Source organism: Arachis stenosperma, chromosome 9 (assembly GCF_014773155.1).
Source record: "Arachis stenosperma cultivar V10309 chromosome 9, arast.V10309.gnm1.PFL2, whole genome shotgun sequence".
In the NCBI taxonomy this organism is placed as follows: Eukaryota; Viridiplantae; Streptophyta; class Magnoliopsida; order Fabales; family Fabaceae; genus Arachis; species Arachis stenosperma.
This window is the reverse complement of record NC_080385.1, coordinates 8,645,645-8,771,610: the sequence shown is the minus strand read 5'-3', so window position 1 is coordinate 8,771,610 and position 125,966 is coordinate 8,645,645. Positions and strand designations below refer to the sequence as shown.

At 31.2% G+C, this 125,966-nt stretch overlaps 9 protein-coding genes and 1 pseudogene across 12 annotated transcripts; 6 read left to right on the top strand and 4 right to left on the bottom strand.

Annotated features, from left to right (window-relative positions):
• The first annotated feature begins 10,235 nt into the window (after positions 1-10,235).
• LOC130948463 (telomere repeat-binding factor 4-like) lies at positions 10,236-12,966 on the top strand. Of its 2 annotated transcripts, none has more exons than XM_057877207.1 (7): positions 10,236-10,442; positions 10,865-11,121; positions 11,209-11,453; positions 11,569-11,653; positions 12,005-12,088; positions 12,344-12,632; positions 12,742-12,966. In XM_057877207.1, exons 2-7 carry the CDS (start codon positions 10,972-10,974, stop codon positions 12,774-12,776), a joined length of 888 nt encoding a protein of 295 aa, XP_057733190.1. In that variant the 5' UTR covers positions 10,236-10,442; positions 10,865-10,971; the 3' UTR covers positions 12,777-12,966. The 2 variants fall into 2 exon arrangements, with proteins under 2 accessions (XP_057733190.1, XP_057733189.1); XM_057877206.1 differs by having other exon boundaries at positions 10,289-10,442; positions 10,897-11,121.
• Positions 12,967-32,986: 20,020 nt separating this feature from the next.
• Positions 32,987-35,724, top strand: LOC130948461 (glycylpeptide N-tetradecanoyltransferase 1-like). 2 transcript variants are annotated; one of them, XM_057877204.1, is made up of 2 exons: positions 32,987-33,175; positions 34,048-35,721. In XM_057877204.1, the coding sequence occupies exon 2, from the start codon at positions 34,071-34,073 to the stop codon at positions 35,373-35,375; it is 1,305 nt and encodes a 434-aa protein (XP_057733187.1). In that variant the 5' UTR covers positions 32,987-33,175; positions 34,048-34,070; the 3' UTR covers positions 35,376-35,721. The 2 variants fall into 2 exon arrangements, with proteins under 2 accessions (XP_057733187.1, XP_057733188.1); XM_057877205.1 differs by lacking the exon at positions 32,987-33,175 and adding an exon at positions 33,214-33,362 and having other exon boundaries at positions 34,048-35,724.
• A 1,718-nt stretch (positions 35,725-37,442) lies between these two features.
• LOC130949005 (telomere repeat-binding factor 4-like) lies at positions 37,443-38,321 on the top strand. The gene is made up of 3 exons (XM_057877847.1): positions 37,443-37,493; positions 37,614-37,697; positions 37,953-38,321. The coding sequence occupies exons 1-3, from the start codon at positions 37,443-37,445 to the stop codon at positions 38,319-38,321; spliced, it is 504 nt and encodes a 167-aa protein (XP_057733830.1).
• A 2,926-nt stretch (positions 38,322-41,247) lies between these two features.
• LOC130950675 (glycylpeptide N-tetradecanoyltransferase 1-like) lies at positions 41,248-43,926 on the top strand. The gene is made up of 2 exons (XM_057879232.1): positions 41,248-41,463; positions 42,336-43,926. The coding sequence occupies exon 2, from the start codon at positions 42,359-42,361 to the stop codon at positions 43,661-43,663; it is 1,305 nt and encodes a 434-aa protein (XP_057735215.1). The 5' UTR covers positions 41,248-41,463; positions 42,336-42,358; the 3' UTR covers positions 43,664-43,926.
• A 1,023-nt stretch (positions 43,927-44,949) lies between these two features.
• LOC130948274 (chaperone protein dnaJ 72) lies at positions 44,950-48,141 on the bottom strand. Its single transcript, XM_057876987.1, has 3 exons — positions 47,619-48,141; positions 46,030-46,099; positions 44,950-45,551 (listed from the first exon to the last, which is right to left on the bottom strand). Exons 1-3 carry the CDS (start codon positions 48,038-48,040, stop codon positions 45,474-45,476), a joined length of 570 nt encoding a protein of 189 aa, XP_057732970.1. The 5' UTR covers positions 48,041-48,141; the 3' UTR covers positions 44,950-45,473.
• Positions 48,142-49,901: 1,760 nt separating this feature from the next.
• On the top strand, positions 49,902-53,561 carry LOC130948745 (eukaryotic initiation factor 4A-10). Its single transcript, XM_057877601.1, has 5 exons — positions 49,902-50,058; positions 51,089-51,158; positions 51,270-51,376; positions 51,905-52,335; positions 52,741-53,561. Exons 2-5 carry the CDS (start codon positions 51,091-51,093, stop codon positions 53,374-53,376), a joined length of 1,242 nt encoding a protein of 413 aa, XP_057733584.1. The 5' UTR covers positions 49,902-50,058; positions 51,089-51,090; the 3' UTR covers positions 53,377-53,561.
• A 3,970-nt stretch (positions 53,562-57,531) lies between these two features.
• On the top strand, positions 57,532-57,849 carry LOC130949004 (uncharacterized). The gene has a single exon (XM_057877846.1). The coding sequence runs from the start codon at positions 57,532-57,534 to the stop codon at positions 57,847-57,849; it is 318 nt and encodes a 105-aa protein (XP_057733829.1).
• A 3,269-nt stretch (positions 57,850-61,118) lies between these two features.
• On the bottom strand, positions 61,119-65,308 carry LOC130948803 (casein kinase 1-like protein 2). Of its 2 annotated transcripts, none has more exons than XM_057877674.1 (14): positions 64,940-65,308; positions 64,793-64,833; positions 64,392-64,461; positions 64,137-64,285; positions 63,955-64,050; positions 63,793-63,863; positions 63,435-63,496; positions 63,277-63,340; positions 63,111-63,195; positions 62,888-63,014; positions 62,709-62,791; positions 62,564-62,627; positions 62,240-62,382; positions 61,119-61,682 (listed from the first exon to the last, which is right to left on the bottom strand). In XM_057877674.1, exons 1-14 carry the CDS (start codon positions 65,013-65,015, stop codon positions 61,656-61,658), a joined length of 1,158 nt encoding a protein of 385 aa, XP_057733657.1. In that variant the 5' UTR covers positions 65,016-65,308; the 3' UTR covers positions 61,119-61,655. The 2 variants fall into 2 exon arrangements, with proteins under 2 accessions (XP_057733657.1, XP_057733656.1); XM_057877673.1 differs by having other exon boundaries at positions 61,119-61,723; positions 64,940-65,305.
• Positions 65,309-73,060: 7,752 nt separating this feature from the next.
• On the bottom strand, positions 73,061-80,617 carry LOC130949003 (probable phospholipid-transporting ATPase 4). The gene is made up of 9 exons (XM_057877845.1): positions 78,861-80,617; positions 77,555-77,665; positions 77,192-77,468; positions 76,298-76,480; positions 75,964-76,173; positions 75,743-75,868; positions 74,867-74,965; positions 74,599-74,790; positions 73,061-73,756 (listed from the first exon to the last, which is right to left on the bottom strand). Exons 1-9 carry the CDS (start codon positions 80,615-80,617, stop codon positions 73,061-73,063), a joined length of 3,651 nt encoding a protein of 1,216 aa, XP_057733828.1.
• Positions 80,618-84,361: 3,744 nt separating this feature from the next.
• LOC130949002 (uroporphyrinogen decarboxylase 1, chloroplastic-like) lies at positions 84,362-89,384 on the bottom strand (annotated as a pseudogene).
• Between the last annotated feature and the right edge of the window lie 36,582 nt (positions 89,385-125,966).

Here is a 125,966-nt window from a genome sequence, read left to right as displayed (position 1 = left end):
GCCTTGCGGATAGTGCAAGTTCGCACACTATTCTCAAAAGTGATATATATTTTACCCATCTTGTGCCAAAAGAGGAATATGTTAATACTATTATTGGCTCAGGCAATGTGATAGAAGGCTCCGGAAGAGCTATAATTTTGTTTCCTGGAGGAACAAAATTTATAATAAATAATGCACTATTATCTACCAAGTCTCTGAGGAACTTGTTGAGTTTCAAAGATATTCGCCGAAATGGATATCATGTTGAGACGATGAATGAGGGAAATCATGAGTATTTATGTATCACAACTCATGATTCAAATAAGAAAGTTATATTAGAAAAATTACCCTCTCTTTCATCTGGGTTGTATTATACCAAGATTAGTGCAATTGAATCACATGCCATTGTAAACCAGAAGTTTACTAACTCAAATGAGTTCATAACTTGGCACGACCGATTGGGTCATCCGGGAACAACCATGATGAGGAGAATTATTGAAAACTCTCATGGACATTCACTAAAGAACCAGAAGATTCTTAAAACTAGTGAATTTTGTTGTGCTGCATGTTCTCAGGGAAAGTTAATTTTAAGGCCATCACCAGTAAAGATTGGATTTGAGTCCCCTGAATTCCTAGAAAGGATTCAAGGTGATATATGTGGACCTATTCATCCACCATGTGGATCTTTTAGATATTTTATGGTCCTGATAGACGCATCTTCGAGATGGTCACATGTGTGCTTATTATCTTCTCGCAACCTGGCGTTTGCGAGATTACTGGCTCAAATTATTCGATTAAAAGCACAATTTCCAGAAAATCCAATTAAAGCAATTCGTCTTGATAATGCTGGTGAATTTACTTCCCAAGCTTTTGATGCTTATTGTATGGCTAATGGAATAAGTGTTGAACATCCAGTAGCTTATGTTCACACACAAAATGGGTTAGCAGAATCACTTATTAAGCGCCTCCAATTAATCGCTAGACCCTTGCTTATGAGAACAAATCTCCCAACCTCGGTTTGGGGGCATGCTATTTTACATGCCGCAGCACTTATTCGTTTGAGGCTAACGAGTTATCATCAATTCTCTCCTATGCAATTAGCTTTTGGCCAGCAGCCAAATGTTTCCCATTTAAGAATATTTGGATGTGCAATATATGTTCCCATTGCACCACCTAATCGCACCAAAATGGGACCCCAAAGAAAATTGGGGATATATGTTGGATATGATTCTCCCTCTATAGTGAGGTATCTTGAGATACAAACTGGTGATGTGTTTAAAGCCCGGTTTGCGGATTGTCATTTTGATGAATCAAAATTTCCAACATTAGGGGGAGAGAATAAGCTTCCTGAAAAGGAACTTAATTGGAATGCATCATCGTTGATGCATTTAGATCCTCGATCAGGGCAATGTGAACTAGAAGTTCAAAAGATTATACATTTGCAAAGAATAGCAAATGAATTGCCTGATGCATTTTCCGATACAAAGAGGATAACCAAATCTTATATACCAGCGGAAAATGCCTCAATTCGAATTGACGTCCCAGTAGGACAAGTAGCCACTGAAGCAAATTCACGCCAGAAGCGTGGCAGGGCGGAAAATGCCCCAATTCGAATTGATGTTCCAGTAGGACAAATAGCCACGGAAGCAAATACACGCCAGAAGCGTGGCAGGCCTGTCGGTTCCAAAGATAAAAATCCTCGAAAGAGAAAAGAGGTAAATACGATTCCTGTTGAAAAAGACATAGTAAAGACACCGGCAGTTGTCCAAAATTTTGATATAACGCCAGAAGACGTTCAGGTACCTGAAAATTGTGAAAATGACGAGATCTCGATAAATTATGTCTTTACAGGAGAGAAATGGGACCGAAATAAGACAATTGTCAATGAAATATTTGCATATAATGTGGCAGTAGATATCATGCATGAAAGTAAGGATCTTGAGCCAAGATCAGTTGAAGAATGTCGACAAAGAAATGATTGGCCAAGATGGGAAGCAGCCATGAAGGCTGAATTAGACTCACTTGCAAAACGTGAAGTCTTTGGACCTGTAGTCCGTACACCTGAAGATGTAAAACCTGTTGGATATAAGTGGGTATTTGTGAGAAAACGAAATGAGAAAAATGAAGTTGTGCGCTACAAAGCCCGACTTGTGGCACAAGGTTTTTCACAAAGGCCCGGTATAGATTATGAAGAAACGTATTCCCCTGTAGTGGATGCGATAACATTGCGTTATTTGGTCAGTTTATCTGCATATCATAAACTGCATATGCATTTAATGGATGTGGTAACAGCCTATTTGTACGGCTCATTAGATCGGGATATCTATATGAAAGTCCCTGAAGGACTAAAGATATCTAAACCATCCAGTGAATATTCGCAAGGGTTATACTCAGTCAAATTGCAAAGATCTTTATATGGTCTAAAGCAATCTGGACGAATGTGGTATAATCGTCTTACTGAGTATCTGGCCAAAAACGGATTCAAGAATGATGATATCTGCCCATGTGTTTTCATAAAGAAATCTGCATCTGGATTCGTTATAATTGCTGTGTACGGTGATGATTTAAATATCATTGGGACTCCTGAAGAGATTCCAACAATTATAAAAACTCTAAAAGAAGAGTTTGAGATGAAAGATCTTGGAAGAACTAAATTTTGTCTCGGCCTGCAGATCGAGCATATAAAAGGTGGGATCTTTATTCATCAAACAACATACACAGAAAAGATCTTGAAAAGATTTTATATGGATAAGTCACATCCATTAAGTACCCCAATGATTGTAAGATCTTTAGATGTGAAAAAGGATCAATTCCGTCCTAAAGAAGAAAATGAAGATATCCTTGGTCCTGAAGTACCATATCTTAGTGCCATTGGAGCGCTAATGTATCTTGCTAATAATACGCGACCTGACATATCATTCGCGGTGAATTTACTAGCAAGGTATAGTTCCTCTCCAACCAGAAGACATTGGAGTGGAATCAAACAAATTTTTCGATATCTTCATGGAACGGTTGATATGGGATTGTTTTATCCCTATGGATCCAAGTCACAACTAGTTGGCTATGCAGATGCCGGATACTTGTCTGATTCTCATAAAGGGAGATCTCAAACAGGATACCTATTCACATATGGTGGTACAGCTATATCTTGGAGGTCCACGAAACAGACAATTGCTGCAACATCCTCTAATCATGCTGAAATACTGGCGATTCATGAAGCTAGTCGCGAGTGTTTTTGGCTGAGGAGTTTGATTCAATATATTATGTCATCATGTGGATTGATTGATCATAAGATAGCTCCAACTGTCCTGTTTGAAGATAATACAGCATGCATTGCTCAACTTAAAGGCGGATACATTAAAGGCGATAGAACAAAGCATATTTCTCCCAAATTCTTCTTCACTCATGATCTTCAAAATCAAGGGACAATTGATGTCCAACAGATCCGCTCAAGTGACAATCTGGCAGATTTGTTCACAAAGTCACTCCCAAAATCTTCCTTTGAAAGATTGGTACATGAGATTGGGATGCGCCGATTTTGTGACATCAACTGATGTCGACAAGAGGGGGAGACTGTACTCTTTTTTCCTTGGTCAGGTTTTTTCCCATTGGGTTTTTCTTGACAAGGTTTTTAATGAGGCAGCCCCATTATTAAAGGATATTGTACTCTTTTTCCTTCACTAAGGTTTTTTCCCAATGGGTTTTTCTTTAGTAAGGTTTTAACGAGGCAATAATCCTAAATGAGCATTCAAGGGGGAGTGTTACAGCATGGATAGATAAGGATGAATGCTCATTTAAGGGTGGATCTGATTTCCTATGTAAGGAGCAAATTCACATGAAAAGTATAATTAATAAAGTTTGAATAGTTGAATTTATTTGCCTATAAAAGCATGAACGAGGCAAATGAATTGGACACAGTTACAGTTACAAATACTTCCCTTTCTCTATCTCTTTACATATAATATTAATAGCAATATTAACCATCTTTATTGTATTGAGATAATATCAAATGCAAATATCTCTCTCTTTATTTTTAATACTTTTTCTTATCTTTGTATATATATACACAATACAACATATAATATTATTATATATATATAATAATTATTGAGCTAATTATATTAATAATAGAGTCTTCTATTTATACATCTTTATTTGATATATCCTTTATTTTACAACAAGCTCCAGTCTTTTGTATATTTATTGAAAAAGGGGGCTGCTATGGTGTTGAAGGATAGATTCTTCAGCAGGTGCTTATATTGCGTGTCCTAATGTGGTGGAAACACGCGTCCACCTAAAATATTTATTGCTTCAATATCTGTTGCGGTTGCAGGTAGCCATTGCAGATGTGGATCCCACGACTCAGAATAGCTAGTCAAAATCGAAGTGATTAACAGGTAAGTTAAGAAAGATTAATGACTTAAGCAAGTGGAAAATAAATATAATATAATATAATAATTTTTTTATTTTTATATTCAGGCTTTAGTTTGCTGAAAAAATTGAGTGGGCCTGGGGCGTGCAGGTACAAAGGAGCAAAAGGTTCCATTTTTTTAAAATCCAAAAACACAAAAAGGAGAACGTACGCACGCTAAGTACGCAACCTTTACTTCTTATAACTTACTTAACCATTTAGCACCCTAGTAATATAATTAAAGATATTGAGAAATTAACTCTACAAATAAATACATATTATTCTCCATAAAATAAAATAATATATCACACATGTAAAATAGGTTCTTTATAATTACTCGGTATTGATACAAAAAAGATGACCGTAAAACTAAAAAATATAGTGTTTAATTTTTTATTGAGATATAAAAAATAATAATGTTGACTACAGGTATTTCACGTATTATACGTTACTTGAATTTTTTAGCGGTTGTTTTATTCTTATGTATTACCAATATAAATTTAAACATAATTTACTGTTACAAAATATTAACGTTAAAAATATCATATATTAAAATAATACATAATATATAATTTAAGATTATAATTTGTAAAGTTACTTAACATAAAAAAATTACTTAATATAAAAAAATAGTAAAAATCTTTTGTAAAGAGTATGAAAGAATTTTTTTATGTAAATAAATTTAATTAATTATAATTTAAATTAACAATAAAATAATATTTAATGTCGAATTAATATAATTATTTATATTTATTATTATTTACATAATGAATATAAGTAAGTAACATAAATTATTAAATACAGATATAACTACTTAATATCATTAATTATATTATAATTATTAATAAATTCCACATGAATAAGTTATTTATTTTTTTTTCAACAGATAATTAAATTATTTAATTAATTATTGTTTCAATAATTAATGTAAATTATTAATTCAATATAAATATTATTAATGTAAATTATTAATTACAAGTCGGACGGAGGCCCTCCAGGTGCCGATCCACACGAAGGTGCGCGTGAAAGAATGGGGGGTGGTACCTGCAAAGACACTCCAATGCCTAAGTCAGCAAGGGTCTAAGCAAGTTTAGAGAGTATTGGGACTTAGAGATACTTGAGGAATGTCAGTGTATTTATAGTGGTGAACCAATAACCACCGTTGAAGTAGTGCCACTTTTTTAGGGTGTTAACCGTCCCTTTATCTTGGGGAGGTTAAGATATGGATACTGGAAGTGGTTAGAGAGATTTTAGGGGCAGTTACTCATCTGAATAAGTGCTTATCTGCCAGCTAACCCCCGTTCCCGACTTCTTTAGAACAAGTCGTGGCGAGCACCGACTTCGTAAGACGAAGGTCGGTGCCGAGTGAGGCTCAATCCGTGGGATTAGGCTTTTTGTTTGGACCTGAGCCTTTACTGTTGGGCCAGGGTATGAACAATAATTATATTTATTAGATATTTATAATAGTTAAAAGTAAAAAATATGAGAGATTTTTTTATTCATTTATATATATTATTTAATAGTTAAAAATAAAAAAGAGGTTATTTGACGGACTTATCCCGCCGGCCCGCCAGCCCGCCATTAGGCAGGGCGGGCTAGGATTCTAAGACTGCCTTAGTAGACAGGGCGGGGCGGGCTTTTGGCGGGGTGGGGCGGACTTCCCCACTTGCCACCCCTAAAATAATGTAGCTGCACAAATAGCATCTTTGCAAAAAAACGTATTAGCACGATGATTCCACTTACATCAGTTTCTACTGATAAAGTTCAACTGGCATCCGTTTACAAAAATATTTAACTTAACTTTATTACGTAAATAAATTTTATTAATTATAATTTAACTTAACACAAACAAAAATATTTAATTTTGATATAGTATAATTATGTATATTAATTATTATTTAAATAATGAATATAAGTCATTAATATAAATTTTTTATTAAATAAAGATATACCTATTTATATTAATTAATTGTTATAATTATTAATAAGGTAAACATGAATAAATTATTCACTTTCTTTAATAGATAATTAAATTATTTAATCATGTCTATCGTTTAAAATAATAATATAAATTATTAATTATGTATACACATAATTAGTGTTTATAATTATTAATAAATTACTTGAAACTTAATTATTTCACATAAGAATTTCAATCCCATTATTTTTTCCTACTAAGGCCCGTTAGTTTTGTTAGGGTAATGTAACCTCCATATATTTTGCGGAGCCCATGATTATATCTATGGGGTTTTTATCACTTCCCACAACCCACCAAAAATCCAACTTCCATGGACCAGCGGACCAATAACACTACTCCACCAAAAACCAAATATTACATTCCAAAAAAAATTACTTTTGTAAACTTAATTAATTAGCCTTTCTTAATGATTATCTAGACATCTATCAAGTTGAGACAATTTCTGAAAAGCAACACCCCCAGTGCTGCAGTTGCCAGCACCAAATGCAACGGCTCAGGCCAAGCAATCATTCTTGAGGGACACGCGTTTTCCTTCATTTTTTGACAACTAAGCTTCAGCATGTGTTGAGGAATCTTTCTTCAGCATCACAGAATTTTCCATTGAAAAATCATTTACTTGATGCTTCTTTTTAATTTTCGAGAATACAGTATGAATAGAGATACTAATACCTTTTTTCTCCCTGGAAATTTCATTAAAATAATATAAAAATATTATTTATATATTAAAATTAATTATTAAAATTAATCACTCTTTATTTGTATATAAATATATATATAATTTAATTTATTTTTAATATGTATTTTATATTTTAATATATATTTTATACTAATAATTAATTTTAATAACTAATTAATATAATTAAAAATAATATATTTCAAATTTTAATTCTGAAAACTGGACCGGATTAGTCGGTCTGACCGGTTCAATCGCAAACCGGAAATGTAAACGGTTTGGTCTGATGTTTAAAACTGAAAATTATAAAACCGGATGTGAACCGTTGAATCGGACAGAAATCGGCCGGTCGAATCGGAACCCGGCGGTTTGGATAAAACGACGCAGTTTCGCGCTCAAGTGGGAGAAACAAAACGCGCTTCTCCATCGCCTTCCTTATTCCTTCGAGCAGAACACGCCCTGCCTCAACCCGGGAAAAACTCTAGCCGCCACCACCGCCGCAGGGAGGAGCCGTGTTTGCCGCCGTCCGTCGCAGTCAGGCATCCTGAGTTTCGTTATAAAACAGAGTTTCAGAGTCATGAGCCTGAGGTAACATTTGTTGCCAATTAGTTCTTTCCCCCGGATGGTGCTTCAGAAAGGTTAATATCGATAACATGTTATCAATATTTCAGTTTGACTATCTTAAGAGCTTGGAAATAGAAGAGAAAATCAACAAAATCAAATGGTGCCAAACAGCTAATGGTGCTCTGTTCCTTCTATCTACAAATGATAAAACCATCAAATTTTGGAAGGTATGAAATGAATGCTCACTCGTGGTATGTTGAGTACCGTTTTTTTTTAAATCAGTTTATTTATGTATTACACACATGGTTATGTTTCTATAAAACTAGGTGTTTTTGGTGCAATATAGAAAACTAGGTTTGGTCCCTTTTGTCTTGCGTGCTTTGAGAATATCTCCAGTTATGGATATGTTTAATAGCTGAAGAGGATTGTGTGCTTCAGTTTGAAAGTTTAAATGGAATCTGTTGCCTGGCCATAATCTTTGGAAATTATGAATTGTATTTTGTATTCTGCTAATCAGATATCAAGGGCTGACTTTTATAGATGCATGTATGTGTTATGAGTTTTTGCTTAATACTGCAATCTTTGAAGTAGGAAAATGGTTCAAGAGGGTTTTTCCATCTTATCTTTAAAATCCTAAGCATGTTATATAGGGTACCAACCCATAGTTAAAATGGCAAAGTGATGCGAAAAGTGGGTGTGGAGGTTGTGGGGTTGGGAGCCCTAAAGTTCACTGTATTCCTTATTGAACAATGCATTAGAATAACATGAGTTTTGAATCAATGTACATTGTTCAAATGCTGAAACAGGTACTAAACTACTAAAACCATTCTTTTTTGTTTTTGCTTGAATTTTAGAAGAAAGAGCAATGTAATGTATTCCTATTTATGATTCCATAAGACCAAGGTTAAATTAACAATTCAGGTGGAGTTGAGTTTTGTTTATGAGTAATTAAATGCACGTAACAGGAATAGGATTGCTAATTTATTTTGTGACTTTCATTGTTCTTTTCCCCTTGTTTTGCTGCTGCTATTGTTATGCTGTTGTTTTGTTATGGCACTGTGATTCTGCGATCACTGATCAGTGTTTTGAATTTGAAATTTGTGATTAATGACTTGTTAAGTTGCTGTTGTTGTTATGCTGCTGTTTTGTAATGGTTGTTGCTGAATGCTAAAAATGGAAATCAAATCAAATGCTAGTTGTTGCTGAATGAGTAGGTAGCTACCTGCCAATGCCATATATAAATAAGCTGATGAATGATGATGATGGTAGTGGAAGGAGAGTCAAGGTGTATAGGTAGTTGGTGATATGTTATGCCTTCTTATTCAATGACTACTTGTTATGTTGATACTTCAACTTGGAAACAACACTAGATTCTGTTTATGGCTTGCTCAGCAAGAAGAATCTGTTGCTAAAAGAACTTTTTTACAATAGATGAACGCAACTCTGCCTAAAATTAAACCGAAAAGGTCATCTTGCAAGGTTCAGGTTCATGTTCAGTTAGCATAACACCATATAATGATTAACATTTTCTAACCAAACTAGCTCAACATTCTTTTGAAATTGATAATCCTTTGTTTCCTGATATTTTTAATTAGAATCTGAGGTGTTAAGTAATTCTGGTAATCCTCAAAGTCAAAATTTAATATCTAGATATTTTTTTTTACTATTTAACTTTTGAGTTTTTATTTTGATAAAATCATATGAATTTGGTTGATTTTTTTTATGTAGTGTTTTAAATTTGGAAGATATTTTAGGATGTTTATTTATATTTATTTATTATTTTATTTTAAAACAGTTTTTTCGATATCGATTAGACTGGTTAGACCAATAAACTAACAAACCAATTATTATAACAGTTTAATGACCGGTTTGATTTTCAGAACATTACTTTTTTATTACCGTTTGAATCTTTCTTTTTCTTTGTGTACTTTCGATAATAATTTAATTAAATATATTAAATTATTTAATAATTTTATATAAAAATAATTATACATAAATTTTCACAATTCTTTATATATATTTTTTGTTTATCTTGTAGATGGTGTTATTAGACCATTTTACGTTTTTATTTTTAAATTGTAAAAGTAAACACTTACCTTGGTTTTGTTGCATAAGGTGTAATTAAAAATAAAAAATTATTTTATTTTTAAAAATTATGTTTATTTAAATTTTTTTATTCCATTAGAAAATATGTAACCACGTCAATAAAATTAAAAATATTCTTTTCATAAATTATATCTTTTGTTCTTAAAATCTTCATTGATTTTGTAAAAATATTATTTCATTTTAATTTATTGTCTCAAGATAAAAATAAAAATATTATTTAATTTCTAATAATTAACATAATTTATTTTTAATAAGTTTATTAAAATATAATAAAATTAAATTTTTGTCATTTTTTTCTTATAACCATTGACCAAACTCTCAAATTGAATGTTTTTTTCAAAAAAAATTATTTTTATAAATTAATAAATTTCTTCAATTTTCTGGTAACAAAATTAGTGGCAACTCCATGATACATGACAAACACACGGCCCGGTCCAACTCGAACCTAGACCCGAGTGACCCGAAATTGAGTAGGAAAAAAGAAATAAAATCTGAAAAGAGAGTTAAAACTGGGACCGGGCCATATCTCGGGTCACCCGGACCCGGCCTAGTCATCATACACATTACACAATTAGGGCTAGGGGTGTACAGGCAACAACGCTGACCCCTGACCTTGTCTTCTCTCCCAGCTCCTCGTTCGACTGACGACGGTGGCGACCGACGATTGACGTCCGACGACTGACGACCTACGGTGCTGCCCTGCTTCTTGGTGACGACTGACGCTTCTCAAGGTTCTTCTCTCTTTCCCCCTTTCTGGGTTCTTAAATCTCATCTCAAAGTTCACAACTTTCCCATCAATTCCTCTGTTTTTTTTGTTTTCTCTGTTTATAACTGTTTTTGACCAGGTGTTCTGTTTCTACTTTGGATCTAAATACAGGAACTTTTATGAGATCTTCGTTTAGATTCCTATTTTAAGTTTCTTGTTATTAAAATTGGTATTCGGAATCAATGACTATTGAGAAAGCATAAGGAACTTGTGTTAGTTCGGGATTCAGTGATATGCAATGCATACAGTGGGAGCAATTATAGTTATTCTTTTATGGTTCCTTTCACTTGATCTAAGCTAAAAGGATGCTTATTTAATTATTTCTGTTTCTTTGTGTTTATTTGATTATTTGATTATTTACATCACTGCTTATTGTTATTAACACAGACCTCATATCGAAGTCTTGGTTACCTCCACAGCTTTGGAGGAAGCTCTTCACTTTCTCTTAAACTGAAATCACTGAGCCGAAGAATTCAAGAAAGAAGACCAAGAAGATGGGTAATCAGAAGCAAAAGTGGACGCAAGACGAAGAAGACGCGCTCATAGCCGGCGTGGAAAAACACGGTCCAGGGAAGTGGAAGAACATTCTCAAAGACCCCCAGTTTGCACCATTTCTCACTTCACGTTCCAATATCGACCTCAAGGTGCAAAATTTCCCTAATTAGCCTTTTCAATTTCGTGTCTTATCCCAATTTAAGGTTTTAAATTTCACCGCAATGTGCCTAATTCAGGATAAATGGCGAAATTTGAGTGTTAGCAATGGCACTCAAGGATCTAAGGAAAAATCTAGGGTTCCTAGAATCAAGGCTGGGGCCCCTATTGCTGCTTCCCCAGTTGCTGCTGCTGCTGCTAGTAATGCCATTGTTGTTGCCGGGGAAGATGCTACTATTGTCACCACTATGATTCATCAACCTGATCCTTCTGTTGCTGTGGGTGATTCCTCTCAAAATGACGAAGATGCCAAGAATCGTCCGAGGTATATGAATTAAGACTTGGTTAAAACTGTTGTATCCCTCAACATAATAAGAAAGGTATTTTGTTACTTTTGAATTGTTCTGAGATTTGGTTGCTTTTGTTTATCTTCTCTCCAGGTACAATGCAATGGTTTTAGAAGCTTTGTCAGCTTTGAAAGATGCTAATGGATCTGACCTGAATGCCATTGTTAACTTCATTGAGGTCAGATTGTTTTTCATCGTAATGTTTTCAATACATCCATGGTTGATTGAAATGCTGTGAATCTGAGATTATATGTTATATAGATGTTGCATATAAAAGCTGGGAATGGAAATATGTTAAATATAGTTATGCATTCTTTATTGTGAAAGATATGGGGTGGGAATTTTTATCATATGATTAGGTATCTTAAGTTCCCTCTTAGTCTAAGAAGAGAGTAGTAAACATTCTTTAATTTTTTGGGGGAGGATGAATGTTAATACGGACTGTCCATTGTCCATATTGTTCTGTTTTCAATATTCTCGCGTGTTCATTTAATTTAGTTTTAAAGAAACGATTTCATGTCAAATGCAGCAAAAACACAAGGTTCCTCAGAATTTCAGAAGGGCATTGAGTACCAGGTTGAGGAGGCTTGTTAGTCAAGGGAAACTTGAAAAGGTTTGTCCTATGTGATCCTTTTACTTTTATAGTTATTCATCTTGATTATTTCAACTCATGCTTTTACTGTTAGATGTATAGTTCCCTCAATATATTTTTGTTCCGCACTTTGTTTAAGCCATTGACCTAAATTTTTTTTTAGTGTTGAGACTGCTCTCATGCCTCCTAAGAAGAAATTTCACATATCTAGGCTGAATGATTTCAGAACTTGTTTTTGCTCTATGTGGATTTGTCAACTCTTTACACCGAATGCAGGTACAAAACTGTTACAAGATTAAAAAGGACTATTCACCTGTGCCAAAATCACCAGTTGCTGTGAAAAAGAATGTGTGGCTACAACGGCAACAACCACCACCACCCCCCGAGTTTGTGGCATCTAATGAGACAATAAAGGAAGCTGCTGAAACTGCAGCCTACAGAATTGCCGAGGCCGAAAGCAAGTCATATTTAGCCGCTGAAGCAGTCAAGGAGGCAGAACGAATTGCACGCTTAGCTGAAGATGCTGACGCGATGTTACAGCTAGTACAACAGATTTATGATGCTTGTACTTCAACTCAACTATCCTACCTACCAAATAGTGAATTCTCTAAGTTGATTTAGTTATCACTGCTTTTGGGTTCATAAGCACTGATCTTGTGGGTTTACCATTGCAGGTTCGCGCGGTGAAGCTGTCATCTTGGCATCTTAAGTTGGTCAGTGTCGGGTCTATCAATGGACTTCTGGATTTTGCTCTCTGTAAAAATAGTTGTTCATATATCGAATTTCATTTCATGAAGCTGCACTTAGGTGATGTTTATATTTAGTAACACAGTTCACCGATTTTGCATCCGAACTCGAAGCAATATACAAACTAATATGAAGTTAGTTTCATATGTTAACCACTGTTCATGTATTTTGCAAGTAGACTTCTTTGGATTTAATTTTGGCCTTCTTTAGTTTAGAGTAAAAAAAAAAAAAATTCAAATTTATATGTTTGGCCAATAAAGAAAACACCATGGAATGTTGAGTGACAAGTTAGCTTTTCATACTACATTTAACTTTTTCTTACCAATTTTACCAGTCCAGACAAGTTAGTTTCATATATTTGTCAAACTATCAAAAGGTTATACTAAGCCATACGAAGGAAACATTTAATTACATGAAAACAAATAAAATTGCATCATTAGAGATTTTGGTGATGAAGGTGGTGGTCTTGGGTGTATATTTTTCATTGTTTTTTTTTTTTCTCTTTCAAGTTTTATTTTATTTCTGGGTGGTGGCAGTTGAGATTGATGGGTTGGGTTGGAACCTTGGAGGTGATGCTATGGTTGTATTTGTGGCTGTGGGCAGATTGGAGAACTGTTGTGAGTTTTTAAAACCTTGATATAAATTAGAAGGGGTTATGTTAAATTTAGATAATATATCTACATTTTAGAAATAAAGGAAAAAAGGTTTGAAAAAAAATAAGTATTCCCATTATTAAACGTTTTTCTATTTTTTTTTTCTTTAGTGCTCTTGTTGGCATGTTTTCTAATTTTTACCACCAAATTCACTCTGGAAGAGATGGAACAATCTCGTTTTCCTCTTCTTCTATTGCTTTGTTTTCTTTCTTTTTTACCCCTTGTGTTTCAATTTCTGTTCCGAGTCAAGTATTAAAGTGTAAATTTGTGTGTGTGAAATTTATAGATTAAAATATAGCCATAATTTTGGACATGTTTAAAACCCACAAAAGTATAAACAAGACACCCCAAAAATGACCGGAAACAATAGAGTATGGACGGTAAAATGAATAAAGACTAATGTGATTGAACTTGGAAAGTCTAAAAAACTAATTTGATCAACGAATAAAATTTGGGAAGGGAACTTTTCAATTGTTGAAAAAAATTGAGGAAGTAAAGTGATAAATTTCTTAAAATTATGGTCCACTTAGTTTTGATAGTATAGATTATGCATGTTACAAAAGATTTATAAAATCAAATTACTTTTATAAAAAAAAGTGGTAGGTTGACAAAAGTTTTTGACTAAGAAGACTAAGGTATTTGTAGATAAAAAATTAAATAATAAGATTTTTAGTTATTATTTTTATATAAAAAAGTATAATTTTTTATTAATAATTAATTTTAACATTTGTTATCTAAAATTTAAAATAATTTAACGTATATACTTTTATATTTAATTAGATGTTAAGTCTGTTACACAAATAGAAATAATTAATTTTTATATTTTCTATTTAAAAATTATATTTTTTCTCTCTGTGTATATAAAAATATAATTAGATATTAGTATAAAAAAATTATACTAATAGTTATAAAATTAACCCAAAATTAATTTTTTTAAAAAAATAATTGAATCTTGATTCTAACTTTTAATTATAACATTAGTATTCTCTCCAAATTATATGTAATAATATTTGAAAGAAGATAAATAAAAATATAGATTAGAAAGATAAGCAGTGAAAATTTAAAACTAAATAAAAAACTAAAAAATATGTATATAATAATAATAATATTTTTTATTTGAATTATATTTTTTGTTAATTTTGCTTTCTGTAGAATACAAAGATAAAAAAATAGAGAATGAGAGAAAAGAGGGAGAAAGATAAAGATGAAGAATTAGAGTGAGAGTGAGAGTTTGTTAATTTTAGAAAAAAAAATTATTTTAATTATAAAAAAATACCAGATGACATATTTTGATTTGTGAAGTTATTAATATAAAATATAAATTATATATAGAGTAAAAATGATAGAGAGAAATAGAAAAATGGAAAGAGGTAGATGAGAGAATTTAGGAAGGGAGTTTATTAATTTTGAAAAAAAATATTTTCTTTCAATTTTAATAAGAGAATATCATAAGACACATTTGATTATTAAATTAGATAGTAATATATGATACATAATATAGGTATTGTTACGTTGGGTAACCGGAGATTAATGGGTTGGACAAGTTTAGCTGGCCCAATCGTCTGAACGATGAGACGTCCAAGTGAGTTCGCGATCCAAAGCCCCCGTCCGACTTGTGTAAGGATGAATGGGGGGTGGTACCTGCAAGGACACTCCGATGCTTAAATCAGCAAGGGTGCAAACAGGCTTAGAGAGTATTGGGACTTAGAGATACCTGAGGGGTGTCAGGGTATTTATAGTGGTGAACCAATAACCACCGCTGAAGAAGTTCCATCTTTTAAGGTGGATAACCGTCCCTTTATCTTAGGGAGGTTGAGATATGGCTCCTGGAAGTGGGTAGAGAGATTTTATGGGCAGTTACTCATTTGAATGAGTGGTTATCTGCTAGCTAATCTTCGTCCCCGACTTCTTTAGGGTTAGTCGTGATAGGAACCGACTTCATAGGGAGGAGGTCGGTACAAGGCGAAGCTCAACCTTTTTGGGTTGGGCCTTTTGTTGGGACCTGGGCCTTATCGTTGAGCCATGGTATGAACAGTGCCCCTACTCGAGCCCAATATCCTTTAAGATTTGGGTTCGAGTATTCTAATTGGGGTCGTAACCGATTTGTGAGGGAACCGACGTGATTTGTTTGCATCCGACGTGAATTTTCGTGACTTTTGATTTTCACAGTTACATCTAATCAAACGTCGCGTCCGTTAGGGGTGTGCGTAGGTATTAATTACCTTGGTAACGGTGCATTCATTAATGACCGCTTCCATTTTTACCATTATGCCCCTAACGTGCTTATAAATGCTTCCCTCCTCCTTCGTTGTTTCGTTTCTTCGATTTTTCAAAGATTTTTTCCCCTTCATCTGTTTGTGGAACACTTTCGTATCTGTTCGTGGGATACTTTCGTTGAAGGTTTTCATCTTCCTCTACTTCTTTTCAGGCAAATGTTGGTTCTTTCTTCCCTTTTATTAAGTGCTTCTGCATGCCTTTTATTTTCTTTGGAGAGGGAGAAGGTGACGTTGTAGGTTGTTAGATTTCATGCCCCTTAGGAACTCTCGTTTTTTATTCTTTTTTTCTTTTACCTTTGTAGGTTTTCATTGTACCTTAGGGAAAAAATGTCTTCTGTAGAAGTTCTTGCTCAGTGAGTTGATGTTACGGTCTTGGGGGAGGAACCCTTGGTCGATGCCGAGTTCATCACCAACCTTCGCACTCATCACCATATTTGTACTTCTGAGGAGGATGAGCCGAAGTATGAATTGGTGGTCTCGGGTCTGGAAGGCCGGGTTTGTTTTGGAAGGGATACTGAGGAGGCCCCTCATTTTTTCTACATGTATGAAAGCATGATTACCCATTTGGGTGTTTTTCTTCCATTTTCTGATTTTGAAATAGCTGTTTTGCGTCACTGCCGAGTTGCTCCTACCCAACTTCACCCTAATTCTTGGGGTTTTCTGAAAATTTACCAGTTTATCAGCCACGCCTTAGATTTTCCGACCTCTTTGAGGATTTTCTTCTATCTTTTTCAAATGACCAAGCCCTTTAGTGGGCTAAATAACAAGCAGCAATGTGTGTCTTTCCGAGCCATACAAGGTCGGAGAGTTTTCACCCTTTTTGATGAATCCTTCCATGACTTTAAAAATTATTTTTTCAAAGTTCGAGGTGTAGAGGGTCACCACCCCTTTTTCCTGGATGAAAATTCTGTTCCTCGCTTTCCTCTGTATTGGTTGGAGGCCTCCCCCTGCGAGAAATATGGTTTGGATGACTTGGATGAGGTGGAGACAGCCATTGTGGGGTTCCTCCAAGAAGTGTGGGGGAGGGGCCCATATCTGGATACCAAAAAATTTCTCCAGGGGTCACCGGCCTTTGTCCAGGCACAATTAGGTAGCCTTTATCTTTTATACTTTGTTTCCGACTTGTATCTTGTTTTTCCGACTTGTCTGAATTTTTTGGCTAATAATTGCTTTTACAAAGATGGCGAAGAGGAATTCCAGCGAATCTTACTAGAGAGTCCAAGAGGCCAGGGCAAGATCTCCCGCCAGGGCCGGCGGTGCCAGGGTAACTAGCTCCTTTCTTCCTCCTCTTCCTCCTCAAACTTTGGGGACCCCTTCTCGGCCTATTGTTATTTCCTCTCCGGCTTCTTCTCAACCGCCCCCTCCCCCCCCGACCTTCTCCTGAGCCAGAGAAGAAGAAGCGTAAGACTTTAGAGTCTTCCTCTTATTTTGAAGGTGAGGCTAAGGTGGATGCTCTTGCATTTGTCCGGAAACACATCTATCCCCATACCCGTATAGGTATGGATGATGTTTCTGTCCGGAACCACCTCACTATTCTGGCTCAAGAGAGTGTCAGGGCGACGGCGGTGTGTACCAAGTTTCTTTATGTTTTTGAGAAGACTCCTCTTAGCTCTCTGGGTTCAACTTCGAGGGTTGAAGAGTTGGAGGAAAGGCTTCTCATATATCAGAAACATGAGAAGGAGTTGAAGGAGGAGGTCGCTAAATTGAGGAAGCAGAGGGATGACCTTCGGGAGGAGGGGAGCAAGTTACCAGCACAATGCAATATGGAGGAGGGCTTGAGGAAGAAGGCGCAGGAGAGTTATTCAGGCTTGTTCAAGGATCTCGTGGAGGTGAGGAAGGACTTGTTGAATTCTCATACTGCTTATGCCGTGTTGGAGGACTCTATTGCTGAGGGAGCCGAGGAGGCTTGGAGGATTTTCAAGGAGCAAGTCGGCGTCCTTGCTCCCGATTTGGATCTCTCTCCTTTGGACCCTGACAAAATTGTTATTAATGGGGCCATTGTGTCTCCTCCCCGACCTGTATCTGAGTCCGAGTTGAAGACTCGGGGTCAGAGAATCATAGAGTCTCCTCCCCGTCCAAACAATGCTCCGAGTTCTTCCGAGACTCCCGAGATTTCTCTTCCAACTCCTGTAGGTGCCTCTCTCCCTGGTCCTGATGGCGCTCCGACTCCTCTTCCTGATTCTGGTGGTGATCCTACTACTCCCGGTGGTGATAGTTAAAAAATTTGTTGGCTATATGGGGGCCCGGCCTGTGGGTGCCCCCTTTTTTTTAAACTCTTTATTATTGTTTGTGGTGGTGCTAACTTGACTTTTTCTCTGGCCTTTTAAGCCTGTAAACAAAATATTTATAAATACCCTTTTTTAGATAAGGGTTTTATGTTTAACAAAGAAATACCCTTTTTTGGATAAGGGTTTAAGTTACCTTTTGTGAGCATACTTTTCTATTTTTGTTTGATACTTTAGAAAGTTTCTCCGACCTTTTGAAAAACCTTTTCTTTGGCTTGTCTGTCTTTATGAGCTTGACAGTCTTTTGGTCTTAGGTTTTTTTCGATCTCTCTTATTCCTTTATACTCAACTTTTGTGGTTTATTGAGCTTTTATGTCTTAGGTTATTTTTGCGATGCGTTTTTCTTCTACTCGGTTTTGCATTTCAAAGTGTTTCCGAGCTTTTCTACTCGGGTTTTCATTTCGACTTATGAGTCGGAGTGTTTCCGAGTTCCTTACGATCAACTTATATAACCTCTTTACACCGACTTGTACCTCGTCGTTTTATCCTGACGACCATCTAGGTCGGTTCATGGGATTTTCACGTTTTGTCGAGCTTAAGTCGGCGCGTTTCGTAGAAAAGAAAATAAACGAGAAGGAATTTTTATGAGAGATATTTAAAAACGATCTTTATTTATTTGGAAAGGTACTTTTTACTGCTACTAAGGGCTTTTAACAACTTATTCCCCTTAGGCCCTACTATGATGCCTCGTTAAAAACCATTTCTTCAGAAAAAACCCTTTGTTTTTTTTGGAAAAAAATCATGAAGTAAGGAAAAGAGTGCATCAGGGAGTAGAGTTCGCTTTTAACTATAGTACCTTTTTATGTTGCAAGCATGCCACGACCTCGGTAACTCGGTGCCGTTTAGGTCGGTCACCTTGTAATAACCTTTTCTTAAGACCTCACTAATTTTGTATGGTCCCTTCCAATTAGCAGCGAGTTTTCCTTCCCCTGATTTGTTGACTCCAATGTCGTTTCTGATCAATACCAAGTCGTTTGGGGCGAAGCATCTTCGAATGACTTTTTTGTTGTACCTGGTAGTCATCCTTTGTTTCAATGCTGCTTCTCTTATCTGGGCTTGCTCTCTGACTTCGGGGAGCAGTTCGAGCTCCTCTTTGTGCCCCTGTATGTTTCCGATCTCATCATGGAGAATCACCCTTGGACTTTGTTCGCTGATTTCTACTGGTATCATGGCTTCTACGCCGTAGATGAGTCGGAAGGGCGTTTCTCTAGTGGCAGATTGTGGCGTCGTCCGGTAGGCCCATAACACTTGTGGGAGCTCCTCAACCCAGGCTCCCTTTGCATCTTGTAGTCTTTTCTTTAGTCCTGCCAGTATAACTTTGTTGGCTGCTTCGGCTTGTCCGTTTGCTTGCGGATGTTCCACCGAGGTGAACTGGTGTTTGATCTTCATACTGGCCACCAGACTTTTGAAGGTAGAGTCAGTAAACTGGGTTTCGTTATCTGTAGTAATGGAATAGGGTATTCCAAACCTTGTGATGATATTTTTGTAGAGGAACCTCTGACTTCTCTGGGCTGTGATGGTGGCTAATGGTTCTGCTTCTATCCACTTTGTGAAGTAGTCTATTCCCACAATCAAGTATTTGACTTGCCCTGGGGCATGGGGAAAAGGACCTAACAGATCCATCCCCCATTTTGCAAAGGGCCATTGAGAAGTTATGCTGATTAGCTTCTCGGGGGGAGCCACGTGGAAATTTGCGTGCATTTGGCATGGCCGGCACTTTTTCACAAATTCTATGGCATCTTTCTGCAAGGTCGACCAGTAGAATCCAGCTCGGATTACTTTCTTAGCTAATGACCTGGCTCCGAGATGGTTTCTGCAGATTCCATTGTGGACCTCCTCTAATACCTCAGTTGTCTTTGAGGTCGGTACGCATTTCAACAATGGTGTTGATATTCCTCTTTTATAAAGGATATTTTTCACCAGAGTGTAATGTTTTGCTTCCCTCCGGATTTTCTTAATCTCTTTTTCCTCTTTAGGGAGGATGTCGAACTTTAGGTATTCGACCAAGGGATTCATCCATCCGAGGTTTAGCCCGGTTACCTCTAGGACATCTCGTTTGCTCTCTTCTTTTACTACCGAGGGTTCTTGGAGAGTTTCCTGGATCAGGCTTCTGTTATTCCCTCCTGATTTGGTGCTTGCTAACTTGGAGAGGGCGTCTGCTCTGCTATTGAGATCTCGAGTTATATGCTTAACTTCGGTTTTCGTGAAGTGCCCTAGGTGTTCCAGAGTTTTTTCCAAGTATTTCTTCATGTTTGGGTCTTTGGCCTGATACTGTCCATTTATTTGGGAGGTCACCACTTGAGAGTCGCTGTATATCATCACTTTCGTTGCACCGACCTCTTCTGCCAGTTTCAACCCTGCAATCAGGGCTTCATACTCTGCTTGATTATTTGAAGCTAGGAATTCAAATTTGAGGGACACCTCTATTTGGGTTCCCCTTTCGTCGACTAGTATTATGCCTGCGCCGCTTCCTGTCTTGTTTGAGGATCCGTCTACATAAAGTTCCCATGTAGTTGGTTTTTCCTCTTGATCTCCTGCGTATTCTGCTATGAAGTCGGTGAGGCATTGGGCTTTGATCGCTGTCCGAGTTTCATACTTTAAGTCAAACTTGGAGAGCTCTATTGCCCATTGAACCATTATTCCTGCAACATCTGTTTTCTGGAGGATTTGCTTCATGGGCTGGTTCGTCCGGACTCTTATAGTATGGGCTTGGAAATAAGGCCGTAGCCTTCGCGAGGCTATTACTAAGGAGTAGGCAAACTTCTCTAGTTTGTGGTACCTTAGTTCAGGGCCCTGTAAAACTTTGCTGATGAAGTAGATTGGATGTTGTCCGACCTCGTCCTCCCTTATCAGGGCTGATGCGACAGCTTTATCTGCTACTGACAGATATAGGACGAGATCTTCCCCGCTTAGAGGTCGGGTCAAGGTTGGTGGTTGACTCAAGAACCTTTTGAACTCCTGGAACGCCCTTTCGCATTCTGGAGTCCATTCGAATTGGCATCCCTTTTTTAATAAAGAAAACAGTGGAATGGATCTGAGTGCTGATCCTACCAAGAACCTGGAGAGGGCTGCTAGTCGGCCATTCAATTGTTGGACCTCTCTTAAGCAAGTCGGGCTTTTCATTTCAAGGATGGCTTTACACTTGTCGGGATTTGCTTCGATCCCTCTTTGTGTTAGCATGAACCCTAGAAATTTTCCAGCCTCTACCGCGAAGGTACACTTTGTGGGATTTAGCCTCATTCCATGCAACCTTATGGTGTCGAAGACTTGCAAGAGGTCTGTCAAGAGATCAGCTTCTTCCTTAATTTTCACTAGCATGTCGTCTACGTAAACTTCCATTAAGCTCTCGAGGTGGGGGGCGAACACCTTGTTCATCAGCCTTTGGTATGTGGCCCCTGCATTTTTTAGTCCAAATGGCATGACCACGTAGCAGAAATTTGCTCGGGGCGTGATGAAAGATGTCTTCTCTCTGTCTGGCTCATGCATAGGGATTTGGTTATATCCCGAGTAAGCATCCATGAACGACAAGTATTGATACCCCGAGCTAGAGTCTACTAGAGCATCAATACTTGAAAGTGGATAAGGGTCCTTGGGACACGCCTTATTTAAGTCGGTGTAATTGACACACATTCTCCATTTGCCATTTTGCTTCTTGACTAGCACTACATTTGCTAGCCATGTTGGATATTTGACTTCTCTGATGAAGCCGGCTTCTAGGAGTGCCTGTATTTGCTCTTCCACCGCTAGAGCTCGTTCAGGGCCAAGCTTGCGTCTTTTCTGTTGGACAGGTCGGGATCCTGGATATACCGAGAGCTTGTGGGACATTAGCTCGGGGTCTATCCCGGGAATGTCGGAGGTTTTCCAGGCGAAGAGGTCAGAATTGTCTCTTAGAAGTTTAGTCAACCCTTGCTTCAAGGTTACCCCTAGGTTGGCTCCTATGTTGGTATTTTTTCCTTCCTCTTTGCCGACCTGTATTTCCTCGGTTTTTCCCCCTGGCTGTGGTCGCAACTCTTCTTTGGCCCTTGCTCCACCGAGTTCTATGGTGTTGACTTCCTTGCCTTTTCCCCTTAGGTTCAGGCTTTCATTGTAGGACTTTCTTGCCAATTTCTGGTCCCCATGCACCGTTGCTATCCCCGCTGATGTCGGGAACTTCATGCAGAGATGCGGGGTAGATACCACTGCTCCTAATCGGTTTAGGGTAGCTCTCCCGATTAGGGCATTATATGCTGACCCTACGTCGATGACTATGAAGTCTATGTTCAGAGTTTTGGATTTTTCTCCTTTTCCAAAAGTAGTGTGGAGGGGCAGAAAACCCAGTGGTTTTATTGGCGTATCGCCTAGCCCATACAAAGTGTCGGGGTAGGCTCTCAGCTCCCTTTCGTCAAGCCCTAGTTTATCAAATGCAGGCTTGAAAAGGATGTCTGCTGAACTCTCTTGGTCCACTAGAGTTCTGTGGAGATGGGCGTTGGCTAGGATCATGGTTATTACCACCGGATCATCGTGTCCGGGGATTATTCCTTGCCCATCTTCCTTTGTGAATGAGATGGTGGGAAGGTCGGGCGATTCACTTCCGACCTGGTAAATTCGCTTGAGGTGTCTTTTGCGAGAGGACTTGGTGAGCCCCCCTCCCGCAAATCCGCCTGAGATCATATGTATATGTCTCTCCGGAGTCTGTGGTGGTGGGTCTCTTCTGTCCGCATCATCTCGCTTTCTCTTTCCATGATTGTCCGACCTCTCCATGAGATATCTGTCAAGTCGGCCTTCTCTGGCCAGCTTTTCTATCACATTCTTGAGGTCGTAACAGTCGTTTGTTGAGTGACCATATATCTTATGGTACTCGCAGTAGTCACCGCGGCTCCCCCTTTTTTATTCTTGATGGGTCTGGGAGGCGGCAGTTTTTCAGTATTACAAATTTCTCTGTATATGTCCACTATGGAAACTTTTAGAGGAGTATAAGAGTGATACTTCCTGGGTCTGTCGAGACCGAGGTCTTCTTTCTTCTTTGGCTCCCTCTCCATGTCTTTTATCGAGGGGAGGTGTCCAAGTCGCCAGCTTGACTCTCTCAGTCTGACGTTTTCCTCCATGTTGATGTACTTCTCAACTCTTTCTTGTACATCACTCAAGGAGGTGGGGTGCCTTTTTGATATGGACTGTGAGAAGGGTCCTTCTCTGAGCCCATTTACCAGCCCCATAATGACTGCCTCGGTGGGCAGATCTTGAATCTCTAAGCATGCTTTGTTGAATCTTTCCATATAATCTCGTAGAGGTTCTCCGGCCTCATGTTTTATCCCCAGGAGGCTCGGTGCATGCTTTACTTTGTCTTTCTGAATGGAGAACCGCATTAGGAATTTTATCGAGAGGTCTTCAAAGTTGGTGACCGACCTTGGAGGGAGGCTATCGAACCACTTCATTGCTGCTTTCGATAAGGTGGTCGGGAAAGCTTTGCAGCGTGTTGCATCAGAAGCATCAGCCAGATACATCCGACTTTTAAAGTTGCTTAAATGATGCTTTGGATCTGTGGTTCCATCATAGAGGTCTATGTCGGGGCTTTTAAAGTTTCTTGGAACTTTTGTCCTTATTATGTCCTCACTAAAGGGGTCCTCCCCTCCTGGGGGTGACTTTTCTCGGTCGCCGTGAGAGTTCCGACTTTTGAGGGAGGATTCTAACTTTAAGAGTTTTTCTTCCAACTCTTTTCGTCGTTCTATCTCCTCTCTTAAGTGCTTTTCTATTTCCCTTTGTCGCTCCCGCTCCTGTTCTAGTTGTTCCAAGCGACCTTGGTGGCCATGGAATAGCCCCATTAGTTCGGTTGCATGGGGTGGCCCATCCTTTTCCGATTCACGCCCCTCTGAGGAGTTCATCTTCGGATTTTTAAATCCGGAGGTGCCTTTCCTATGTTGGTCGTTGGTTCCCTGGTGAAGGGTTAGGTCTGCGTCATTGTTTCCGGTATCTAGATTCTCTTGTTCAGAATCTGATGCCACATGACCATCTTCCTGTGACAAGTCCGCCATTACTGGTTGATCTCTCGGCTCCCCGGCAACGGCGCCAATGTTACGTTGGGTAACTGGAGATTAATGGGTTGGACAAGTTTAGCTGGCCCAATCGTCTGAACGATGAGACGTCCAAGTGAGTTCGCGATCCAAAGCCCCCGTCCGACTTGTGTAAGGAATGAGGGGTGGTACCTGCAAGGACACTCCGATACTTAAGTCAGCAAGGGTGCAAACAGGCTTAGAGAGTATTGGGACTTAGAGATACCTGAGGGGTGTCAGGTATTTATAGTGGTGAACCAATAACCACCGCTGAAGTAGTTCCATCTTTTAAGGTGGATAACCGTCCCTTTATCTTAGGGAGGTTGAGATATGGCTCCTGGAAGTGGGTAGAGAGATTTTAGGGGCAGTTACTCATTTGAATGAGTGGTTATCTGCCAGCTAATCTTCGTCCCCGACTTCTTTAGGGTTAGTCGTGATAGGAACCGACTTCATAGGGAGGAGGTCGGTACAAGGCGAAGCTCGACCTTTTTGGGTTTGGCCTTTTGTTGGGACCTGGGCCTTATCGTTGGGCCATGGTATGAACAGGTATATTTTAATTTCAATTTTAATATTAATGCAATTAAAGAATGCCATGTTGCACATTTTGATTGTCAAATTAGTAATTAATCATTGATATTGATAATAATAAAATAAATAGAGTGGTTGAAGGAATGAGAGAAATAGAGAAAGGAAGAAGGAGTAGGGGATAACTCTTTAATTTTTGAGGGAAAGATTTGATTTCAATTGCAATGAAGAAGTGACATGTGGCACATTTTAGTTGTAAAATTTGTAAAGAGGGAGAAAGAATTCTTTAATTTTAGAGAGAAAGATTTAATTGCAATTACAATGAGAGAGTAAATTTTGGTTGTAAAATTAATAAGAAGAAGACGAAAATTCCTCAATTTTAGAAAAAAAATTTTTGATTCTAATTACAATAAAAGAATGATATATGACACATTTTAATTATAAAATTAATAAAAAAATTACTTAATTTAAAAAAAATTTTAATTATAATAAAAAATAATATATAACACATTTTAATTATAAAATTAAATAAAATTAGATATATATAATATAATAATAAATTAAAGGTAAAATATCACGTTATATTTTTTCCTATGTAAAAAAAATTGAGAGGAACATTTCCAAATTTTTGAGTAGCTCATGGTATCATTTATGCTCTCCCCTTCTCTTATATGATTAATTTAATGGGCACCACTTACATAAAGTTGCCAAAAATAACTTTTCCTAAAGATGCCTACGTGGCAAAATCTAAGCCATATATTCTAAAACCACACTTCTAACTACATAACACTTAAAAACCGTAGCTCTTTACAAGAAAAGCGTCACCTAATGGAAAAAAACAAATTAGAAGATTTAAGAGAAGAAATAATTAAGCTATCAAAATTAATAGATCAAAAATTAATGATTTTAACTAATGTCAATTGTAATGACACGGAATTCTTAAAATCAATACAAAATGATTTTTCTCAAAACCTTTATTTTACTATAAGTTTTATTGAAGGACTTCAAAAACCTGAAAAAACTTATATTTCACATGGAGTTTCTAAAAAATGTTATCATGGAGACGATTATCCCCATCTTCATCATACTTTTAATCCACAATTAAATTCTATAATAGACATGCTTGAAGAAATATTAGTTTCTCTAAAATTTCAGAAAAATAAAGAAAAAGAAGAGCCTAATATAATAAATAAATTTGAACAGATTCTTGATAAACATTTCCAAAAAGAGATTCCTAAGAAAGAAGATGTCCAAAATAAAATCGATACAACAAATCTAAAGATTAGACCACCTCTAAAACTATGAATATTGATGAAAAATTAGAAGAAGTTACAATGCTTTTTAAACAATTAAAAATGGCTCAAGAAGACAATTTTATGGAAAAAGGTTTTCAGATTAAAGAAGAACCAGATATTTCTGAAAGAGAAGAATATGTTTTAGACTATTCAAGTGATGAAGAACCAGTACAAGTAAAAGATGAAGCTGGAACATCTGGGATTAATAATCAAACTCAATTTAAATGGGAAACAGGTTTTGAAAATTATGCCTTCAAAAAAGGATTTATAAGCAAAAATTCAAAATATACTAAAATACCATCTAAATACGTTCCTAAAATTCAAGAACTAGAAGGAGAAAAAATGCTTGATCTAGATTGCAAAAAGAACGAAAAAGATATTTTCGAAGATTGGATGAACTCTTTTCTATTAGAAGCTTATACAAACCCAAAATTAAATAAATTATCTGAAATGGATATCTGGAATTTCATAGGATTCCACACAAAAGGAACTATAAGAAATTATATGTTATCAATAGATAATAAAATAATAGAAGAATTAGCTGAAAAAACAACAGCTTATGACAAAATAGCACACATAATGAGGATTCTATACAAAGAATTTTTTGGAAAAAATGTCATAAATCATAGAAAAGAAATTTCTGAAAAAGAGTATTTAGAGGCAAAAAATCATTTGGCCAATATTCAGATATTCGATCTTTGCTATATAGAATCCTATATTTGTGAATATAGAATATATTATTATAAATTAAAAGAAGAAGATAAAAATCATTATCTTAGCATGTATATCACAAAACTCCCATATCCTGCTAATGAAATTATTATGGGAAGATTTATAAGAGAAATAAATAATAAAACAATTGAAAATAATTTCGGTGGAGCAACTTTTGCTATAAGAGAGGAAATAAAAGAACGCTGTATGCAAGAAGCTACTCAGAAAAGATTTAATAATATAATTAGAATTTGTTGTCAAGATAATGAGGAAATTCCTCAAAAATATGGTTCTAATAAAAAAATTCGGAAATACCATCCTTATAAAAATATCCAAAGAAAAAGAAAATATCACTTTAGAAAAAGAAAATATTATCCAAATTGGAGAAAAAAGAGATATTTTAGGGAAAGAAGTATCAATAAAAAACAAAAGAACTATTGCCCAAATAAAAAAAAAAACTGTAAATGTTGGTATTGTCAAGAAGAAGGACATTATGCAAATGAATGTCCAAAAAAGAAGGATAAAAAAGCCCTAACTAAACAACTGGAAGTTGCAAAAACTTGTTTTATGGAACCTCTAGAAGAATCTGATGATGAACTAAAATATATTTTTGAATATGTCTCAGAAACAGACTCAGAAACAAACTCAGAAACTGAGTAATAGCGCTACGTTTATTACTGTAAAAATTACAGAAAAATTTATTAATGCCTTCATAGACACAGGGGCAACAAAATGTTTTGCAAGTTCAAATATAAAACTTAACTGGAAAAAGCTAGAAAATCCACTAAGAATTAGAATAGCCGATAAATCTATACACAAAATTAATTTAAAAGCAGAAATGGTTGAAGTCTTCATTCAAAATTACAGATTCATTGTTCCATCTATATATAAATTAGAATCTGGAATAGATTTAATTATAGGGAATAATTTCCTAAAGCTATATCACCCTTTTATCCAAGAATTAACATATATAGTTTTAAAAGCCCCATATGATTCCTCTCTAAATCAAAAGGCAAAATTAATAAAAATCCCAACTACTACTATAAACGAAATTCTAAAATTTAAAATATTTTCAATTTTAGAAGAATGTTATTTGAACCTATATTTCCAGATAAAAATTCCAAAACATGACCTTGAAATCAAAATAGAAGAACTTTTAAATGAAGTTTGTGCTGAAAATCCTTTAGATATTAAAAATACAAACAGAGAATTAATAAGCATTAAGCTAAAAGTTCCTACAAGGGAAATAAATGTTCCAAATAGAATTTCCTATTCAGCTAGAGATAAGGAAGAATTTTCATCTGAATGTAAGGATCTTTTGGATAAAGGAATTATAAGACTAAGTAAAAGCCCTCATGCGGCCCCAGCTTTCTATGTTGAAAACAATAACGAAATTAAAAGAGGAAAACGAAGAATGGTTATTAATTATAAAAAAATGAATGAAGCAACCATAGGTGATGCTCATAAGCTCCCAAGAAAGGATTCCATTCTAGAAAAGATCAAAGGAGCAACTTGGTTTTCATCGCTCGATGCAAAATCAGGATATTGGCAACTTCGTTTAGACGAGGAAACAAAGAAATTAACTGCTTTTACTTGTCCAACAAAAGAATCAACAGGAGTATTACTCTACGAATGGAATGTCCTACCATTTGGACTAAAACAAGCTCCAGGTATTTATCAGAGATTTATGGAAGAAAACTTAAAAGATTTAAATGAATTTGTTCTAGTTTACATTGATGATATACTAATCTTTACAAAACAAGATAAAGAAGATCATCTTCAAAAATTACTAATTGTTTTAGAAAGATGTAAGGAAAAAGGTTTAGTCCTTAGTAAAAAGAAAGCTAAAATAGCAAAACAAGAAATAGAATTTCTCGGATTAATTCTATCTACTGAAGGGAAGTTAAAACTTCAACCAAATGTTTTAGAAAAAGTAGATTTATTTCCTGATAAAATGGAAGATAGAAAATAATTACAAAGATTTTTAGGATGCATAAATTATATTTCTGATCAAGGTTTTTTGAAAAATATAACAGACTATACTAAAAACTTATTTTCAAAAATAAGTATAAAAAAGAATTGGAAATGGGAAGAGAAGGATAGCCTGCAGATTCAAAAAATTAAAGAACTTTGTAAAAATCTTTCAGAACTTTATATTCTAGAAGAAGATGACTATTTAATAGTAGAAACAGATGCTTCAGACAAGACCTGGTCAGGCTGTCTAAAAGCTAAAAAAGCTAAAAGAAGCTTAAACAAAGAAAAAGAATCACTAGATTCTAAACATTCCTCAAAGGAATTACTATGCAGATATATTTCTGGAACATTTACACCAACAGAACAGAGGTATACTACCCATGAAAAAGAAACTCTAGCAGCAATAAAAACTATTAAGAAATGGAGGATTGATCTACTTCCCAAGGAATTTACATTACGAACAGACTCAAGTTATTTAACAGGTTTTATTAGATATAATTTACAAGCTGATTATAATCAAGGTCGTCTAGTAAGATGGCAAATGTTTTTATTACAATACCCGATAAAAATCGAATACATTAAAGGAAATAAAAATATTATTGCAGATACATTAACAAGAGAATGGAGTTCATTGTCAACACAATGAATCAAGAAATCCAGAAGCTTGAACAAGAGCTTGAAAGGTGCAATCACTGTCAGCAGCTAAGAGCTCAAATTCAATCCATCAAAAAGGCCATGGAAGCCATGAAAGTAACCCAACAAGCACCATTACCCACTCCAATACCAATGCTGACAACACCATCAGAGTTCAACCAGCTAAGCGTGGTGGACCAGCCACAAAACTCAAAATCAAAACTAATTTTTTCTGAAAAAATTCCTGAAAATAATACTCTGGCAGAAATAGTTAAAAAATCAACACAGGACAAAAAATATTATGTCATTTATAATGGTCCAATGAAAGGAGTCTATGACGATTGGGCTAAAGCAGCCCCATTCACCCACCAGCCCAAAACTATTCACAAAGGAGGATTCTTAACAATAGAAGAAGCAAAAGAATCCCTCAGAGAATATGAAGTACTCCACCCAGAGCAAATTCTAAGAAGAGCTGACAAAGCTCCAGCCCAAGTCCAAAAGACTCCAGTCCAAGTTCGAACAGGAATGCTGAAAAATATTCCCACAAGGGCCGAAATAAATGACAAGAAAATGGTCTGCAGATCAAACTGTAGAGAAACCCTTAATCTGGTTCTAAACTGGACTATAGACAAAAGAGCAATATTGGGATATTATCCCATTAACAAAGAACAGCTAACGAAGCTGGTAATCTTCCCAGAAGCTTCACCCTCTGATACATATCAGTTTTTCCAATACGGATTAATTGATACAATCCTAATTTTTGACAATCTAAATATTATTAAAGAATTTCCTGCAGGTTTTATAGATGCGGTGAAAAAATTTAAAAATATGATTGATGCAAGAGAACCAAGGGATATATCCCTAAAATTTACAAGTAGTCAGCCAATCTTCAATGAAGAAGGAGAATGTTTGATCCCAGCATTTCAAGTAGTTTTCATGTCAGTCTTCCCAGGAGATTTTCAACCAATAGAACAAGTTCAAGATCTATCAATTTATAGCGACGAAGGAAGATTGGCCAGCACATTGGCAAGAGTCTTCGAGAGAGCCCAAAAAATAAACAAAGAATCTAGAACAAGAATAAACTACAAAAGCAGAAACACTCTAATTGTTTCTAGTAAGAAAAACCAAATTGAATAAAGAGAAATGAGACTCCTAGTGGATTTTGAATCAGCATTTTACAACTTTTCTGGATTACTGGAAAAACTTCCTGACGGGATAAGAAGGAATCTATGCCATTTACTAAAAGACAAAGAAGACCATAGGTGCCAGCTATGCGCCTCAGAAATGTCTGAAGAAAGCAACAATGCTGAAGACCCCACCCACGTGGGAAAAGATGAGGATGAGACATCTGAGTCGTCCATCAACATTATTGTGGAATGACGTAAGAGCTTACGTCACAAAAGCACCAATAATGTAGTTGGTGCAAACTAAGTGCTCAGTGACGCATGCAATGACGTCACAAGAAGGGTAAGGATGGGAATTGTCCATCAGACCCAACCATTATAAATAGAGTGCTAAGTCATTTGTTAGAGCATCAGAAATCGGAAAGCAGGAAGCTTAGAGTACTCACAGGCCAGAAGGGCGAAGAGGAAGTAGCTGAGGCGATTCTGGAGTCTGATCCATTAGAAAAATAATTCTAAGAAACTCCCCTCTGGAGTTAATTTGTAGAATCTCCCCTCTGGAGAGAAAACACCTATTGTAAAATAACATTAAATAAAAGTTCATCTCCAGAAAGGTACATCTTCATCTCAATCTTTTTATATTATGAATTACTTAGAAGATTTGGAAATAACTGAAGAATCTGATTATTATAAAATAACTGCTTTACTTGATAATGAAAAACAAGCTATTTTAAAATCAGAACTAGATCTCAAGGCAAATGAGAATTTTAAACAAAGCTTTTTAAAAGAAATTTTTAATAGAAAGAACATAATATATTATGGAAAAATGCAGTTTGAAGCACCTGTAAAAATAGAATCTGCTAATGGAGAACTTGAAATAGCTCTAATAGATGAAGAACAAATAAACGAACAAATAAAGAAAATTAAAGATCAACAAAAAAGATCTAAGATCGGATGGATTCATATTAGTACTATCCAAGTTTTAGTAAAATCAACATATATGAAAGGAATTAATTCACCAATAAGTTTAGCAATTTGTGATAAAAGAATTATTGATCCCACAGATCAAATAATCGGAATTATTCATGGAAATTTGGCAAATGTAAATGTTAAATTTAATACCCATATTGGATATGCTATCCCCTTATCAACAAAGAATTTTGATAGATCTATAAGCTTAGCTTATAAGTTTCATAGACAAAGTTTAATGGAACAAAATGACGAACCTTTTTCAATTACATATGCAATAAACTATGCTTTAACCAATAGTCATCATAGTATAGAATTTAAAAACAAAGAAGGAATTTATATTGATGATTTATTCCAGAAGGTTGTTAAAACTGAAACACCAAGGCGCAAACCTATTGAAAAACCAGTTTTATTATTAAGGGAACCATCAAGAAAATCGTGTTCCTCTAGTTTTCGAATAAGAGAATCTAAAATTAATAGTCCTTTAAGCTTATCCCATTTAAAAGACAATGAAAAAGATTCTGAAATAAGAGATTTGACAAAAAAGATTGAAACACTAAATGAAACCTTAAAAAACAAGCTATGACAATAAATAAAGAAGAAATATATGTATCTTATCAAAATAAGAAACAAGAACTCTTTGAAAGAAAAAATCATTTGAAATATTTAAAGTTTTCTGAAATAAATCAAAGAGCTTTTGAAGCCTTAGTATTATCTTATAATAATCTGAAAAAAGAAGTCGAAGAATTAGAAAAAATAATAGAATCTTTAGAAAATAACAATGAGGCTATGGCAGAAGATGCAGAAATTTTAATATGAAAGATTTTCAAAAAAGTCTTTTTTCTTTAAAAGCAATCAAAAGAAATATGAAAATAAGGATAATGGCTATTGCTATAAAAATAAAAAATCTGGCAACTGAATCCTCAGATTTAGAAGCAGAAATAAAAAAGGTAAATAGGAAGATAATTAGAACAAGAAAATTAATACAACGTTTTAAAACTAAAAAATCAGTCAAAAGTCTAAAAGAAAATATTAAGAATAAACAAATTTATCGTGCTCGTAAACTGCACTATCTCCACATACAAAATATGATTGCATTACAAGCTTTTGAATCAAGAATACATGTTCAAACTATTCAAGTAATACAACCTCTACAGGTTGAACCCCTAGAACAAGCACAAATTGAATCTGAACAAGAATTACAAGTTCCTTTATCACCTTTACAAAATTTTATAATCTAAGAAGCATATAAAATGCCTGGTTTAGCAAATCAAACATTACAAGAATTAAAAAATGATTTAGATCTTCAGAAAAGCCAAAAAAGATATTATAAAGTAAGATTACAGAATAGTAATATTTATACAAGAAATAGAGAAGAAGTAGAAAAATTCTGTAAAAATTGTATAGAATGCATATCAAGAGAAATAGAAAAGTTGTTAAAAGAAATAAAAGATTTTAATAATGCAAACCCAACCCAAGAAAAATATTTCAAAAACCTGCATTAAGAAAAAATTGGTATCAGAGCCAAGTTAACGATTAAGGATAACATTTTCTCTTTAAAGCAACACTTTTAGTGACACGCTTTTAAATCAATAACAACCACAAGATGGAAAACATCTTTACAAAAAGTTGATTTTGACAACTTTACGGAAGCATCCCCCTAATTTAATTCCGTATCTTTCTTTACTCATTTCTGTGTGTAAGTGTAACCCTATGTTCTCTCTCTCTCTCTCTCTCTCTCTCTCTCTCTCGATTAGATCTTGCGGAATGGGGAAAGAGGGATTCTTCTCCGTACGATACTTTCCTCTCCCATCACTCTGCCTTCTCTCTTTCTTGGTGCCTCCGTCGCGCTTAATCCCTTCTTCTCTCTCTCTCTCTCTCAGATCTAATAAGGTACCCTGTCTTTCTCTCTCTTCATTTCTTTTTTCTTTCCTTTTTCTTTTCACTGTGCTTCGAATACAGCTCCATTCAATACCTTCTCGTTCTTCTATTTGTTAAGTTATGGCTAAAGACTGTTAGAAACCATGATTTTAAACTGGGGATGCGTGTTCTGTTTTGCGATTCCGACAATTTCTTTCGGGTAATGTAATATCAGGTTCAAGGGAATTTCTTTGTTTCTTGTATTGTATTATTGTCTTTATAAATTAAGAAGATATCACGTTAACCCTGCTTGTGAACTGCATTTCACTTAATATGGCTGCTACTATGCCTGGTATTTTATTGAGTCAACGCGATAATTTAAGGTTCATAGATTACATACTTTAGTCCAATTAGGGGGATATCACCATTCAGGGTTCATGTGTAAGTGAGTTAGCTGGTGAAAATATTTAGTTACAGGTTATTTACTTATGGATCTTATAGCACTAGGCAATAGCAGATTAATATTGTCAATTGATGAAGACTTTCTTTTGTTTAGTGGTTATCTAATAAAATTCAACATTGTACAAAGCAATTTAACCAGGATGTGTTAATTGCATGCATTGGTGGATGATGAAACCTGATTGGAGAGTGTGTTTTCTTAAAATGCTATTTTGTCATGTCACCTTTGAAGTAAATAAAAAGGTTTGATTGTTCAATATTAAAAAAGGAATGAACTAGTTTTTGTTAATTCCAACACACATGATATGAGTATATCATATGAATTTGGGCTATTTTTGTTCTGTTTGCTTTGTGCCTGCTAAAACTTTTACAGCTGCAGTGTTAGGGTGAAGTTTTGCTCTCTTCTATCAAATCTGTTTTTCAAACGTACTTATTTTGTGTCTCAGCTTACTTCGGTGAAATATTTGCGATGGCTGATAGCAATCCTTCCTCTGGATCACCTGGAGAAACTCAGAATCCCATACCAGATGGGAATGCACCTTCTGAAAGCGATCTTGCACTGGACAATCTAGCACAAAAAGTTCAAGAATCCCTCTCCCTTGAAAGAAGGCATAAATTTTGGGAAACCCAACCTGTTGGGCAGTTCAAGGATGTAGGGGACACCAGTTTGCCTGAAGGCCCTATTGAAGCTCCAACTCCCTTGTCAGAGGTCAAACAAGAACCCTACAACCTCCCTAGCCTCTATGAATGGGTAACTTGTGACATCAACTCCGATGAGATGTGCAATGAAGTATACACCCTTCTTGCAAACAATTACGTGGAGGACGATGAGAACATGTTTAGATTTAACTACTCAAAAGAATTTCTGCGCTGGGCTCTTCAACCTCCTGGTTACTTCAAGAGTTGGCATATCGGTGTCCGTGTTAAGACATCCAAGAAGATGGTTGCCTTTATAAGTGGTGTTCCTGCTAAAATCCGTGCTCGTGATGATGTTGTTAATATGGCAGAGATCAATTTTCTTTGTGTTCATAAGAAGCTTAGAACTAAGAGGCTTGCTCCTGTAATGATTAAAGAGGTGACCCGGAGAGTGCACTTGGAGGACATATGGCAGGCTGCTTATACTGCTGGAGTGGTTCTTCCGACTCCGATAGCAACCTGCCAATACTGGCACAGATCCTTAAATCTGAAGAAGCTAATCGATGTTGGGTTTTCACGGCTTGGTGCACAAATGACAATGAGTCGAACAATCAAGCTTTATAAGTTGCCAGAATCAACAGTCACCCCAGGTTTCAGAAAGATGGAAATCCATGATGTTCCTGCAGTTACTAGACTAATTAGGAATTATTTGAGCCAGTTTGTCGTCGCACCTGATCTTGATGAAAACGATGTGGAGCATTGGCTTCTTCCGAAGGAGGATGTTGTTGATAGTTATCTTGTTGAAAGTCCTGAAACTCATGAGGTCACTGACTTCTGCAGTTTTTATACGCTTCCTTCTACAATCCTTGGAAATCCAAACTATTCAATTTTGAAAGCTGCGTATTCCTTCTACAATGTGTCGACAATGACCCCCTTGCTTCAACTGATGAATGATGCTCTCATTGTAGCAAAACAGAAGGACTACGACGTTTTTAATGCATTGGATGTCATGCAGAATGAAACCTTCTTGAAAGAACTGAAATTTGGACCAGGTGATGGGAAGCTTCGTTATTATCTTTACAACTACCGGATAAGGAATGGGTTGAAGCCATCAGAACTTGGCCTTGTTCTTCTGTAGCTTAAAGTTTACAGAAAATTTATTGCAATTTATGGATTTTGAATTACAATCATTTTGCTGATAGACTTTGTATCGTTGGTTGCACATGATGTTAGACTTCAAATTTTGCCTGACTATCTGAACAAAACAAACACATTAGACACCGAATTTTCATGGTTACGAATTTTATACCGAGTTATGTCTTTGTTGCATAAACCTGAAAGAAAGCAGCAGTGACCTATCTGCTTCAGTTCATGCCTCTCATCTCCATCTATATTTGTTTCCCTGCCTTTGCTCACAGCTGATTTATTTTCTTTAACTTTCCAATTGTCATGACAGGTTTATTGTCTTAGTTGGCTATGAATATTTCCAGAACAGATTAAATATGCTTTTAGGTGGATGCAAATATTTCTTAAATGATGATGTACCTTCAGAGTGTTTACATAACATTACTCATCGGAAGAAGGAAAGAGGGGAAGGGGGAAGAGAGAAGAAGGGGGGGGAAGAGGGGGGGCGTTGGAAGGGCACAAGAACCATCATGGTTGATATTACAAAAATAAACATATTAGAGATAGAACAAACTTCCAGACAATGAAATATCTGGGTAAACTGTGACCTATTTACATAAATATATATGTTATTTACAGGCATAAGCATGATCCGAATTCCCTACTTTTATCACTATCACTTAGAGATGACAGCTAAGACAAGACAAGACAAAAATACAGAGATGGAGAGAGAAAGAAAATTCGTATCCCTTGCTCTCTACCTTTCAACAAAAAAATTGACAGATTGTTGTATATTCATATCTCCAGCTCCACACACAATTTCTTATTTTTCTCTCCATCTCTGTATTTGTGTCCTACGATAGCTATCAAACACTACATAATTGTAGAATAATCATGCTAATAGAGAAGCAAGAGAACCTCCAAAATTGACACATCAGGATACAACAAAATAAATAGAAAGGGAGGCGATCATACTTAGTACCCTCTTAAAACAAACCCTTAAAGTATCCATCAATCATTCAATTATTATTGATCAAAATGAAGAAGCCTCCTGCGACAAGTGAAGCAAAAATGCACAAATTCACTCACGTACGTTCCTTCGCGCTATCATCTCTGTATGCTTTGGCCTTATCAATAGACTTCATGGCTTCTTCAAATGATTTCTGAGTGCAACATTAACAAGTAACAAAGGAGTATTTCAATGTTCCAGCACAATACAGTTCTCAAAGGGAATTTCCAAGAAATCAATAATCCATACTAAATACTTGTTTTATCCTTGTAAGCAAAATAGTGTTGTGTCAACACAAATAATAAAATTTGATAAATAAAAGGCAGAAGGTGTTTCATTGCCATTATCACACATATTTCAAGTTTTTCTCCACACACTTTCTCAGTTAAAGAACGTCAATTTGTGTTGCTTATTATCATCATCAGATTAACTTCAATATAAAAATCAAGATTTAATATTTTGGCTCAGTAACATATAGTTTATACTTGTCAAAAGATTATAATAGAAATTTCAAAAGGAAACAGGATAATAAAATAATTGAAAGGCTATATCATTGTGCTGGGATATCTGGTCACCAAAATTGGAAGATGCTACTATTGTCACCACTATGATTCATCAACCTGATCCTTCTGTTGCTGTGGGTGATTCCTCTCAAAATGACGAAGATGCCAAGAATCGTCCGAGGTATATGAATTAAGACTTGGTTAAAACTGTTATATGCCTCAACAAAATAAGAAAGGTATTTTGTTACTTTTGAATTGTTCTGAGATTTGGTTGCTTTTGTTTATCTTCTCTCCAGGTACAATGCAATGGTTTTAGAAGCTCTGTCAGCTTTGAAAGATGCTAATGGATCTGACCTGAATGCCATTGTTAACTTTATTGAGGTCAGATTGTTTTTTATCGTACTGTTTTCAATACATCCATAGTTGATTGAAATGAATATGAGATTATATGTTATATAGATGTTGTGAAAGATATGGGGTGGGAATTTTTGGCATATGATTAGGTATCTTAAGTCCCCTCTTAGTCTAAGAAGAGAGTAGTAAACATTCCTTAATTTTTTGGGGGAGGATGAATGAGATTGGAAACACCAGAGACGCTCTTAACATCGAATTTCTCATTGTATTCGTGTTTTTTGTGGGTGGGGGGGGGGGGGGGGGGGGGGGGATGAAATTTAATATGGACTGTCCATTGTCCATATTGTTCTGTTTTCAATATTCTCGCGTGTTATGTCAAATGCAGCAAAAACACAAGGTTCCTCAGAATTTCAGAAGGGCATTGAGCACCAGGTTGAGGAGGCTTGTTAGTCAAGGGAAACTTGAAAAGGTTTGTCCTATGTGATCCTTTTACTTTTATAGTTATTCATCTTGATTATTTCAACTCATGCTTTTACTGTTAGATGTATAGTTCCCTCAATATATTTTTGTTCCGCACTTTGTATAACCCATTGACCTAAATTACTCTTTAGTGTTGAGACTGCTCTCATGCCTCCTAAGAAGAAATTTCACATATCTGGGCTGAATGATTTCAGAACTTGTTTTTGCTCTATGTGGATTTGTCAACTCTCTACACCGAATGCAGGTACAAAACTGTTACAAGATTAAAAAGGACTATTCACCTGTGCCAAAATCACCAGTTGCTGTGAAAAAGAATGTGTGGCCACAACGGCAACAACCACCACCACCCCCCGAGTTTGTGGCATCTAATGAGACAATAAAGGAAGCTGCTGAAACTGCAGCCTACAGAATTGCCGAGGCCGAAAGCAAGTCATATTTAGCCGCTGAAGCAGTCAAGGAGGCAGAACGAATTGCACGCTTAGCTGAAGATGCTGAGGCGATGTTACAGCTAGTACAACAGATTTATGATGCTTGTACTTCAACTCAACTATCCTACCTACTAAATAGTGAATTCTCTAAGTTGATTTACTTATCACTGCTTTTGGGTTCATAAGCACTGATCTTGTGGGTTTTACCATTGCAGGTTCGCGTGGTGAAGCTGTCATCTTGGCATCTTAAGTTGGGTCTATCAATGGACTCCTGGATTTTGCTCTCTGTAAAAATAGTTGTTCATATATCGAATTTCATTTCTTGAAGCTGCACTTAGGTGATGTTTATATTTAGTAACACAGTTCACCGATTTTGCATCCGAACTCGAAGCAATATACAAACTAATATGAAGTTAGTTTCATAAGTTAACCACTGTTCATGTATTTTGCAAGTAGACTTCTTTGGACTTAATTTTGGCCTTCATTAGTTTAGAGTAAAAAAAAAATTTCAAATTTATATGTTTGGCCAATGAAGAAAACACCATCGAATGTGGAGTGACAAGTTAGCTTTTCATACTACATTTAACTTTCGCTTACCAATTTTACCAGTCCAGACAAGTTAGTTTCATATATTTGTCAAATTATCAAAAGGTTATACTAAGCCATATGAAGGAAACATTTAATTACATGAAAACAAATGAAATTGCATCATTAGAGATTTTGGTGATGAAGGTGGTGGTCTTGGGTGTATTTTTTTCTCTGTTTTTTTTTTTTTTCTCTTTCAAGTTTTATTTTATTTCTGGGTGGTGGCTGTTGAGATTGATGGGTTGGGTTGGAACCTTGGAGGTGATGCCATGGTTGTGGTTGTGGTTGTGGCTGTGGGCAGATTGGAGAACTGTTGTGAGTTTTTAAGACCTTGATATAAATTAGAAGGGGTTTTGTTAAATTTAGATAATATATCTACATTTTAGAAATAAAGGAAAAAAGGTTTGAAAAAAAAATAAGTATTCCCATTCTTAAACATTTTTCTATTGTTTTTTTTTTGGTTTCTTTAGTGCTCTTGTTGGCATGTTTTCTAATTTTTACCACCAAATTCACTATGGAAGAGATGGAACAATCTCTTTTTCCTCTTCTTCTATTGCATTGTTTTCTTTCTTTTTTACCCCTTGTGTTTCAATTTCTGTTCGAGCCAAGTAATAAAGTGTAAATTTGTGTGTGTGAAATTTATAGATTAAAATATAGCCATAATTTTGTACATGTTTAAAACCCACAAAAGTATAAACAAGACACCCCAAAAATGACCGGAAACAATAGAGTATGGACGGTAAAATGAATAAAGACTAATGTGATTGAAGTTGGAAAGTCTAAAAAACTAATTTGATCAACGAATACAATTTGGGAAGGGAACTTTTCAGTTGTTGAAAAAAATTGAGGAAGTAAAGTGATAAGTTTTTTAAAATTATGGTCCACTTTGTTTCGATAGTATAAATTATGCATGTTACAAAAGATTTATAAAATCAAACTATCTTTATAAAAAAAAGTGGTAGGTTGACAAAAATTTTTGGCTAGAAAGACCAAGGTATTTGTAGATAAAAAATCAAATAATAAGATTTTTAATTATTATTTTTATATAAAAAAGTATAATTTTTATTAATAATTAATTTTAACATTTGTTATCTAAAATTTAAAATAATTTAACGTGTATACTTTTATATTTAATTAGATGTTAAGTCTGTTACATAGAAATAATTAATTTTTATATTTGCTATTTAAAAAATTATATTTTTTCTCTCTGTGTATATAAAAATATAATTAGATATTAGTATAAAAAAAAGTATACTAATAGTTATAAAATTAACCAAAATTAATTTTTTTTTAAAATAATTGAATCTTGATTCTAACTTTTAATTATAACATTAGTATTTTTTTCAAATTATATGTAATAATATTTGAAAGAAGAGAAATGAAAATATAGATTAGAAAGATAAGCAATGAAAATTTAAAACTAAATAAAAAATTAAAAAATATGTATATAATAATAATATTTTTTATTTGAAATATATTTTTTGTTAATTTTGCTTTCGGTAGAATACAAAGATAAAAAAATAGAGAATGAGAGAAAAAAGGGAGAAAGATAAAGATGAGGAATTAGAGTGAGAGTGAGAGTTTGTTAATTTTAGAAGAAAAAAATTTATTTTAATCGTAAAAAAATACCAGATGACATATTTTGATTTATGAAGTTATTAATATAAAATATAAATTACATATAGATTAAAAATAGTAGAAAGAAATAGAAAAATGGAGTGAGATAGATGAGAGATTTTAGGAAGGGAGTTTATTAATTTAAAAAAAAAAATATTTTCTCTTAATTTTAATAAGAGAGTATCATATGACACATTTGATTATTAAATTAGATAGTAATATATGATACATAATATAGGTATATTTTAATTTTAATTTTAACATTTCAATTTTAATTTTAATGCAATAAAAGAATGCCATGTTGCACATTTTGATTGTCAAATTAGTAATTAATTATTGATTTTGATAATGATAAAATAAATAGAGTGGTTGAAGGAATGAGAGAAATAGAGAAAGGAAGAAAGAAGAGGGGATAACTCTTTAATTTTAGAGGGAGATATTTGATTTCAATTACAATGAAGAAGTGACATGTAGCACATTTTGGTTATAAAAATAGTAAGGAGGGAGAAAGAATTTTTTAATTTTGGAGAGAAAGATTTAATTACAATAGAGTGACATATGATATATTTTGGTTGTAAAATTAATAAGAAAAAGACAAAAATTCTTTAATTTTAGAGAAAAAAATTTAATTTTAATTACAATAAGAGAATAACATATGACATATTTTGATTGTAAAATTAAAAAAAAATTTTTAATTTAAAAAAAAATTAATTTTAATTACAATAAAAAATAATATATAATATATTTTAATTATAAAATTAGATATATAATATAATAATAAATTAAAGGTAAAATATCATGCTTTATTTTTTCCTATGTAAAAAAAATTGAGAGGAACATTTCCAAATTTTTGAGTAGCTCATGGTATCATTTATGCTCTCCCCTTCTCTTATTATATGATTAATTTAATTCCGTATCTTTCTTTACTCATTTCTGTGTGTAAGTGTAACCCTATGTTCTCTCTCCCTGTTTCTCGATTAGATCTTACGGAATGGATTTAGAGTGAAGGAAAGAGGGATTCTTCTCCGTACGATACTTTCCTCTCCCATCACTCTGCCTTCTCTCTTTCTTGGTGCCTCCGTCGCGCTTAATCCCTTCTTCTCTCTCTCTCTCAGATCTAATAAGGTACCCTGTCTTTCTCTCTCTTCATTTCTTTTTTCTTTCCTTTTTCTTTTCACTGTGCTTCGAATACAGCTTCATTCAATACCTTCTCGTTCTTCTATTTGTTCATTTATGGCTAAAGACTGTTAAAAACAATGATTTTAAACTGGGGATGCGTGTTCTGTTTTGCGATTCCGACAATTTCTTTCGGGTAATGTAATATCAGGTTCAAGAGAATTTCTTTGTTTCTTGTATTGTATTATTGTCTTTATAAATCAAGAAGATATCACATTAACCCTGCTTGTGAACTGCATTTCACTTAATATGGTTGCTACTATGCCTGGTATTTTATTGAGTCAACGCGATAATTTAAGGTTCATAGATTACATACTTTAGTCCAATTAGGGGGATATCACCATTCAGGGTTCATGTGTAAGTGAGTTAGCTGGTGAAAATATTTAGTTACAGGTTATTTACTTATGGATCTTATAGCACTAGGCAATAGCAGATTAATATTGTCAATTGATGAAGACTTTCTTTTGTTTAGTGGTTATCTAATAAAATTCAACATTGTACAAAGCAATTTAACCAGGATGTGTTAATTGCATGCATTGATGGATGATGAAACCTGATTGGAGAGTGTGTTTTCTTAAAACGCTATTTTGTCATGTCACCTTTGAAGTAAATAAAAAGGTTTGATTGTTCAATATTAAAAAAGGAATGAACTAGTTTTTGTTAATTCCAACACACATGATATGAGTATATCATATGAATTTGGGCTATTTTTGTTCTGTTTGCTTTGTGCCTGCTAAAACTTTTACAGCTGCAGTGTTAGGGTGAAGTTTTGCTCTCTTCTATCAAATCTGTTTTTCAAACGTACTTATTTTGTGTCTCAGCTTACTTCGGTGAAATATTTGCGATGGCTGATAGCAATCCTTCCTCTGGATCACCTGGAGAAACTCAGAATCCCATACCAGATGGGAATGCACCTTCTGAAAGCGATCTTGCACTGGACAATCTAGCACAAAAAGTTCAAGAATCACTCTCCCTTGAAAGAAGGCATAAATTTTGGGAAACCCAACCTGTTGGGCAGTTCAAGGATGTAGGGGACACCAGTTTGCCTGAAGGCCCTATTGAAGCTCCAACTCCCTTGTCAGAGGTCAAACAAGAACCCTACAACCTCCCTAGCCTCTATGAATGGGTAACTTGTGACATCAACTCCGATGAGATGTGCAATGAAGTATACACCCTTCTTGCAAACAATTATGTGGAGGACGATGAGAACATGTTTAGATTTAACTACTCAAAAGGATTTCTGCGCTGGGCTCTTCAACCTCCTGGTTACTTCAAGAGTTGGCATATCGGTGTCCGTGTTAAGACATCCAAGAAGATGGTTGCCTTTATAAGTGGTGTTCCTGCTAAAATCCGCGCTCGTGATGATGTTGTTAATATGGCAGAGATCAATTTTCTTTGTGTTCATAAGAAGCTTAGAACTAAGAGGCTTGCTCCTGTAATGATTAAAGAGGTGACCCGGAGAGTGCACTTGGAGGACATATGGCAGGCTGCTTATACCGCTGGAGTGGTTCTTCCGACTCCGATAGTAACCTGCCAATACTGGCACAGATCCTTAAACCCGAAGAAGCTAATCGATGTTGGGTTTTCACGGCTCGGTGCACGAATGACAATGAGTCGAACAATCAAGCTTTATAAGTTGCCAGAATCAACAGTCACCCCAGGTTTCAGAAAGATGGAAATCCATGATGTTCCTGCAGTTACTAGACTAATTAGGAATCATTTGAGCCAGTTTGTCGTCGCACCTGATTTTGATGAAAACGATGTGGAGCATTGGCTTCTTCCGAAGGAGGATGTTGTTGATAGTTATCTTGTTGAAAGTCCTGAAACTCATGAGGTCACTGACTTCTGCAGTTTTTATACGCTTCCTTCTACAATCCTTGGAAACCCAAACTATTCAATTTTGAAAGCAGCGTATTCCTTCTACAATGTGTCGACAATGACCCCCTTGCGTCAACTGATGAATGATGCTCTCATTGTAGCAAAACAGAAGGACTGCGACGTTTTTAATGCATTGGATGTCATGCAGAATGAAACCTTCTTGAAAGAACTGAAATTTGGACCAGGTGATGGGAAGCTTCATTATTATCTTTACAACTACCGGATAAGGAATGGGTTGAAGCCATCAGAACTTGGCCTTGTCCTTCTGTAGCTTAAAGTTTACAGAAAATTTATTGCAATTTATGGATTTTGAATTACAATCGTTTTGCTGATAGACTTTGTATCGTTGGTTGCACATGATGTTAGACTTCAAATTTTGCCTGACTATCTGAACAAAACAAACACATTAGACACTGAATTTTCATGGTTACGAATTTTATACCGAGTTATGTCTTTGTTGCATAAACCTGAAAGAAAGCAGCAGTGACCTATCTGCTTCAGTTCATACCTCTCATCTCCATCTATATTTGTTTCCCTGCCTTTGCTCACAGCTGATTTATTTTCTTTAACTTTCCAATTGTCATGACAGGTTTATTGTCTTGGTTGGCTATGAATATTTCCAGAACAGATTAAATATGCTTTTAGGTGGACGCAAATATTTCTTGTGTTGTTAGATCAAGTCCCATTAGTTTTGATAACAAAAATTGAATATCCTCAATCTAAATCCATATCATGGCTTTTAATTAAAAGCCAGAGAGATACGTAATGAATAATTCGAGCTGGATATAGTGATTAGTACTTGCTGGATGAAAAAGCATTATGTGGTTTGTTTATATCGCTGGGGTGACTCTATCAATGCTTATACTAATTTATTAGGATTTCATAGTTAAAATTGTTTTGTCAAGGGTCAAAGGAAGTTCATATTGGAAAAGTAAATTGATAACGAAGTGCCCTTAAATAGATCTAAAGCAGTGCTTTGTTAGCAACAATACAGAGCTGGAGAAGAATTTCTTAGTTTCCATTAACCATCACCATCCTTTCTATGATTTTCTTATCTTTTTTTTTAAAAAAAAAAAACTTTTATTGAGCTATGCCACTAGTGTTTTATTTTAGCAATGATGCTAGCAATGGCAACTACTACTATCCTTCGGTGACCAAATAACATGAAAAAAAGGGGTCAAGAAACTATGGTTTTTATGTAGATATAATAAGAATGGAGAACTTTTACAATTTTACATAAAAAACACAGGTAGAATTTATAATTAATTTTACAAAGGACTACCAATAATTCTCCCCAAAGAGAGGGCTACCGAATCCAAATCCAAAGCCCGGTTTCTAATGTTGGCTTTTCACTCCAGCTCCCACTATACATTTGTATCTTCTACCCATTTTAGCTTCTTCAATCAGATACTTAAAATGATGATGTAGCTTGAGAGTGTCTACATAACATTACTCATCAGAAGCAGGAAAGAGGGGAAGAGAAAGAGAGAAGGAGGGGGGGGGGGGGGGTTGGAAGGGCACAAGAACCATCATGGTTGATATACAAAAATAGACATATTAGAGATAGAACAAACTTCCAGACATTCAAATATCTGGGTAAACTGTGACCTATTTACATAAATATATATGTTATTTACAGGCATAAGCATGATCCGAATTCCCTTACTTTTATCACTATCACTTAGAGATGACAGCTAAGACATGACAAAAATACAGAGATGGAGAGAGAAAGAAAATTCGTATCCCTTGCTCTCTACCTTTCAACAAAAAAATTGACAGATTGTTGTATATTCATATCTCCAGCTCCACACACAATTTCTTATTTTTCTCTCCATCTCTGTATTTGTGTCCTACGATAGCTATCAAACACTACATAATTGTAGAATAATCATGCTAATAGAGAAGCAAGAGAACCTCCAAAATTGACACATCAGGATACAACAAAATAAATAGAAAGGGAGGCGATCATACTTAGTACCCTCTTAAAACAAACCCTTAAAGTATCCATCAATCATTCAATTATTATTGATCAAAATGAAGAAGCCTCCTGCGACAAGTGAAGCAAAAATGCACAAATTCACTCACGTACGTTCCTTCGCGCTATCATCTCTGTATGCTTTGGCCTTATCAATAGACTTCATGGCTTCTTCAAATGATTTCTGAGTGCAACATTAACAAGTAACAAAGGAGTATTTCAATGTTCCAGCACAATACAGTTCTCAAAGGGAATTTCCAAGAAATCAATAATCCATACTAAATACTTGTTTTATCCTTGTAAGCAAAATAGTGTTGTGTCAACACAAATAATAAAATTTGATAAATAAAAGGCAGAAGGTGTTTCATTGCCATTATCACACATATTTCAAGTTTTTCTCCACACACTTTCTCAGTTAAAGAACGTCAATTTGTGTTGCTTATTATCATCATCAGATTAACTTCAATATAAAAATCAAGATTTAATATTTTGGCTCAGTAACATATAGTTTATACTTGTCAAAAGATTATAATAGAAATTTCAAAAGGAAACAGGATAATAAAATAATAGAAAGGCTATATCATTGAGCTGGGATATCTGGTCACCAAAATTGGAAGCTTAAGAAAAGAAGCACCAGGAAAGGGGGAAATCAAAACTCTTACCCCAGAATTTTGCCTTTCCCACAAAGATTCTCCACTTTTATCGATGATAACTATTCCACCCAATATAGCTCTGCAAGAAAATATTCCATCAGGTTTATCAGCAACACACTTTTGAACAAAAAGCAGCTAAACAATTGTCAATTATTCAGGTCAATTATTCAGATGTATAGGTTAATGTTGTGTGCACCCATGAACAACAACAAATTAGTCCCAGGTCCCTACAAATGCAAACTTCTGATACCTCAACTCTGCGTTATTTGCTACCAGAAATTAACGAGATGATACACCGGAGTAATGTTTGAGTAGTCTCCATGTGACTTTAAGGTCACAGGTTTAAGCCGTGGAAACAGCCAGAGACATAATTATTAGGTTAGGCTGTGTACGTTACACACCCTTTGGATGCAGCCCATCCCCAGACCCCGTGTAGCGGGATGCTTGTGCCGGGGATGCCCTTTTTTTAATGCACCCACATGGGCATGGCACCTTACTCTGCCTCGTCCTCCTCCCACCTCATCCTTTGTCCTCATCCCATCTACACTGCTTATTTAAGTTGGTTAACCTTCAATTGGCTATCCCTTGTCCTCATTCCATCTATATCGCTTATTTAAGTTGGTTAACCTTCAATTTGATTAGGAAGCCGTTGGAACCTCATCCTCTTGTCATCTATAGACTTATTCTCCAAGCTACTTCAAACTATAAACTTTTGCATTATATTCACATACTTTGAATTGGAAAACCATCGTAAGGAAAACACAAAATCACTCTAAGAAATATTATGGTAAAATGTCCAGTGCATTTGATTTTGGTGAGACATCATGCTGACACACAGAGTGGATATATCCCACCCCATCTATGTCTCATCCATGGTATGAAATGATACGATATCCAAAAGAGCGTGAGCACACTTAAATCAAATCTTTTAGGCATGTCACTCCAATGCAAATAATATTTGATGGATTCACAATGAGAGTTCTCTATTCCATGCCCTTTTTTGTGAGTGTTTGTGATATGCATACACTAGATGAACAGGGCAGGATGCATATTGTGCTTGCCTTCTAATGCATGGTAGCTCCATGTCAAATGAAAACAGGCACAGTTGTGACCAGCATCAGTGGCTGGGTAAATACAGTATTCCTATATATCATATACTTCCAATTCTTAAAAGCTTTCTTCCCCTAGCAACTGCTATACAAACTATACATAAGCTGTTAGTGCTACTGTTTATTAAATCCTTAGTAGATTATTAACTTTCTTTTACTATTTAATTGACCTTTTGTACTTATGGAAACATTAAATTCATAACTTGGATGAACTAAATACAAGGTACGTTTACCACTTGATAATTATTAAGTATAATTCACGGTACATCAATATACATTTTCACCTCTCACTAGACAATATCTAAAGATTTTGCATTGTTCAAGAACTGGTAATGGAAACTGAAAGGAATTTTTCCGTGTAATGCTCACATCTATATGCACATATCCATATACGAAATTGAATAAAAATCATAGCAATAAAAAGGCAGAAATAGAAATTGCATTAACCACTAAAAACTGCATAATTAAAACAAAAAGAAGCCACATTACGCTGCAAAGCCGAGATTGAGGAGAGAAGATCTCGCCGTCAAAATTCGAATAGCAAGCTCAAACTTCGAAGCAATGCCGCCTCCGCCGCCACCACCACCACCACCATATTGATGCCTGGACCTTTGTTGGTAACTACTACTCCCACGACCGTATCCGTAAGAATACTGCGAATAGTAACTGCTGCTACCACCGGCAGCGGTGGAGCGGGAGCGGAAATTGTAATCGGCGCGCTTGCGATCGTCCATGAGGACCTCATAAGCCTCAGAAACCTGCTTGAATCGAAGCGTGGCGTTGTCCCTGACGACCTTGGGCGAGTGGGAGTGCTTGTCTGGATGGAATTGAAACGCCAATTTCTTGAACGCTGCTTTGATCTCTTCCGTTGATGCGGTTCTGTGCAACCCTAGAACCTTGTAATGATCCATTCTTGCGATTAATTCTTATTTTCTCGGGAAAGTGATGGGAGGAGAGGTAAGCGGGATGGTTATTCATGGCGCGAAGAAAAGGAAGTCGTCGTGGAACCTCTTCGGCCGCTTCTTTTCTCCTGCTTTTCAATTTTTCTTCACGGTATATGGATTATGGAGTCAAAACTGGGCCACAGTATTCAACGGCCAAGCCCAAACAATTTTGGTTTCGATTTCTACTACACTACGCTTTGTTGGTCAAAAAGTATTATTTCTCAATAATACTATAAGAAAAACCTTATTTTTACAGCCATTTCACTTTACACATAGGGTTGATAATATAGGCTTATTTTTTTTAAAACAGAAATTAAAAGGTTCGGTTTGTACTCTTAAAATTTGATTTTTATACATTTTTGTACCCTAAATAAAACGGTGCTACATTTAATAGGTTTTTTTTTAAAGATAAGAGGTTATATTTCATTAATTGTTGAAAAATGAAATATAAAAATGTCTAAAAGTAAAACATCATAATAAAAGGTAAAAATTTTTTAAAACAATACACTGAAAGTATTCATCCAACGGTGTATGGTCGAAAAACGAAGAAAAATCTTAAAGAAGAAAGAATGATAAATGAAATTGAATGAAAACTATCATGGAGATGACGATCTAAACTGGGAGTTCTTTGGATTTCACGGAGCAACTTGACAGAGCTTGCTAGAATGGCAGACGACATTGAAGTAGAACCTTCAAAAATTAACTGGCTGCGAGCTTTCCGGCAGTTTCAACAAATGATAGCAAGTAATTGAGGATTACGGTCAACATTCTTAAACGGGTTAAGCATCTCTGTTGATGCAGTCCATCATGTTCAAAAGTTCCTTAGGACTCTGAGGTAAAAGTTCCTTAGGACTCTGAGGCGGAAGACAGTCACGAAGATAACTCTGAGACCATACTTCTTTAATTCTAGAGCAATCGATCAAATAACGAGTAACTGTTTCTATTGTTTCATGATACCAGGGCATATTGGCGATATAGATGGAATGCGGTGATGAATCTGAGCAAGTACCGGAAGTCGGCTATAGAGAGCTTTCCAAATAAATAGTTTAATTTTGTGAGTCAAATTCAACTTTCATAGATTAATCCACGATTTTTTTCTGCTGCATATAATTAGGACGAATGGTAAAATAAATAATCAATTCTATAACCTAAAAATGTATCATATTACTTGAATTTGTTCAAATTCCATTACAATTAATATTAATAGTTTATAATCTTAAAAAATATAATTTTTAATCCAATATCAAAAATAAAAAAATGTGATAATACACACATTAATTTTAAAATATATAAAATATCTAATCGATAGAGTTTTTGTAAATATAATTAAAAAATAAAATATTTTTATGTTTAAAATTGGATGGTTTTTACGCTAAATGAATACTTTTTTTAATTATTTTTGTTAATAGTAAAAAAATATTTTTAAAAACATATACAGAGATCGAATTTTAGTTTAATTTTTTATATATATTCTTTTAAATAGTTATTCAAATATTTTTATTAATATTTGGATCAAATATATAAGTAATTTATCAAATACAAAAATTATTTATCATTTATAAAAATAATTATTTTTTATTTTGATCTGTAAATATTTATTTAAAAAATAAATATAATTAGATAGAAATATAAAATCTTTTATACTATTAATATATTAAAATTAAATTAAAAAATTAAGATTTTTTTATTATTTTTTATCTAATTTTATAATATTTTAAAAAGATTTTATAAGCATATTTTGATTAGTGATTTAACAATTCGAGGACGTTTTTGTTGATTTATTTTGTATATCTTTTACTATTTGTCGTAGATCACATCCGAAGGGCAAAAATGGAAAAATAATATTTTGTCCTTTTCATTTACCCTTTCGAATATAACATTCCCTCTCAGCTTTTTGTAGCCTCCTTTCAACTCCACGGCGCAGATCCGAGGAGTTTCACTATAACTCTCTATTCCCTTTCGCTTCTACAGATTCAACGTTTCAGGTACTTCTTCCATTTTCTTCATCTCTCTTTATTTATCCATTAATAATCTCCCTCGTTAATCAAATTTTCTGTTTCGAAATTAGTCACTACCTGGTTATGAATCTGGGGCTTATGTTTTTCTTCAATGCCGTTTTTGAAACCTAGAAACTTTTTTATTTGATTTTCGGCGCCCGTGTTAGGTTTTATGCTAAAAGATCCAATTTTTTAGATTTGTTAGCTTGGTGTGGTGCACTGTATCTGTTGTTGTGAGTAACTGTTACGAGTACAAAGCTACGAACCAACATGTATAAATATTAAATAAGTCATAAACAATAAGATCGTTAAATCTTTTTGGGAAAAAATATTTTTTTAATAATGTTTTAACTCTAATTTATTTCTGTCAAAGCATTGAAATACTAATATGCTTCATTTAGTTTCAATACTTAAGCTTTGCTTGTAAATTTGAGATTTTGTAAGGATTGATATTCTGATAAGGACTAACTGTTTCATCAGGTGTGATCAATATGTACCGAACGTATTTGATAAGTAAAAATGATGAACATGTAATGCATGGCTTGATAGATGTTGTGGGAATTGCTGGATTGATTTGTTTTTAGATGCTTTTGTTAGTGTTCATGAATGTATAATCAATGTGACCTTAAATTTTGAATCATCAACTTTTAGAGCCCTTAAGATATTGGCATGCTCCACCAAGTTGTGGAGAAGTGGGCAAAGGGGTATGTGAACCGTTATTGCATATATCCATTGCCCTTTAGAATGTCTTCTCCAGATAATAAAGGAAAACAGAAGTTTAATGCTTGCACTTCATCTTGTTTGGATTGCAGGTTTGGCTCTTCTGTTACATCACGAATGTTTCCATTTGAAATTTCTTTTCTTATAAATTTATTTATTGCTCCCAAGCTACTGATTTCCCTGGAGACCTGGGATCTTTATGTCCCTTCTCGATTATCTGTTTCAGTTTTTTTAGGGTACTTTGCATGTTCGGATTTGTTTGCTATTTTGTTAACAGAAGTTCCGCTGCTTTCTCCAGTGATGGCAGGTTTGGCTCCAGAAGGAACACAATTTGATGCACGTCAGTATGACGCCAAGATGAGTGAATTGTAGGTTTTGTTCTTACTATTCTTCACTGCATTTAATTCTTTAATTCTTTATTTGTGTATCTTGTCTGTTATTTGGTTCATTGTCTTGAAAAATGAAAATTCAATTGACAGGCTTTCCACTGATGGACAAGAATTCTTCACCTCTTATGATGAAGTCTATGACAGCTTTGATGCTATGGGATTGCAAGAAAATCTTCTGAGAGGCATATATGCTTATGGTATGTATTGGCTGCCCCTCTCTCTTTCTCTCTTATCTTGTGTGCTTATTTGTCAGTTGTCAAAAGTATGGATTGGTTCAAGAATCATTAAACACTCTGGAGTCATGATTCGATCTAATACATTCTGACTTTTAGCATTGTTGTGTTTGATGCATTTACGATGTTGAAATTTTATAAACCCAACCCATTTAGTAGTGCAGTAATCCACTAAGTTTAATATTAGTTCTGGTAAAATTTATAAATAAATTGATATGCCGCATCAGTTTCATGTGAAACTTTCATTTAAAAATAATATTATCAATTTTGATTTGTTGTCAATTATTTAGCCACTGGGTATGGTTTAAAATGGGATTGATAATGTAACTATGAAGTAAAAGTTTTCTTCATTAAATGAGAGTCTGCAACAATTAAACAAAGTGAATCAGTAGGATAAAATGTTGTTAGTAATATGCTTTTACACAACCAAATGTTTCTCTAGCTTAATATTTTCATAAGATAATTGTATTATTTTTTATTCTTGTTCTGCAGGTTTTGAGAGGCCTTCTGCAATCCAGCAAAGAGGAATTGTTCCTTTTTGCAAAGGTCTGGATGTGATTCAACAGGCTCAGTCTGGAACTGGGAAGACCGCTACATTTTGTTCTGGAATTTTGCAGCAGCTTGATTACGGATTGGTTCAGTGTCAGGCTCTTGTGTTGGCACCGACAAGGGAGCTAGCGCAGCAGATTGAGAAGGTTATGCGAGCACTTGGCGATTACCTTGGTGTTAAGGTTCATGCTTGTGTTGGAGGGACAAGTGTTCGTGAGGATCAGCGCATCCTCCAAGCTGGAGTACATACTGTTGTTGGTACTCCTGGACGTGTTTTTGACATGCTACGGAGGCAATCTCTTCGCCCAGATCACATAAAGATGTTTGTTTTGGATGAGGCTGATGAGATGCTCTCACGTGGTTTCAAGGATCAGGTTTGTTGGTTGCTATCTTGTTAGTTGACTATTCTATTCTTCTCCGTCCTATAATTGTTGGCAATACTAATTCTGTTCACCTCCTGACAGTTTTAAGCTTGGGTCTTGCTTTGTTTATGAAGCAAATTTTCTCTGCCAAAAATCTTTATGGATGCCTACTTAGTGTTATTCTGAACCAAACTTCTTTGCGACTCTAAGAATGGTGTCATGCATTGCTTAAAATAAATAGTGTGCTTTCTTGTATGGCATTGATAGAAGAGGGGAGTTTTAGGATATATATACAGTGTTTTTATGTCTCTCTTCTTAACACGGGCAAATATGCAGAATAAAGTCGTTTTCTGTTACATATTTAGTAGTTGTGTTCTTTCATGCATAGCATTATAACAATTTCGCTGGTGTTTGCAGATCTATGACATCTTCCAGCTACTGCCAGGCAAAATTCAGGTTGGAGTGTTTTCTGCTACAATGCCACCAGAAGCTCTTGAGATTACAAGAAAGTTCATGAATAAGCCAGTGAGGATCCTGGTTAAGCGTGATGAGCTGACCCTCGAGGGTATCAAGCAGTTCTATGTCGATGTTCAGAAGGAAGAGTGGAAGCTGGAGACATTGTGCGACCTTTACGAGACTCTGGCTATTACTCAGAGTGTCATTTTCGTGAATACCAGACGCAAGGTGGACTGGTTGACTGACAAGATGCGAGCCAATGACCACACTGTCTCAGCCACCCATGGTGACATGGACCAAAACACTAGGGATATTATCATGAGGGAATTCCGGTCTGGTTCTTCTCGAGTTCTCATCACCACCGACCTCCTGGCTCGTGGTATCGATGTGCAGCAAGTTTCACTGGTCATAAACTATGATCTGCCTACTCAACCGGAAAACTACCTCCACCGTATTGGCCGTAGCGGGCGTTTTGGAAGAAAAGGTGTTGCTATAAACTTTGTGACACAGGATGATGCCAGAATGCTGTCTGATATTCAGAAGTTCTACAATGTGAATGTGGAGGAGCTGCCATCCAATGTTGCTGATTTGCTCTGATGAGTTAATTTTTGTTTCTGTTAAGTCATCAGGGCCTACTTTTTTGACAATTACCATTATATCCCTCTTTTGTGGTTAAAAAAAAAATTGTTATCTGATGCTATTCATGATGGAATTGGATGGATTCTACAAAACATGTTTAATTTATTAGCAGTGCTGTTGTAGCCTGCCATTCCTTTTTTTTATCTTTTTGTCTCTTCAGAGGTGTATTCACCTTAATTTCCAACCATGCGATATTTGCCCAAGTTCTAAAATTGAATCTAATATGGAACTAATTTAAATTAATTGAACCACTTACTCACTTCGGATAAATTTTGATGACAGAAGGGCAATCTGTTCAATAAGCTTCAAAGAACCTAAATTTCATTTATAAAGTGTTTGATATAAATGTAATTTTATTAATTATCAGCAACAAGTCTATCAAATTTTTTTTCCCATATAACATAAAAGTGAAGAATCCTGCAATTATGTAATATATATGTTTATATATTCTTGATGTCAAATATTAATTGAATTTGATCAAATAATTTTTATCATCAATAATTATGACGATTCAATAGTTAAATTCATAAAAGAAGAAAGAGGGAACCCCCCGCGGGAACGAATTTAACAAGAGGACAAATTGAATAATAATAATTGAAAAATAATAAATTATAATTTATATAAAAATTTAATTTTTATACTTGGTAGTATAAAAATTTTATACAGACAACTAATTATATATTGTCACATCAACAAAAGTAACATTTTTAAATTCATTACTTAAAAAGTTATCTAAACACATGAATTCGATTAGATAATTATATAAAATGTTTTATAATATCATAGCATCAAAATATTTTTCAAGTGAATAATAACATTATCATATATAAAGTTCAAGACTCAAGAAAATACTTTAAGATTTGATATTTTTAAATTTGTTCGATAATATTTTATAGAGTTAAAAGTATCAATTATCATATTTTGAGTAAATTTTGGAATAATCTCCTGAAATTTTTTTTTTCTTTTTTGGCATTTCTTAGTATCAACCTAATAAAAAGTTATTTATATACATGTTCTTTTTTTTATATAAATTAAGCTAATTAACCTTAATGGGTAAAAAAATGATTATAATAACACATAATAAGAAAAAATAATTAAAAAATAAAAAGAAAATAAGTTATTTTTTTTTTTTGGATAATAAGTTATTGTTTTACCTTAACAAGTTAGAACTTGTGTTTATTTGGATTTGCTTACATTCTAAAGGTTTTATTTTTTTTTATTTTTTGGACATAGCCTTGGGCCAGATGACTGACCCGGCCTAACAACCAGAACTCACAAACGTTCCAAGACCCGGCCTTTTTTAAATGGGCTGCCTTTTTTAATCAAAAAGCACATACACTGCACACACTTTTTACCAAAAAGATAAAAATACACACTACACACACACATGTATATATACATAATATTACATACTTACTACTAAAAATAAAAATAAAAAGGTTTGGAGAGACCATTGCCAGTTTGCCACCCTATGTCCCCCATGATTCTGCCACCCTGAAAAGGAATTTATTTTGACAAAAAAATACAAGTGAGATTTATAAATTGTAATACTTTATATTACAACATTTGGTTTTGGTGCCAAATCATTGCAGTGTGGCTGAGAGAGACCCATGCCGAATTCCTTATCGGTTAGGTCTTCCAGTGGGGCTAAGGCTTTTAGTTTGTAGATAATGATTGGTTCAATGATATGAAACAAAAAAATCTGAAAGCAATAGTACTATAGTGACATTTAGTTTGTAGATGATGATTATTGGTTCGATGATATTGACACCCAAAAAGTAGCTTCAACTTATGTTGCCAGTTGCCACATGCACTTACCAAGAAAATAGTTTATAACTTGAAGCATCCAAATCACTCTGTCTATCTACTTTGTGCTCTCAAATCTCAATGATCAAATCCTCGGCTTAATATTCCATACTTAACCTCTTTTTTTTTTTTCTTATATGATTTTATGTAACTGATTTCTCACACTGAAATTAAATTCCAAGTTTTGGCCTTTTATTTGGCTATTTGACTATTTCCGACTTCTTTTCCTTCTTCTCATATATAGAAAATTAGAAATACAATAAAATCGATGAGGGATAAGATGTAAGAATTTCAGTGTACACACAGAGAGTAAATATCATGCTGAGTTCTTTTTTTATTTTATTTTTTTATACTTACTCTATATGTTGTGTACTTCTTGAATTTATACGTGAGTGTAAGTCTAATACCACGTGTTGAACATGTGTAGAAAACTTGCACAAAATGTTCCCAGCAAATTGTGGAAGGCGTTTTTTGATATTTTGCTTTTTGGGTATTGTAGTAACTCCCATACCAGCGTAATCCACCAAATTTTCTAACTTTTTTAATAGACCATTCTTATAACAATATATAAATTAATATGCGCCTATTTATCACTTCCACGTGTGAATGCTAGTCAAAGTTAAATTAAACCATTCAATTTTTCCTCTTTACTTAGGCTTTGTTTGGTTGGAAGGAAAGAAATAAAAAGGAAGGAAATAGAAAGGAAAGAAGAGAAAGAAAAGAAATTGAGTGGAATTTTATTTTCCTTGGATATGTTTGGATGAAAGAAAAATGAGAAGGAAGGAAATAGTATATAATGTTATGAAAAGACAATTTTATCCTTAAATATTTTAAAATATATTAAAAATTAAAGGGTAATATTGGAATATTGATACAAAATATATTTTCCTTCCATTTTCCATCCATTATTGGAGGGAAAAAATTTTCAATGAGTCCCACCCATTTTTTTACACTATTCATTTTTTCCCTTTAATTTTTCCATTCAACCAAACAAAGGAAAATAACTATTTTCCTTCCAATTTCTTTCCTTCCTATTTTCTTCCTCCCATTTTCTTCTCAAATAAACACACCCTTAAAGATTTTATTATGTATCCATATATCTTAAGAACACGTATTAACTAAATTTAAAGAGAATAAATACTTTTTTAATCATACTTTAAAGTTTAAACTTTAAACTGATAGTAGTTTATTACTTAGCTTATTTATCACTGAAACAAAGTATGAAGGTTTTATTAGATTTTTTGTTAACATGTTTAAAGAGTATATTCTAAATGTAATATAAAAAAATTGAAAAAAAATAATTATATTTTTAATATATTAAATACATAAAAATAATGAGAAATAAAACCAAAAACAATAACATATTAAGTATAAAAAAAATTATAAATACAAAATTTCAGTTCGTTTAATTTATAAATATTGATAAAACAATGAAAGAATGAGATAGTTATCAACACAAATCCGAACACATCACAACACTTAAACATTATACGAATTTGGAGTTCAAGACATGGAAACGGCAAACCCTAAAGTAACGATCGGCATTGATTTCCACCACTCCCTATTGTTCTTGTAATCGTCGGAGGGTAAGACTACATTGAGTTTTTTTTGTGGTTTGGTAACAACTCTGTTGTGGTCAACGCTACTATCACGACAATCCTTCGTGATGCGGCTATTGGAAGGCGGAGACTTCGATAGCTTCTTCTTATTAGTAGTTGGACGTGAACAGTAGCACAATTTTAATTTGGTGAAGAACTTTTTTATCTTCGAATGTGGAATTGAATTGTTTGTGTATAGTAGCTCTGATGCCATGATAAAATTGTGAAATAATAGAAAAAGAAAAGAAATGATGAAAAAATTTGATTGATTGTTGATTAATTGAATTGAATTGTAAATTATGAAAGTAAAACTAAATATATATAGAGCATTTACCTATGAAAGATAAAAACAAAAAAAGATAAGATAAATATAAGATAAAGATAAAATAAAATAATAAACTAAAATTGTAACTGAATTTATGTATTTTGTTTGACTGAATTTGTAGGGTACAAGACTTCTTTATTGTTATTATAGGAAAAAGTAGAAGAGTAGTTTAATATCATTAAACCTAATCATATTTGAATAACCTTTTAAATAAATAATAAACGAAAACATTGACATAAAAGACTTTCAAACAGTTGTTTGTTTTAAAAAGATTTGAAGCAACACAAAATGCCAAGAAAATACAACTAAGAGAAAACTCAAAGCCACCACCGCCATTTTTCTCTCTTAACAATTCATTCTCTCATTCCACTGTTGATTTCCAACATGGAATTCAGATCCAAGTCATGCAGAGATGAGAGCCTTCAGATTGGAAGCTACAAGAATGGAGGACGATCAGGAAGAAGAGCAGTGCAAGATCTGAGGTGTTACAGTGCAAATCATGCGGTGAAGACTGGTAATAGTAAGAATAAAGAATCAAAACCTAATTGGAATTTGAATGATCCAGAGTTGCAGAGGAAGAAGAGAGTAGCTAGCTACAAGATTTATTCTGTTGAAGGCAAAATGAAAGGATCTCTTAGGAAGAGCTTCAGGTGGATCAAGAACACATGCTCCCAAGCTATCCATGGATGGCGTGGTGATTAATTAATACGTGGTTTCACGAGTTAAGTAAGTACCTTAATTAATAGCACTCATGAAGAACAAACGTTTATTTCATAGGTAATATATTTTTCTTAAAAACTTTTAATTTTTGTTGTTTTGTCCACCGTATATCATAGATTCAAAGGTAAGTAATTTAGACATTTCACTCTAGATGTAGGATTCGTTTGGGCGCTATTTTCGAAAAATATTTTTTTTAAATGATATTTTTTTAAAAGATTTTTTTTATAAAAATAAAAGTGATTTTATGTTTAAATATCTCATGTAAAAAGATCTTTTATCTATTAATTATGTTTGGGTAAAATAAGATAAAAATATTTTTTTATTCATTTATTATGTAAAAAATATATTTTTTTTAAAAAAAAAAATCTTTTAAAAAAAGATGTAAATTATAGCTTTTAAAAAATATATTTTTTTTAATTTTTCGAATACTTTTACTTTTATTATTAAAAATTTGTCAAACACACTAAAAATTTTAAAAAAAATTTTTGTCATTGAAAATTTTTTTTATAGATTGAATAATATTAGAAAAAAGATTGATAAAATAGTAAAATAATATTTTAATTATTTTTAAATTTTTATCAACTTGCTCGCTAAAAAAATTGATCCATAATATTATGCTTATTCAATTTTAACTGAATTTAACATACTACTTGTCGTTTGTCACTATCCATCTAAAAAGTAAATACATATTCAAAGATAGCAAATTCTTTGATGCCTATAAATGTGATGTCGAATTTGTCGAAATTACCTTTTAAAGTAAATTTTAAATATTTAAAAATTATTTATTTTTATATTTTTTAAATTAAATATTAATATTTATTCTTTTTTAGTAAATTAGGCAATTTTCTATAGGCAGCCAAGCAAACACCTTCAAAGATATATAAAAAAGTGACTAAAAATAAGAGGCTATTGACAGTGATACTATACTGTAGTTTTATTTTGGATTCTAAATCTACTTAAATTAAATTTTCTCATCCTTAGGAAAGGCTACAATTTAAGGTGTCACATATTATAAAAATGAATGCAAGTTGAATTTCCTAATCTTCAGTGCGAATTTAGATGTAATATACTATACTATAATCTATTTGAATTTGAAAGAAGTTAACAAATTCTGACTACTTTTATCATCGTAAGAAAGCAAGGAGAGAAAGAGAATAAATGTGAAATGAAGTTTTCTCCTCCACTCTGGATGGTTCCTGCTGAATTACTAGACATTATTATTGAATGTTAAGTAAAGCGGCAAAAGTGTTTTAAAATGCATTCAGTAAGTATCAACTTACTAAATAAGTAAATAAATCGAATATGTTTCTATCTTATATGCTGAATTCGCACATCATGTAAAACAAACTAAGCTCTCAATGCTCAATATAGTAAGATGGAATTAGCTTTTATATTTTATTTTTATTTTTATTTTTTGAGTAAAGTGATAATTAGATCTTTGAAAATGTTGACTTTAGACTTATTAGTCCTTGAAGAAAAAAAAAACCAATTAGATCCTCTAAGATAACAAACGGTAGACATGTATGTTTTTCTGTCAATGAACAGTGTGAAACGAAACGGAATTTTTTATGTATTTCGTTATTTACAGTATTACATGTCTCGTTACTGTCGATATAGTTTTGGACAGTGAAATATTTATTATCTTTTGAGTTTTCATATACCATTTATTATCTTCTCTCTGTTTATCATAAATCCTATCAAAACAAGTGAATTTTGCTCCAAAAGTTGTTATTTACAGGACTATCTTTCATAGATATACACGTTAGAGTAATTAATAGTACATATAAGTATTACTGTTAAGCTTTAGTTGATGAATTGATAGAAGAACATCTTGTGTCCACCGTTTACTATCCTAGATGATTAATTGGTAAATTTTTTTCTTTAGGAACTAATTAGTTCAAAGTCAAAATATTTAAGGACCTAATTGTCACTTTACTTAAATTTTTTTTGAAGTATTGGAATAATTATTTGAACGGATCTGGATTTTTTAAATTTTGAATTTCACTTTAGAAAGTAAATTGTGATCTTTCACCATTTATTTTAAAAGTGAGACCAAAAATAAATATGAGAAAAAAATTATTAAATAATATTAGATTACACTTTATTCTCTAAAATAAAAATTTAAAATTTAGAGGATGTAAATTCTAGGCTAATTTTTTTTATATTGTTTAAATATATGTGTAATACATTATTATTGGAAGATTGGGTGTTTTTTTTTGATATGGTGTTTTATTCAAATCGGACGGTCCGATTTGTTTGAAGAGAAAAATAAATTACAAATCGGAGGGTCCGATTTGTTTGGAGAAAAAAATAAACTACAAATCGGAGGGTCCGTTTTGTATTTTTTATTTTTTTTATTTTTTAAAATAAAAATCGGACGGTCCGATTTCAACATTAAAAATTTTTTTTTTCGAATTCACAAATCGGACCGTCCGATTTGTGATTGTTTGTTTGAAAAAAAAAATAAAACAAACAAATCGGTGCATCCGATTTATACATCACATACCAATGTGAAACACACTTCTGTTCACAGCTTCTTGTTATACACTTCTCTCTCTCCCACATAAAAAATAACAAGCGTAAATTCTATTCGAACGGATCTAGATTCTCCCTAAAACTAAAATAGTAAAATGCACGGCCGTTTCCCACTGTGCCAGCAGCAGCTATTATTTAATAGACTACTCTAAATGTTTCATCAGGCATCCATCCTTTATCATCTTAGTTGTGATACTCATGTTCAATGTATTTCTTACTAGTCGATAAATTTGAACGTTATTGTTAATACATAAAAAAATAATTAATGTAAAATTCGTTAAGATAGAAAATATATAATCTCATCATCAATAGTCTTGGATGGATTCAAATCTTAGTATTCCTTTTATGAAATATAAGAGACCATAACATGAATGGAGAGATGAGTTCAGATAAGATGAATCAAAGTCTTACCCTTACGTCCTATTTAATGATGGAGAAATCTATATAAATTCCACATTCGAGACATAATAACTATACAAAGTATTTGCTTGTGTTTTCTTTAGTTAAAATTTAGGGTGCATGGAAAGTAGCTATGAAATTACAGGCTTACCAGCCAGGGTAAAAGGTATCAATGTATCAAAAGGGGGCAGAAAACAAGAGTCGTTACTACATAATCTACACCTAAAATTTTTATCCACAAATAATGGGAAAAAAAAAACACAACTTATTACCGGGAAAAAGAGATGAAAACAAGAAAGAAAAGAAAGCAAGAGTAATAATCAATGTCACATGAAACGTGACAAAATCACAAAATATTATGAAAGATTTAGATAGAGATATCGATATTAAGAGTAAAGTAGACATTTTTTTGGTACACCACAAATTGTATGAACAGAAGCCCTTTTACGAGGCTAGTTTTTGTCAAGGAAACTACCTAAAGATATATTTATTTTATACTTACCGGATTATTTCCAATTTGTTTGCTGCTTTTCTTCAACAAATGCAAAGATAACACTCACTTCCGTAGTTTGTGCGAAAGAGTATAGAAGTTTTTCAGAATTTACAAAGGGTAATCGAAGAGTGGCAACTCCTAATACTGTGCCCTCTCATCATTGAAATGCAGGCTTTCTATGCCTTTAACAGTGGACTCCAAATTCTTTCCGTTTGCTGGGTTTCTGCCAGAGGTTGGTCGGTTGAGCTCAGATGATGTGATGGGTGAACTTCTTTGAGGGCCGGACATTTTTCGAAGTGCACCTTGAGTAGATTCCATGGTGAGGGGACGAGAGGGCTCTGTCTCACCACCAACGAGCGCATCACGGCTGCTGGATACAGCACCTCGCCTGTTAGATCCACTTGAGAGGAAGAAATTAGAACTTGGCAACTGCAAAAAACATGAATAAAATTTCATGAACAACATGGAAACTAGCCACAATATAGACATACCCTGTTGACCTAAATCAGTAGGAACTTTCATTTTGTAATAATAAGGAAAGATATACCAAATAAGGAAATCACAAAGTAAATCAGGAACAGCTACTGCACATAGACCACTTTCATTCTATTTGCGAAGAGATCATACCTCACATGAATATTCAAACTACAAACTCTTCATGCTGGTCTGAATACGTGAGTCAAGGAATCGATTTTGTTACTTTCTGCCAATGATTTTTACTATATTTCCTCATTTAGATTTAATGTTACTTCAATAGTGAGTATCTCTATCAATTTTAGAATATTATCTATTTATTTAGCATGGAATAAATATTTAGGGATGCATAATAATGGGGAAGAGAAAAATATGAAACTTATGCATAAACAGACCATCATCTTGGAACTTTCCAAGTGAAACATGTAAAATATAATGAACATAAATTGACCCAAAATTATATAGTCGCACCATAGCATCTTTAGATCCAGTCGAGTCATTTATAAGTTGGGCTTTTTGTCTAGATAAGATTCCATCATTAGCAATGGGTCCAGAGTGTCTTCTACGGGTAGGATCTGATGAAGACCAACCAATTCGCCTACCATCTTCTCCACCTACACAAAATGAGAGAAGGTGAGTTGAACATCAAAATTAACAGGAAAATAATATATAACAGAACAACCAGGGGATCACTGAATCCTATGAAAGCACTCTTCAATATGACAGACTATAAATGCCTCAATCAAGGTAGAGAAAATGATGGATGAGAGATGTAAAGCAAAAAGAAAAGTATACCTGACTGGCCGTCAGCATTCAAAACAGCTGATGGCATGCCAGAACTTGGTCCAGCAGCAGGAGCCTGCAAGAGTCACTTCCAATGAAATAATCCAATCTCAACAATCAGAAAGTTAACACCACCTGATAGCACAATGTCACTTACCACAGCACGGGCAGGAGGAGTGGCAACTTGAGATTGTTGATATTTCAATATGGTCCAATCGAACACATAATCAAACTGGAATCCTGGAGCAAGAGGACAAATTACATATTAAGATAGACACTTAGTATTCTAGTAGTACACCGAAGATTGAAATATAAAAAGGAAAAGAAGGTTCAAACCTTCACGAATGAAAAGGTCACGAAAAAGTCTCTTCAAATAAGCGTAATCTGGTTTATCATCAAACCTAAGTGACCGGCAGTAATGGAAGTATGACGCAAATTCTGAGGGATAGCCACGACAGAGAGACTGACCAACAAGCAATGCATAATCAGTTACAATTTTAAAATAGAAAGAATATAGATACTATGAAAGAGAACAATTTTTTTAATCACATAGTAATACCTCTATTGAAGTAGAAACTTTCTTCTCACTGATTTTTTCATATTTCTGTTTCTTATTTCCTGCTTTTAGTCCCTGCCAAGGCAGACTGCAAAAATACCAAATAAAAGATTATGGGTGATAACGAAATATGAGAAATACAAAATAAGAATGGTGGAAAACAAATTACCTTCCCCTTAAAAAATACATAAGAACATATCCAAGTGACTCTAAATCATCCCTGCGGCTTTGCTCTATTCAAGCATGAAATAATATTTCAGGTCAGATCCATGGCTCAATAAAAAATAATCAAAGGGTTTTGAACAAGAGAGACATTTAAGGGCATACCAATTCCAAGATGAGTATTCATGCTAGCATACCTAGCCGTTCCTGTCAAATTCTTATTCTCTCTGCAGAGCAAACAAGCAAGTCAAATTCATAGAAAGCACACAAGAATGTTGACAGCAAACAGCCACAAAATTATTTATAGATTTATGTGCTACTCTTTTACCATAAATCTCAACAATTAAATAGTCAGTCTGTCACGAGCAGCAATATCTAACATTTCAGATATTGGTTTTCCCATAATAAAGGATTATTCTAGAATTCCAAAAATCCAAAATAATTTCATGTTGAAACTTCTAACCATGGTACATAAAATCAAATAAAATAAATAATAAGTAAGAATGATTGTAGAAAAGGGGACCTGTAAGGAATATGCTGATGTGTAGAAGTGTCCCTGTATTTCTTAGCGAGACCAAAGTCAATGATATACACCTACAGAAAAGGAAAATATGAAGAGGATACATCAATATAGTATATGGAAGAATTTTCCTTTTTTCTAAAACATGAAGAATTAAACTAATACTTGATTCGCACGCCTCCCTAAACCCATGAGGAAATTGTCTGGCTTGATATCCCGATGCAAAAATGATTTTGAATGAACAAATTCAACTCGATTTATCTGCAAACAATTCAAGATTATGTCATTTTTAATAAAATAAGTGAAAGTAAATTAGAAGGATGTCGACTTAATAAGGTAAAACCTACCATCTGATCAGCAAGCATGAGAACAGTTTTGAGAGACAATTTCCGACTACAGAAATTGAATAAATCCTCAAGACTAGGGCCCAGTAAATCCATCACAAGCACATTGTACTCTCCTTCTACGCCATACCATTTCACATTTGGGATCCCAGCTGCCAACAAACCAAAAATAGTTTAAGCCGAGTGATTAACATGAAAAGTCAATGAAAAGCAAAGAGCTCCAAAGAAAAAACAAATTTCAGTATGATAGAAGATTACTTCCTCCTTGCAGTATTTTATACAGCTTTGATTCATACAGCAACTGAGGGTGCTTGGTTTTGACATTTTCCTGAAAAAGAAAGAAAACCAAGACAATAGCATGCTCGATCAGACACACATGACTTGTCCTTCAATAATTTAATTTTGCAACAGAAATATGCAGAAACCTTAAATTGCCATGCACTACAGCACCCCATAGCTCTAATATATCACTCTTAAGAAAAAAAAACTAGTTCTGCATATTCATTCCTTCGAAAGTCACTAAAACATTACAATTCTCCTAATTTCAGCAGCTCTTGGAATTTTCTCAGCAGCAACAACACTATTACAACTTTACAAACACCAATTTCATTATTACTATTTATTCTTCAAAATTAAAATAGGTAGATCAGAGTACTCACAAGCTTAATCGCAACCTCTTCATTTGTTTGAATATTAGTACCTACACAAAAAATTTTAAAATAAATTAATCTGAAAAACTTAATCGGAAAATTTGGAAATTAGAAGTTCAATTATGTACAAAAAAAAAGAGAGGAGAAAAAGCTCACCGAGATAGATCTCTCCAAAGGATCCGCTACCAATTTTCCGACCGATACGGAATTTGTTCCCAACTCGAGGCTCCATTAAAGGTCAACCTCTTTTGACCAAAACCCCAAAAAGGTTTGGGAAATTTGAGAAGAAAAACGAAACACAAGCAACAGAGTTTGAGCTCTATGACTTGAAGGAGTAGGTCATGGAGTCGTTGTGGAAGAAGGGAGAGGACAGAATTGAGAAATGTCAAAAGAGCTGAGGGCAAAATTGGAAAAACAAGAGGACAGCTAAAAAAGAGTGTGCGACGAAAGAGGGAGAAAAGAGTGAAAGATGTGAGAAGGTTCGCCGTCACGCGCTCACCTTCCTGTTGCAGAAGCAATCTCCCGTTTTCATTTCATTTATCAATACAATCAATCATTTGATTCATTTCTTTTTTTTTTTATTTTATCTTGTTTTATTTTTATTTTCTGGGGCAGTACACAACCCAAATGAATGCGAAAAAATATTTTAGCCTGACAAAAAGAAAGTATTCTAAAAATTAAAACAACAAAGAATCTCCTTAAAGATATTGTGAATTGACAAAAAGATAGTCAGATTTAACTAGTCAATTTGTCTTTTTTTATTAACAGAAATAAACTTTTACTTTCTTTTCTTTGTTCTCTAAAATATTCGTGTTTTAAATATATATATATCGACATAAAGATTATAAAATAATAAAATATTGAAAAGAAAAGTTTTCAATTTTCATTTAAAAAAAAAAAAAACTGAATAGAGTAGATTCCATTAAAATCAGTTTAGTTTTTTTTTTAAGAATGTGCAAAAAGTTATAAAATCACTTTTATGAGAATCCGAAATAAATGTACCCTAATTAAAATAGACATGTCGAATTAAAATGGATTTTTATTTTAATAAATAAATTAATTATAATAATTACTAAAATAAATTATTTAAAAAATATTTATCAAAATAAATATTCTTTTCTTATCTTGTTTAATTTACAGTGTAAATTAGATATGTGTATTTTTTCAATTTTTATATATATGTGTAAATCTTATACATGTTATCTCGTTTATACTGTAAACGAGATATATGTATTTCTAAATAATTAAATATAATTTTTAAAATTAATAAAAAATATTAATGATTTAAATTGAGTTAATACTCAAAATGACCCATGAAATTTGCCCCCAACTCAATTTAGGTCTCAAGGTTCCAATTGACTCACAGTGTACCCTGAAATTTTGACCTGTGGCTCAATTTGGCCCTTAAGCCGTTTTTCGACACCGGAAAATTGACCTAGTAATTTTAAATGGCACCTAGCACTATAGCAGTCTCTCCAAGAATTGGAAAGGATGTTGTGAAGAAGCAGACAAGGCTTAGGTAGTTCTAACAGATCAGAGCTTGTTTGCATGGTGGCTGGGTGAAGAACGCACACCGTGACAGAGGTGGGAAGATTCTGCATTGGTGCGGTTGATGTGGGTTGCGTCCTATTTTTTGGTGTTCTGGGACGGATTCCAATCCAAAAAGACCATTTTATGGATGCCCTAACTATAATGTGAGTTGGTTGAATTGTTGCAAATTGATTGTGTGTCTTATTTTTCAAATTATTGTTGGTTTTGTAGTTGTTCTTTCTCTTAATTTTTTTTAGATTTTTGGTGTTGTAGACTAGCGGTAAGAGATGATGCGTTGAGGTGTAGGCTTAGGTTTCTCCTTAGGTGCTGGCCTGGGTTTAGGTGTGAGTTTCGGTTGGAGTATCTCCTTCAACGGAGGGGTGGAAACAGATTTAGGTAGGGGCTTGGATACTGCGTTGGAAGAGCCTTCAATTGTGCTATTGATGGGTGATTTGATATGAAAAGGAATGGTTGGTGTATCATTTTTTGGGCTAGGTGTGGACCCTCTGACATCATTTTCTTTACCAGTGGCATTGGATGTTAACTCTATCAATTCAGGTGTTTCTTCCTCTACCATGGGTTGAAAAACTCCATGCTCATAGTATATGTGCACTCTTCCTCCATTGTTCTTTGCATAGAAGCACATCTCTACCAGCTCTTTGTCATGATTTAGTGCTCGCAGTCCACTCTTCATAGGTCTATCGGGAACAAGCCACCAACACTCAACCATGTTATCATAACCTAGGACCTTGTAGTAGTCTCTCAGTGAAAATACATCTAATACATCCTCGTTCAGCCCAATCAACTCATCAATGTGATCATTATTATAAACCAAACTGTCATTTGGTTTGGTGACAAAACTACCTCCATTATGATACATAATCGTTATACCTCCATCCATCTACAAATAAGATTCAAGAGACACAATAGTTAAAAACAACATTGACTTCAAAATTGAACATAATAATTCAGATTATAGACAATTCAATTGGGACTTAAATATATTAAAAAAGTTAATCAATCAAAAGTGTTTTGGCTACCATTAAAAAAAAGAGGTATTAAAACATAAATTTTGGAGTAGATTATTTTGTTAAAAGATGTCTAGTTTAATTAAGTTCAATCTTTGTCATGCAATTCTTAATCATTCCAACACAAATTAATTCTACCAACACAATTTATAACTTACTGCCAATGGAGCTTAAAATACAAAGTTGAACATTGATACAAATTTATCTTATACAAATTCTAACTCATCAATTGGCGAGAATAGATCTATATACCAAGAATCAAATATTTTGCTACAATATGGACTCAACAAATGAAGTAGAAGTGAAAAATTAAAGTATGTTGTAACAGTCCCCAACTTCATAAAATTGTTCTCCATATTTTCATTCACCTTACTAATAATATTTTTATGACTGCTAAATGCATCGATTAAAAATCTATAACAAACAATCTACATATTTTTTCACCTTGAATTATTAGAAAATATAACAATATTACTGTATATCGAGTAGCCTAAAAAAAAGCCTTACAACAATAACAACTTTTCTTGTTTTGTTATTATCAAGTATTAAAAAACTCATAAACACTAAACTAAACAGGGAGATAATACAATTGTCTTTTTAAATTGATGAAGGAGTAATACAATTATTCTAACAATGGTTGCTCCAATAAATAAATATATGTAATTTCAACCGAAAAATACTAGACAGATAATTAAATTAAAATGAGATATGAAGGAGTAAGATTGTCATTTTAAATTGGAATATGAAGAATCAATGACTGTTTAAACGGACAAAAAATTGAAAGATTCAATTGATCACAGTCCCATACATGCAAAAAAATTAAACCCCTAGCGTACAAGAGCTCTATCATCATCAATAACCATAATCAACCACATTCTCCTAAAGTTTCATTGATAAAGTAGAGCGAAAAAATTGAAAAACAAACCACAACCAATATTTTGCAAAAAACAGAACATGGGCTATTGAGAGTAAAGATTTTGTTACTAACTTGTTTTTGAAGAGATGGTGACTCCCAGGTAATTAGTCTTCACAATTGAGGGGGGAGGGGGAGAAACAAATAAGAAAAGTTTCAAACCTCAGTTACAGCGACACCCATGATTCTTCTCTGAGGGTACACGTATACGAGGGGAGGAGGAGGAAGAAGAAGGGTCAATTGGGGTTTCACTTTTGAAGTGGTTAATGATTGGATTTTCATTTAACCCCTTTCTCATGTCAAACGACGTCGTTTCTACATATTTTCGGCGCCAAAACTTAAACGACGTCGTTTTGAGAGTGCCAAGTGTCATTTAAAATTGCCAGGTCAGCTATGCGGTGACGGAAAACGACGTAAGGGACAAATTGAGGCACTGAGTCAAAATTTTAGGGTACACTTTGAGTCAATTAAAAATTTGAGGGCTAAATTGAGTTGGGGCAAATTTCAAGGGATATTTTGAGTATTAACTCGATTTAAATTGGACCAAATTCTTAAAAATGGAATGTTTCAAATAGTAAAAAAGATAAACAATCTAATTTAAATAACAGAAAAGATGGACTATCTATTTAAAATAAATACGTTAACACGTTTATTTTAAAAGCACATAAGTGCATTGTTAAACTGCCCACTATTAACACGATTATCTTTCTTTCGATCGACCAGAGATTGGCTCTTATTCATTAATGGAATCATCCAACTAATCAATCCATCTCCATTGAGTTCTTTTTGGGATAAGCTTATTTAAATTATATTTCAAATTTTTATGTATTCCCATACAACAAATAAAATTTCAAATTTTTATATAAATCCTAATAAAAATCGTCAATAGATGGAAGTAAGTGAATAATTAGAAAAAAGATAACCGTATTAATAGTAGGTAGTTTAAGAGAAAGTAGACGTATTAACGTATTTATTTTAAATGAACAGTCTATAGTCTAATTTAATATATGAATATTTTTTATTATTTTAAAAAATATATTTAATTATTTATAAATATATATATCTCGTTTATATTACTGTAAAGGAGATAAGAGAATGATATTTATTTCGGTAAATATTTTTAAACAAATTTTTTTACAATCATACCATTTGAATTATAATTTGTTGGCAAATATTTTTTAAATTATTTATCTCAATAATTATTATAATTAATTTATTTATTAAAATAAAAAATCAGAATTAAAATACATGATAATATCATCTTATATTATAATAAAAATTTTGTTAAAAATATTTGGTAAGATTACACTAAAGTAGAATTTCTAATTAAAAGAACAATAATTGTTAGACAACAATGTATTTATATTTTATACCGTGAATCGTATAGTATTTTTTATTGTAACGTTTAATAACTTTTTTAAAAAAATAAAAAATTAAATATTTAAAATTTAGTAAATATTATCTATTATTTTTTAATAAATTAAGCACAATTTCTATAGGATTCACCTTATTAAATAAATCTTTGGAAAATTTATTAGCTAAAACTTCTTATTCTATCTTTTAAATTTTATTTCATGACCAACACAGTAGTTACGTAGAATTGTAGATAGGTTTTTCATTTCATATACTTCTAAAATCTCTCTATCTTTGAAGAGAAATTTATGATCTACATAATAGAAGAGTTTATGGTATATATTCACACTAACAATTTTATTAGCATTAATTTAATCCTTAAACACATTAACATAACATTCAAACTTTCAGTCATCAGTCTTCTGTTCAATATTACGTGGGTAACCTAATACTTAAGTTTATTGAACCCAAAAAAATTAAGAATTTTTGATTGATTAATATAATAGACCATGTATATAAAATTATCTCTAAAATAATGATAAAAAAGATGAGATCGACGATGCCAGATTTAGTAAGGACGATTTAGAGCATATTTGTGAAGAGTCGAAAAATACATGATGAAGCACTTATTGCTTGCGAAACAGTACAATGGTTAAAGATGAGAAAGAAAAAAGCGGCAATCATTAAATTAGACTTTTAGAAGGCTTATGATCGAATAAAATGGAGCTTTGTGAATATTATATTACAAAAGATGGATTTTGATTGGAGGTGAAAGGAATGGATGAAGGAGTGTATTAATACTGCTTCTATGTTGATTCTGATAAATGGCTCACCATTTAAACCTTTTAAGATGGAGGGGGGTTTGAGACAAGTTGATCCACTATCTTTTTTTTGTTTGTTCTTGTTATTGATATTCTGCATAGGATGTTAAGGGAGACAGTCAGAAACAGACGTATTTCGCCTTTGTTGGTTGACAAGGATAATATAGAGTTGTCACATCTCCAGTTTACAGATGACACTATATTATTCTGTCCACCGGAGAAGTAGACCATTAGAAACTATGCCAAGTTGCTAAGATATTTTGAGGTGATGTTGGAGTTAAGTATCAACTTCGATAAATCAAGTTTAATCCTAATCAATTGTGATCAGCAGTGGACTTTCAACATGTGTAACTTGTTGGGATCTAAGGAGGCTAACCTTCCAGTCAGATATTTTGGAATTTCTATAAGAGCGAACCCAAGACTGGTCAGGACTTGAAAACTGATAATTGATAAAGTGGAGGAGAAACTTAGCTTGTGGAAGGCAAAAGTGCTCAATAAAGCGGGTAAGTTATTAGTCCTTTTTAAATCTGTGTTGAATAGCTTGTCGATGTACTATTTGAGCCTATATAAGATGGCGAAGTCAATGGCAAAAAAGTTGATTTCATTACAGCGAAAGTTCCTATGAAGCAAGGAGGAAGGTAGAAATGGATTGGCACTGGTTAAGTAGAAAGTGGTTCAGACTCCTAAAAAGTTGGGTGGGTTGGGGTGGGGGATGTCGTAGTTAGGAACACAACACTCCTTTTCAAGTGGTGGTGGCATTTTTCAAAAGAAGAGTGTCCATTATGGAAGAAGGTTGTATGCTCTTGTTATAACTTGAACCCCAATGTGATGTTATCAGCTCAGACTTTGTCTAGTAGAAGGGGTCCATGGAAGGATATCTATCAGTTGCAATTCAAGAATAGTAATGTGAGAAAAAAGATGATTGCTGAGTTGTCTATAGAGGTGGGTGATGGAAAGAGAACTCGTTTTTTAGAAGATGTCCAGTTACAAAGTGGTTTGCTAAAGATGAGTTTTTCGAGACTCTTCTCTATTTCAAACCAAAGAAGATCTGCCACAAAGAATTATGGGTTTTGGACTGAGTTAGAGCGGATTTGAAACTTTCAGTGGAGGCAAAAGTTATACCAATGGGAGTTGGATTTAGTGGATCAATTACATGAGACTTTAAGGCTTGTAAAGCTAGCATATGATATACAAGATAGAGTTGTATAGAAGTTTGACAAGAAATGCATTTTTTCAACTAACTCTTTTGTGCAAGTGATGGTTAGAAACAATCTCGGAGGATATCACCAGTTATAATTTTACCAGAACCATATGAAAATGTTTGATTCCGCCATGAGTGGAGTTATTTATTTAGTTTTCTTTAATAGAAAGAGTTAATACTAAAGAAAAATTACATAGGCTGGGAATTATTAGACATAGTGATAACATGTGCATATTGTGTAAAAAAGACATTGAACATATTCACCACTTATTTTTTGGTTGTGAGTTTACTTGGTAAGTATGGTGTGAATGGCTATCTAACTTTGGGAGGTTGTGGTCTGCTCCGAGTTCAATGAAAGAATATTTTGAGAGTTGGATAGGTGTTGTTAACAGAAAAGAGAAGCGCAACAAGTGACTCATCTGCTTTTTTGACGTTATTTGGAATGTTTGGCTAGAAAGGAATGGACGGATCTTTAATAATAAAGAAGCGGGTGTACAAGAAATTTTTTAGAAATCTTTGTTCAGCTATAAAAAGTGGAGTAGTTTGAATCTCTTTGGTTGTTGATGTCTATGCAAAAAATGACACTAAAAATAATTTCTATTTATTTATTTGTTGGATGTTAATTTTTGAGACTTGGTTCTTTGTCTCTCTACATTATTGTGCTACATTATTGTGTTGAGTTCGCTTGTTAAAAAATTTTTATAAAAATTAATTTACTAAATAGACAAATTTATTAACTACAATTAACATACTTACCCACCATCCAAATATAACTTTAATTGGTTGAACTAAAAAAAAACTAAATTTGCTTAGTAACGAGAGGTTTTTAATTAGAGAAGTATTAGGGGCAGTAACTTTTGTGTTTTGTAAATATCAATTGACCATCAATAATATTTTTAATGATGTGAGATTATATCTAATGGTGGAATATCACTCACTTTTTTTTATGGTTAAGTGATGACCACAAAACACAAAAATTACTCGTCCTTAGACTTTTTCTTTTAATAATTAATAATTGTGTGACAAATTAATCAATCTTTAAAATTAACTCATTTTCTAAAATTACCATTCATGTCATCCAGAAATAACAGTGGTTTAATTTTAATAACAATTTTTGACCTATTAAATAAAAAACTGGTATTTACAACAGTATAAACCTATTGTTAAAAAAGTTATATATATCAACTTAATTTGAAAACTAGGATTGTTGTAAATTTAGCTTCCATTTTCCAACACCTAACTACTTTAGATTTAAAAAAAAAAAAGAAGTAACCTTCTAGCTAGTAAGCAAAACAACAAGACAAAACTTGGGACAATGATCTCCATCCTCTTAATCAATTGGTTCATCACAGTTTGACAAATCACTTATATATATAAACAGTTAGAATGGGTTAATAAAAAGTCCCTAAAAAAGAGTTACCCAAAATTGTGTTACAATAAGGAGGGTGATTGGGTTGTTGAACTGGTAAGTGTAGAATGTTGTTGTTGTTGCTGTTGCTTTATGTGTAACTTTTCTTTAATCTGTCTTATCTTAGCATCAACTCTTGCAGTGAATCCAATCTTTGTCTCTTGTTTAGCCTTAGATCTCTCCCTCTTCCACATGTGTCGATCTTCAATATCCTTCTTATAGTACTTAATCTCTTGTATAATATGATGATCCATGGGATTGAAACATCTTTGGATAGCTATGTGAGTTAGATATGGAAGGAAGCAAGAAACTGATATCAAGAACGTTGCTATCCAATAAATGGGTGCAGGCCCAAGAGATTCAACCAATATTTTATAGGCATTCTTGGAGTATGTTGGTGAAAGGGCACCATATAAGAAGAGGAAGATGTACCAAGTGGCTATGCTTCCCCAAACAAACACATGTTGAACCCATGTGAAGTGGCTCATTGTTAGGGCAATTTGGCAGTTCACGGCCCAAATGATGCTGCTGAACATTGAGGTGCCCACGGCGGCCATATCGGCGGTTTGACCGTCGGACCGGAATGCTTGGTCGTAGAAGATTATGATGTTAAAGAAAAAGATGGTTATTGAGGAGTAAACACCGTTGGCCATCCATCCCAGTATTCTATACCAATCAAAGAATAAATTTGTTGGTCCTTGCTGATACAGTGCAGGAAACTACAAATAAACAGCAACAACAAGTTAAACAACTCATCAATAATAAGTGGTTAGGGTATTCTCATCAATGAATTTAAAATTTTAGTACAATACAAAGTAGAATTTTAGTATAGAACAACTTCAGGAAACCAATACTATATTAGGTGAATATTCCTGTGAAATTAATAGTCGAGAGATATAATAATAATTTAATCAAACATATTAAATTATTTAATTTAATTAATATATAATTTTATATAATCATATAAAGATAATTATATATAAATTTTTATTATATTATAATAATTAATTTTAATCAATATTATAATTGATTTCTAAACAAGTTTTGTATAAACTAAAGATGAGCTTTTATTGATTTTAAATTTTGATGTATGTTTCTTCTAATTATATTTTAAATATTTTTATTTTTAATATTCAAATGTTTTTTTATATTAAATGTTGGTCGTTGTAGTATTGAGTGGTAATATTAGTTTTTAAAATTTTTCTTTAGTATAATAAAAAATAGATCCATGTGATTTTTAGAATTGAAAATAAAAAAATCCTTGCATAAATAAATGTATTAGATATAAAATTAAGTTTATGAAGTAAAGAGTACTATATTTATTGTTATTTAGACATGTATGTTTTTTATTTATTATATTGTATATTAATAGTTTATGTTAAAATAAAATTTAGAGAATTTTATTTTTTATTTTTCTTAATTTTTTTATTTTTAATAGTAAATTAATTTTTAAAAAACTGCAATTATTTTAGCATATTAACATTTGCATGTTTTTACTTAACATACTACTTTTTTAGGAAAAATCATTTGTGAAAAAAAAATTGAGAAAAGATAGATAAACCTGTAAGCAAACTTCTGATGGAACATCTTGTTCTAAAACTCCAAGTGAAATGACAGGCAAGGATGTTAGAACAACGTTGAACAATATCATGTACCAGTCATCATAAACTGATTGACCAGAGAAGCTTGTAAAGGCCTCAAAATAGAATATGGTTAGTCCAAATGCTATGTTCTTGTAGAAGAAATAACATATCTGCATGCATAATAACAATTAACAAGTTAGTTCAGATTTGTGAGAATAATGATAAAAATGAATGTTAATAAATTACCATTTGTGCAATTCTCTTATAACACCAGTGTCCATGGACCACGAGAAGTCTCTCTAAAAACCGAAACTGGGCAATAGCGAAGTCACTAGCCATCACCGCCTGAAATCAAGTTATATGAGCCAACAAGTTTGTATTTATTTTTTGTCTTAGGTCTTAGATTTGTAGAATGAGAGAACATGTTACACTGAATATTGAACCCATTTTAGTAAAAAGCCATTAAAATAAACACGTCTAAAATGTTTTTTTTTATTTTTTTATAATTAAAATTTAACACATATAATCGATTAAATCGTATTATTTTTATTAAAATTAGGCCATACAAATTATTTAACGAAAAAATGGTGAATCAAATCTTGAATTGGTCTAAATTAATATTATTTTTTATAAAAAATGACTATAATACTCTTATTATAAAAAATAATTAAAATACTTTTATTATATATATTAATTTTAAAAATTTTAAATTCTAATCCTTTATTTCTTGCAGTCAAGGTTAAGATTTAAAATTTTTAAAAATTTTATAATAAAAACTTTTTAAAATTTTTAAAAATTATATATATATATAAAATAAGAGTATTTAGTTATTTTTTATAATAAAAATATTTAGTCAATTTTTATAAAAAAATATTAATTTAAAACGGTTAAAAATTTTATTTATTAATTTTTCGACTAAATTGATTTATCCGATATAATTTTAATAAAAATAATATTATTATTTGTGTTAAAATTTAATTATTAAAAAATATATTTAAAAAAAACGTTTTTAATATCTTTATCTTTATGTAAGAGGTTCTTCTTTAATAAATATTTTTATCTTTATGTAAGAGGTTCTTCTTTAATAAATATTTTGAAGCGTTTAAAGTTATTATAATTAACCTGCATTCCTTCAACCCCACTGATTCCAACACCAATATCTGCTTCTTGAATCATGCCAACATCATTTGCACCATCACCTATTGCTAATGTGGTCTTCTTGGTTCCTTCTTTCACTAACCTTGTTACCTGATGACCAAATTAAAGCTTATGAAATTAATTAAGTAATGACTTTAATTAATTTATGAAAATAAAAGATTAAATGAATTTAGATACATACATACCAATGCCTTTTGCTTGGGAGAGACACGACAGCATATGACTGATGCACAATCAACGGCCAATGCAAGGAATAGGCGCTTCATATCATCTTCTAAAGCATAGGTCAAAGTTTTTCCATCAATAATTAATGCAAATGCAGCATGAGGATCCTTCTCTAGCTTTATCATTTGTGATGCATTCGTAATTTGGTTCAAAATGTTATCTTTGATGGCCTGCGTGCGTCAAATTAAAGAACTAGGCCTATCTTCATCAGATGAAACCCTTAAGTCCCTTAAAAAGAGACGAAATTAAAACTCTTCATCTAAATTGGAAACAAAAAAAATAAAGCTAAGGTACCTCTTTGGTGCTATCACTGGCCGGCATTGCATCTAAATTTGGAATAGTTATACAGATCTGCTTCATGCCCTGTCGTAGCAAACTGCATGCAAATCCAATGTTGATTGCTGTTTCCATTTTATCCCCTGTCAATACCCAAATCTTAAGCCCCGCTTGGGCAAGTTTGTCAATGCACTGGGGAACCTAAGAAATTAAAACAAAAAAACTTGAACTTGGATGAAAATTATTTGAAGCAAATATATATTAGAATTTTAGTATATTAAAAATCAACTATCAAATCAATCACTTGACTGCATTTGTTTATAGGGATAGGACACTGAAACAAAGACATAGAGATATAAAATTGTATTTTACTACATAAATATAGATATTGTGTCTAAAGATCTTGAATTAGTATATTTTATATCTATCCTGATAGAAAGAACACAGAAATACTAATAAGGAATACAACTTATTTTTTATTTTTTTATTATTTTTCTCAATTTTTTATTATTATATTTTTTCCTCAAAAGTTTTCAATAAAAAATAAAAAATAAACAAATTTTTATAATTTATTCTAATTTATTAACAAATAAAATACAAAAATACAAAATTTTGTATCTCTGTTCATTATGTCTTGTTCTCATCATCTTATCTCATCCTATTCTTAAAAACAAACACAGCATTATATAATATATATGTTATAATATAAAATACACATTAAAATAAATAAAATAACACATATATTATATACATATATAGTAATTAATTTGGTAAATAATTTAGTGTGTACATAATTTTTTATAATTTTAATTATTATTATAAATATAATCTAATTTAATAATCATAAAAAATTAGATTAGTAAAATGAATATAGAATATTTTAGATAATTTGAATGAGTATTGAATTAGTACCCCTTTTTGAAGCTTATCTTCCACAGCGGTAGCTCCAACAAGAATCAAGTCTTTTTCCATCATCTCTGAAACGCGCTCAAGTGTTGCTTCTCTGTCAACGCCAACAGAAGTTTTAGCCTTCTGAAACTCATTGTTCCAGGCAGAGTATTCTTCCTCATCAAGCCTTTTATAAGACAAGGCTAGTGTTCGCAACCCGGCTTCTCCATATTCATTTAAATGTCTAGTTGTAGACTCCAAATACTTTTTTCCATTCTTTGCCAAACGATCAAATATGATACTACATAAAACAATTCATGTCATCATCACCACTAAAAGAATAATATTAGAAAGGAATAACATGCATAACATGCTCTATAAACTAACCTGTCAGCCCCCTTACACATAAGAATAATGTTTCCTTCTTCATCTCTCACAATCACTGACATACGTTTTCTTTTACTAGAGAAATCAAGCAAATTCAAGAGTTTAAATTCTCTGCAACGTAACGAAAAAAAAAAAAAAAACCTTGTTAAAAGAAATTATAGAAAGAGATCAATTAATGTTTTAATTATTAACTATTAATATTTAAGTGAAGTCTCAGTTTTTTTTTATTTTTAAAATAGCATATTATTATCTTAAAAGATTTTAAATAAATTTAATATTGTTCGAATAATAAATATAGGTGAAATACTTAATATCGTTAGTGTTTATAGTAAAAATATTATTAATTAAATAATTTGCTCTCTTAGTATGAGTAAATTTTTCATTGTTGTGATTTTAAAAAAGTAAGAGAAAACTTAATAATATATAAGTTAGAAGATATTAAAGTTTATTTAATGAATAAATAGGTAAACAAGAAGTCCAACATAGTAATAACAAGTTGAGAATACTTGCTTAGTTAATTACATTTTTTATTGTATATGTTAGAATTTAGAGTTTTTAGTTGTTTAGTTTATTACGTTAAACAAATATTTGAGAAATAATAAAAAGTATTTAAAATAATTTGATTTTATATTATTTAATTATTATTAAAATAATTAAATAATATTAAATATAATAAATATATAATTATAAATATTAAATTAATAAAATAATTATGAATTATATTTTTTAATATTATCAATTATATTTAGATAAAATATATTTTTATTCGTAAGATTATAATTTTTTAAAAATATCTATAATATTTATTTTTCTTTAATTTTGTCTCCTTAATATTTTCAATTTATTCAATTGTGTCTTTAATATTTTTTATTTATTTCAAAATTATAAACATTTTTAATTTTATTTCCAACATTTCAGGTGGAGTTAAAGGATAATTTTTTATATAAATAAAAAACGTTAAGAATAAAAAAATTATAAATATTATGAATAAAAATCATATTTTATCTAGTTGTATTTGTATTAAAAAATTTAAATATAGTTAATTTTATATGAAATTAATAATTAAAAATTATTAGATAATAATTTAATTAAATATATTAAATTATTTAATACTTTTTAATTATCAATTTCATATATGAAATTAAATGAAAGTAAGTTTTCACCATTTTTACTGTTAAGTATCTCTTTTGTAATTAAGGCACAAACAATATTAAATCTATTTAAATCTTTTTGGGACAAAAATATCAGTGTTATAAACAAAAAAGAGAGACAATAATGTTGAAGAACACTAGAGATACTGACTCACCTTTCAACGACTTGTCCAGGATTAGTATATTTTTCACGTATGAAAACACTTGACTGAGTCCTTCTACAAAACTCAAACCCAAATTCTCTTGCTGCAGCAAGAAAAGCACCTTCATCAGGTGACTCCGCTTCATATGTAAAACTCCCAGTTACTTCATTATAATCAGGAATGGCGGTATGACAAACCGCCAATATTCGAAAAAACAACAAAAGGTCATCAACGTTAGCCTCTTTCACCCAGTTTCCATTCATCAAACGATCATCCTCAAAACCAAACCCTTTTATTGGAGGCCTTTTTGAACCGCCACTCTCTGAACTACTATAATTCTCATTAACATCACTCTCCTCTCCATCTTTGTCAACCTCCGATGCCATTTGCTTCGCCGCAGCGACTTCAACATCGCTTGCACGAACACCGTACGCAACACCAGCAATGGAGCATTTCAAAAAGTCCATCTGGTTGCATGTCAACGTTCCAGTTTTATCAGAAAGAATGGTGTCAACTTGACCCAACTCTTCATTCAAATTCGAAGTTCTTGCATCAGCTGCAGTCCCAGTTTCTTCATCGTACATGTGAATATCTTGGTTAATAAAGCTTGCTTGTAAAACCTTCACAATCTCAATCGAAACGTAAAGCGAGATTGGAATCAAGTATCCATAGAGAATCAGTGCAGTTACCAAATGACTCAACCCAGCCAATCCAAGCTTCTGTGGATCATACTGAACTTCAATGTTATCAGGCCTCAAGAACCACCAGTTCGGTGCCTTGTACTTCGTCTTTATCATGAACCCTACGGAACTCACAACCGATATGATAACAAGAACAGCGAAGAGAATGTATATGATTAAATCCATCTTTTTTTCAATGGTGCTTCTTTTCGAAGGAGAACGTGTTGAATTCTGCATCACTTTCGTGTCATGACCAGTGAAAATCACAACTCCATAAATGTGATCAGTGTTTCTAAGCTTAGAATCACGGAGCAGAATTTGACTCGGATCAAGAGGATAAACCTGTCGTTCATAATCAAAGTTCCCAACGAAAGTGTATAAACTCGGATTCGGATCTTCACCTTGAATCGTTCCAGTAAAATCCTTAAAAGTTTCATCACTATCAAGACCCAAGGTAGCTTCCAAAGATCTTTTCACCTTTAGATTCGTTTCGCCATCTAAATTCATTGTCTCAACGTAACAGATCCCATCCTCATAGCTTGATGACAAGAAAAGAAGATCCGCAGGGAAGAATTCATCTTTTTCTACTTTAACAACATCACCAACCCTAATATCCTTCCATGCCTTGGGTTCAAAAACACCGTTTCCGGTATGGTGATTCACTTTCCGGTTATTAACCGTGACATCCTGAAGGAACCTTCTAGAATCTTCCAATGCTTCCTTGGCCATACTAAGCCCCACTACAAACGCCAAAGGCGCGATCATGCTTATTGGGCTAAAAGGAGAGATTGGGAAAACAGAGAGAAGTGCCGCTAAAAGAAAGTAAATGTTAGCGACCCTTCTGAATTGTTCAAAGAGTGCGGTTGGAAGAAACGTGATAACATTGTATTTGGTTGTAGAAATGTCGTTCTTGCAATAGTAAGGGGGTTTGATTTCATGAAGGTGTGGCTGGTTGCAATGCACGGTGCGTGTGTATCCCGCGCCGTGAAGCGCGTGAGGTTGGTCATCTTCTGTTGCACGGTTTCCGAGACATGCAAACGTGTAAAGTGCGCTTCTTCGAAGCCGTTCTCTTATTCTCTTGTGTGCCATTTACCCAAATAATGAACACGCCCGCTCTGTTCCCAATTAAAGCCTGACATAAAGGGGAAGAAATAACAAAGAAAAAAGTAATAATGTTTAAGAATTGATATATGAGACAAATTCATTGTAAAAGCATAAGAATGACGTCAAAAATGATCGATAATATTAAAAGAAAATTCATTGTAACATTATTCCAATATGATGAAAAACAGAAAGATCTCATACACGAAAATGAGGGAAACTTGATAAATAAGAAAAGCGAGCGCACCAAATGGGAGTTGGCTTATTCATGTCAAGGAACGTATCCATAATCCATGCAAACTAAGAAATATGGCCAGGGTTTTACGATGAAAGAGAAAGAAAGAGACTATGCGCACTGTCTCTTTCTTCTCTCTGGCTCTCTGTCTCTGTCTGTATCTTTGTTTTCTTCCTTTCTTCTCTGTTTTCCTTAATTTCTCAGATGGCAGCAAGTTTCTGGGCCTCCTTTCTCTTCTCTATGACGTTTATCTTTTCTTTCTTTTGTCTCTCTGAACATTGCAACTATTTTTGTTTTCTGATTGTTACAAATTTTAACACCTTATTTTGGTTGTGTTTTGAAAACTCTAGAATCTAAAAACACGTGTTGTTCTCTTAATTAGTTTGGGACTCGCATTGTCCTACGTGACAGCTCCCTAAACTGAGTACTACCAGCAGGTGAAACTAAATAACTAAAATAACCGAGATAACGAACTAACCAAATATTAAAGGACTAACTAACGGAAATATTTTATTGGAGTTGTGTATTGACTTTTAAGAGGGCACCTTTATTTATAAATTTAATATTTTTTATATTATTTTATCAAATAAGTTATTAGGTATTCATCTATAAATATATATTATTTAATTTAATTTTAGTAAATATTTTATATTTTAATATATATATTATACAATTAATTTAGTAATTAATTTTTTATGTACACGTAGTATATAGTTAATTATTTATTATTAATTATTTTTAAAAAGAATCCTCATAATAAAAAATAATAATTCTGAATGTATAAAATTTAATTTTTATAATTTTTTATCACTATTATAAATATCATTTATACTAAATCTAATTTCAATTTATAAAAAATATATTAAGTAATTTTTTATTGACAAACTTCATAGACTTATCAAAACCTTTTATTGAAAAATAAATTTTTTACCTTCTTAATTAACCTAATGTTTAATTAATAAAAGGAATTAATAATTAGCCATGTTTCACTGGCTGCCCATACGGCCGTAAAATTGATCCAAGTGATATTGGCAATGATTAATTGATTATTAGCGAAGATAAAGACATAAAGACGTTTAAAATATTATTAAATAAAAATATTTAATTTTATTTATTGAATAAATGATCACACATTAGATTTTTAACAAATGACATAAATTAAAAATATTTATCTTTATTAAAAAGTATGGTTATATTTTTAAAATTATTTTTTTAACTATGATACTAATTTTTTAATTTGTTTAAAATTTAAATTTTTAATAAAAAATTTATTAGAAAATTATTTTATTTTTTATTATTGTTCTAAACCAAATATCATATTTATCCTTGTGTTGTATTCATTCTAATACCATTGCCAGCATTGTCTTTTATCATTACTGCCATTAGTTTTTCAACCTTAGTCCAAAGAACTATGAACAATCATCGAAATCTCTAATCCAATAATCAAATCAATAATATTTTATACATAAAAAATTAAACCAGAGATTCAGACAAAAAAAAGAAATTTGAACAAAATATACCAATAAAAAATAATGGACAATAAAAAAAACATAGAAAACAGGCGCACTGAAAAATAGATATAAAAGCGACAAAAATAGATCTATATGCAAGGAGAGGTGATGGAAGCATCAACGCCGACACGAACCAAAGAGAAAGAGAGGCTGATGAAGACAAATCTAGAAGCTAGACGAGACAACGGAGACGTCTGCACGAGCGACGGAAAAGAGAGGCAGGCCAAGACAGATCTGAAGGTGGCACAAGGACGGAGATGGTGATGGCAAAGGACAACGTAGTGGACGACGAGTGAAGAGGACAGCAAAAAATATATATTTGGAGGCAAAGTGAGAGAAACGTCGGCGCAAGCGAAGGAGGAAGAGAGGCGACTGAAGAAACGACGGCGATGGTGACAACAACAACATTGAGAAGGAGACGGGAGGGCGGCAACAAAGGAGAAAGAGAGAGATCAAGAGGCAAACAAAAGAAGAAGGCAGTGGAAGGTACGAAGGTGGAATGAACGGAGAAGAAGAGGGAGAGTTATGAGAGTTAGGGTAAAAGATAAACTTAAAATTTTAAAGAATAATCAGGGATAGAATTGAAAAAATTTGTATTTCATGTATATTTGCATGTAACTGAATCTATTCAAATTGGAGAAGTATAGGTAGACAATGAGAATACTAAAAGTGTGAATAATGAATATGTGAGATGTTCAATTTAATAGGTATACAGATGATTATGTTCATTATTTTTAATTGGATGGTTATTTCTTTTGATTCGATTTACTCATACACAGTTAACAATGGCTGGATGTTCAATTCACTAAGTGTGCAGATGATTATCCTAATTTAAGATTTAGGAGGTAATTTGGGGTGGAGTATTCTTTTACTTTATTAGGTCAATTCTATAGTCTATTGTTCATATTATTTACAAAAGTCATCCTTGTCTACCTAACAAAATCCATTCAAATTTTATGTCTCAATAAATAATTGATGTACACTTGCCACAGTATATATACATGTCTCCACTGAACAACGACATGAACCAAACGGACCTAAGACCGAGTTAACCAATGTTAAAATTACAGAGTAATTTCGGTAGAGAATAATCACTGCAAACTAAGCTATATAGGTCAAAGTTGGTATAATAACTGTAATTGAGTACCAACTTCAACATATTTGACTAATCATTTTCATAACAAGTTAGAAAGCTGCTTTTTCTAATCACACTTATAATGAAACATATATACCTCACTACAATAAATAAGGATTTTTGCAATGGTTTTTGACCGTTGTCGTAGATTGAAAAACCGTTTTCAAAATTTTAAGTAACATTTTGGCAACGATTTTTGACCTGTAGTATATGCGGCTGTTACCAATGCTCAAAGGCAACGGTTTTTTACCTAAGGCAATTGTAACAAAAAAAATCGTTGCCAAAATTACTGGTATAGACAACGATTTTGACAACAATTTTTAAAGAACGGTTTAAAACCGTTACTAGATAGACAACGGTTTAAAATCTTTCTCTTTCATGACATAACGGTTTTAAACTGTTGTAGTTTTATTATTCACTAAGCCAACGGTTTTAAAGCGTTGCCATTAGTGTCATTTTTTGGCAACGGTTTTAATACCATTGTCATTTTTTAGCTGTCTTTGACAACGGTTTTAACACCATTGCCTTTTGTTACTTTTGACAATGATTTTTTGTAATATAATTCTTTATTTACAAGAATTTTCTCATGAATGAAATTAGTTCCAACTTTTTTTAATTTAGCGTTAATAAATAACCTAAACTATTTGAATGAAATTACTAAAGAAAACTAATTGAACATTTACCATCAAATTTGACTCACAAAAATTGTTGTAAGATCCACAATCACATTATATATCATTGTAAAATAACATAATACTAATCTAAGTCATAACTACTTTTACTTATATCATCATCATTTTTCAAAATACCATAATACTATAACCTAAGGGTGGCAATTTTTTCATTTTTTTTCAACAAAGTAGGTGTGATAACATAGCTTGAGTGGACTCTCTTGGCTTCAATGGCAACTGCTCCACATAAAGAACTAGAAAGAATCTTAAATCTGATTTTCCATCTGCCATATCCACAGTCCAGCCCAATAACATCAACTCCAGTATCTTTCATACGCTCAAGAAGGCCACCATTTCCATTTATATAAAGAACAATCGGTGTCTCGGCATCTTTTCTTGACCAAATCTACAATCTGGATGTTTAGAAATCAGTATATGGCAAAAGAGGAAACAATATGGAACAATAGCATCTTGCGCCCAACGTTCAATTCGCAAATATTTTATGTTTTATAAATTATGATGATGCACTAACAGCAACATAGTTTCAATTAAATAAAAAAGTTTGAAGGTGTAGCCTCTGATTTGGACTTTCTCTCCAAAATTCAGAAGACCAAGATCAACATCCAGTGAGCTTATTTACCACTCCATTCTTACAAATTACAAGCTCTTAGCTCATCTTATTATTTACCAACCAAATGACAATCATGAGAGCTTGGAACAAAACAATAATTTACATAAAACAAAACCTGTAATCATTGCAAACCTTTGAAAGCGACACATGGTTTATCTAGTTCAAAGATTCAACTAAACAAATAAGCAAAAGTTGAAATACATACACTTAAGCTTGCTATGACATCGATCCCAAATAGAACAGTTTGAAAAATTAGAACAAAATTTCAATAAGATGAAAATAAATGGGAACTATTTCTACATTACCTCTTTGATATAAGGCTTTGACCAGCGTTCCCACATATCAGGTGGTAGTTGTCCACTCCATGAATAAAATATTTGTATGCAGTGAGCCCCAGACTCCACTTGGAAAACAACATAATCTGCTATTGCTTGCGCCAAATGAGAGAGCAGAGTCCGCAATAAATGTGGTGCTGTATGGCACATACTCTTAATGGTTGTATAGGTGCGTGTTGTACCCCTTTCCACTATATATGTTGCTATTGTCCAAGGTGCTCCCACAAAACCTAAAACTGTAGCATCACCACCAACCTAAGTAAAAAGAAATAAGTAAGGAAAACAGCTCCTTTGAAGGATAGCCATGATATATAGAAGCGGTAATGCAACTAGGTTTACCTCCTTGCGCAGTATCTTGAGTGAATCTCTAACAAAACTGAGCTTTTCCAGGTCAATTGGATGCAGAGCCTTTAGTCCCTCCTCGGAGTGTATTGGGGACTGAATAACAGGACCCCTTACGTCTTAAATGTCGAATTCGACCCCAAATACAGGAAGTGCCGTAAGGATGTCAGAGAAAATGATCACTCCATCAGGCCTAAAGGCATTCCAAGGCTGCAAAGAAATTTCCACAATGAGATCAGTTGTTTCCGACCTCTCTCAAAAGGATGGATATTTCTCAGCAAGCTTTCTGTAAACATCCATGTACCTTCCCGCCTAGCACATCATCCATGCTGATGGCCGACTAACAGGTTCTCCTCTAGCAGCTTTTACCAGCAGAGGATCTGAAGACAAAATCACCACAAAAATCATGAATTTCTCTTGCTTAAATGAAAAAGACTCAAAATTGAACAAAATGAATTTCTCTTGCATAAATTGAACAAAATGAAGAGCATAATGAGAAGAAGGAAAAACTGTGGTACCGGAAGAAGAGGCAGAGCAAGTGACGGAGAAGTGCAGTTTTGGGTTGAAAGGGAGTGAAAGTGTAGCGTTTAAAGAATTAGAATGTGGAAACAAAGTAAAAAAAAAAAAAGAAAAAAATTGAGGTTGCAACTTGTACCTGAAAGGAGTTTTTGAAGCGTAACACAAGCCTCCTTCCACGCTAGCCTTTCAAGGATACAAACTTATTTAAATTAGGATGTTTCAATCACAAACACAACATGCAAACTAATTATTGTCCTATGCAAGAATTTAACCATATACTCGACTATTAAAAAAACTTCTCATCATCAGATTGCACAAGCAGCGGTAGATTCAAAGGAAAAAAATGCACAGATTATTGTCCTATGCAATGAATATGAAAGTAAAAGAACTAAACTACAATGTCAAGCTACTAATAATAATGAATAACTAACCTTTGCCAATGATCAGACCAAGCTGCTTCAAGGTAAGTGTATGTCCAGCTTGGTGAAATTGAGTATGAGGGCAATTGGAATAAAAACAAAATCAGAGCAGCATTGCCAGAGAACCAGTTACATACTAAATCAATCTTAAAATCAAAATAAAATCACAACAGCATTTTCAAATAACCAGTTACCAAATCAACATCAGAACAGCATTATACCAAATCAACATTAAAATCAATATTAGGCGACAGCAAAGTAACTCGCAGGGTAAAGCTCACCAGGACAGTGGCGAGTTGCAGCAGAAACAGAGTGGCGATCCAGACGCCAACAGCGGCACACAGCTCAACGGCGACGGCGAACCCAACCCCGCCAGCAACGGCTTGGCAGCAACAGAGGCAACCTCCTCCTCCCTCATCATGTTTCTCTCTCTGCGCGAACCCTTTCTCTCTCTTCGAGCTCCTTAGTGGCGGCAGTGATGGGAGGTGCGACGGTAACGACAAGCTCGATGGTCAGGACCTTCAGCAGCGGTGATGGAGTCCTCGACGATGGTGGCTACTTCTCTCTCGCGCACACTCTTCTCCGTCTCCACACCCTCCGGTTAGCGTGACGATGGCGGCGGCTCCACGGAACGGCGGCGACAGGCGGGCAGGGCGTAGAACGGCGCGCTCTTCTCCCTCCCCCTTCCCTTCTTCTTCCCCGACTCCCCCTTCTCTTTTTTCCTTTTCTTTTTTCCCCCTTTCCTTCTGTTTCGTCTTCTGTTTCGTTTTCTGTATGTGTGTTTAGGGATTCACAGTAACAAATTTAGGAATTTTTTGAAACTAAAGTTTTATTTGGTAATTTTAGAATAATTATGGTAAAATATATATTAGTAATATAATAATTTTATAAAGTATTTGAGATAAAATAGTAATTTAAAATTTAAATTTAATATCATAAAGATTATTTTTAAAATGTATAAAATTTTATTCATCGATATATCCATGAATTAAAATAATTATTTTTAATTTAAATTATAAAATAAATATATTAATCATATTTTATAAAATATAATTTTAAATCTAAAAATATTAATTATTTAAATTAAATAATATAACTTTTTATCATTTTTCATCGTCACAACTTTAATTTCAAGTTATATGAAATAACTAATTAATAAAAATTACACAAGAATAATACTTAACTTAACTCTAAATATTAATAAAACTAATTTAATTATTTTTAATAGATTAGTTTATAAAATAAGGAGTTCAAATTAATAATAAGTCATAATTTTTTCATAATAAAAATTACTTAAATTAAATTGTACAATTCTTTTTTATTTTTTAATTATTAAAATTATACAAAATATTCTATTATAATAAAATTACTTAAGAATATTAATTTATTCAAAATGAATTTATCTCTGAATCTCTTTAATTATTTTTTAATAGAATAATTTCTAAAATTATAAAGTTTAAACTTAATAGGATAAAATCACAATTTATTCATATTTAGATTTTCAAAAATACGAGATGTTATATTATATATTTATAACAAAAATATATGATATTTATTAAAAATTATTTTAATTTTATCTGTGTTATATACTGACAACAACAGTTTTTGAGTATTTTATAAATTTAGTATTTATAGAAAAAAATTGTTTAAATTTGTATGATTATTTATAATTATTTTTATATGTATCTTTTAATTTGTATAATTATTTAAATAATATTAGAAAATTATTGTTTGATAAACAATTGTTGTAATGGTTATAAAACCGTTCTTTAAAATAGTCAAAGAAAACGATTTTATTTTGTTGCTATAATATAATGAAAAATTGAACTTCATCAGCAACACTGTAATAGAACGATTTTATAGTGTAGCATTTTGGCAACAGTTTTTATGTGTTTCTTTTGTACAATTATTTAAACAACAATAAAAAAGTGTTGCTTGAAAACAAATCATAATAACGATTATAAAACCGTTCTTTAAAATGGTCTAAGAGAACGGTTTTAATTTGTTGCTATAAAATAATAAAAAATTGAATTCAACAGTAATATTACAAAAAATTGTTGTCTAAAACTATCTTAGAGAACGGTTTTAAGGCGTTGCTAAAGCCCATATTTGTTGTAGTGTAAACACACCCGACGACGTCAAGCATATCTTCCTTTTCTCTAAGGAAAATCCTTCACCCTCTCCTCCTCCTCAGCAAGTCGCTGAGAACGCAGCACAAGCCTTGGATTTGAAATATTGATTCTTCTTCTCTAAAACATCTTTAACTATTTGTTGAATAAGATCATCATCATCCCTAACATAATATGAAATAAACCAACATACTAATCGATGTATATGATTATCATGTATATGAGTATGATTGCACTTCACTCTTTTAGACTTCATCATTCCAAAAGAGTGATGATTATCATGTATATGATCATGTATATGATGAAGTCTAAAAGAGTGAAGTGCAATCATAATCATATACATCAATTAGTATTTTGGTTTATTTCATATATTATGTTAGGGATGATGATGATCTTATTCAACAGATAGCCAAAGATGTTTTAGAGAAGAAGAATCAATATTTAAAATCCAAGGCTTGTGCTGCGTTCTCAGCGACTTGCTGAGGAGGAGGAGAGGGTGAAGGATTTTTTTCGAAAAAGAGGAAGATATGCTTGACGTCGTCGGGTGTGTTTGGATCGAAGTGCCGCATTAGATTGCGGAGGTCTCTGTCGATGGTGATGCTGAGGAGGGTTTCTAGCTAGGCCGTACCCTGGGATCTGGTACTTGAAGTAGGCCACGTCAGCGGTGCCACTGATGGCGGAGAGCTCGGTAATCATGTCATTGAAATTGATGCTGATACGGACGTGGAGTTTCTTGTTATTGCCTCCTTCGTACAAGTATTGGTTGTTTCGATCGTGCAACTTTATCTTGCTACCATAGCTGCACAAGAAACTCACTTCCGTCTTCATTTCTTTTGACTGTTGTGTTCAGTTTCGAAGCTTTAGTTTGTGGCTATATATATTATCATGAGGAATACTCGCATGATAACTCTTAAATGATTAATTAAATATATTTAGTCAATAGTTATGTTATATGAAGATATTATCATGAGAATATCCTATTATTATTATCTTCATTTGAAAGAAACGTATTTTTTATTATTAAGGGAATCACTCAAATAAAGATGCATATTTCATCTTTTATTAAAGATATTTTTATGTTACATTTTAATTGGTTTTTATATAATTTATTTGGTGTTCCTTGTCACATATTATTAAATTCTTTAAAAGATTTTCTTTCCAAAAACAATAAAAAAATCTAAATTGGACTAAAACAAAAAAGTAATAGATTAACTATTATATTTTTTTCTGAAATTGTTTATATAAAAAAATATGTCATACTCATCAATATATATATATATATAAAACAAGCTCAAATCTCTTAAATTTTTTATAAATAAAAAAATAATTAATTTATATTCATGCGATATATAAAACAATTACTATATTATTATTACATTATAGATTAAAATTCACTAATTTAAATTTGTTTTCATTTTTAATATAAGTATTAGAAATAAATAAATTTTTATAACTGGATGTAGTGTAACAAAATATATATAATATTAATTAATTTTAAAAAATTTCTAAAAAATAAACATAAAAAGTGCTCATAGAACTAAATATGTTTAAAAATAAATTTTTTAATATTTTTTAAATTTTACAGATATATTTGATATCCTATCCAAACATAAAAAGTGCAGATATCGAATTCAATCTGATGAATTTAATGCGGATTGTATCGAAATTTTAGCCATATCTAATTTTGCGAACACTCCAAACAATAATAATAAAAAAAAATTATAATGCTTATACTTTTAATTAAGAGGAAATTCCAAACAAAAAAAATACTAAATACAAGAACAATTTAATCAAATATTAAAAAAATTACTTTGAATCAATTGGACTTTTTTAGCCCACATACATACAAATATAAATATTTTTTCTGTGAACTTAAGAAAGGTTTTGTAAATTTCTAGTCCTGTTATCGATATTTTTGGTATTAGCCCTCCTATTATCGATTTGATTCATACATAATTCGGATGATAAATTATTTGGTGATATGTTTCTTTTTTTACTGTGACATACTTTATTATTATTATTATTATTATTATTATTATTATTTTGCACAATAAAAAAATCATAGATAAAAGTAAAAAAATCATGAAGTACAATCATGACTTTAAAAATAACCGGGCCAAATTATTGTTATAACATAATAGAAATATGGAAGTTTATCATTCTCCTCTAATAGAGGGAATAAAATTCCTTTTAATAGTTTATTTAACGTTTAATAGAATAAAAATGAATTTTACTAAAATAAATTTCAGTACGAATTTAATATTTTTATTCATCATAAAATATTTATAGAATTATTCGTAGATAAATTTTAGAAAAAAGAAAAAAGCATGATTTTTAATTTTATTTTTAAATAAACTTTGTTTTTAATTTTAAAATGAATGTTAATTTTCTATTGTATATAATTATTCAATTATTTTTTAATCACATATAAATAAATTAATCTTAATAAAAAATTTTATGTTATTCAATTATCTTTTTTAAAAAATAATTAACAATTAAAATAATTAAACTTTTTACAACAAAAATAATAAAAAAATTATGAACGAAAAAAATTAACCATCATAATCATTTTTTGTATTTTTATTCATATTTTAATTATAAACATAAATATAATTTGATTATATTATTTATAAAATGTGACTATAGATATAGATAAAATTTAGTTAAATTACTTAAATATAGTTTCATTGTATTGCTTATAAAGTTATATTATAATGATGACTATAGAATTATTTCGGTATTTTTGTATGTGTGGGCTAATTATTGATAGTGTTGAAACGTTACCCTTAATTATAAATAAGGTTTATAATTTAAAAAATCAAAGACTCAATTAAAAAGATACGAAAAAGATGATGTTAAAATATTCTAACTATTTAAAATAAGAATATTCGAAATTCAATTAAAAATTATTTAAAATTTAAACTCAACAAAAGTTTATATTCAATGTGATTTATATTAAATATATTTAATAACCTATTATATCGAATTGGTTGAAATTAGTTTTTACAATATTAATTTTTTAATAACACTTTATTAGAAAAAAAACTTTTTTTATAATTTTTTAAAAATTAATCAATATTATATATATTTTGTTACACTACATCTAATTATAAAAATTATATTTATTTCTAATGTTTATATTAAAAATGAAAACAAATTTAAATTAGTGAATTTTAATCTATAATATTATAAAAATTTTAAGAGATTTGAGCTTGTTATCGATATAATTTGTATGATAAATTTTATTTTAAAAAAATTATATATATATAATATTTTTTTATATAAATAATATAAAAAACTTTAATAGTTAATTTTTTACATTTTGATTTTAGTCCAATCTAAATATTTATTATTGTTTTTGAAAAAAAAATCTTTTAAAAAATTTAATAATATATGAGGAGAAACACCAAATAAATAAAAATCAATTAAAATATAACATAAAAACATTTTTAATAAAAATTGAAATAGACATTTTTATTTGAGTGTTTTCCGTGATAGAAATATTCTACACACAATAATTACAGTTTTACGATTGGACTTTCTCTGCCATCATCCTGATAGCGTTAAAGGCACTACATTATTAACTATATTAGCCCCATGTTAATGACTTGTTATTATATATATAACTATAAATTTATTATTTAAAAAATTTATTATTTTTAGTAAATAATTAATTAATAATATTTAAAAATATAAATTAAAAATATATTATTAAATTATTAAATTAAAAAAATTGAACTAATAACTAAAAATATTAGTCAAAAACAATAAATTTTATTAACTATTAAATATTTCTCATTTTAAAATTTAATTATGCTGCAATAAATTATATTTAATTCAATAAATTTTTATCTTCTACAATAAATTTATTAATAACAATTAATAATAACTATTTTATTATCATACATAGGTCTTAATAAAACTTATTATTACAATAAATTTATTCATAACAATTAATAATAAGTAATTTATTATCACACCTATAATCTTAATAAAAGTTATTACTACAATAAATTTATTAATAAAATTAATAATAATAATTTTATTATCATACCTAGATCTTATTAAAAATTATTATTACAATAAATTTATTAATAATAACTAATACTAATTAATTAATAACAATTAATAATAATTATTTTATTATCATACATAAGTCTTAATAAAAATTATTATTACAATAAATTTATTCATAACAATTAATAATAAGTAATTTATTATCACACCTATAATCTTAATAAAAGTTATTACTACAATAAATTTATTAATAAAAATTAATAATAATTATTTTATTATCATACCTAGATCTTATTAAAAATTATTACTACAATAAATTTATTAATAATAACTAATACTAATTAATTTCTTTATTATCATATCTATAATCTTAATAAAAATTATTACTATAATAAATTTATTAATAATAATTTATACTAATTAATTTATTATCACACGTATAATCTTAATAAAAATTATTACTACAATTAATTTATTAATTACAATTAATAATAATTAATTTATTATCATGCACCTATAATCTTAATAAAAATTATTACTACACTATTTCTACTCATCTCTAATATTATCACTATTATTTTAATTAAATCAAAATATTTGAAAATAAAAATTTACATAATTATATTAGATGCAAAGCTGGATTAGATTAGACTTGTTGACATTTTTGTGGTTCGACCTCACTCTTCATTTGTTTTTTTTTTTAAATAATTAAGTGTACTGTACAAGAAACCTCTAATCTTTTACAGTTTACACACACAAATTCGGTTTACTTATTAATTGGGCCATTTATTAAATTCAAGCCAATTCTGGTTAGTGACTTAATCAAATTAGTTTAACTTAAATATTTAGAGAATATATAAAGAAAATAAATAAAAGAAAGAGGAGTACCTCAAATCAATTCAGTTGCTAACTTGGGGTATTATAGCATAAGGAATGACAAAATATAGATGATATATGCATGCAGAACTCAAAATAGGATCTTTCAACATCAAATTAAAATCCGACGAACTCAACCAATTTTATCTAAACCAATCCAATTCTAGAAGTTTAGCTCTGTTTGGTTTGTATGATATTGTAATCGGAGATATCATAATTATAAGATTGTATTTGTTTGGTCTATTAAGTTGATAAAAAAAAATATTTTTTAATAAAAAAAGAATTTTTTTTATATTGTATTTGATATTTTCTAATAATAAAAATAAAAATATTAACTTTATTAAATCACTCTTCCACCTTAGCCCATGACAACAATAAAGACGTCTCACGACCCACAAATTCAACCCAACAGAATGCACAAATTCAATTATAATTTTAATATCTTATCTTATAGTTATCTTTATCTTTATCTCTATCTTATCTTTATCTTATCTTTATTTACTTTTATTTTTCATAGGCCAATGCTTTATATATACTTAGTTTTACCTTCATAATGAACAATTCAATCAATCAACAATCAATAAAATTTCTTCATCTTTTCTTTTCTTTCATTATTATTCTTTTACAATTTTATTATCTTTGCATACTCTTTCCGTTTTATTATGGTATCAGAGCTCCTCTTGAGCTCTGCTGACATCCATGGATCAAGGAGAAAGGGCACACCAGCAACATCATTCGGAGCCTCTTTTGGACCTTTCGTCAGCCCAATACTTTTCTTTCATGGCACCTACTTTCAATGAAGAAGCTCGTCCTTCAAACCAACTTGAGCTTTTGCCAAGTCCAACTACTCATTATCTTTGTTCTTTCAATGCTTTTTCTACTGTTAACAATTCTTCAAATCGAAATTCATTCTTGAATACTTGGATTATTGATTCTGGTGCCACAGATCACATTGCATCAAATTTGTCTTGGTTTATTTCTTACACACAAATTTCTCCTATTATTGTTCATTTACCAAATGGTTCTCAAACTACTGTTTCTTATAAAGGCATCGTTCAATTTTCACCATCCTTGGTTCTTCATAATGTTCTTTACTTACCTCAATTCAACTTTAATATTATTTCTGTTTCAAAAATTACTTCAGCACTCACATGTGAACTCACTTTTTCATCTTCTTCTTGCACTTTACAGAGCAACAATTTGGGGACGATTGATCTGGCCAGAATGAGAGAGGGATTATATGTCTTTGAACCCAATTTCGGTAAAAATTCATCCACTACACACTCCATAAATTCCATCCAATCTCCACCCATTACACCTTCCAATATATGGCATTTTCGTTTAGGACACCTATCTGGACAAAGACTTAATCATTTACATAAACAATTTCCTTTTATCTCTATGCATCATGATGAAGCTTGTGACATTTGTCATCTTTCTAAGTAAAAGAAACTTTCATTTTCTCAAAGTTTTAACAAAGCCAATGCAAGTTTTGATTTATTACATTTTGATATTTGGGGTCCGTTTCGACAAAATTCTATTCATAATCATAAATATTTTTTTACTATTGTTGATGATTTTAGCCGCTTTACATGGGTTACTTTATTAAAATCAAAAGGAGAAGTGCAAAATCAAATAAAAAATTTTATTACTTTAATTGAAACACAATTCAACTCCAAAGTCAAAACTATTCGTTCCGATAATGGACCCGAATTTATTTTACCTGATTTTTATGCTTCAAAGGGCATTATTCATCAACGTAGTTGTGTTGAAACTCCTCAACAAAATGGAAGGGTAGAACGCAAGCATCAACATATTTTGAATATAGCTCGTGCTCTTATGTTTCAATCTAATTTACCATCATCTTTTTGGTCTTATGCTGTTAGACATGCTGTTTATTTACTTAACAGAGTTTCATCATCCGCAATTAATTTTAAAACACCATTTGAAATTTTATTCAATCATCCACCAAATTATCATGACCTTAAAGTTTTTGGATGCTTATGTTTTGTTTCTACCCTAAAGGCAAATAGATCAAAATTTGATCCAAGAGCCAAAAAGGCTGTATTCATTGGCTTTCAAAGTGGTTTTAAAGGATATATTGTTTATGTTTTAGAAGATAAAAGAATTGAGATTTCTAGAAACGTAATTTTTTATGAAATGGTCTTGCTCTCAGTCACAAAAAATACCCAATTCCATACATTCAGCCCAACATTGCCAAACACACCTTCTCAAAAACAAGATTCAGTTAATCTTCCAGTTGAACCCTCACCTATACCCAGTGACCCAACTCCACCTAGTTCTTTATTTTCTCCAACAACCTCTCCTTCTTCCTCACTATCGTTACCTAGCCAAGTTGAACCCATGACAACCGAATCACTTTCAACACAGACACCCATCTCTCCTTCTGCAGTACTAGACACTAGTCTACCATCACCTTCTCATCCCCCGTCACCTTCTTCACCACCTGAGCAACCCCATCCTCGTCATTCCGACCGGCCTCACCGACCTCCAGCATATCTCTCTGATTACTTGTGTAATTCCTCTCTCATCTCTACAAATCAATCTCCCTCAAAGTGCAAGTATCCTTTATCTTCAGTCATGTCTTTTTCTTCCCTTTCATCTTCACATAAAAAGTTTCTTTTATCTCTACATTCTGACGTTGAGCCAAAGTCTTTTAAGGACGCCAATCAATACTCTAATTGGCGTAGTGCTATGAAAGATGAGTTGGATGCTCTTGAGTTGAACAAAACTTGGCGTCTTGTTGATTGCCTGCAGGGGTTAAGCCGGTTGGCTGTAAATGGGTCTATCGCATCAAACGCAAGCCTGATGGTTCAGTTGATCGATATAAAGCACGCCTTGTGTCTAAAGGGTTCACTCAAACTGAAGGTGTTGATTTCTTGGAAACTTTCTCCCCTGTTGTCAAGCCTGCCACCATCAGATTAGTTTTGGCATTGGCTTCTATGAAGCGTTGGCCCGTACATCAGTTGGATGTCAATAATGCTTTCTTACATGGGGATCTTTCTGAAGATGTTTATATGACTCTGCCACCTGGATTTATATCTCCTTCTAGTCGTATGTGGTATGATAAACTTTCTCATCTTTTGCTATCTCATGGATATCAGCAGACCTCATCTGATTATAGCTTATTTGTTAAATTCATTGGTGATCAAATTTCTATCATTTTAGTCTATGTTGACGACATTGTTCTCACTGGTAATTCTATTTCTGAACTTGCTGCCATTAAGTCTATTTTGCACCAACACTTTCGAATTAAAGACTTGAGCCCATTAAAATATTTTTTGGGTATTGAAGTTGCTCAATCAGAGAAGGGAATTTGCTTATCTCAAAGAAAATATTGTCTTGATCTTTTGGAGGATTCTGGTTTATTAGGTGCTAAACCTGCCTCTGTTCCAATGGATAGTACCACAAGACTATATCAAGACAAAAGTCCCCTGCTATCCGACCCTTTTGTATATCGCCGTTTGGTTGGCCGTCTTATCTATCTCACCACTACTCGACCAGACATCATGTATGCCACTCAACAATTAAGTCAATTCATGGCATCTCCTACTGAATCTCATCTTCAAGCTGCCAAGCATGTGTTACGGTATCTGAAAACTAGTCCCGACAAAGGACTTTTCTTTCCAAGGGAATCAGAAATTCAGCTTCTTGGTTTTAGTGACTCTGATTGGGCTGGATGTCCTGACACTCGACGATCTTTAACAGGTTATTGTTTTTTCTTAGGCAGTTCTTTAGTCTCTTGGAAGACCAAGAAACAAACTACCGTTGTCCGCTCATCCACCGAAGCAGAATATCGTGCACTTGCCAACACAACTTGTGAACTTCAATGGATACTAAATGTGTTACAATTTTTACGCATCTCTCCTATCCGCCCACCAGTTTTATATTGTGATAATCAGAGTGCTCTTCACATTGCTGCTAACCCGGTTTTTCATGAACGGACCAAACATTTAGAGGTTGATTGTCACTTGGTTCGACAAAAAGCTCAAGCTGGAGTAATGAAACTTCTCCCAATTCCCTCATCTGGGCAACTAGCCGACATCTTCACCAAGCCTTTGTCTCCTCAACCCTTCCATCTTAATATGAATAAGCTTAGTATTCTTGACATCTTTCATCCTCCAGCTTGCGGGGGCGTATTAAATCACTCTTCCACCTTAGTCCATGACAACAATAAAGACGTCTCACGGCCCACAAATTCAGCCCAACAGAATGCACAAATTCAATTATAATTTTAATATCTTATCTTATAGTTATCTTTATCTTTATCTCTATCTTATCCTTATCTTATCTTTATTTACTTTTATCTTTCATAGGCCAATGCTTTATATATACTTAGTTTTATCTTCATAATGAACAATTCAATCAATCAACAATCAATAAAATTTCTTCATCTTTTCTTTTCTTTCATTATTATTCTTTTACAATTTTATTATCTTTGCATACTCTTTCCGTTTTATTAAACTTTTTAAAAATTATTATTTATATAATTTTTTTATTTAAAAAATATTTTTCACATAATAAATAAATAAAAAATATTTTTATATTATTATACTTAAATATAATTGATAAATAAAAAAAATTTATAATAAATATCTAAACATAAAATTATTTTTATTTTTTATAAAATCTTTTTTAGATAATTAAAAAAAATCTTTCTCTTACTATTTAGTAGTTTCCTCCCTTCTTTGACTTAGCATTGTTTATGTACGTTAACCACATAAAAATTTTACTGATAATTGAGTGGAGTTACCGATTAAATATTTGGTATCAAATAAATAGTAGTTCTCCACTTCTCCCTCTATTTAATTTTAATTTGTTAAGAAATTAATTTTTTTAACCAACGATCAACTAATAAAATAGTAAATAAATGAAGTTAAAAGAGAAAAAACGAAAAAAATAAAAAATATAAATGTTAACAATTACTGGATTTGAAATTCTTCTTTCATAAACTAAATAACAACTGAGCGGAAGTGGTACAGCATTTTTTATCTTTTGTATATTTTAAAGGGAGATTCTATGCTGTAAATGGTTTAAAATATCCACACATAAGGACATTGTGTGGCTTAATTGAAATGGACATCTGGAATCCTGCATTGTTGCTTGTTTCAGAAATTTGTGGTATTGATCTGACAGAGACAGCCTTAACTCTTGTAACAAGGATTAGTATGTAATTAAAAATTAGTTAAGGTATTTTTTTTTTACCAAATACGCACAATATTAATTAGATAATGAAGTTAGAGCTGCAGAAATTAGTGTTTTTTTTTTTTGTGGTGCGTTATGTGTTCTTAAAAACAAAATTTTTTATACAGTTACCAAAACATCTTTTAATTGATTAAAAAAAAAATAAATTAATCATATTAAACTCCAAACAACACTTAAAATTTATTTATTTATTTATTTTTTCTTAAATACATATAAACGAGGAGATTGACCACGAAAATTTTAAAAACCCTTAACATGATGTCATATAAAATAATTACTTAAACTAAGTTAATTGGTCTAATGATCAGTCTATTAGTTTACTTAAGCAAGTGTCAAGCGATAAACTCTTAATAGAGTTCAATATCATAACAATTTTGTGAAACCACCATTTAATTAATTTTTAAACGCAAACGAACCTATCTTAAAATTAAGGTTGTCTGGTGTTATTTGAAATTAGATGTTATCTCTAATGCAAACTTAAACTCAAATTTATTAAACATTTATCTTATAAAAGGACAATTATTTCTATTGTACTAATACTAAAATTGCGATGAAATTATCTTCTAGTCAATAGTTATTATTGATTGTAAATCCTAAATGATCCATACCCAAATATTTTGGATATGTGAAGTATGGACACTTTGTTGAGTTGTTGTATCTGTACGTTGGATACATTTTGAATACGATACTCATCGATATACGTGTCTGTTATATCTAATCATATCTTAATAAAAAATAAAAAATTTTGTTTAGACACGTTTGGACACACCTAAATACCATTACGTATCAGCGTGTCCAGTCTTATTCTTAACATATATTCTTGAAATAAATTTAGATATAGTATATATTATTATTTATTAAAATAAAAAATATTTTAAATACTTGATATAATTAAAATAAAAAATTAAAAATAATTAAAAAATTTAATTTATATTTTAATATCAATAAAATATCAGAATATCATTTCGATTTATTTAAAAAATACTTTATATTTTATATATATGCATGTCCCCGTGTCTTATAAAATTTTAAAATTTGTGTGTCGACGTGTCCCATATCGTATTGTGTTCCGTGTCCATGTCAGTGTCCGTATATCATAACTTTGGATACATGTCATCATATTTTGGGACAAATTTTCAAATATCAAAAGTAGTATCTAATCAAATAACCATTGTTAAGCACCTCTATAGTACTCACATGTATCTCGGCCAATAAAAAAACAGTTCGGCTATCACCAAACAAACCACAAACAAATCGAAGAGAATATGTACAGATCAGTTTTCGCTATGCAACGATAATAGAAAACGGTCTCAGCTATAGAGGACATTAAATACAAACTCACTTGAAAATAATAACTTAAAAAAAATTAATATTAAAAATTAACTTGAGCGTCAGAATTCTTTTCGTACATCTAGCGCCTGAGTCACAATTTTGAGAAGGTGAAATATATGGTAAAGATATTGTTTTAAAGATGTGATATGTGGCAAAATCTGAACCACTCATTCTAAAACCACACTTTTAATTTAAAACCGTTGCCCTTTTCAAAGAAAAGCGTCACCTTATGGAAAAAACTAGTAAATTAGAAGATTTAAGAGAAGAAATAATTAATCTATCAAAATTAATAGATCAAAAACTAATGATTTTAACTAATGTCAATTGTAATGACACTGAATTCTTAAAATCAATACAAAATGATTTTTCTCAAAATCTTTATTTTACTATAAGTTTTATTGAAGGATTTCAAAAGCCCGAAAAAACTTATATTTCACATGGAGTTTCTAAAAAATGTTATCAGGGAGATAATTATCCCCACCTTCATCATACTTTTAATCCACAATTAAATTCTATAATAGATATGCTTGAAGAAATATTAGTGTCTCTAAAATTTCAGAAAAATAAAGAAAAGGAAGAACCTAATATGATAAATAAAATTGAACAAATACTTGATAAACATTTCCAAAAAGAAATTCCTAAAAAAGAAGAAGTCCAAAATAAAATCGATACAGCAAATCTAAAGATTAGACCACCTCTAAAATTATGAATATTGATGAAAAATTAGAAGAAGTTACAATGCTTTTTAAACAATTAAAAATGGCTCAAGAAGATAATCTTATGGAACAAGGTTTTCAGATTAAAGAAGAACCAGATTTTTCTGAAAGAGAAGAATATGTTTTAGACTATTCAAGTGATGAAGAACCAGTACATCCAGTACAAGTAAAGGATGAAGCTGGAACATCTGGGAATAGTAATCAAACCCAATTTAAATGGGAAACAGGTTTTGAAAATTATGCTTTCAAAAAAGGGTTTATAAGCAAAAATTCAAAATATACTAAAATACCATCTAAATATATTCCAAAAATTCAAGAACTAGAAGGGGAAAGAATGCTTGATCTAGATTGCAAAAGGAACGAAAAAGAAATTTTCGAAGATTGGATGAACTCCTTTTTATTAGAAGCTTATACAAACCCAAAATTAAATGAATTATCTGGATTAGATATCTGGAATTTCATAGGTTTCCACACAAAAGGAACTATAAGAAATTATATGTTATCAGTAGATAATAAAATAATAGAAGAATTAGATGAAAAGACAACAGCTTATGATAAAATAGCACACATAATGAGAATTTTATATAAAGAATTCTTTGGAAAAAATGTCATAGATCATAGAAATGAAATTTCTGAAAAAGAGTATTTAGAAGCAAAAAATTATTTGGCCAATATTCAGATATTCGATCTTTGTTATATAGAATCCTATATTTGTGAATACAGAATATATTATTATAAACTAAAAGAAGAAGATAAAAAACATTATCTTAGCATGTATATTACAAAACTTCCATATCCTGTTAATGAAATTATTATGGGAAGATTTATAAGAGAGATAAATAATAAAACAATTGAAAATAATTTCGGTGGAGCAACATTTGCTATAAGAGAGGAAATAAAAGAACGCTGTATGCAAGAAGCTACTCAGAAAAGATTTAATAAAATAATTAGAATTTGTTGTCAAGATAACGAAGAAATTCCTCAAAAATATGGTTCTAATAAAAATATTCGGAAATACCATCCTTATAAAAATATCCAAAGAAAAAGAAAATATCATTTTAGAAAAAGAAAATATTATCCAAATTGGAGAAAAAAGAGATATTTTAGGAAAAGAAGTATCAATAAAAAACAAAAGAACTATTGCCCAAATAAAAAAGAAAACTGTAAATGTTGGTATTGTCAAGAGGAAGGACATTATGCAAATGAATGTCCAAAAAAGAAGGATAAAAAAGACCTAACTAAACAACTAGAAGTCGCAAAAACTTGTTTTATGGAACCTTTAGAAGAATCTGATGATGAACTAAAATATATTTTTGAATATGTCTCAGAAACAGACTCAGAGACAAACTCAGGAACTGAGTAATAGCGCTACATTTATTACTGTAAAAATTACAGAAAAATTTATTAATGCCTTCATAGACACAGGGGCAACAAAATGTTTTGCAAGTTCAAATATAAAACTTAACTGGAAAAAATTAAAAAATCCACTAAGAATTAGAATAGCCGATAAATCTATACACAAAATTAATTTTAAAGCAGAAATGATTGAAGTCTTCATTCAAAATTACAGATTCATCATTTCAGCTATATATAAATTAGAATCTGGAATAGATTTAATTATAGGAAATAATTTCCTTAAACTTTATCACCCTTTTATCCAAGAATTAACATATATAGTTCTAAAAGCCCCATATGATTCCTCTCTAAATCAAAGGGCAAAATTAATAAAAATCCCAACTACTACTATAAACGAAATTCTAAAATTCAAAATATTTTCTATTCTAGAAGAATGTTATTTGAACCTATATTTTCAGATAAAAACTCCAAAAAATGACCTTGAAATTAAAATAGAAGAACTTTTAAATGAAGTTTGTGCTGAAAATCCTTTAGATATTAAAAATACAAACAAAAAATTAATAAGTATTAAGCTAAAGTTCCTACAAGGGAAATAAATGTTCCAATAGAATCCCCTATTCAGCTCGAGATAAGGAAGAATTTTCATCCGAATGTAAGGATCTTTTGGATAAAGGAATTATAAGACTAAGTAAAAGCCCTCATGCGGCCCCAGCCTTCTATGTTGAAAACAATAACGAAATTAAAAGAGGAAAACGAAGAATGGTTATTAATTATAAAAAAATGAATGAAGCAACCATAGGAGATGCTCATAAGCTCCCAAGAAAGGATTCCATTCTAGAAAAAATCAAAGGAGCAACTTGGTTTTCATCGCTCGATGCAAAATCAGGATATTGGCAACTTCGTTTAGACGAAGAAACAAAGAAATTAACTGCCTTTACTTGTCCAACAAAAGAATCAACAGGAGTTTTACTCTACGAATGGAATGTCCTACCATTTGGACTAAAACAAGCTCCAGGTATTTATCAGAGATTTATGGAAGAAAATTTAAAAGATTTAAATGATTTTGTTCTAGTTTACATTGATGATATACTAATCTTTACAAAACAAGATAAAGAAGATCATCTTCAAAAATTACTAATTGTCTTAGAAAGATGTAAGGAAAAGGTTTAGTCCTCAGTAAAAAGAAAGCTAAGATAGCAAAACAAGAAATAGAATTTCTTGGATTAATTCTATCTACTGAAGGGAAGTTAAAACTTCAACCAAATGTATTAGAAAAAGTAGATTTATTTCCTGATAAAATGGAAGATAGAAAACAATTACAAAGATTTTTAGGATGCATAAATTATATTTCTGATCAAGGATTTTTAAAGAATATAACAGATTATACTAAAAACTTATTTTCAAAAATAAGTATAAAAAAGAGTTGGAAATGGGAAGAAAAGGATAGCCTGCAGATTCGAAAATTAAAGAACTTTGTAAAAATCTTCCAGAACTTTATATTCCGGAAGAAGATGACTATTTAATAGTAGAAACAGATGCTTCAGACAAGACCTGGTCAGGCTGTCTAAAAGCTAAAAAAGCTGAAAAAAGCTTGAACAAAGAAAAGAATCACTAGATTCTAAACATTCCTCAAAGGAATTACTATGCAGATATATTTCTGGAACATTTACACCAACAGAACAGAGGTATACTACCCATGAAAAAGAAACTCTAGCAGCAATAAAAACTATTAAGAAATGGAGGATTGATCTACTTCCAAGGGAATTTACATTACGAACAGACTCAAGTTATTTAACAGGTTTTATTAGATATAATTTACAATCTGACTATAATCAGGGTCGTCTGGTAAGATGGCAAATGTTTCTATTACAATATCCGATAAAAATCGAGTACATTAAAGGAAATAAAAATATTATTGCAGATACATTGACAAGAGAATGGAGTTCATTGTCAACACAATGAATCAAGAAATCCAGAAGCTTGAACAAGAGCTTGAAAGGTGCAATCACTGTCATCAGCTAAGAGCTCAAATTCAATCCATCAAGAAGGCCATGGAAGCCATGAGAGTAACCCAGCAGGCAACATTACCTGCTTCAATACCAATATTGGCAACACCATCAGAGTTCAGCCAGCTAAGCGTGGTGGACCAACCAAAAATTGAAAAAATTTCTGAAAATAAAACTTTGGCAGAAATAATTAAAAAATCAACTCAGGAAAAAAAATATTATGTCATCTATAATGGCCCAATGAAAGGAGTCTACGACGATTGGGCTAAAGCAGCACCATTCACCCATCAGCCCAAAACTATTCATAAAGGAGGTTTCTTGACAATAGAAGACGCAAAAGAATCCCTCAGAGAATATGAAGTGCTCCATCCAGAGCAAATTCTAAAAAGAGCAAAAAAAGCTCCAGTACAAATCCAAAGAACAGCCCAAGCCCAAAGGACTGGACTAATGAAAAATATTCCCACAAGGGCCGAAATAAATGACAAGAAAAGGGTCTGCAGATCAAACTGTAGAGAAACCTTAAATCTGGTTCTAAATTGGACTCTAGACAAAAGAGCAATATTGGGATATTATCCCATTAACAAAGAACAGCTAACAAAGCTGGTAATCTTCCCAGAAGCTTCACCCTCTGATACATATCAATTTTTCCAATACGGATTAATTGATACAATCCTAATTTTTGACAATTTAAATATCATTAAAGAATTTCCTGCAGGTTTCATAGATGCAGTGAAAAAGTTTAAAAGTATGATTGATGCAAGAGAACCAAGGGATATATCCCTAAAATTCACAAGTAGTCAACCAATCTTCAATGAAGAAGGAGAATGTCTAATCCCAGCATTTCAAGTAGTTTTCATGTCAGTCTTCCCCGGAGACTTTCAACCAATAGAACAAGTTCAAGATCTATCAATTTATAGTGACGAAGGAAGATTGGCCAGTACATTGGCAAGAGTCTTCGAGAGAGCCCAAAAAATAAACAAAGAATCCAGAACAAGAATAAACTATAAAAGCAGAAACACTCTAATTGTTTCTAGTAAGAAAAACCAAATTGAATCAAGAGAAATGAGACTCCTAGTAGATTTTGAATCAGCATTTTACAACTTTTCTGGATTACTGGAAAAACTTCCTGACGGGATAAGGAGGAATCTATGCCATTTACTAAAAGATAAAGAAGACCATAGGTGCCAGCTGTGCGCCTCAGAAATGTCTGAAGAAAGCAACAATGCTGAAGACCCCACCCACGTGGGAAAAGAAGAGGATGAGACATCTGAGTCATCCATCAACATTATTGTTGAATGATGTAAGAGCTTTCGTCACAAGGCACCAATAATGTAGTTGGTGCGAATTATTGCTCAATGACGTAAGCAATGACGTCATAAGAAGGGTAAGGATGGGATTTGTCCATCAAACCCAACCATTATAAATAGAGTGCTAAGTCATTTGATGGAGCATCAGAAATCAGAAAGCAGGAAGCTTAGAGTACTCACAGGCCAGGAGGGCGAAGAGGAAGTAGCTGAGGCGATTCTGGAGTCTGATCCATTAGAAAAATAATTCTAAGAAATTCCCCTCTGGAATTAATTTGTAAAATCTCCCCTCTGGAGAACAAAACACATATTGTAAAATAGCAATAAATAAAGAAGTTTATTCTCCAGAAAGGTACATCTTTATCCCAATCTTTTTAAGTTATGAATTATTTAGAAGATATAGAAATAACTGAAGAATCTGATTACTATAAGCTAACTGCTTTACTTGATAATGAAAAACAAGCTATTTTAAAAACGGAATTAGATCTTAAACCTAACGATAATTTTAATAAACAAAATCCTCTAAAAGAAATCTTTAATAGAAAAAATATAATATATTATGGAAAAATTCAGATTGAAACTCCAATAAAAATACAATCCGCAAATGGAGAACTTGAAATAGCTCTGATAAATGAACAAGATGTAAATAAACAAATTGGAAAAATTAAAGACCAACAAAAAAGATCTAAAATTGGATGGATTCATATTAGTACCATTCAAGTTTTAGTTAAATCCACATACATGAAAGGAATTAATTCTCCAATAAGTCTGGCAATCTGTGATAAAAGAATCACTAATCCTAGAGATCAAATAATTGGAATAATCCATGGTAACTTGGCAAATGTAAATGTTAAATTCAATGCTCATATTGGATACGCTATTCCTCTATCAACCGAAAATCTCGGCAGATCCTTAAGTCTGGCTTATAAATTCCATAAGATAGATTTAATGGAACAAAATGATGAACCATTTTCTATCACATATGCAATTAATTATGCGCTGACAAATAGTCATCATAGTATAGACTTCAAAGATAAAGAAAGAATTTATGTTGATGAACTATTTCAAAAGTTTGTAAAAACAGAAATTCCAAGAAATAAGGCTATTGAAAGCCCAGTTTTGTTATTAAAACAACCGTCAAGAAATTCATTTTCATCATCTAGTTTTAGAATAAGAGAATCTAAAATTAACAGCCCTCTAAGTCTACCTCATTTAAAAATTGAAGAAAAAGATTCTGAAATAAAGGAATTAACAAAAAGAATTGAAAAGTTGAATGAAACTTTAAATAATAAATTATGACGATAAATAAAGAAGAAATATACGTGTCTTATCAAGATAAGAAACAAGAACTCTTTGAAAGAGAAAATCATTTGAAATATTTAAAGTTTTCTGAAATAAACCAAAGAGCTTTCAAAACTTTAGTATTATCTTATAACAATCTGAAAAAAGAAGTCGAAGAATTAGAAAAAATAATAGAATCTTTAGAAAATAACAATGAAGCTATGGCAGAAGATGCAGAAATTCTAATATGAAAGATTTTCAAAAAAGTCTTATTTCTTTAAAAACAATTAAAAGGAATATGAAAACAAGAATAATGGCTATATCTATAAAAATAAGAAATTTGACAACTGAATCTTCAGATTTAGAAACAGAAATCAAGAAGGTAAACAAAAAGATATTTAGAACAAGAAAATTAATACAACGTTTTAAAACTAAAAAATCAGTCAAAAATTTAAAAGAAAATATTAAGAATAAACAAATCTATCGTGCTCGAAGATTGCATTATCTTCACATACAAAATATGATTGCATTACAAGCTTTTGAATCAAGAATACATGTTCAAAATATTCAAGTAATACAACCTCTACAGGTTGAACCCCTAGAACAAGTACAAATTGAATCTGAACAAGAATTACAAGTATAAAATGCCTGGTTTAGCAAATCAAACGATACAAGAACTAAAAAATGATTTAGATTTTCAGACAAGTCAAAAAAGATATTATGAAGTAAGATTACAGAATAGTAACATTTACACAAGAAATAGAGAAGAAGTGGAACAATTCTGTAAAAATTGTATAGAAAGCATATCAAGAGAAATAGAAAATTTGTTAAAAGAAATAGAAAATTTTAATAATGCAAATCCAACCCAAGAACAATATTTCAAAAACCTGCATTGATAAAAATTGGTATCAGAGCCAAGTTAACGATTAAGGATAACACTTTTCTCTTTAAAGCAACGCTTTTTAGTGACACGCTTTTTTGCCATAAAAGACAAAAATCTGTAAAGATGCATCTTTACAGTAGTAGGCACCTTTTGAGAAACTTGAAGACTGACACTAGCGCTTTTAAACGGAAAACTGTGTTGGAGTTGTCGGGCTACTCGTTAGATAACAGTTTCAGGCAGGAACACTAAAAATTTTATGTCGTTTAAAAATCATAAGAAATATTCCAATCTATACACACAAGTGTATAATAACTTTATTATACATATTTCATATAATTTTTAAAATAAAGTATCTTTAATTAAAATTAAAATATAATATATTATTAGTATTTTATTAGTTATTCTATATATGCAATTATTATATTTCATACAGATATGTTTTAATTAAAAATTAAACATATATTATATAGTTATTAGTAGTTGTATATATAATATTTTTTTAAAGAAAAAGCACACTGCCAAGAAATAAAAAAAACCTAGATTCCACTTGGATCCAATCAATTTTAATTTTTTATCCTAAAAAGAATTTTTCGTAATTAATATTTAATTTTAAGACTAATCTTTTTACAGAAATCAAACCACACAATTTGTTGTCAATTTGTCATTGCCTTTGTCAAATCAAGTACAATAAATTTATAAAACAAATAGCAGTAATGGCAGAACTTTAAGTGTCTAATACATACTAAATCTCCATTTTAGTCTTTGAGATTTATGGGATTATCTATTTTAGTGTTTGAAATTTAAAATTATCTATATTGATCTTTTCGATTTAAATTCGGACACCAATATAATTTTTTGGCTCTTTCTGACGATAACTAGACAAACGGAGTGCTGAGATAGCACTCTTTCTACTACGTTGAATGATGAGTAAACGAAGTCATTTACCCTTGGCACCCAAACAAGTCAGAAATAAAGAATAGTGGAGATAGAAAAGAAGAAGAATACTTTATTTTAGGTCTCAATCGTTTCTTCTCCCTTCATATATACAAAGTGACGACATTTCTGACTTGTTTGGATGCTAAGGGTAAACGACGTCGTTTATTCATCATCTAGCGTGGCAGGGAGGGTGCCATCTCAGCACACCGTTTTCCTAGTCATCGCCGAAAAGAGTCGAGAAACCACATTGGTGCTTGAACTTGAATCTGGAGGACCGATATATGTAATTTTAAATTTCGGGAACCAAAATGAGTAACCGCGTGAATCTCAGAGACCAAAATGGGGATTTAGTCGTCTAATACATAGCTAAGCCACTTAGTATTATTCTCCATATACAAGTCATTTTTTGATACAAATCTATACAAGTCATTTATATTCACGCACGCACGTTTTTCTTCGTGCCGTTACTACACGTTCTTTTTCTTCTTCTTCGTTATTTTTCTCTTTCCTTGTCGTCGTCACCAACACCACCACCTCCTCCTCCTCCTCCTCTTCCTCATTCTTTTTTTTATTGGAATTTCTTCTCCTCTTTCCTTTTCCTCCTTCTCCTCCATCATCAGTTATCTTGTTGTTGAAGATAATGAATAATTCAAGTTCAGATTGTCAATTGAATCAGAACAAAATTGATTATTGTTTTGAATCCAACTAAGTGGCTGAGGTCTGCTTTGATTCTAGTTAATGTTTTCGTTAGTAGTTTATAATTCTGTAGGTGAATAATGTTTTTGTTTATGAAAATTGTTGTTCATCATGGTTTGAATTGAATGTAATGTAAAAGTTCTGAGTTCAAGAAAATTTTTTTCTGTATTTGCAGCAAATTTGGGTGTAACATGAAAATATTTGAGTGTATTGTTTAAGAATTTTTGGAGTATGTGTGCTGATAAGTTCTGCATAATCAAAACTCTTCTTCTCCCCCCTCCTTATCTTCTGCTGCTGTTTCTTCTTCTTTTTCATCATCATCATCATCATCATCATCATCTTTTTTTTTCTTATTTTATCTTCTCAAGTTTCTTCTTATTTTACTCTTTTAACAAGAATAAAAGCAAAAAAAATCAAACAAAGAAAAAGAAGAAAAAACACATAATGGTACAAATTACTTGGAAGATGATGAACTTACATTCATTCAACTAAGAGAAAGAAAGAAATAAGAAAAAAAAGAAAAAAATGCAGCATATATTTTTCTATATTTGCAGCAAATTTGGGTGTAACATGAAGATATTGAATGTAACACGAAGAATTTTTGATGTATGTATGCTCATAAGTTCTGCATAATTCAAAACTCTTCATTTTTCTCTTCTTCCTCCTCCTCTTCTGCTACTTCTTCTTCATCATCTTCATCTTCTTATTTCATATTCTCAAAAAAATTTTTGGGAAGAAAAAATCAAACGAAGATAAAAAATACATAATGTTACAAAATCAATATAAAGAGGAGGAGGAAAAAAATGTAGCAACAACAATAGTAATAAAAAAAGACGATGAAGATAAAATACGCAAAGAAAAAGGAGGATAAACGCAAATAAGAATAAAAAGAAGAAGAAAAAGAAGGAGGAGGAAGAATGCGAGATACAAAGAAAAACAACGTAATTTTCATGCCGCATTATATAAGTGAATTTTATTCTTATTTCATATTCTCAAAAAAAAATTTTGGGAAGAAAAAATCAAACAAAGAAAAAAAATACATAATGTTACAAAATCAATATAAAGAGGAGGAGGAAAAAAATGTAGCAACAACAATAGTAATAAAAAAAGATGTTGAAAATAAAATACGCAAAGAAAAATGAGGAAAAACGCAAAGAAGAATAAAAAGAAGAAGGAAAAGAAGGAGGAGGAAGAACGCGAGATACAAAGAAAAAACAACGTAATTTTCATGCGCGCATTATATAAGTGAATTTTATTAGGTTAAGATTAACTTGTATGACTTGTATAGCAAAAAAAACTTGTATATATAGTAATACTCAACCACTTACATACTAAGGGTGTGTTTGGCAAACACGTTGGGGAGGAGAGAAGCACATTTGAGCTTCTTGAAAGTTTCACTTTTTTGTATGGCCATTTTTATCTTCCTGAACGCAGAATTGATTCTACTTCTAAATGCATGTTCAGGAGAAGCTAAAATTTGTAACTTCTGCGTTTCACGTTCATGGTTGCTTGTTGTCTTTGGAAAATTAGGTGAAATTTTATTTCTTTTTTACTAACCCTACCCTTCATTTTCTTCTATAAGAGGATACTAGTAACTATTACTTTCACAATAATTCTTTGTAATTCTTCTTACTTCTTCATAGTTCTTCGTTCCAAATTTTTTTTCATTAAAATAGTTCAAATTTGTTTTAATCACTACCAAATTGAATATTTTTATTTTTTTATTATTTTTAATACTCATTTTTATATTTTAATTTTTATATTTTTTATTGTATTTTTTACTTATATTTTTTATTATATTTTTTATTTATATGATAAATATTTTTATATTATTTGTGTAGTGTTCTGATTTCTCATGTTATGTTTTTATGAGTTTTTTTATCATTTATTATACTATTTTTTATTTTTTATATGTATATTTTTTTATGAAATCTTTTTTTTATTTTTGTTTGGATTTTTTATTTATTTTATTGTATTTTTTTTATTCATATGACAAATGTTGTTGACTTTTTTTAGGATATTTTTATTATTTTTCTATATGAATTCTTTTTTTTATCCTTTACTGTATTATATTTATGTTGTGTATGAAATTTTTTATTTTTTTATTTAATTTTATTCATACGAATTTTATTAACTTTTTATTATATTTTTTTGTTCATATGATATATGTTGTTGATTTTATGGAATTTTTATTATTTTTTATGTGTATAATTTTTTTCTATTATTTGAAGTACTTTATTTTTGTTTTGTATTAATTTTTTTTATTTTTTATCCTGACTTTGTAAAATTTGTAACTGTAATTATTATATACTACGTTTATTATCAAAATTTTATATAATATAAATTATGATCCTATAAAAAAAGACAAAATAAATAAAAAATTAATTATAAGTAACAAAAAAATCATAAATAATAAAAATTTATAGTAAAAAATAATACTAAATTAAAGAATACTAATAGTATTAAAAAATTATAGAATATTTTTTTTGTTTGACATTATAAAATTTATAGTACTCTCTTTTATATTTTTATTTTTTATTGTATTTATTTTATTTATATGATAAATATTTTTTTATATTATTTTTGTTAGTATTCTGATTTTTCATATATAAAAAAATTATTTAAATTGATGTCTCTTTTAGTAATTTTTCATCTAAAAGTGATTTTGAGTAGTATAATCCAAACAATATTTATTTTACTATAATCAATTTTGATATAAAGATTGCCAAATAAAAATCACTTTAACCCAAACTTACTTTTTATCAAAATCAATTTTACAAAATCAATTTTATGCAAATTTCCATTTACAAACTGTAATTCAAACACACACTAAATAGTCATGTAAACATTTTAAATGCACCGGAAGTATCGATATACCAATTGTTTTAACCGTTGATCTGAATTATAAAAAATATATATAATATATATTAATTAAAATCAACAGTTAAAACAATTGGTGCACCGGTGCTCTCCGATGCACTTGAAATATTTCCAATAGTCATTACTACCCTCATATGTGGATTGCAACAGTTTTGACTAAATTAGCCATCTCTGAGAGAAGTAATAACCTTAGTTGTAGCTTCACAAGAGCTAGTGTGAAGTGTGAACATAAAGAACAATGAGTTCGATCTGTTGACCAACAAAGAATAACAAATATTAAAATTAGCATTATATTAAGTAACTAATGATTTTTTTGAACAATATAAATAACAAATTTTAAAATTGGTCCAATTCAAATAAAATATACTACATTCACTTAAATATTAATACTAATATAATCATTCACACATTTAGTGAATTGAACATATAATATATTCATTATTTATATTATTTAATATTTTTATTATCTACCTATACTTTTCTTTAAAATTAACATTAAAAAAGAGCAAATTACCATATAGTAAAGATCTCGGAATAAAAAAAAATCAAATTAAAATTAGAAGGGAGCAAGCCACCAAATGCTTCCGAATTAGAGAGAAGTATTTTTTTAATTTATTGATAACAAAAATTATTTTAAAATATAACAAAAAATAATTAATATATGACTTTTTATTCAACAAATTATTTATACATTTAATTTGAAATTTTGTAAATTTTTTTGAATATTTATTTAAAAGTCATATGAAAAAATGAGATCAAAATTTATTTTTGATTTTCAAATTTTTTTGATTTACAAAAAAAAAAGAATTTTATTTAATAAAAAAAATTAAAATTTAAAATAAAAGTATCTTTTTATTTAATTATATTAAAAAGCCCATCAAAATTAACTTTTTATTTTTAAAAAATATATATTTAATTTATTTTATTAAAACGAAAAAAAAAGAAAAGAAAAACAAAAGGAAAACGGAAGGAAATAAAAGGGGATGGGGGACCGGGGTTTTGGGGACTTTTTTTTTATTATTTCTAGATGGTTTCCTAGCGTGTTCGTAATTTTAATTTTTTATATCTTCTTACGAAGATTTATGTAAATTTTTTATTTTTAATATTAGAGTAGTAATGGTATTTTTTTAAAATGTAGATTATTAGGATGTTATTTTTAAATGTAGAGCTAGTTAATTAGAAAAATAAAAATTGGACCGTTCGATTTATTAGAGATACAAAAATCGGACCATCCAATTTCTAGAGGTACACAAATCAGATCGTCCGATTTGTAGAAGTACACAAATCGGATAGTCTGATTTGTGTTAAAAAAAATAAAAAAATTGAGATACAGAAATTAAACCCTCTAATTTGTGTACTTTCCACAATTTTAGAAAATACAAAAAATTACAATGTTAAAGTATATCACTACTTTTACTTTCATAATAAAAAAAATAGCCGATCCTGTATCAAAAGTATATTTTACTTTTTTAAAAAAAATATTTTTATAATATATTAAAATTAAATTTTATAATTTATCATTGAATTATATTACGTGTACATCAAAATCAGTTATTAATATAAAATACATGCTAAAATATAAATACATATTGAAAATAAATTAAATGACACATGTATTTATATACAAATATATTAGTGATTGGTTTTAATAGTTAATTTTAGTATACAAATAATATTTTTATTTATTATTTAATAATAAAAAGTAGGTTTTTTCAAAAGAAGATAATAATAATAAGATATTCTCATGATAATATCTTCACATAAAAATAATATTAGAAACTATTAGATAAATTGATATATTTAACTAAATATATTTATTTAAGAGTTATCATGCGAGGATTTCCCATTATAATATATATAGCGCAAACTAAAGCTTTGAAACTGAACACAACAGTCAAAAGAAATGAAGAGGGAGGTGAGTTTCTTGGGCAGCATGTTGCACAATTGAAACAATCAATACTTGTACGAAGGAGGCAATAACAAGAAACTCCACGTCCGCAGCAATATCAATTTCAATGACATGATCGCCGAGCTCTCCGCCATCAATGGCACCGCTGACGTGGCCTACTTCAAGTACCAGATCCCGGGGTACGGCCTAGAAACCCTCCTCAGCATCACCAATGACAGAGACCTCCGCAACCTAATGCGGGACTTCGATCCAAACACATCCGACGATGTCAAGCATATTTTTCTCTTCTATGAGAAAAATCTTTCACCCTCTCCTCCTCCTCCTTAGTAAGTCGCTAAGAGCACAAGCCTTGGATTTGAAATATTAATTCTTCTTCTCTAAAACATCTTTGACTAGCTGTTGAATAAGATCATCATCATCATTTCTAACATAAGATGAAATAAACCAAAATACTAATTGATGTATATGATTATTATGTATATGATTATGATTGTACTTCACTCTTTTAGATTTTATTATTCTAAACTTAGCCAATATGTTTGAATTGATGGTTTGAGAAGGAATAAAATAGAGCCCAAAAGAGATGCAACGGATTGGAATTCCACTCTTCAACGGCAGAATCATTCAGTTATAGTCGTTAACAACGACCTCAAGAGCACTGGAACTATCACGGCACTTGGATGATCTCATGATCATGATGACCAATCTGTCTCCGACAAATAAAGCTGCAGTAGTACCGGTATTTTTTTTATATTTCTCTTTTTCTTTCTTTTTATGGTTACACATATTATCTATAACAATATATAAAGCCAATACAGAGAGTTGACCATGACTTTGGTGTCCAAATTTTTTGGACTATATTAACCCTACAATAAACTATTTAATAAAGCAAATTATAAGGACAAAATAGACATAAAATTTGTTTTAAAAAATCTAATAACTTCCCACTAAAATAAAAATAGTTTTGTTACTTCTATTAACTTCCCACTAAAATGAAAACAGTTTTGTTACTTCTATAAATATAACAACGCATCTTCCATTGCCTCCATCCACTGCAGTTTGGATTTTACTTTTCTATATTTTTCTTGCTGTTCTGTTCTTCTCCTTTCTTCAACACTCTCGCCATTCATCCATTGCAGTTGCAAATTTCATTGAGTTACTACTTTTATGCATAACATTCACTTATATCTCTTCTCTTTAGTTTACTTATCTAATCTATATTTTCAGTCATTTCTCTGCTTTTTTTAATTTATTCCCAACTTTTGACGTATGAAAATAGTATTGTATCTCCTTTTATTTTTATCAATTTAATGTAAAAAAAATAATTTTTTTTGTCTTATCAATTTGATGCAGAAAGAAAACAGTTTCTTTTTATTTGATATCTGTTTTTATTTTTTTATATGTCTTTGACTATTAATGATTGAATGAAAAGTTTCATAAATATTTTGTTAATTATTATTAAATGCTTTGTAATAATTTTTTTAATTTTCTAAAATATTGATTATGTAGAGTATTATGTTCGAAATTTGAATACATAAATATTTACTTTAAAACTAAATTAAATTATTAGTTTTGTCTACCACAATATTATTTTTTATTAATTATTAGTTTGACAGATAACACAATAAATGTAGCAATATAAAAACTTTGTTAATTGATTTTTCAAATAATTTGGCGACCTAAAATAAGAATTTTGTTAATTGATTTTATTAATTTTTTTTTTATTTTTAATCTATTTTACATTAGATAATATTATTTTTTATTAATTATTAGATTGATATATAACATTTAAATGTAGCAAGATAAGAACTATGGTATACATTTTTTATTGTTTCAACCTTTATGATTATTTTCTTCTCTTTATTTTTCTATTTCATGAGCCATGTAAGTTTTAATTTATTATTTTTTCTATATATATATATATATTATACGTCTAACAACAATATATAGAGCCAATACAGAGAGTTGACTATGATTTTGGTGTCCAATTTTTTGGACTATATTAATCCTACAATAAACTATTTTGGAAACTAAATTATAATGACAAAATAGACATAAAATTTATTTTGAAACATCCAATAACTTCCCACTAAAATGACAGTTTTAAAAAATGTAAGACAGTCTGTAAATTGCTAATAAATAAAAAGAAAATGGACTGGTATGAATATCAATATCTTCACATTCTTCATCATCTTCATGCTTTGTTTAATTCTATGTTAGTTTTAGTTTATATCGTTTGTTCTATCAATATCTTCATGCTTTGTTTAATTCTATGTTAGTTTTAGTTTATATCGTTTATTCTGTCATTGTCTTCATTCTTTATCATGTTCATATTTTGTTTAATCTTATATTAATTTTAATTTATATCCTTTTGTTTTGAGTACGTTATCCTTTCAGTAGTTTAGTTTTTACTTTTCTGTATTTTTCTTGCTATTCTATTATTCTCCTTTCTTCAACACTCTCGCCTTCGTCTTCTTTCATTGCCTTCATCAATTGCAGTTGTTAATTTCATTTAGTCTTACAGCGGTTACTATTTTCACATATAACATCCACTTATATCTTTTCTTCTCTTTAGTTTACTTATCTAATCTATATTTTCAATCATTCATCTGCCTTTTTAATTTATTCTCAACTTTTGACATATGAAAATACTACTATGTCTTTTTTTTATCAATTTAATGTAGAAAGAAATATTTTTTTTGTCTTATCAATTTGATGCAGAAAGAAAACAGTTTCTTTTTATTTGATATGTGTTTTATGTTTTTTATATGTCCTTACCTATCAGTAATTGAATGAAAGAGTTCTATAAATATTTTGTTAACTTATTTTTTTAAATTACTTTGTAATAATATTTTTTTAATCTTTTTAAATATTGATTATGTAGAGTATTATGTTCAAAATTTGAATATTTATTTTGAAAATAAATTAAATTATTAATTTTGTCTACCACAATATTATTTATTTTACATATTGGCTAAATTATTTGATTGGCATATATATAGGACGCAAGAAAATTCGCACCCATCAAACATTCGTTAAAAACATTAATATGTTAATTTCCTAAACTATCTAAGCTATTAATTATGTAGAGTACTGGATTTGATATTTAATTATATAGAGTACTATGGTTGACATTTATTAATTTCCTAAATTGTATTGCAAAAAAATTAGTTAATTTTATATTATTTATTTGTCACATAATTAACATATAAAAGATAAAAAAAAAACCTACACCTATCAGTAGAATGAAAATTTCTCACACTTATTTTGTTAACTTCTTTTTTTATTTATATTCTATTTTACATTGGATAATATTATTTTTATTAATTATTATTTCGACATATAACACAACAAATGTAGCAATATAAAAACTTTGTTAATTAATTTTTTAGAATTTTGTTAATTGATTTTGTTAATCTCTTTTTATTTTTAATCTATTTTACATTAGATAATATTATTTTTTATTAATTATTAGATTTACATATAATAACATTTAAATGTGACAAAATAAAAATTATGTTATACATTTTTTATTATTTCAACCTTTATAATTATTTTCTTCTCTTTATTTGTCTAACTCATGAGCCATGTAATGTAAGTTTTAATTTATTATTTTATATATATATATATATATATATATATATATATATATTCTATTTTGTAAACCATTTTATTTTAATAGATTTTTTAATTAATTTATTTTATTGTATTTTTCTTTTACTTTAAAAACTTTAAGGGTCTAATGATCTTCCGTTTACACGATTCTAATTATACGATCAAGAAGTAGTTTAAGAGAATAGGTTTGAATTTTGGTAATTTATTAAGTCTAACCTTTATACAAAAAGTTAAAAATATTCTGAAGTCTGAACTTAAAAAACTATTTAATAATAAAATTGAGTTTGTTCAAGATCGGAGAGAGAGAAAGAAAAAGTTAAAATTTTTTAACTAATTACAAAAATTCACCACCATCAAAGCCATTAAATTTGAGTATATTAAGTGAGGATTAATAAGAAGCAAACCAGAACGATAAATCTAAAAGTTTTTTTATCTCTCTTTATATAGTGTTTCACTTTAAGTAACTATTTTAAATAGATAGTATTCAAATAACAAACAAAATAATAAAAAGATTCGCATTAGATTATGAAAGTTAATCTCATCCTTATAATACAATGGCATTATTTCAAAACATCTATAACAATATCTATAACAATATATAAAGCCAATACAGAGAGTTGACCATGACTTTGGTGTCCAAATTTTTTGGACTATATTAACCCTACAATAAACTATTTAATAAAGCAAATTATAAGGACAAAATAGACATAAAATTTGTTTTAAAAAACCTAATAACTTCCCACTAAAATAAAAACAGTTTTGTTACTTCTATTAACTTCCCACTAAAATGAAAACAGTTTTGTTACTTCTATAAATATAACAACGCATCTTCCATTGCCTCCATCCACTGCAGTTTGGAGTTTACTTTTCTATATTTTTCTTGCTGTTCTGTTCTTCTCCTTTCTTCAACACTCTCGCCATTCATCCATTGCAGTTGCAAATTTCATTGAGTTACTACTTTTATGCATAACATTCACTTATATCTCTTCTCTTTAGTTTACTTATCTAATCTATATTTTCAGTCATTTCTCTGCTTTTTTAATTTATTCCCAACTTTTAACGTATGAAAATAGTATTGTATCTCCTTTTATTTTTATCAATTTAATGTAAAAAAATATTTTTTTTGTCTTATCAATTTGATGCAGAAAGAAAACAGTTTCTTTTTATTTGATATCTGTTTTTATTTTTTTATATGTCTTTGACTATTAATGATTGAATGAAAAGTTTCATAAATATTTTGTTAATTATTATTAAATGCTTTGTAATAATTTTTTTTAATTTTCTAAAATATTGATTACGTAGAGTATTATGTTCGAAATTTGAATACATAAATATTTACTTTAAAACTAAATTAAATTATTAGTTTTGTCTACCACAATATTATTTTTTATTAATTATTAGTTTGACAGATAACACAATAAATGTAGCAATATAAAATCTTTGTTAATTGATTTTTCAAATAATTTGACGACCTAAAATAAGAATTTTGTTAATTGATTTTATTAATTTCTTTTTTATTTTTAATCTATTTTACATTAGATAATATTATTTTTTATTAATTATTAGATTGACATATAACATTTAAATGTGGCAAGATAAGAACTATGGTATATATTTTTTATTGTTTCAACCTTTATGATTATTTTCTTCTCTTTATTTTTCTATTTCATGAGCCATGTAAGTTTTAATTTATTATTTTTTCTATATATATATATATATATATATATATATATATATATATAACAACAATATATAGAGCCAATACAGAGAGTTGACTATGATTTTGGTGTCCAATTTTTTGGACTATATTAATCCTACAATAAACTATTTTGGAAACTAAATTATAATGACAAAATAGACATAAAATTTATTTTGAAACATCCAATAACTTCCCACTAAAATGACAGTTTTAAAAAATGTAAGACAGTCTGTAAATTTCTAATAATTAAAAAGAAAATGGACTGGTATGAATATCAATATCTTCACATTCTTCATCATCTTCATGCTTTGTTTAATTCTATGTTAGTTTTAGTTTATATCGTTTGTTCTATCAATATCTTCATGCTTTGTTTAATTCTATGTTAGTTTTAGTTTATATCGTTTGTTCTGTCATTGTCTTCATTCTTTATCATGTTCATATTTTGTTTAATCTTATATTAATTTTAATTTATATACTTTTGTTTTGAGTACGTTATCCTTTCGGTAGTTTAGTTTTTACTTTTCTGTATTTTTCTTGCTATTCTATTATTCTCCTTTCTTCAACACTCTCGCCTTCGTCTTCTTTCATTGCCTTCATCAACTGCAGTTGTTAATTTCATTTAGTCTTACAGCGGTTACTATTTTCACATATAACATCCACTTATATCTTTTCTTCTCTTTAATCTACTTATCTAATCTATATTTTCAATCATTCATCTGCCTTTTTAATTTATTCTCAACTTTTGACATATGAAAATACTACTATGTCTTTTTTTTTTATCAATTTAATGTAGAAAGAAATATTTTTTTTTGTCTTATCAATTTGATGCAGAAAGAAAACAGTTTCTTTTTATTTGATATATGTGTTTTATGTTTTTTATATGTCCTTACCTATCAGTAATTGAATGAAAGAGTTCTACAAATATTTTGTTAACTTATTTTTTTAAATTACTTTGTAATAATATTTTTTTAATCTTTTTAAATATTGATTATGTAGAGTATTATGTTCAAAATTTGAATATTTATTTTGAAAATAAATTATTTATTTTACTTATTGGCTAAGTTATTTGATTGGCATATATATAGGACGCAAGAAAATTCGCACCCATCAAACATTCGTTAAAAACATTAATATGTTAATTTCCTAAACTATCTAAGCTATTAATTATGTAGAGTACTGGATTTGATATTTAATTATATAGAGTACTATGGTTGACATTTATTAATTTCCTAAATTGTATTGCAAAAAAATTAGTTAATTTTATATTATTTATTTGTCACATAATTAACATATAAAAGATAAAAAAAAACCTACACCAATGAAAATTTCTCACACATATTTTGTTAACTTCTTTTTTTTATTTGTATTCTATTTTACATTGGATAATATTATTTTTATTAATTATTAGTTCGACATATAACACAACAAATGTAGCAATATAAAAACTTTGTTAATTAATTTTTTAGAATTTTGTTAATTGATTTTGTTAATCTCTTTTTAAATACTTTATGTCTTACTTCTTTTAACAAAACTTCAACAACTCATAAAAGTTAACAGAATAGATAGTTATAAATCAAAGTGATAGACAAGATTGAAAGTTGTGATAATAATACTTGGTGATAATTAATTACGGTCGGGTGAAGAGAAGGTGGAAGGAGAAGAAAAAAAATGAGAAAGGAGAACAAGGTAATATAATAATGGCGATGAGACCATGACAAGTATGTGTATAAAGAATAATAATAAGAAAAAAAAGTGTTTGATATAGTAAAGGGATATAATAAAAATATAAAGTAATAATTTTGAAAAATAACAAAATTAAAGATAATTTAAAAAAATTAAATATAAAATTAAAAAGAAAATTAAAATATTTTTTATCAATTAGAAATATGCATGAAGATAAATAGTGTTTTAAATATAAATTTTTATCTCGACTTCAAATTAAATACTATTAAAAATAAATAACTAAACTTAATAACGTTTATAAATAGTTAATTTTTTGTAAATAATGCTTTTAAATTTTTATTTTGATTTTGTTACCAATAATAACAACATACTAAATTTGTTTAATATCTTATTTAATTTAAATTTATAAATTTTATACGTTCTAAAAGTTAATTTGATAATTTGGATAAAAATTTTAAATGCTTTATTTCTTACTTCTTTTAGCGAAATTTCAACAACTCATAAAAGTTAATATAATAGATGGTTATAAATCGAAGTGATAGACAAGATTAAAAGTTGCGATAATAATACTTGGTAATAATTAATTACGGTCGGGTGAAGAGAAGGTGGAAGGAGAAGGAAAAAATGAGAAAGGAAAACAAGGAAATATAATAATGGTGATGAGACAATGACAAGTATGTGTTTAGAGAAAGATAGTAAGAGAAAGAATAGTGTTTAATATAGTAAGGGGATATAATAAAAATATAAATTAAAAATTTTAAAAAATAATGAGATTAAAAAATCTAAAAATTAAATATAAAATTAAAAAAAAATATTTTTTAACAATTGGAATTATGCACGAAGATAAAGAGTCTTTTGAATATAAATTTTTATCTCGGTCTCAAATTAAATACTATTAAAAATAAATAATTAAACTTAATAACGTTTATAAATATTAAATTTGTAAATAATATTTTTAAATTTATATTTTGATTTTGTTACACATAATTTTTAATTGAATAATATTGAAGCGGTTATATAATTATTTTTATGGTCAATAAATCTGACAGTTTTTCAAAACTCGAAAAGTTATTGATAAGAAGATGTATAATGAATTATGAATGATTTTTTCTAAATACAAAATTTTTATACTCTCCTATTTTTTTAATTAATTATTCTTACAGTTTGATATTTAAAACGAAAAAAAATAAGCATTCATATTTCTTCTATCTTTCACTATTTATAAAAAAATGAAGGCCTCTTCATATTTAGATTCATATTTTGACCTACCACTTAAAATATATGAAGACAAATATGAATATTCATGACATTTAAGTAAAAATTATTTTTTGTAAATAACTAACATATATTTTGGTTTATGTATACTCTTTTTAAATTAGGATAATGTTTTTATCATTTTTTAAATTATATTTTTTCTGATAATATATATACCCCTCTATTGCGAGTTTTTATATTTTAATATTTAAAAATTTTTTATAGTAATTTTAATTTTAATAAAATATGATATAAATAAGATCACATGAATATTAAAATAAAAAAATACTTATCTAATAAATTTAAAGAGAAAATAATATATTAACAAAAAAATAAAATTAATTTCTTAAAAATAATAGAAAAGCGGCTGAACAGGTACGATAGTGCCTGTTGAGCCGCTAGTATATACTAATACTAATATTTATCTGGGGAGTCACTCCTATAAAGACGTCTAAAATATTTTTTTAAAATGTATTTTAATAATTAAAATTTAATACATATAATCGATTAAATCTTATTATTTTTGTCAAAATTAGGTTAAACAAATTAATTTGACAAAAAAGTGGTGAATTAAATTTTGAATCGGTCTAAATTAATATTATTTTTTATAAAAAATGACTATAATATCCCTATTATAAAAAATGACTAAAATACTCTTATTAATATATATTAATTTTGAGAATCCTAAATTCTAACCCTTTTGTTTTCTGTCGTTATAGGGTTAGGAGTTAGAGTTTTCAAAATTAATATATATATATATATATATATATATATAATAGGGGTATTTTAATTATTTTTTATAATAAGAATATTGTAGTCATTTTTTATAAAAAAATATTAATTTATACCAATTTAAAATTTACTTTATTAATTTTTTGGCTGATTTGTCCAGTCTAAATTTAGTAAAAATAATACATTTTAATTGATTATATGTATTAAATTTTAATTTTTAAAAAATATCTAAAAAAAGACATTTTTGACATTTACTTTATTTAAGTGACTCCCATTTATCTTTGTTCTTTTTTCGTGGATGTCAATATTATCATGTATATGATTATGATTGCACTTCACTCTTTTAGATTTCATCATTTCAAACCTAGCCAATATGTTTGAATTGATAGTTTAAGAAGGAATAAAATAGAGCTCAAAGGGATATTGTAATGGATCGAACTTCAACCTTTTGGATGCTAATTAAATTCTTATTATTGGGATGGTTAGTTAGTGATCGAATTGATTATATATACTCCACCATCTCATTCACCTAAAAGCTCTCAAGTTTTGTTCTTTTCCTATTTGAGATGTTAATTTTCCGAACAATAATGTTATTTGATGAATCTTGTTTGATTGTGTACTTTCAACTTGATCATGATGGTATGTGACCTTCATTTGTTTGTTTTCACAACTTCATTTCTCGTACATGATGATAATATAATTTGTCTTGAACTTTTAGGGTTTCGATCCGTCGAATGCTACAAACTTTTGAGTCTTTCTCAGTTTTAGAGGCGAGGACATGCGCTACAACTTCGTGAATCATCTTCAGCAAGCTCTGAACAAACAACAACTCAAAATTCTGATAGATCACAAGCTCCCAAAAGGACACAACATATGGTCTTCATTCTTAAATGCTATTGAACGTGCACATGTATCTGTTGTTGTTTTCTCACAAAACTATATATGCTTCCAGCAAGTGGTGTTTGGATGAATTGGTCAAAATATTAGATACCATGAAATAACAAGGACATGGTATCTAATATTTTGACCAATTCATCCAAACACCATTTGCTGAAAGCATATATAGTTTTGTGAGAAAACAACAACAGATACATGTGCACGTTCAATAGCATTTAAGAGTAAAGACCATATGTTGTGTCCTTTTGGGAGCTTGTGATCTATCAGGATTTTGAGTTGTTGTTTGTTCAGAGCTTGCTGAAGATGATTCACGAAGTTGTAGCGCATGTCCTCGCCTCTAAAACTGAGAAAGACTCAAAAGTTTGTAGCATTCGACGGATTGAAACCCTAAAAGTTCAAGACAAATTATATTATCATCATGTACGAAAAATGAAGTTGTGAAAACAAACAAATGAAGGTCACATACCATCATGATCAAGTTGAAAGTACACAATCAAACAAGATTCATCAAATAACATTATTGTTTGGAAAATTAACATCTCAAATAGGAAAAGAACAAAACTTGAGAGCTTTTAGGTGAATGAGATGGTGGAGTATATATAATCAATTCCATCACTAACTAACCATCCCAATAATAAGAATTTAATTAGCATCCAAAAGGTTGAAGTTCGATCCATTGCAATATCTCTTTGAGCTCTATTTTATTCCTTCTCACACCATCAATTCAAACATATTGGCTAGGTTTGGAATGATAAAATCTAAAAAAGTGAAGTGCAATCATAATTATATACAAGATAATATTGACATCCACGAAAAAAGAACAAATATAAATGGGAGTCACTTAAATAAAATAAATGTTAAAAATATCTTTTTTAGATATTTTTTAAAAATTAAAATTTAACACATATAATCAGTTAAAATGTATTATTTTTATTAATAGACTGGACAAATCAGCCAAAAAATTAATAAAGTAAATTTTGAATCGGTATAAATTAATATTTTTTATAAAAAATTACTACAATATTCCTATTATAAAAAATAATTAAAATACTCCTATTATATATATTAATTTTGAAAACTCTAAATTCTAACCCTATAACGACAGAAAACAAAAGGGTTAGAATTTAGGATTCTCAAAATTAATATATATTAATAAGAGTATTTTAGTCATTTTTTATAACAGGGATATTATAGTCATTTTTTTATAAAAAAATAATATTAATTTAGACCGATTCAAAATTTAATTCACCACTTTTTGGTCAAATAAATTTGTTTAACCTAATTTTGACAAAAATAACAAGATTTAATCGATTATATGTATTAAATTTTAATTATTAAAATACATCTTAAAAAAATATTTTAGACGTCTTTATGGGAGTGACTCCCCAGATAAATATTAGTATTAGTATATATAATATGTGTAACTATAAAAAGAAAGAAAAAGAGAAAGAGAAAAAAAATACCGGTACTACTGCAGCTTTGTCGGAGACAGATTGGTCATCATGATCATGAGATCATCCAAGTGCTGTGATAGTTCCAGTGCTCTTGAGGTCGTTGTTAATGACTATAACTGAATGATTCTGCCGTTGAAGAGTTGAATTCCAATCCGTTGCATCCCTTTTGGGCTCTATTTTATTCCTTCTCAAACCATCAAGTCAAACATATTGGCTAGGTTTAGAATGATGAAATCTAAAAGAGTGAATTGCAATCATAATCATATACATCAATTAGTATTTTGGTTTATTTCAGCATATTATGTTAGGGATGATGATGATCTTATTCAGCAGTTAGTCAAAGATGTTTTAGAGAAGAAGAATCAATATTTCAAATCCAAGGATTGTGTTGCATTTTCAGCGACTTGCTGAGGAGGAGGAAAGGGTGAAGGATTTTCCTCGGAGAAGAGGAAGATATGCTTGACGTGGTCAGGTGTGTTTGGATTGAAGTCCCGCATCAGGTTGCGGACGTCTCTGTCGTTGGTGATGTTGAGGAGGGTTTCTAGGCCGTACCCTTTAAGTAGGCCACGTCAGCGGTGCCACTGATGGCAGAGAGCTCGGCGATCATGTCATTGAAATTGATGCTGCTGCGGATATGGAGTTTCTTGTTATTGCCTCC

Bases quoted from the DNA above. Each gene is read 5' to 3' on its own strand.
- LOC130948463 (XM_057877207.1), top strand. From the start codon at position 10,972: ATGGGTAATCAGAAGCAAAAGTGGACGCAAGACGAAGAAGACGCGCTC. The intron at 11,122-11,208 runs GTGCAAAATTTC...TGCCTAATTCAG, and splicing joins GTTCCAATATCGACCTCAAG to GATAAATGGCGAAATTTGAG. The intron at 12,633-12,741 runs GTACTTCAACTC...TTACCATTGCAG, and splicing joins ACAACAGATTTATGATGCTT to GTTCGCGCGGTGAAGCTGTC.
- LOC130948461 (XM_057877205.1), top strand. From the start codon at position 34,071: ATGGCTGATAGCAATCCTTCCTCTGGATCACCTGGAGAAACTCAGAAT.
- LOC130949005 (XM_057877847.1), top strand. From the start codon at position 37,443: ATGAATGAGATTGGAAACACCAGAGACGCTCTTAACATCGAATTTCTC. The intron at 37,494-37,613 runs GTATTCGTGTTT...TGTCAAATGCAG, and splicing joins TTAACATCGAATTTCTCATT to CAAAAACACAAGGTTCCTCA. The intron at 37,698-37,952 runs GTTTGTCCTATG...CACCGAATGCAG, and splicing joins GTCAAGGGAAACTTGAAAAG to GTACAAAACTGTTACAAGAT.
- LOC130950675 (XM_057879232.1), top strand. From the start codon at position 42,359: ATGGCTGATAGCAATCCTTCCTCTGGATCACCTGGAGAAACTCAGAAT.
- LOC130948274 (XM_057876987.1), bottom strand. From the start codon at position 48,040: ATGGATCATTACAAGGTTCTAGGGTTGCACAGAACCGCATCAACGGAA. The intron at 46,100-47,618 runs GTAATGTGGCTT...ATTTTCTTGCAG, and splicing joins CTCAATCTCGGCTTTGCAGC to AGCTATATTGGGTGGAATAG. The intron at 45,552-46,029 runs GTAAGAGTTTTG...TGTTGCACTCAG, and splicing joins GGGAAAGGCAAAATTCTGGG to AAATCATTTGAAGAAGCCAT.
- LOC130948745 (XM_057877601.1), top strand. From the start codon at position 51,091: ATGGCAGGTTTGGCTCCAGAAGGAACACAATTTGATGCACGTCAGTAT. The intron at 51,159-51,269 runs GTAGGTTTTGTT...TTCAATTGACAG, and splicing joins GACGCCAAGATGAGTGAATT to GCTTTCCACTGATGGACAAG. The intron at 51,377-51,904 runs GTATGTATTGGC...CTTGTTCTGCAG, and splicing joins GAGAGGCATATATGCTTATG to GTTTTGAGAGGCCTTCTGCA.
- LOC130949004 (XM_057877846.1), top strand. From the start codon at position 57,532: ATGGAATTCAGATCCAAGTCATGCAGAGATGAGAGCCTTCAGATTGGA.
- LOC130948803 (XM_057877673.1), bottom strand. From the start codon at position 65,015: ATGGAGCCTCGAGTTGGGAACAAATTCCGTATCGGTCGGAAAATTGGT. The intron at 64,286-64,391 runs GTAATCTTCTAT...GTTTGTTGGCAG, and splicing joins TAAAATACTGCAAGGAGGAA to CTGGGATCCCAAATGTGAAA. The intron at 63,196-63,276 runs GTAATTTGTTTT...GTATTTTTGCAG, and splicing joins ATGTATTTTTTAAGGGGAAG to TCTGCCTTGGCAGGGACTAA.
- LOC130949003 (XM_057877845.1), bottom strand. From the start codon at position 80,617: ATGGCACACAAGAGAATAAGAGAACGGCTTCGAAGAAGCGCACTTTAC. The intron at 77,469-77,554 runs GTTAGTTTATAG...TGTTTTATGTAG, and splicing joins ATGTGTAAGGGGGCTGACAG to TATCATATTTGATCGTTTGG. The intron at 75,869-75,963 runs GTATGTATGTAT...TTTGGTCATCAG, and splicing joins CTCCCAAGCAAAAGGCATTG to GTAACAAGGTTAGTGAAAGA.